General features: G+C 46.7%; 1 long non-coding RNA gene across 1 annotated transcript; it reads left to right on the forward strand.

Moving 5' to 3' along the window:
* The first annotated feature begins 21,338 nt into the window (after positions 1-21,338).
* Positions 21,339-56,137, forward strand: LOC138673992 (uncharacterized). The gene is made up of 3 exons (XR_011320413.1): positions 21,339-21,456; positions 21,713-21,877; positions 55,772-56,137. It is a non-coding gene; the product is annotated as an uncharacterized lncRNA (long non-coding RNA).
* Positions 56,138-124,646: the final 68,509 nt, after the last annotated feature.

Consider the following 124,646-nt stretch of genomic DNA (forward strand, 5'->3'; position numbering starts at 1 on the left):
ATTTATATTTTGGCACCTCATAGCTGTATACCAAACACACAATCTTGTACTTAATAACTACTGGACCTTTGATTTGGCAAAAAAATATAGAGGGCAGCGCAGTGTTTTATTAGGCGCACGGTGTGCGTTGCCAGCGGCGAAATACACAAATAAGCAAACATTATTGGGGGCAAAAAACATTATTATTTGTTTTTAAACCCCCCCAAAAATTAACTGCGCCTGCTTGGGGTAGAGTGACGGAACTGAGGGGTGTGTAGCTGTGAGGCCTGGCTAAGTGTGGATGATGCAGGGGTGACAGGAGAAGGGGCAATCAACGTAGTGGGATCTGGGAGTTCGGGGATGGGGCTTGACGCATGAGAGGGCTGAGACACACTGGAAGGGTGAGACAAACCTGACATTACAGACACATTGGGAGGTGAGGGGGGAGGAATAGTGATAGTCCGCTGCTTTTTTTTCCCTTTTTGGGATCTAAATAGTCTGGGGAGCCTTGGTGGGCTCATTTGTTCTGGCCTGGTCGTGGCGGGTGACCTGTCGGGGTCCGGCTGCTGCAGCTGCATTGTGCTCGTAGAGCGGACAGCCATGCCAGAGTCTTGCTGCATCGTGGTGGTGGTGGAGCGAAAGGCCATGCCAGGGTCCTGCTGCTGCATGGTGGAGCGGAAGGCCATGGCAGGGTCCTGCTGCATCATGGTGGTGGAGTGGAAGGCCATGCCATGGTACTGCTGTTGCATGGTGGTGGCAGTGGAGGAGGTCCAAGCAGGAGCAGCAGTCGTCATGGTGGTGGCGGTGGGCTGTCCAACAGCACTCGGCATGGTGGTGGTGCTGTAGTGGTGTCCGGCAGTGCTTGTAATGGAGGTGGCCATACAGTGGTATGCAGCAGAGCTCGGCATTGAGGTCAAGTGTGACAGTGTTGGCACAGGTGGATATGCCACCACTGTCTGCTGAAAATACTGACTCTGCTGCATAGCCTGCACATAAGCAGCATTGCAGGCCTGCATGACACTAAGCTGGAGATCAGGAGTAAGGTGTTCCGACATGCCCTGTTCAATTTGATTGAAAAAATGAAGTGCTGGCCTCTGGAGGTCGGCGTTCACTTGGTCAAGGCTTTTGGTGGCCTCCTGGATTCGTGTATTCATATTGTTTATGGCACTATCCAGTCAGTCACCCATCGCCTTGAGTCCATCATCCATCCTGCGAATGACGTTGCGGCTTCTGATTGGTCGCGTGCCGCTCATATGACCGCCACGCGACCAATCAGAAGCCGCGACGTCATTCGCAGGTCCTTAATTCCTAGAATTAGGAGTTTAGTGAATGAGAATGACGTCGCGGCTTCTGATTGGTCGCGTGGCGGTCACATGAGCGGCACGCGACCAATCAGAAGCCGCGACGTCATTCGCAGGTCCTAAAGGCGCTCATTTTAAACAAAGAAGCCTGCCGGTTACCAGCGTGATGTCCAGGGGCCGCCGGAGAGGTGAATATATCAATATTTTTATTTTAATTCTTTATTTTACACATCCCTATGGATCCGATACCGATACCACAAAAGTATTGGATCTCGGTATCGGAATTCCGATACTTGCGGTATCGGAATGCTCAACACTATTCAAGAATAGTAAAGTGAGGATACAATAAACAGTCAGCCACGTATACGTACATGCTGCCACCTTGCCACCCAACTGTGAACCCGCTGCTCCTGCTCAGCCTCTGCCGCAGTGGAAGAAGTGCTCAAAAAAAGGAAAAAAAAATTGTCATATGTGTAGATGTGACAATGAATACTTACCAATCTGAGGAGGTGAGTTCTCACTTCAGTGACATGTTCGGCTTGTGCAGGCCCAGGATGTTGCTCCTAATCCTCAGAAGATGACATTCTGATGCATGCAGAATGAAAAAAATGCCAGAAATTAGGACATATAGAGACAGAGAATGGAAAATAAAGACATTGGCTAGGATATACTCACATTGTTCAGTGTCTTGTTTGCTCCAAGGTTTTTGCCTGCGTCTGCTCTGCTTCTCTGTCTGCTGGGTAGTGATCTGCAAATACCCACTCCCTCCTTTTATCAGTTTGTATGTGGGGGTGGCTATTCAGTGTCTAGCCATGTTTTCCTGTGGTGCCTTGCATGCGTTCACAAATGCATGTGCTTGCGAACCCATGCGTTCACATAGACCGCATTCCTTCCGATAATATCCGCATACATTTCTAGGCGGCAAATTGACGCCTCTAAAATTACTACATGTAGCGTTTACCGTGCCAAACCGCAGACGACTAAATGACGCATGTGTCATCTAACGCGGCAAAACGCAACCGATCGCAGACACATGCGTCCCTAATGTTAATGATAGGAATACACGACACATGCGGATAATTGCGGCACAAACGCTGCTGACACAACCGCAAATGTGAACAGGAAATGTGCAGTTGATAACATTGATATTCTGGATCTGGACTTACACAGGGGCTCCTGGGCTGGGACTATAGAGTTGCTGCAGACAGATGGAGCAAGCTGACGGCAAAAGGGTCGCCACGCGGGGTCAATGCCAAGAGGTCACGTCAGGGACAAAATTGCAAAGCAAGAGGAAGGTCAAAATTCAAGCTGAGGTCAGAAAACAAGAGAAAATCAAGTAAGCAGAAATCATAGACTGGCAATGGAAAACAGAGGCTTACAAGTTCCAAAGAATGAAGAAAAGGGTACTCCAGCATAGAAAAATGTAAAACTTTGTCTTTAATGGAAAAAATTCATAAAAACAGGCACAATGCGGACAACATGTAGATCCCAGAGAGCTACCAACCAACGAGTTTCGACACTCTGGTCTTAATCATGGTTAAGGGGCTTAAATAGCAGGCAACTTTACCCAGGGCTCCCAGAAAAGAGTAATCAAAACCAAACAATTAACCCCTTAGCTCCCTGATCTAGCAAAACCAAATGTCCCAGGAATATAACAGTAATGATTTTGTTACGCTTATGAGGCAACAAAGATGCAGCATCAGCCAAAGAACAGACAAAGGGGACAAGAACTGACACAGATGTTACACTGTGTAAATACACCGTCCAAATGCAACTTAATCTATATGTAGGGAGAAGTGTTAGCTGACTTGACTTTTGGATCCATTTCTAGGGGATGCAAGGAGAAGAAAGTGTTGACATTTGCCTCATTTCAAAATAACCAAAATATCTTGTCCTGGCCCTGATAATACCATCTGTGCTGCTTGCTCAGGTCATTTTTTCGCATTAATTATTTTATTATTTCACCTATCTAAATTGCGGTAATGGTAACTGTCAATGATAGCAGCTTAGCTAGTGATCTTATATAGCGCTACACAAGTGACAGAACATAGCGGAAAACAAATAAAAGCATTATATTAATAGATTAAGAGTGACACCTTATGGCTGATAGGGGACGATTCATCTGACATATGCCTTCCACCTTACTCAATTAATAATTAAATGCATGGCTGCTCTCACAGAACCATACATTGCATAGATTATCATCATTACATTAACTTGCTATGCATATTAATGTAAGCAACATGTACAGACAGTTAATTAGACCACCAATGCTTGGTTGTACTAATTAAGGACAGACACAGTTCCTGCTCTCTCTGTCTCTAGATCTGTCACAGACACCAAGCTTTCATTTATTCCATGTGCCATCATTAATAATTTTGAGTACAATAGTTATAGACATTATTTCATGTGAAAAGAATATTCATTTTTTATTATTTTAAATAGGTTAAGCAAGGTGGTCCTCGCTGTCCAAAGAAAAAGATCAGGAAAGAGCAGCAGGAGATTAATGAGTTAAACATGTGGGTCACTTCAGTTAGAAAAAAGGATTTATTCCTGCCCAGGAGTATAACATGTTTTACTTACATTTGTGTTTAGAAAAATTCTGCACCATCTCATACTCATTCCTACATAAGTAATAAATAAAAACTGACCTCTCATAATGCTGCATTCATGTTCTGATAATGGTTCTGGTGCTGTATTTATGTTTGGATGATGGTTCTGGTGAAGTATTAATGCACTGATGATGGTTCTGGTGATTTGTTCAAGTACACTTGGTGGCTATTAGTTCATCATGTCTCCTAACCATTATACAGAAAAAAAAGTGGACTGCACTAGGATGACACCCAGAACTTTTCCGAGTGCCATTTGTTTTTTCCACTAACACATTCACTGGATTAGATGAAAAATTAACATGTGTAAAGTCCCATGGGCTTTAATGGTTTTGTGTCCTATCTGTCAAATGCACACGTAGAAAATGTACGTGAAAAATGGAAATGTGAATTGGTCATAAGAGAGGGGGTGTAGAATTTATTACATTTTACTGATCAATGCATGTTACACAGCAGAGAACAAATATAGGCTTTGAAGCATCAAACAATATCACACATGATATCACAGTGCCACACACAACATGAATGAATGTTCATGTTCCCTACAGGGACTAAAAATTAAGTGAAAACTGAAAAGAAGTGTTTTAAACTTGGAGAAAAAAAAAGCATACTGAAATAAGATTTGTGGCACTCGTCATGAATGTGAAGAGTGAGCATCACCACGAGTCGCACCCGTGTGCCACTCCAACTTTGTCTATGCTGGTGGAGAAGGGCATAACTGGCGTAAAAAAGCCAAAAGTTGCATAAATCAACTCCTTTAACATCTTTTTAATAGTGTTGAGCGATACCGTCCGATACTTGAAAGTATCGGTATCGGATAGTATCGGCCGATACCCGAAAAGTATCGGATATCGCCGATACCGATATCCGATACCAATACAAGTCAATGGGACACCAAGTATCGGAAGGTATTCTGATGGTTCCCAGGGTCTGAAGGAGAGGAAACTCTCCTTCAGGCCCTGGGATCCATATTAATGTGTAAAATAAAGAATTAAAATAAAAAATATTGATATATTCACCTCTCCGGCGGCCCCTGGACATCACGCGGCTAACCGGCAGGCTTCTTTGTTTAAAATGCGCGCGTTTAGGACCTGAGGAATGACGTCGCGGCTTCTGATTGGTCGCGTGCCGCCCATGTGACCGCGACGCGACCAATCAGAAGCCGCGACGTCATTCCTCAGGTCCTAAATTCCTAGAATGAGGAGTTTAGGACCTGAGGAATGACGTCGCGGCTTCTGATTGGTCGCATCGCGGTCACATGGGCGGCACGCGACCAATCAGAAGCCGCGACGTCATTCCTCAGGTCCTAAACGCGCTCATTCTAGGAATTTAGGGCCTGAGGAATGACGTCGTGGCTTCTGATTGGTTGCGTCGCGGTCACATGGGCGGCACGCGACCAATCAGAAGCCGGACGTCATTCCTCAGGTCCTAAACGCGCGCATTTTAAACAAAGAAGCCTGCCGGTTAGCCGCGTGATGTCCAGGGGCCGCCGGAGAGGTGAATATATCAATATTTTTTATTTTAATTCTTTATTTTACACCTCACTATGGATCCGATACCGATACCCGATACCACAAAAGTATCGGATCTCGGTATCGGAATTCCGATACCGCAAGTATCGGCCGATACCCGATACTTGCGGTATCGGAATGCTCAACACTACTTTTTAACTCATACCCTTTCATCCCTCTCAGTTCATTTTTTGGACCTTAACATCACATGCCAAGATGGCTCATTGTCTACCTGTCTATATCGGAAACCAACAGCCACCAACAATTTACTGGAATACCATAGCTTCCATCCACCTCACACTAAGAACAGGGTTCCTGTTGGGCAATTTCTGAGGACTAGGCGAAACTGTACAAAGGACACGGATTTCCGTAGAGAGGCTCGTGAGTGACCTTACAGAAAGATTCAAGAAAAGGAGTTATCCCAAAAAATGTATTTCTCATGCATACCAGAGGGCTAATCAGCAGTCACAAGTATCGTTATTGACCTCAACTAAGAAAGTGTCGGATAATCATATTCATTTTATCACCAACTTTAATACCCAGTGGCCGCAGGTAAGAAACATCCTACAAAAACATTGGATGATTTTAACTACCGATTTACAGACGTCCCAGATTGTCAGTGAATGTCCACTTGTTACCACCAGAAGAGCACCCAATTTACGGGACATCCTTACGAGAAGTCACTACACCAGGCCTACGTGTAAATTAAACCTGGGCATTATTCTGAGGGGTTCTTTCCCTTGTGGGGATTGCAATATTTGCCAACATATGCATCCCACACGGAATATGTTTTGCAATCCTACTGATCAGAAGCAACATCCACTGAAGTCCTACATTAATTGCAAAACAACTAATGTTATCTATGCAATTATTTGCCCATGCCCACAGGTTTACGTAGGCCAGACTTCGCAGGAACTACGCCGAAGAATACAAAGACATTTCTCCACGATTAATACAGCTGCTGTGGATGCCCGCAAAGGTAAGACACTTACCATGGTGGCATCCCATTATTTAACCCACCACGCTGGTAGATGCTCACGGTCGTGGGTTTGGAACATATAAGGGGATCGGGCAGACTACTACAGGCGGAAGCTCGGTGGATTTTTGTGCTTCATTCTACGGCACCTTCTGGAATTAATGAAGATCTTATATTCACAGGTTTTCTGGGATAAAACCCAGAAGGAGGATCCTCCTAGTCCAGGTCATCACGTGGCTTGAGTGATGATGACCCCTACAATATTTGTATTCCCGGATTTTCCCCTTTGGACTTTCCCCTTTGGATGCTCCCATGCTTTCATCTTCTACAGTGTGACAGGATGGACTATCCAGATGACTTGGATTGACTTTTATCCATCTAGATCTGGGTTACTCTTACTTTCGGTTCATACATGATAGGAAATTCAAGGATAATGTGGACGATGTATATTCATCTTGAATTATTATCTTTTACCTCAGTGACTTTTGTAATAAGGTCCGTGTATTCGCTGTCTAACAGTTTCTAGACACAAACACCTACATTGGGGATTATTATAGGATTTTCATCCTGCTTATGACCCCTTGGGACAACTCAGGTCAATGACACCATCCTGGCGTAGGGACATTGTAGTGAGTATCCTCAGGTGTCCTTATTGACCATAGATGGGCTACCCATTTTCACGGATTTTAGTAACTTTAGTGACATCCTATGCATGGGCAATATACTTTTTTTTCATCAATCTAATACTTTGATTCTATTTTGTATAATCTTCTATTTCCCCTGGAGACATTAAACAACCAACTTATAGTATTATTAATGTATGGCACAGACAACTTTTATATTTCATGCACGCTGGACAGAAGGATGATTATGCATTATAGTACCCCTATTATTATTTTTTACCCATGGGATACTATGGGTTTTCTATACTCAGCAATACATGCATCAATAAATCTTTAGTACATACTACACAAGTTGATAACATTATTCTTTGAATATATAAAAAAAAATCCCCAGTTATTATTCATCTTCCTTTTATCATTTCATTGTTCCTATACTCTGTTTAATTGTTTGTGTAGCCATATTTCTTTAGCTCTGGTTCCATCAGTCTACCTTGCTTTCTAATAGCTCTTTATTTAATTCATGTAATGCAAGTGTTTAGACATTTTTTCCTCCTTTTTTGTGTCGAAACGCCATTCTGGCATTCAAACTTCATAACAAGAACGATCTTTCAGTGTTCCACTAGTCTTTATTTGTTCCTTATGTCTCCATCTTTGCTCCCGGGAGCAGCGCATGCGCCATTCACTCTTTCTTCTTGTCAGATGCGTCACGCTGGTTTCATTTTCCAGCGCGTGTGCTTTTGACAGATAGGGCAGAGACGTCTGCCCGGCCTTTACGGCACTCCTCCTTTGCTTCCGCCTCCGACCCTGGACACACACACACGCGGGACTACTGATCACCTGTGATACAGGTATTTAAACGCTCAATTGACAGCCCAATGTACACTTCCCCTGACGACGCCGTCCATGTAACGGCGACACGCATTGGGTGTTTTTCCCACCTTGCCCTGCTTCCTCCCTCCTGGCCATCCAGCATGGATTTTCAATAGGTGACTTTCTGCTTCATGAGGATTTTTAATTTTTGTCAATTTAACACAGCAGTTTCCTACTCAGGCTATCTTGGCATATAGGACAGCAAACTTCTACCTTTAAAGGGAACCTGTCACCCCGTTTTTTGAGATTGAGCTATAAATACTGTTAAATAGGGCCTGCGCTGTGCGTTACTATAGTGTATGTAGTGTACCCTGATTCCCCATGTATGCTGAGAAATACATTACCAAAGTCGCCGTTTTCGCCTGTCAATCGAAGCCCCGTGCACCAGAGCACTCCATCTGCGCACGCGCGGCCCCAGGAAGATGGCCGCCCCCACCGATGCAAGGGATTACAGCGCAGATCGCGCGCTGTGTCTTCACGTGGGCGCAGGGAAGTCGGAACTCTGGACATGCGCACACCACTACGCCACCAACGGAAAGCTGGGGAAGAAAAGAGCGCTGTGAACACGCCCACCTGACCAGACCAGCCTGATTGACAGGCGAAAACGGCGACTTTGGTAATGTATTTCTCAGCATACATGGGGAATCAGGGTACACTACATACACTATAGTAACGCACAGCGCAGGCCCTATTTAACAGTATTTATAGCTCAATCTCAAAAAACGGGGTGACAGGTTCCCTTTAACTTACTGCACAAGCAGTTCAGTTTCACAAGGCAAACAAATATACCATGTAATTCCTGATAAAGCTCGCTGAGTTGCTTTATTTTGGTATATTACTGCATTTTTTGACATCTGAATAGTTTGTAAGGCCAGTCGTACATGTTTGTACCTAGGTGTTATCATATACTTGCACCATTATATGCTGGATTAGTGCCGTACACAATATCATATGTGAATGTTTTAAGCACTATCTTGCATTTATCATTTTAGTGCCTTGTGGTGGATTTACAGTGGGGCAAAAAAGTATTTAGTCAGTCAGCAATAGTGCAAGTTCCACCACTTAAAAAGATGAGAGGCGTCTGTAATTTACATCATAGGTAAACCTCAACTATGGGAGACAAACTGAGGAAAAAAAATCCAGAAAATCACATTGTCTGTTTTTTTAACAATTTTTTTGCATATTATGGTGGAAAATAAGTATTTGGTCAGAAACAAACAATCAAGATTTCTGGCTCTCACAGACCTGTAACTTTTTCTTTAAGAGTCTCCTCTTTCCTCCACTCATTACCTGTAGTAATGGCACCTGTTTAAACTTGTTATCAGTATAAAAAGACACCTGTGCACACCCTCAAACAGTCTGACTCCAAACTCCACTATGGTGAAGACCAAAGAGCTGTCAAAGGACACCAGAAACAAAATTGTAGCCCTGCACCAGGCTGGGAAGACTGAATCTGCAATAGCCAACCAGCTTAGAGTGAAGAAATCAACAGTGGGAGCAATAATTAGAAAATGGAAGACATACAAGACCACTGATAATCTCCCTCGATCTGGGGCTCCACGCAAAATCCCACCCCGTGGGGTCAGAATGATCGCAAGAACGGTAAGCAAAAATCCCAGAACCACGCGGGGGGACCTAGTGAATGAACTGCAGAGAGCTGGGACCAATGTAACAAGGCCTACCATAAGTAACACACTACTCCACCATGGACTCAGATCCTGCAGTGCCAGACGTGTCCCACTGCTTAAGCCAGTACATGTCCGGGCCCGTCTGAAGTTTGCTAGAGAGCATTTGGATGATCCAGAGGAGTTTTGGGAGAATGTCCTATAGTCTGATGAAACCAAACTGGAACTGTTTGGTAGAAACACAACTTGTCGTGTTCGGAGGAAAAAGAATACTGAGTTGCATCCATCAAACACCATACCTACTGTAAAGCATGGTGGTGGAAACATCATGCTTTGGGGCTGTTTCTCTGCAAAGGGGCCAGGACGACTGATCCGGGTACATGAAAGAATGAATGGGGCCATGTATCGTGAGATTTTGAGTGCAAACCTCCTTCCATCAGCAAGGGCATTGAAGATGAAACGTGGCTGGGTCTTTCAACATGACAATGATCCAAAGCACACCGCCAGGGCTACGAAGGAGTGGCTTCGTAAGAAGTATTTCAAGGTCCTGGAGTGGCCTAGCCAGTCTCCAGATCTCAACCCTATAGAAAACCTTTGGAGGGAGTTGAAAGTCCGTGTTGCCAAGCGAAAAGCCAAAAACATCACTGCTCTAGAGGAGATCTGCATGGATGAATGGGCCAACATACCAACAACAGTGTGTGGCAACCTTGTGAAGACTTACAGAAAACGTTTGACCTCTGTCATTGCCAACAAAGGATATATTACAAAGTATTGAGATGAAATTTTGTTTCTGACCAAATACTTATTTTCCACCATAATATGCAAATAAAATGTTAAAAAAAACACAATGTGATTTTCTGGATTTTTTTTTCTCAGTTTGTCTCCCATAGTTGAGGTCTACCTATGATGTAAATTACAGACGCCTCTCATCTTTTTAAGTGGTGGAACTTGCACTATTGCTGACTGACTAAATACTTTTTTGCCCCACTGTATATAACTGGTAATTATCTGGAGAGAAGCGGGGTGATGGTGGTTATTGGTATTCACTGATTTTAGGATGTTTTTAAAGAATTGTTTGCCAATAAAGTTGTTTTCTTTTCTATATCTATATTGGAGGTGTGCATTCATTATAAGTGGTTCTTTTCCTGCTTTGCCATGTTCATTACTAGTGTACCACTTGTCTGCACCCCCGCATTTTTTTCGCTGAAATATTTGTAGTGCGCCAGTAACTTATTACCTTGGCTCTGGGGGGGCAGAGGGTGCGGTCGCCCCGGGCCCGGAGCTCAGAGGGGGCCCACCTGGAGCTACGCTACCCTCAACTATACTAGCCTGCTGTGCACGCCAATATAGTTGAGCTCTGCGGTAGAGCAGGGACAGAATCTCCCTGCTCTGCTGCGGTCTGTTCTGTGGAGGAGCATGTGTCTGGGGGACGCTGGGTACCGGCACTGTACCTGCTGCCTCTAGCAGAGCAAACTGCAGACACGCACACATTGGCGGCTGTGTGGTGTCTGCTGAAGAGACTTCAGGACGCTGCTTCTTCCCCCTGCACACAGGAGCAGACGGACATGAGATAAGACGAGGTAGGAGCTCAGGCTGCAGGGGGCTGGAGGTGACTGCACTGTGCAGTGAGGAGGAGGCAGAACACTGTTCCCCTCCTGACAAGTCCCTGATGTTTCTTGCATCCGTTTTGCTCTCTCTCCCTGTCTCTCTGTCTGTCTCTCTCTGTCTGTCTCGCTCTCAGTCTGTCTCGCTCTCTCTCAGTCTGTCTCGCTCTCTCTCACTCTGTCTCGCTCTCTCTCTGTCTCGCGCTCTCTCTCTGTCTCGCGCTCTCTCTCTGTCTCGTGCTCTCTCTGTCTCGTGCTCTCTGTCTGTCTCGCTCTGTCTCTCTCTCTCTCTCTCTGTCTCGCTCTCTGTCTGTCTCGCTCTCTCTCTGTCTGTCTCGCTCTCTCTCTGTCTGTCTCATGCTCTCTCTGTCTTGCTCTCTGTCTGTCTCGCTCTCTGTCTCGCTGTCTGTCTGTCTCGCTCTCTGTCTGTCTGTCTCGCTCTCTCTGTCTGTCTCGCTCTCTCTCAGTCTGTCTCACGCTCTCTCTCTGTCTCGCGCTCTCTCTCTGTCTGTCTCGTGCTCTCTCTGTCTTGCTCTCTGTCTGTCTCGCTCTCTCTGTCTGTCTCGCTCATTCTGTATGTCTCGCTCTCTCTGTCTGTCTCGCTCTCTCTGTCTGTCTCGCTCTCTCTCTGTCTGTCTCGCTCTCTCTCTGTCTGTCTCGCTCTCTCTCTGTCTCGCTCTCTCTCTGTCTCGCGCTCTCTCTCTGTCTCGCGCTCTCTCTCTGCCTCGCGCTCTCTCTCTGTCTCGTGCTCTCTCTGTCTTGCTCTCTGTCTCGCTCTCTCTCTGTCTGTCTCGCTCTCTCTCTGTCTCGCGCTCTCTCTGTCTCGCGCTCTCTCTGTCTCGCGCGCTCTCTGTCTCGCGCGCTCTCTGTCTCGCGCGCTCTCTGTCTCGCGCTCTCTGTCTCGTGCTCTCTCTGTCTCGCTCTCTCTCTCAGTCTGTCTCGCTCTCTCTCAGTCTGTCTCGCTCTCTCTCAGTCTGTCTCGCTCTCTCTCTGTCTCGCGCTCTCTCTGTCTCGCGCGGCATCCCGCGGCCATTTTCCTGAAGCCCCGGGAAGCCGAGAAGAACCATCTGCGCACGCGTGGCCTCAGGAAGATGGCCGCGCCCACCGATAAACGGCTGAATAGCGCAGATCGCGCTCTTTTCCTTCAAGCTGCGCAGTGGATTCGCCGGTTGGACATGCACACACCACTATGCCACCAACGGAGATCTGGGGGAGAAACAGCGCTGTCACCACGCCCATCTGACCAGACCAGCGTGAGTGACAGCCCAAAACGGTGACTTTACAAAGGTATTTCGGCAGCATAGGTGGGGAATAAAGGCTCACAAAATACACTAATGTAAAGCACAGCTCTGCCCCTATTTAACTCTATTTTTAGCTCATCTTGAAAAAACGGGGTGACAGGTTCCCTTTAAAGTGTGCCACCATAGTTGTAATCAAGGTTTAGGGGCCCACTCAGATGGTTCGCCCCCCCTGAGCTGAACCCTTAGCTACGCCTCTGCCTTGGCTATACAAATACTGAATGTGACCCTTTACATATCCTACTGAAAATTAAAATATGTGATACCATAGATTAATTCACCAATTCATGTTGAGCCTGTGTAGGGGAATAAATGTAGAGAAATTGGAAATATGAAACCAAGTTTTACTATCCAAAGAAAATACATCAAAAGCTAAGATATACTCATCAGAAAAATTGTCAAATTGATGTACAATAACCACTTTCTCCACAATGTTAAAGATTATAAAAAATTCTCTACACATTTAAGTAGATTTGTTCCTCGTGGATTAAATAAAGCATAAGGTTGGTCAGTCTTGTCTCCAAAACTCTGGCTAGTGACTTAACATTATAGTTACTAGTAACCTAACACAATAGTGATTTTGGACGATCTGAGTCTACCAGTAGTTCATTTTCATTCCTTTTATATTAGCAAAGTTATCAACTATCTTGAACATAGAAATTCACACTTTCAAACTTTTCAAAGTTCTCTCCCGAGCCTAAACTTTAAGTAAACCTCCAACTGCACCCCACATCCAGAGATTTCCTCAAGGCCGAGTATTTCTCTGCAGATTCTAATTACTGAAGCATTACACTTTATATTTCCATGTTATTTTGAGTTGTCTTTTTCAGGGGGATTTTCAAGGACATTAATATTTATTACTTAGGGTACCGTCACACAGTGCCATTTTGATCGCTACATGTAGATGAAAAAACTCCGGCTCACTATGAAGTCCAAATGAGATTATGGTTTATTTTCCAGCCAGCAAAATATGCTATAACATAAGATTTCCAAAAAAAGGACGTTTTCTGTACACTTTAACGGACATACACTTTCTTTCTCAACGTTTCGGCTAAGGAAGCCTTTCTCAAGAGATTAAATGTCCTTCTGAAAAATACATAAGGATAACATAAGTCACTAATATCAAAATAAAGTAAAGGAAAGAGCTGGAGAACATTACATCATGTCTCCCCTGAATAGAGATTAAATGTCATAAGACCCAGAAAAAATTAAACCATAGAGGCTCCTCTAAATAGAGTGTAAAATAATCCATCTATGGAAAAAGACGGAATATTCAGGTAAGTCACCATATACATGAAAAATTGTATGCCATGATATATAATCAGATTGAGTACCCTATATAAGATAATTATTACAAACCGCCATATATGTTACACCAAAAAGTGCAACTAAATCAGCGCTAGAAATCTACCACCACCACGTGTATATATGTGAGAGGAAACATACTTGCGGGTACAGGGAGCCGGGCAAGGAAATCTACTACAAGGGAAAATAAAGCAGAATAAGACAAAAGGAGGGCATTGTCTAATATAAAGGCTGGAAGTGCATCTGTATAAATACCTTATTACACGTCACAGATGAGCGTCGCATAAAGTGCGGAGGGCCAGGGAGCTGTGACCGCCGTCCAGGAAGCATGTGTGCATATGAGCTGGCGTGCGGCCGGTATTTACCTTGTCCGGTGCGATCACTTCCGGGTTGGAGTGTGAGTGAGCCGAAAGAAACCGAAAGTGAAACGAGGTGAGCCGGAGAAAGCCGAAGAAGGTGCGCATGCGCAGTGTGATCCCAGCAGGAACATTATACGCCGCTCGGGTGCTGTAAAGAAAAAAGAAGAAATAATAAATACTGAATAAATAGGCGCTGAATTAGATCTGAATATAAGTAAGAAAAGATATTATGAGTTTGTATAATAATAAAGGTACTCATCTGGAACAAAATGTTGTATCTAGCATCGCATTATATATACACAACAGAGGATATGTTATCATATAGGAACGGAAACCAGATCAAAAGGTGAAACAACAGTTAAAGCACAAGAATAACACAATAAGAGACATGAGACACGAGACTTGACATAATTAATACGAAATTTCATATTCCCTGTTCAAACCAAATGGAAATAAAGTCTGTAGCGTGTAAATCCAGAAGGATTCACGCTCTTTTAGCTTTTTAATTCTGTCACCCCCCCTCCTAGCTACCGGTACATGATCAATTACTTGGTATCTTAATTGCGCTACAGTATGATTATGCTGCGCAAAATGGGCTGGAATAGGCAATAGGGTCCTCCCGCATCGGATGGTGGATTTGTGTTTTGAGATGCGGTCTCGGACATGCTGGGTAGTTTCCCCAACATATCCGAGACCGCAAGGACACTTGATTAAATACACCACAAATGATGAGTTACAAGTGAAATGTCCTCTGATGGGAAACCGTCTACCAGAGCGAGGATGTGAGAAGGAATCGCCCTTCGTTATGTTGGAGCATTGGTGGCACCCTAAACATGGAAAAGTGCCATTACGTGGTGAGGATATAACTCTCTGTATAGGTCCCTTAATACTGGGCCCCACATCCGCCCTGATAAGGTAATCTCTAATGTTAGAGCAACGTTTACTGCAAATAATGGGTTGTGTGTTAAATTCTTTCACCTGTGGATACGCATTTTTGAGGATGTCCCAATGTTGGAGAATGCACTTATTAATGAGAGCATTAAAGGGATGAAACGTACTAACAAATGATAATCTGGGTACTGGTAATGGCGAACCTGTTCTCAATGTGTCCTTTTTGGGGAAGAGAACATGATCGGGATAACCTCTACTTCGAAATTTAGCACTCATTTCTAAGTGTCTAAGGTGACAGGTTTCAGGATTAGACACAATCCTATCGACCCTATCATGTTGGGACTTAGGGAGGGCTCTTTTGATGTGACGAGGATGACAGCTATCATATTTTAAAAGACTATTTTTGTCAGTAGATTTTACAAATAAATCCGTCTCAATGTGTCTACTCATATTGATAGTGACTGTGGTATCCAAGAAATTCATGGTAGTAAAGTCGTATGCTAATGAAAAGGTTAAACCTGGTAAACTCGAATTGAGATCCGTGTGAAAATCCAAAAGTGTATCCACGTCACCGGTCCAAATCAAAAAAATATTGTCTATGTATCGACGCAAATAGGCCGCGTGGGACCTAAAATTGGAATGTGTATAGACAAAGGATGTCTCGAATTGATCCATGAAAATGTTGGCATAGGGGGGTGCCATGTTGGACCCCATGGCAGTCCCCCTCTTTTGAATAAAAAATCGGTCTTCAAAAATGAAGTAGTTACGGGTTAATACCATAGTCAGAGAATCTTTACAAAACTTCAACTGCTGTTCAGAAAAGTCAGTATGACAAGACAAAAAAGACATAAAGGACTCAATTCCGTCGGAATGGCGAATACTAGTGTATAGACTATTGACATCCATGGCAACTAAGAGACATTGGGGAGGCAATTTTTCTATATTTTTGAGGGATGCCAAAAAGTCTGTAGTGTCTCTAAGATAAGATTTGATTTTCGGTACTAGAGGTGATAGAATTTTGTCAAGTGTGATGGCTAGAAGGGATAATAGAGATTCAGTAGAGGCAACGATAGGACGTCCTGGGGGCTTGGATGGATGCTTATGAATTTTGGGGAGAGTGTAGAAAACCGGAGTGACCGGATGTTGTTTAATAAGAAACTCCCCCAATTTAGTATCAATAGTACCCATAGTGGTATAGTAAGTAACTAGGTCCTTAATCTCCTTACCTATTTCAAAAGTAGGATTATGACTTATGGGCTCGTATGTGTCCGAATCACTAAGTTGTGTCTTAATTTCATTCATGTAATAATCCCTAGCCAGTACCACTATTGAACCCCCCTTATCAGCCGGTTTTATTATAATGTGTTTATTTTCTTTAAGAGATGACAAGGCCTTAGTTTCTTCTATAGTGAGGTTGTGTTTAACATGATAATCACCCTTCTCAATGGATTCCAACACCTTCTTTACATCATTTTTAACAAAGTCTATATATGTTTCTACTGGATGGTAGATATGTGGAGGTTGAAATGAACTGCGTAACCGTAAATTTAGGGCGTGTAAAGTAAATTCCGAACTGTCATGATCAGATAAAGTAGAAGGAGCTGCCAAGATCTTAGAAAAATGGGCTTTAAGCCAGACATTTCTGAAGAAACGGTGTAATTCCTGATCTAATTGAAAAGAATTGAAACGAGGGACTGGACAAAAACTCAGTCCTTTCTGTAACACAGTCATTTCAGAGGGGGAAAGACACGTTGACGAGATGTTGTAGACAATATTGTCAATGATACCTGTGACCTGGTTGCCATTCGGCGTTGTTCTGGACCGTGTCCGTTGCCCCCTCCTCGTTTTCCTCTGTAAGTACGTCCTGGACGTTGCTCTGAAAAAGTTGAGCGTGAAGTGCCGAAATCGCTCTCCGAGCTGGTAGAGAGTGGGCTGTAGTCCCGTCTTGTTGGTCTCCGATATCTGGAATAGGTGGAAGATTGCCATTTATAAACTTGGTTACTCCTGTAATCTTCGGTGTCACGTAAGAATTTATTCCGTTTCCGAATTTGCAAATTTTCTCTTAAGTCAGCTACAGTCTTGTCCACTTTGTCTTTCAATGACTTGAAATCCTCCGGTGATGATGTACTCCTGAGTTGTTGCTCCGTCGACGTAATTTTTAAATTCAATTCTGTAATCTCTTTCTGTAAGAAATCAATAGTCAAGACTATTAAGTCCATGGAACACTTATTCAAAATCGCTTCAAATTTGCCACAATAATCAGAATTGTCCTGGAACAAGGTGGGTCTCAGAGGAACTCTGAGACCCCAGGGTATACGTTGGACCCGATGATATTCTGCCAAGGTGATACTGTGCAGATCTAAAGCTGTAAAGCGTTTTAAGTCCTTTTCAAAATCCCTGGTCCGTAACTCCTCCGAGAGAGTATGCAAGAAAGTCCCAGATGTGGTAATTTGAGAAACAATATTAGAAGCCTCCTCCTTTGATCGCTACGACGGTACGATTCGTGACGTTCCAGCGATATCTATACAATATCGCTGTGTCTGACACGCAGCAGCGATCAGGGATCCTGCTGAGAATCGTACGTCGTAGCAGATCGTTTGGAACATTCTTTCGTCGCTGGATCTCCCGCTGTCATCGCTGGATCGGTGTGTGTGACACCGATCTCGCTTGTCACCAGAGTAAACATCGGGTTACTAAGCGCAGGGACGCGCTTAGTAACCCGATGTTTACCCTGGTTACCAGCGTAAATGTAAAAAAAAAAACAGTACATACTTACATTCCGGTGTCCGTCAGGTCCCTTGCCGTCTGCTTCCTGCACTCACTGACGGCCGGCCGTAAAGTGAAAGCAGAGCACAGCGGTGACGTCACCGCTGTGCTGTGCTTTCACTTTACGGCCGGCAGTCAGTGAGTGCGGGAAGCAGACGGCAAGGGACAGACACCGGAATGTAAGTATGTACTGTTTTTTTTTTTTTACGCTGGTAACCAGGGTAAACATCGAGTTACTAAGCGCGGTTCTGCGCTTAGTAACCCGATGTTTACCCTGGTTAGCCGGGGACCTCGGCATCATTGGTCGCTGGAGAGCTGTCTGTGTGACAGCTCCCCAGCGACCACACTACGATTTACCAACGATCACGGCCAGGTCGTATCGCTGGTCGTGATCGTTGGTAAATCGTATAGTGTGACGGTACCCTTAGTCCACGTGCCTTCATTGTTTGCCTGGTACAGCTCTGTACATTCTGCAGTAGCTGTGAATTTCACTTGAATGGTGCTGAACTACAGAGATTTACTGTATGCCTTGCTTGTTACACAATTTTCTGCCCCCTTCAATCAACTGAAAATTACGGGTGCCAGCTTGTCTGATCAACATTAATAAGTCTGCAGTCACTCTGTGTAACTTCAAACTTATGAATCTGTAGGGAGATATACCGGGCTAGTCATATCTCTCTCGTGTCAGGGTCGGAACTGTCAGGGCTGCCACCATTGTTGCCGGGGGAAGCACTTTCTGAATGGAAGAGACCTTTGCACCTGACTGTAGGGGGCAGGTCTGAGATAAAAGGGAAGGGGCGGGCCAGGACAGGGTCTTTGGCGGGAAGACAGCTGAAGGTTGACTCCCTCTCTGCAGACCGACACCAACGAGCAGGACCACGTTGCACTCTCATCCCCCACGCATATAGGCTGTGTACCTCCAGAGACCATTACTCCTACTGTCTCCGACGTTACTAGTAAAAACAGGTCTATACCGCTGGCTGCTGCCGGCGTGCGACACAGTACCCTCCCGACGGTGCACCCTGAAGCAAGTACCACGGCCTCCGCTCCTGGATTTCGTTCACCAATCTCGGTGCCACATATAACCACTCAAGCAGTTCCTTGTTCCAGGGCCACAAAACTACATATGGAAAGGCCAGGATATGTCGCTGCCATTAAAAGACATTGCTTCACCTTTCTCTGGGATCAGTTCAGAGACTTCTCGCCTTCAACAACACCTAATGATATCCACCACATATGACCATGAAGAAAATAAACAACACACCAAAGAACTACCTTCACACAAGGTCAATAAAATATGATTAAACTTTATTATAAACAAAAAAGTAATGGATGCTAATGGGTACACACCTAAAACACAGGAATAAGGTGGGCAACCCAGGTCAGAGCTCCATAAATAGTAGAATCACAATATAACTTAAGGTATGACAATACATGTAACCCTTGTGCAAATGACCATGTGCAAACATGCAAGTAATAGAAAAATAGGTAAAGGTAATAACAGTGTAAACGTTCAGAACAATACAAATAATGATGGTATAGTTACCAAATGAAGCACTCCTGGGGGCCCACCACACCCGACGCGCGTTTCGCACCGAAATGCTTTGACCCCCAGTTATCAATATAGTATAATGCATCCCATACTCCCCCATATTGTATAAAGCACCCCAATAGTACTCAATATAGTAAAATACACTCCCCATAGTATAATGTACCCCATGGTATTTCGTATAGTATAATGCACTCCCTATAGTCCTCTATACAGTATAATGCACTCCTCATAGTCCACAATATAGTATAATGCACTCCCATTGTCATCCATACACTATAATGCAGTCCCCATATAGTACATATAGTATAATTCACTCCATAGTCCTTGATAGAGTATAATGCAGTCCTCATATTCAACATAAAGTGTAATGTACATCACATAGTCCTCGATAGAGTATAATGCAGCCCCACAGAGTATAATCCAGCCCCATCTAGCATAATGCAGCCCCATAGAGTACAAATAGTATAATGCAGCCCCACAGAGTATAATCCAGCCCCATATAGCATAATGCAGCCCCATAGAGTACAAATAGTATAATGCAGTCCCCATAGTCCTGCAGTATTATGGCCACTATGTACTCACTGATTTAAAAGAAAAATACAATACTCATCTCTACCCATTCTCCCAATGCTCCGATCTCTGCAGCACGTCTCCTCAGCAGCTCCACTGCCCAGCACAGTGTGGCGAGGGATGAAGTGATGTCATCGCTCCCGCTGCATCAGATGTAAATGGACTATGATGGTTGAGCCAGCATCACCTGATGCTCTCTCCTCCATCATTGCATTAAACTGTATTGGCATCTATGATGCCAATACAGTTGAATGCATGCTGTTGGGGTAGTGGGTGGCGCTGGTTCACGGGCCCTATAGCGACAGCGTGGTGTGCCCCTATTAAAGGCATGCCACTGGCTAGGGGCCCCTGCAGGAATAGGGGTCCTAGGCAAATGCCTAAAATGCCTGACCCTAATGCCAGCCCTGGGTGCATCAAAATAATATCATCAATGCAATAACTGGCACAGGCATGCGTTAACATGGGGACACTAGTTGGCCACTAAACTAATTCTGTAATCAGTCCACTGACCGGCCCCAGTAATTGTTCTGCCTGCAGGACCTTGATGTCCTTAACTTTACAGCAGTGGAGGCCGCCATAGGCATAGAATCATGCTGTATTATAATAATAATAATAATGTTGTACCCTTTGAAAACATTCCCTTTTTAGTCAGAGTACATATTCCCCTTTTCTGTTACAAAATATACCTCTAGTATGCATTTCCCTTAGTCTAGGGTCAGACGAAGATACAACCAAGAGAATTGGTCTGATTATGCAAATAACACTCAGATCAAACACTGATCAGAGATTGATCAGAATCTCATCATAGTGTGATCTCAGATGAGAGGACCGTAGCACGCTGTGAGTAGAAGATGGAGAAGAAAATGTCTCCCATCATTTCCATTCTGTCAGTCTGCGGAAATCGAACTGCACTCAGAAGTCATCCGAGAGCAGTCTGATGATTTCCACAGATTCATTGACTATCATGGCCGAGTGCATTCCGAATATGTTGGACATGCTGTGATTTGTTCCTCGGATCGACTTAGTCCAAGGAAAAAATCTGACATGTGCACGGCCCCATAGAATAACATTGTTCCGAGTGCGATCTGATGTTTTATCGGACAGATAGGAGTGTGAGTGAGCGCATATAGCAGCAGTAAATATTTCTCTTTTGTCAGAGCATTTGCCCCTAATATACATGTTTCTCTGTGTCAGAGCCTCATTACACAGAGAGTATACCCTAGTAGGCTTGATAAGGAGATAATAGATACTGGTATAAATGCCGTTCTTGTAATGTCTCCGTTTGTCCTAGCTCTCCACGCTGTGTATTGCAGGTAGTGGACTGGCATACATTATCTCGGCTCCGGCTGGGTTGATGTAAGGTCTGCCGCCTCACTAGGTCCATTCAGGTCATTCCGTTGTTCTGAGGTGACTGTTCCCTGCCTGTATTTCAGGTATGTCACTCACTACGTAAACATATACGGCAAACAGCGCTCGCTGAAAGTCGTCTTTCAGAATGTCATACGGATTGGGGCCAGCAGCTGTGGAAACAAATATCGGGAAGAAGCGCAGATCACTTAGGACACGGGTTACACCATGACACAAGCAGAAGACATACGAGGTCACAGAAATGCTGAGGTAATAGCATTTCCCCAGTCCACTCACTACGTGGTAAACGATCCCTCTAGTCTCTGCGCCAATGTAAATGTTCCATAGATTAGGCTTTTACATTTTTATGCTCCCCAGAGTTATCTTCAAATCTGCTGCTTTTATTACTAATTTCCATAGCATCTCGAAATTACAGAAACATATTTTTTCCTAAATTCAACTTTTTCCCTATTCTTCGTCCTAGGGCAATGAATGTTAATAAATAGTTTTTATTTCTTTTTATAAGGTCAAGGAACCTTGATTCTAACTGCTGGGATTTCTTACCAGGCTGTCTACCCTAGTTCTGAGTAAATGAAGCATCTTCCCGTATGTGCCTATGAAAAGCCACATTATGCTAGAATACTACAACTCCCATGCTGCTCTACGGTCCTTATAGGAACCTGTCAATAAGGTACAGTATGTGCCTGCAAATATAGGGTTAAGATAGATATCGTTAAAACCCTAATGCACGGCTAATGGGAGGAAATGCATTTATTCTTCCTGTAGTTACTTGCTGTCCGTCATAGGGGCATGTAAGAAGCAGTTACAATGGCCACAAAATCCCTGACACTTTGACAGCTTGTCCTGTAGCTTTTAGGTGCAGAGTAAGCTGTCAATCACCGTGCCAGTGAGAGATGACAGCCGCTACTCACAGTAAGAAGAGCCGTACTTATAACTATGCCCTCATGACTGAAAGTGAGCCATGCATTAAGGCGGCCAGGCAGCATTTTACCTGCAGATTAAACTCATTACTGCAGGTAAATCGTGTCACCCAACGTGACAGATCCCCTTTACAGTAAGTGTTATCCACGTCAGAGTTACTGCTCAACTTGCTGGTCCTCAAGGTCCAACATCTGGGAAGCAGTAGTATGCACCATCCATGAGCCTTCTGCTCAGCACATCATGGGTGAGGGTTCACATAATCAAAATTTGGTGTAGAGCAGTACAGTACATGTAGCGCAGGTAGAGAGCAGTACTGTATATGTAAAGGTGAGGAGCGCCACAGTACATGTAGTGCAGGTAGAGAGATGCACAATACATGTATTGCAGGTAAAGAGCAGTGCCGTACATGTAATGCAGGTGAAGAGCAGCATAGTACATATAGTACAGGTAGAGAGCAGTACTGTACATGTAATACAGGTGGAGAGCAGCATAGTACATATAGTACAGGTAGAGAGCAGTACTGTACATGTAATGCAGGTAAAGAGCAGTACCGTACATGTAATGCAGGTAAAGAGCAGTACCGTACATGTAATGCAGGTAAAGAGCAGTACCGTACATGTAATGCAGGTAAAGAGCAGTACCGTACATGTAATGCAGGTGAAGAGCAGCATAGTACATATAGTACAGGTAGAGAGCAGTACTGTACATGTAATACAGGTGGAGAGCAGCATAGTACATATAGTACAGGTAGAGAGCAGTACTGTACATGTAATGCAGGTAAAGAGCAGTACCGTACATGTAATGCAGGTAAAGAGCAGTACCGTACATGTAATGCAGGTAAAGAGCAGTACCGTACATGTAATGCAGGTAAAGAGCAGTACCGTACATGTAATGCAGGTAAAGAGCAGTACCGTACATGTAATGCAGGTGAAGAGCAGTGCCGTACATGTAATGCAGGTGAAGAGCAGCATAGTACATATAGTACAGGTAGAGAGCAGTACTGTACATGTAATACAGGTGGAGAGCAGTACAGTACATATAGTGCAGGTAGAGAGCAGTACTGCACATGTAATACAGGTGGGGAGTAGCACAGTACATGTAGTACAGGTAGATAGAAGCACAATACATGTATTGCAGGTTAAGAGCAGTACCGTACATGTAATACAGATGAAGAGCAGCATAGTACATATAGTACAGGTAGAGAGCAGTACTGTACATGTAATACAGGTGGGGAGTAGCACAGTACATGTAGTACAGGTAGAGAGCAGTACTGTACATGTAATACAGGTGGAGAGCAGCATAGTACATATAGTACAGGTAAAGAGCAGTACTGTACATGTAATACAGGTGGAGAGCAGCACAGTACAGGTAGAGAGCAGTACTGTACATGTAATATAGGTGGGGAGTAGCACAGTACATGTAGTACAGGTAGAGAGCAGTACTGTACATGTAATACAGGTGGGGAGTAGCACAGTGCATGTAGTACAGGTAGAGAGCAGTACTGTACATGTAATACAGGTGGGGAGTAGCACAGTACATGTAGTGCAGGTAGAGAGCAGTACTGTACATGTAATACAGGTGGGGAGCAGTACAGTACATATAGTACAGGTAGAGAGCAGTACTGCACATGTAATACAGGTGGGGAGTAGCACAGTACATGTAGTGCAGGTAGAGAGCAGTACTGTACATGTAATACAGGTGGGGAGCAGTACAGTACATATAGTACAGGTAGAGAGCAGTACTGTACATGTAATACAGGTGGGGAGTAGCACAGTACATATAGTACAGGTAGAGAGCAGTACTGTACATGTAATACAGGTGGGGAGTAGCACAGTACATGTAGTACAGGTAGGGAGCAGTACTGTACATGTAATACAGGTGGGGAGTAGCACAGTACATATAGTACAGGTAGAGAGCAGTACTGTACATGTAATACAGGTGAAGAGCAGCACAGTACATGTAGTGCAGGTAGAGAGCAGTACTGTACATGTAATACAGGTGGAGAGCAGTACAGTACATATAGTACAGGTAGAGAGCAGTACTGCACATGTAATACAGGTGGGGAGTAGCACAGTACATGTAGTACAGGTAGAGAGCAGTGCCGTACATGTAATGCAGGTGAAGAGCAGCATAGTACATATAGTACAGGTAGAGAGCAGTACTGTACATGTAATACAGGTGGAGAGCAGCATAGTACATATAGTACAGGTAGAGAGCAGTACTGTACATGTAATGCAGGTAAAGAGCAGTACCGTACATGTAATGCAGGTAAAGAGCAGTACCGTACATGTAATGCAGGTGAAGAGCAGTACCGTACATGTAATGCAGGTAAAGAGCAGTACCGTACATGAAATGCAGGTGAAGAGCAGTACAGTACATATAGTGCAGGTAGAGAGCAGTACTGCACATGTAATACAGGTGGGGAGTAGCACAGTACATGTAGTACAGGTAGATAGAAGCACAATACATGTATTGCAGGTAAAGAGCAGTACCGTACATGTAATACAGATGAAGAGCAGCATAGTACATATAGTACAGGTAGAGAGCAGTACTGTACATGTAATACAGGTGGGGAGTAGCACAGTACATGTAGTACAGGTAGAGAGCAGTACTGTACATGTAATACAGGTGGAGAGCAGTACAGTACATATAGTGCAGGTAGAGAGCAGTACTGCACATGTAATACAGGTGGGGAGTAGCACAGTACATGTAGTACAGGTAGATAGAAGCACAATACATGTATTGCAGGTAAAGAGCAGTACCGTACATGTAATACAGATGAAGAGCAGCATAGTACATATAGTACAGGTAGAGAGCAGTACTGTACATGTAATACAGGTGGGGAGTAGCACAGTACATGTAGTACAGGTAGAGAGCAGTACTGTACATGTAATACAGGTGGAGAGCAGTACAGTACATATAGTGCAGGTAGAGAGCAGTACTGCACATGTAATACAGGTGGGGAGTAGCACAGTACATATAGTACAGGTAGATAGAAGCACAATACATGTATTGCAGGTAAAGAGCAGTACCGTACATGTAATACAGATGAAGAGCAGCATAGTACATATAGTACAGGTAGAGAGCAGTACTGTACATGTAATACAGGTAAAGAGCAGTACCGTACATGTAATGCAGGTGAAGAGCAGTACCGTACATGTAATGCAGGTAAAGAGCAGTACCGTACATGTAATGCAGGTGAAGAGCAGCATAGTACATATAGTACAGGTAGAGAGCAGTACTGTACATGTAATACAGGTGGAGAGCAGCATAGTACATATAGTACAGGTAGAGAGCAGTACTGTACATGTAATGCAGGTAAAGAGCAGTACCGTACATGTAATGCAGGTAAAGAGCAGTACCGTACATGTAATGCAGGTAAAGAGCAGTACCGTACATGTAATGCAGGTAAAGAGCAGTACCGTACATGAAATGCAGGTGAAGAGCAGTACAGTACATATAGTGCAGGTAGAGAGCAGTACTGCACATGTAATACAGGTGGGGAGTAGCACAGTACATGTAGTACAGGTAGATAGAAGCACAATACATGTATTGCAGGTAAAGAGCAGTACCGTACATGTAATACAGATGAAGAGCAGCATAGTACATATAGTACAGGTAGAGAGCAGTACTGTACATGTAATACAGGTGGGGAGTAGCACAGTACATGTAGTACAGGTAGAGAGCAGTACTGTACATGTAATACAGGTGGAGAGCAGTACAGTACATATAGTGCAGGTAGAGAGCAGTACTGCACATGTAATACAGGTGGGGAGTAGCACAGTACATGTAGTACAGGTAGATAGAAGCACAATACATGTATTGCAGGTAAAGAGCAGTACCGTACATGTAATACAGATGAAGAGCAGCATAGTACATATAGTACAGGTAGAGAGCAGTACTGTACATGTAATACAGGTGGGGAGTAGCACAGTACATGCAGTACAGGTAGAGAGCAGTACTGTACATGTAATACAGGTGGAGAGCAGCATAGTACATATAGTACAGGTAAATTGCAGTACTGTACATGTAATACAGGTGGAGAGCAGCACAGTACAGGTAGAGAGCAGTACTGTACATGTAATATAGGTGGGGAGTAGCACAGTACATGTAGTACAGGTAGAGAGCAGTACTGTACATGTAATACAGGTGGAGAGCAGCACAGTACAGGTAGAGAGCAGTACTGTACATGTAATACAGGTGGGGAGCAGTACAGTACATATAGTACAGGTAGAGAGCAGTACTGTACATGTAATACAGGTGGGGAGTAGCACAGTACATGTAGTGCAGGTAGAGAGCAGTACTGTACATGTAATACAGGTGGGGAGTAGCACAGTACATGTAGTGCAGGTAGAGAGCAGTACTGTACATGTAATACAGGTGGAGAGCAGTACAGTACATATAGTACAGGTAGAGAGCAGTACTGCACATGTAATACAGGTGGGGAGTAGCACAGTACATGTAGTACAGGTAGAGAGCAGTGCCGTACATGTAATGCAGGTGAAGAGCAGCATAGTACATATAGTACAGGTAGAGAGCAGTACTGTACATGTAATACAGGTGGAGAGCAGCATAGTACATATAGTACAGGTAGAGAGCAGTACTGTACATGTAATGCAGGTAAAGAGCAGTACCGTACATGTAATGCAGGTAAAGAGCAGTACCGTACATGTAATGCAGGTAAAGAGCAGTACCGTACATGTAATGCAGGTAAAGAGCAGTACCGTACATGTAATGCAGGTAAAGAGCAGTACCGTACATGTAATGCAGGTGAAGAGCAGTGCCGTACATGTAATGCAGGTGAAGAGCAGCATAGTACATATAGTACAGGTAGAGAGCAGTACTGTACATGTAATACAGGTGGAGAGCAGTACAGTACATATAGTGCAGGTAGAGAGCAGTACTGTACATGTAATACAGGTGGAGAGCAGTACAGTACATATAGTACAGGTAGAGAGCAGTACTGCACATGTAATACAGGTGGGGAGTAGCACAGTACATGTAGTACAGGTAGATAGAAGCACAATACATGTATTGCAGGTAAAGAGCAGTACCGTACATGTAATACAGATGAAGAGCAGCATAGTACATATAGTACAGGTAGAGAGCAGTACTGTACATGTAATACAGGTGGGGAGTAGCACAGTACATGTAGTACAGGTAGAGAGCAGTACTGTACATGTAATACAGGTGGAGAGCAGCATAGTACATATAGTACAGGTAAATTGCAGTACTGTACATGTAATACAGGTGGAGAGCAGCACAGTACAGGTAGAGAGCAGTACTGTACATGTAATATAGGTGGGGAGTAGCACAGTACATGTAGTACAGGTAGAGAGCAGTACTGTACATGTAATACAGGTGGGGAGTAGCACAGTACATGTAGTGCAGGTAGAGAGCAGTACTGTACATGTAATACAGGTGGGGAGCAGTACAGTACATATAGTACAGGTAGAGAGCAGTACTGTACATGTAATACAGGTGGGGAGTAGCACAGTACATGTAGTGCAGGTAGAGAGCAGTACTGTACATGTAATACAGGTGGAGAGCAGTACAGTACATATAGTACAGGTAGAGAGCAGTACTGCACATGTAATACAGGTGGGGAGTAGCACAGTACATGTAGTACAGGTAGAGAGTAGCACAATACATGTATTGCAGGTAAAGAGCAGTACCGTACATGTAATACAGATGAAGAGCAGCATAGTACATATAGTACAGGTAGAGAGCAGTGCCGTACATGTAATACAGGTGAAGAGCAGCACAGTACATGTAGTACAGGTAGAGAGAAGTAACATAGTAACATAGTAACATAGTTAGTAAGGCCGAAAAAAGACATTTGTCCATCCAGTTCAGCCTATATTCCATCATAATAAATCCCCAGATCTACGTCCTTCTACAGAACCTAATAATTGTATGATACAATATTGTTCTGCTCCAGGAAGACATCCAGGCCTCTCTTGAACCCCTCGACTGAGTTCGCCATCACCACCTCCTCAGGCAAGCAATTCCAGATTCTCACTGCCCTAACAGTAAAGAATCCTCTTCTATGTTGGTGGAAAAACCTTCTCTCCTCCAGACGCAAAGAATGCCCCCTTGTGCCCGTCACCTTCCTTGGTATAAACAGATCCTCAGCGAGATATTTGTATTGTCCCCTTATATACTTATACATGGTTATTAGATCGCCCCTCAGTCGTCTTTTTTCTAGACTAAATAATCCTAATTTCGCTAATCTATCTGGGTATTGTAGTTCTCCCATCCCCTTTATTAGTTTTGTTGCCCTCCTTTGTACTCTCTCTAGTTCCATTATATCCTTCCTGAGCACCGGTGCCCAAAACTGGACACAGTACTCCATGTGCGGTCTAACTAGGGATTTGTACAGAGGCAGTATAATGCTCTCATCATGTGTATCCAGACCTCTTTTAATGCACCCCATGATCCTGTTTGCCTTGGCAGCTGCTGCCTGGCACTGGCTGCTCCAGGTAAGTTTATCATTAACTAGGATCCCCAAGTCCTTCTCCCTGTCAGATTTACCCAGTGGTTTCCCGTTCAGTGTGTAATGGTGATATTGATTCCCTCTTCCCATGTGTATAACCTTACATTTATCATTGTTAAACCTCATCTGCCACCTTTCAGCCCAAGTTTCCAACTTATCCAGATCCATCTGTAGCAGAATACTATCTTCTCTTGTATTAACTGCTTTACATAGTTTTGTATCATCTGCAAATATCGATATTTTACTGTGTAAACCTTCTACCAGATCATTAATGAATATGTTGAAGAGAACAGGTCCCAATACTGACCCCTGCGGTACCCCACTGGTCACAGCGACCCAGTTAGAGACTATACCATTTATAACCACCCTCTGCTTTCTATCACTAAGCCAGTTACTAACCCATTTACACACATTTTCCCCCAGACCAAGCATTCTCATTTTGTGTACCAACCTCTTGTGCGGCACGGTATCAAACGCTTTGGAAAAATCGAGATATACCACGTCCAATGACTCACCGTGGTCCAGCCTATAGCTTACCTCTTCATAAAAACTGATTAGATTGGTTTGACAGGAGCGATTTCTCATAAACCCATGCTGATATGGAGTTAAACAGTTATTCTCATTGAGATAATCCAGAATAACATCCCTCAGAAACCCTTCAAATATTTTACCAACAATAGAGGTTAGACTTACTGGCCTATAATTTCCAGGTTCACTTTTAGAGCCCTTTTTGAATATTGGCACCACATTTGCTATGCGCCAGTCCTGCGGAACAGACCCTGTCGCTATAGAGTCACTAAAAATAAGAAATAATGGTTTATCTATTACATTACTTAGTTCTCTTAGTACTCGTGGGTGTATGCCATCCGGACCCGGAGATTTATCTATTTTAATCTTATTTAGCCGGTTTCGCACCTCTTCTTGGGTTAGATTGGATACCCTTAATATAGGGTTTTCATTGTTTCTTGGGATTTCACCTAGCATTTCATTTTCCACCGTGAATACCGTGGAGAAGAAGGTGTTTAATATGTTAGCTTTTTCCTCGTCATCTACAACCATTCTTTCCTCACTATTTTTTAAGGGGCCTACATTTTCAGTTTTTATTCTTTTACTATTGATATAGTTGATGAACAGTTTGGGATTAGTTTTACTCTCCTTAGCAATGTGCTTCTCTGTTTCCTTTTTGGCAGCTTTAATTAGTTTTTTAGATAAAGTATTTTTCTCCCTATAGTTTTTTAGAGCTTCAATGGTGCCATCCTGCTTTAGTAGTGCAAATGCTTTCTTTTTACTGTTAATTGCCTGTCTTACTTCTTTGTTTAGCCACATTGGGTTTTTCCTATTTCTAGTCCTTTTATTCCCACAAGGTATAAACCGCTTACACTGCCTATTTAGGATGTTCTTAAACATTTCCCATTTATTATCTGTATTCTCATTTCTGAGGATATTGTCCCAGTCTACCAGATTAAGGGCATCTCTAAGCTGTTCAAACTTTGCCTTCCTAAAGTTCAATGTTTTTGTGACTCCCTGACAAGTCCCCCTAGTGAAAGACAGGTGAAACTGCACAATATTGTGGTCGCTATTTCCTAGATGCCCGACCACCTGCAGATTTGTTATTCTGTCAGGTCTATTAGATAGTATTAGGTCTAAAAGTGCTGCTCCTCTGGTTGGATTCTGCATCAATTGTGAAAGATAATTTTTCTTGGTTATTAGCAGAAACCTGTTGCCTTTATGGGTTTCACAGGTTTCTGTTTCCCAGTTAATATCTGGGTAGTTAAAGTCCCCCATAACCAGGACCTCATTATGGGTTGCAGCTTCATCTATCTGCTTTAGAAGTAGACTTTCCATGGTTTCTGTTATATTTGGGGGTTTGTAACAGACCCCAATGAGAATTTTGTTACCATTTTTCCCTCCATGAATTTCAACCCATATGGACTCGACATCCTCATTCCCTTCGCTAATATCCTCCCTTAAAGTGGACTTTAGACAAGACTTTACATAGAGACAAACCCCTCCTCCTCTCCGATTTTTACGATCCTTTCTAAACAGACTGTAACCCTGTAAGTTAACTGCCCAGTCATAGCTTTCATCTAACCATGTCTCGGTTATTCCCACTATGTCAAAGTTACCTGTAGATATTTCTGCTTCTAGTTCTTCCATCTTGTTTGTCAGGCTTCTGGCGTTTGCAAGCATGCAGTTTAGAGGATTTTGTTTTGTTCCAATCTCCTCACTGTGTATTGTTTTAGAAATGTTCTTACCTCCCTTCTGAGTATGTTTTCCTGGGTCGTCTTTGTTCGAGTCTAATGTTTTTCTTCCCGTCCCCTCTTCTTCTAGTTTAACGCCCTCCTGATGAGTGTAGCGAGTCTTCTGGCGAATGTGTATTTCCCAGGTTTGTTGAGGTGTAGTCCGTCTCTGGCGAGGAGTCCATCGTACAAGTAATTCACACCGTGGTCCAGGAATCCGAATCCTTGTTGTCTGCACCATCGTCTTAGCCAGTTGTTTGCATCAAGGATCCTGTTCCATCTCCTGGTGCCATGCCCATCTACTGGAAGGATAGAAGAAAAAACTACCTGTGCATCCAGTTCCTTTACTTTCTTCCCCAACTCTTCAAAGTCCTTGCAGATTGTCGGTAGGTCCTTCCTTGCCGTGTCATTGGTGCCAACATGTATCAGAAGAAATGGGTGGACGTCCTTGGAGCTGAAGAGCTTTGGTATCCTATCGGTCACATCCTTGATCATCGCACCTGGAAGGCAGCATACTTCTCTTGCAGTTATGTCCGGTCTGCAGATGGCTGCTTCTGTGCCTCTCAGTAGTGAGTCTCCCACCACCACCACTCTTCGTTGCTTCTTGGCTGTACTTTTTGCTGTCACTTGTTGCTGTGTGCCCTTTTCTTTTTTGCTTGCTGGTATTGCTTCATTCTTAGGTGTGCCATCTTCATCCTCTACAAAGATTTGATATCGGTTCTTCAGTTGTGTGGTTGGTGATTTCTCCATGGTCTTCTTGCTTCTTTTGGTCACATGCTTCCACTCATCTGCTTTTGGAGGTTCTCTGACACTTTTTGCACCTTCTGTGACCAGTAGAGATGCTTCTGTTCTGTCTAGAAAGTCTTCATTCTCTTTGATGAGTTTCAAAGTTGCTATTCTTTCTTCCAGACCCCGCACCTTTTCTTCTAAAAGGGCCACTAGTCTACACTTCTGACAGGTGAAATTGGATTCTTCTTCTGGTCGATCTGTGAACATGTAGCACATGCTGCAGCTCACCATGTAGGTTGTCACATCTGCCATGTTGCTCCTAGATCCTGCTGACTTGCTGTGTGTTTTCCTTCTTGTGTAATCTACTCAGCCAAGCTCTCTTGCAATAATGTCCTACAGGCAAAAATTCGGTTTGGTGATGCTTTCGAAGCAGCTGGTCCCGGCTGTACCCAACGATCTTCTAGCTTAGGGAGACTTCGCTTCTCCCAGAAGGCACCTGGAATATGCAAATTAGCCTCCTGAAGCTTGAATCCCTGGTTTGGTGATGCTTTCGAAGCAGCTGGTCCCGGCTGTACCCAACGATCTTCTAGCTTAGGGAGACTTCGCTTCTCCCAGAAGGCACCTGGAATATGCAAATTAGCCTCCTGAAGCTTGAATCCCTGGTTTGGTGATGCTTTCGAAGCAGCTGGTCCCGGCTGTACCCAACGATCTTCTAGCTTAGGGAGACTTCGCTTCTCCCAGAAGGCACCTGGAATATGCAAATTAGCCTCCTGAAGCTTGAATCCCTGGTTTGGTGATGCTTTCGAAGCAGCTGGTCCCGGCTGTACCCAACGATCTTCTAGCTTAGCGAGACTTCGCTTCTCCCAGAAGGCACCTGGAATATGCAAATTAGCCTCCTGAAGCTTGAATCCCTGGTTTGGTGATGCTTTCGAAGCAGCTGGTCCCGGCTGTACCCAACGATCTTCTAGCTTAGGGAGACTTCGCTTCTCCCAGAAGGCACCTGGAATATGCAAATTAGCCTCCTGAAGCTTGAATCCCTGGTTTGGTGATGCTTTCGAAGCAGCTGGTCCCGGCTGTACCCAACGATCTTCTAGCTTAGGGAGACTTCGCTTCTCCCAGAAGGCACCTGGAATATGCAAATTAGCCTCCTGAAGCTTGAATCCCTGGTTTGGTGATGCTTTCGAAGCAGCTGGTCCCGGCTGTACCCAACGATCTTCTAGCTTAGGGAGACTTCGCTTCTCCCAGAAGGCACCTGGAATATGCAAATTAGCCTCCTGAAGCTTGAATCCCTGGTTTGGTGATGCTTTCGAAGCAGCTGGTCCCGGCTGTACCCAACGATCTTCTAGCTTAGGGAGACTTCGCTTCTCCCAGAAGGCACCTGGAATATGCAAATTAGCCTCCTGAAGCTTGAATCCCTGGTTTGGTGATGCTTTCGAAGCAGCTGGTCCCGGCTGTACCCAACGATCTTCTAGCTTAGGGAGACTTCGCTTCTCCCAGAAGGCACCTGGAATATGCAAATTAGCCTCCTGAAGCTTGAATCCCTGGTTTGGTGATGCTTTCGAAGCAGCTGGTCCCGGCTGTACCCAACGATCTTCTAGCTTAGGGAGACTTCGCTTCTCCCAGAAGGCACCTGGAATATGCAAATTAGCCTCCTGAAGCTTGAATCCCTGGTTTGGTGATGCTTTCGAAGCAGCTGGTCCCGGCTGTACCCAACGATCTTCTAGCTTAGGGAGACTTCGCTTCTCCCAGAAGGCACCTGGAATATGCAAATTAGCCTCCTGAAGCTTGAATCCCTGGTTTGGTGATGCTTTCGAAGCAGCTGGTCCCGGCTGTACCCAACGATCTTCTAGCTTAGGGAGACTTCGCTTCTCCCAGAAGGCACCTGGAATATGCAAATTAGCCTCCTGAAGCTTGAATCCCTGGTTTGGTGATGCTTTCGAAGCAGCTGGTCCCGGCTGTACCCAACGATCTTCTAGCTTAGGGAGACTTCGCTTCTCCCAGAAGGCACCTGGAATATGCAAATTAGCCTCCTGAAGCTTGAATCCCTGGTTTGGTGATGCTTTCGAAGCAGCTGGTCCCGGCTGTACCCAACGATCTTCTAGCTTAGGGAGACTTCGCTTCTCCCAGAAGGCACCTGGAATATGCAAATTAGCCTCCTGAAGCTTGAATCCCTGGTTTGGTGATGCTTTCGAAGCAGCTGGTCCCGGCTGTACCCAACGATCTTCTAGCTTAGGGAGACTTCGCTTCTCCCAGAAGGCACCTGGAATATGCAAATTAGCCTCCTGAAGCTTGAATCCCTGGTTTGGTGATGCTTTCGAAGCAGCTGGTCCCGGCTGTACCCAACGATCTTCTAGCTTAGGGAGACTTCGCTTCTCCCAGAAGGCACCTGGAATATGCAAATTAGCCTCCTGAAGCTTGAATCCCTGGTTTGGTGATGCTTTCGAAGCAGCTGGTCCCGGCTGTACCCAACGATCTTCTAGCTTAGGGAGACTTCGCTTCTCCCAGAAGGCACCTGGAATATGCAAATTAGCCTCCTGAAGCTTGAATCCCTGGTTTGGTGATGCTTTCGAAGCAGCTGGTCCCGGCTGTACCCAACGATCTTCTAGCTTAGGGAGACTTCGCTTCTCCCAGAAGGCACCTGGAATATGCAAATTAGCCTCCTGAAGCTTGAATCCCTGGTTTGGTGATGCTTTCGAAGCAGCTGGTCCCGGCTGTACCCAACGATCTTCTAGCTTAGGGAGACTTCGCTTCTCCCAGAAGGCACCTGGAATATGCAAATTAGCCTCCTGAAGCTTGAATCCCTGGTTTGGTGATGCTTTCGAAGCAGCTGGTCCCGGCTGTACCCAACGATCTTCTAGCTTAGGGAGACTTCGCTTCTCCCAGAAGGCACCTGGAATATGCAAATTAGCCTCCTGAAGCTTGAATCCCTGGTTTGGTGATGCTTTCGAAGCAGCTGGTCCCGGCTGTACCCAACGATCTTCTAGCTTAGGGAGACTTCGCTTCTCCCAGAAGGCACCTGGAATATGCAAATTAGCCTCCTGAAGCTTGAATCCCTGGTTTGGTGATGCTTTCGAAGCAGCTGGTCCCGGCTGTACCCAACGATCTTCTAGCTTAGGGAGACTTCGCTTCTCCCAGAAGGCACCTGGAATATGCAAATTAGCCTCCTGAAGCTTGAATCCCTGGTTTGGTGATGCTTTCGAAGCAGCTGGTCCCGGCTGTACCCAACGATCTTCTAGCTTAGGGAGACTTCGCTTCTCCCAGAAGGCACCTGGAATATGCAAATTAGCCTCCTGAAGCTTGAATCCCTGGTTTGGTGATGCTTTCGAAGCAGCTGGTCCCGGCTGTACCCAACGATCTTCTAGCTTAGGGAGACTTCGCTTCTCCCAGAAGGCACCTGGAATATGCAAATTAGCCTCCTGAAGCTTGAATCCCTGGTTTGGTGATGCTTTCGAAGCAGCTGGTCCCGGCTGTACCCAACGATCTTCTAGCTTAGGGAGACTTCGCTTCTCCCAGAAGGCACCTGGAATATGCAAATTAGCCTCCTGAAGCTTGAATCCCTGGTTTGGTGATGCTTTCGAAGCAGCTGGTCCCGGCTGTACCCAACGATCTTCTAGCTTAGGGAGACTTCGCTTCTCCCAGAAGGCACCTGGAATATGCAAATTAGCCTCCTGAAGCTTGAATCCCTGGTTTGGTGATGCTTTCGAAGCAGCTGGTCCCGGCTGTACCCAACGATCTTCTAGCTTAGGGAGACTTCGCTTCTCCCAGAAGGCACCTGGAATATGCAAATTAGCCTCCTGAAGCTTGAATCCCTGGTTTGGTGATGCTTTCGAAGCAGCTGGTCCCGGCTGTACCCAACGATCTTCTAGCTTAGGGAGACTTCGCTTCTCCCAGAAGGCACCTGGAATATGCAAATTAGCCTCCTGAAGCTTGAATCCCTGGTTTGGTGATGCTTTCGAAGCAGCTGGTCCCGGCTGTACCCAACGATCTTCTAGCTTAGGGAGACTTCGCTTCTCCCAGAAGGCACCTGGAATATGCAAATTAGCCTCCTGAAGCTTGAATCCCTGGTTTGGTGATGCTTTCGAAGCAGCTGGTCCCGGCTGTACCCAACGATCTTCTAGCTTAGGGAGACTTCGCTTCTCCCAGAAGGCACCTGGAATATGCAAATTAGCCTCCTGAAGCTTGAATCCCTGGTTTGGTGATGCTTTCGAAGCAGCTGGTCCCGGCTGTACCCAACGATCTTCTAGCTTAGGGAGACTTCGCTTCTCCCAGAAGGCACCTGGAATATGCAAATTAGCCTCCTGAAGCTTGAATCCCTGGTTTGGTGATGCTTTCGAAGCAGCTGGTCCCGGCTGTACCCAACGATCTTCTAGCTTAGGGAGACTTCGCTTCTCCCAGAAGGCACCTGGAATATGCAAATTAGCCTCCTGAAGCTTGAATCCCTGGTTTGGTGATGCTTTCGAAGCAGCTGGTCCCGGCTGTACCCAACGATCTTCTAGCTTAGGGAGACTTCGCTTCTCCCAGAAGGCACCTGGAATATGCAAATTAGCCTCCTGAAGCTTGAATCCCTGGTTTGGTGATGCTTTCGAAGCAGCTGGTCCCGGCTGTACCCAACGATCTTCTAGCTTAGGGAGACTTCGCTTCTCCCAGAAGGCACCTGGAATATGCAAATTAGCCTCCTGAAGCTTGAATCCCTGGTTTGGTGATGCTTTCGAAGCAGCTGGTCCCGGCTGTACCCAACGATCTTCTAGCTTAGGGAGACTTCGCTTCTCCCAGAAGGCACCTGGAATATGCAAATTAGCCTCCTGAAGCTTGAATCCCTGGTTTGGTGATGCTTTCGAAGCAGCTGGTCCCGGCTGTACCCAACGATCTTCTAGCTTAGGGAGACTTCGCTTCTCCCAGAAGGCACCTGGAATATGCAAATTAGCCTCCTGAAGCTTGAATCCCTGGTTTGGTGATGCTTTCGAAGCAGCTGGTCCCGGCTGTACCCAACGATCTTCTAGCTTAGGGAGACTTCGCTTCTCCCAGAAGGCACCTGGAATATGCAAATTAGCCTCCTGAAGCTTGAATCCCTGGTTTGGTGATGCTTTCGAAGCAGCTGGTCCCGGCTGTACCCAACGATCTTCTAGCTTAGGGAGACTTCGCTTCTCCCAGAAGGCACCTGGAATATGCAAATTAGCCTCCTGAAGCTTGAATCCCTGGTTTGGTGATGCTTTCGAAGCAGCTGGTCCCGGCTGTACCCAACGATCTTCTAGCTTAGGGAGACTTCGCTTCTCCCAGAAGGCACCTGGAATATGCAAATTAGCCTCCTGAAGCTTGAATCCCTGGTTTGGTGATGCTTTCGAAGCAGCTGGTCCCGGCTGTACCCAACGATCTTCTAGCTTAGGGAGACTTCGCTTCTCCCAGAAGGCACCTGGAATATGCAAATTAGCCTCCTGAAGCTTGAATCCCTGGTTTGGTGATGCTTTCGAAGCAGCTGGTCCCGGCTGTACCCAACGATCTTCTAGCTTAGGGAGACTTCGCTTCTCCCAGAAGGCACCTGGAATATGCAAATTAGCCTCCTGAAGCTTGAATCCCTGGTTTGGTGATGCTTTCGAAGCAGCTGGTCCCGGCTGTACCCAACGATCTTCTAGCTTAGGGAGACTTCGCTTCTCCCAGAAGGCACCTGGAATATGCAAATTAGCCTCCTGAAGCTTGAATCCCTGGTTTGGTGATGCTTTCGAAGCAGCTGGTCCCGGCTGTACCCAACGATCTTCTAGCTTAGGGAGACTTCGCTTCTCCCAGAAGGCACCTGGAATATGCAAATTAGCCTCCTGAAGCTTGAATCCCTGGTTTGGTGATGCTTTCGAAGCAGCTGGTCCCGGCTGTACCCAACGATCTTCTAGCTTAGGGAGACTTCGCTTCTCCCAGAAGGCACCTGGAATATGCAAATTAGCCTCCTGAAGCTTGAATCCCTGGTTTGGTGATGCTTTCGAAGCAGCTGGTCCCGGCTGTACCCAACGATCTTCTAGCTTAGGGAGACTTCGCTTCTCCCAGAAGGCACCTGGAATATGCAAATTAGCCTCCTGAAGCTTGAATCCCTGGTTTGGTGATGCTTTCGAAGCAGCTGGTCCCGGCTGTACCCAACGATCTTCTAGCTTAGGGAGACTTCGCTTCTCCCAGAAGGCACCTGGAATATGCAAATTAGCCTCCTGAAGCTTGAATCCCTGGTTTGGTGATGCTTTCGAAGCAGCTGGTCCCGGCTGTACCCAACGATCTTCTAGCTTAGGGAGACTTCGCTTCTCCCAGAAGGCACCTGGAATATGCAAATTAGCCTCCTGAAGCTTGAATCCCTGGTTTGGTGATGCTTTCGAAGCAGCTGGTCCCGGCTGTACCCAACGATCTTCTAGCTTAGGGAGACTTCGCTTCTCCCAGAAGGCACCTGGAATATGCAAATTAGCCTCCTGAAGCTTGAATCCCTGGTTTGGTGATGCTTTCGAAGCAGCTGGTCCCGGCTGTACCCAACGATCTTCTAGCTTAGGGAGACTTCGCTTCTCCCAGAAGGCACCTGGAATATGCAAATTAGCCTCCTGAAGCTTGAATCCCTGGTTTGGTGATGCTTTCGAAGCAGCTGGTCCCGGCTGTACCCAACGATCTTCTAGCTTAGGGAGACTTCGCTTCTCCCAGAAGGCACCTGGAATATGCAAATTAGCCTCCTGAAGCTTGAATCCCTGGTTTGGTGATGCTTTCGAAGCAGCTGGTCCCGGCTGTACCCAACGATCTTCTAGCTTAGGGAGACTTCGCTTCTCCCAGAAGGCACCTGGAATATGCAAATTAGCCTCCTGAAGCTTGAATCCCTGGTTTGGTGATGCTTTCGAAGCAGCTGGTCCCGGCTGTACCCAACGATCTTCTAGCTTAGGGAGACTTCGCTTCTCCCAGAAGGCACCTGGAATATGCAAATTAGCCTCCTGAAGCTTGAATCCCTGGTTTGGTGATGCTTTCGAAGCAGCTGGTCCCGGCTGTACCCAACGATCTTCTAGCTTAGGGAGACTTCGCTTCTCCCAGAAGGCACCTGGAATATGCAAATTAGCCTCCTGAAGCTTGAATCCCTGGTTTGGTGATGCTTTCGAAGCAGCTGGTCCCGGCTGTACCCAACGATCTTCTAGCTTAGGGAGACTTCGTACCGTACATGTAATACAGGTGGGGAGTAGCACAGTACATGTAGTACAGGTAGAGAGCAGTACTGCACATGTAATACAGGTGGGGAGTAGCACAGTACATGTAGTACAGGTAGAGAGCAGTACTGTACATGTAATACAGGTGGGGAGTAGCACAGTACATGTAGTACAGGTAGAGAGAAGCACAATACATGTATTGCAGGTAAAGAGCAGTACCGTACATGTAATACAGATGAAGAGCAGCATAGTACATATAGTACAGGTAGAGAGCAGTACTGTACATGTAATACAGGTGGGGAGTAGCACAGTACATGTAGTGCAAGTAGAGAGCAGTACTGCACATGTAATACAGGTGGAGAGTAGCACAGTATATGTAGTGCAGGTAGAGAGAAGCACAATACATGTATTACAGGTAAAGAGCAGTGCCGTACATGTAATGCAGGTGAAGAGCAGCACAGTACATGTAGTACAGGTAGAGAGAAGTACCGTACATGTAATACAGGTGGAGAGCAGCATAGTACATATAGTACAGGTAAAGAGCAGTACTGTACATGTAATACAGGTGGAGAGCAGCACAGTACAGGTAGAGAGCAGTACTGTACATGTAATACAGGTGGGGAGTAGCACAGTACATGTAGTACAGGTAGAGAGAAGCACAATACATGTATTGCAGGTAAAGAGCAGTACCGTACATGTAATACAGATGAAGAGCAGCATAGTACATATAGTACAGGTAGAGAGCAGTACTGCACATGTAATACAGGTGGAGAGTAGCACAGTATATGTAGTGCAGGTAGAGAGAAGCACAATACATGTATTGCAGGTAAAGAGCAGTGCCGTACATGTAATGCAGGTGAAGAGCAGCACAGTACATGTAGTACAGGTAGAGAGAAGTACCGTACATGTAATACAGGTGGAGAGCAGCATAGTACATATAGTACAGGTAAAGAGCAGTACTGTACATGTAATACAGGTGGAGAGCAGCACAGTACAGGTAGAGAGCAGTACTGTACATGTAATACAGGTGGGGAGTAGCACAGTACATGTAGTACAGGTAGAGAGCAGTACAGTACATGTAATACAGGTGAAGAGCAGCACAGTACATATAGTACAGGTAGAGAGCAGTACTATACATGTAATACAGGTGAAGAGCAGCACAGTACATGTAGTACAGGTAGAGAGCAGTACTGTACATGTAATACAGGTGAAGAGCAGCACAGTACATATAGTACAGGTAGAGAGCAGTACTGTACATGTAATACAGGTGGGGAGTAGCACAGTACATGTAGTACAGGTAGAGAGCAGTACTGTACATGTAATACAGGTGAAGAGCAGCACAGTACATGTAGTACAGGTAGAGAGCAGTACTGTACATGTAATACAGGTGGGGAGTAGCACAGTCCATGTAGTACAGGTAGAGAGCAGTACTGTACATGTAATACAGGTGGGGAGTAGCACAGTACATGTAGTAAAGGTAGAGAGCAGTACTGTACATGTAATACAGGTGAAGAGCAGCACAGTACATGTAGTACAGGTAGAGAGCAGTACTGTACATGTAATACAGGTGGGGAGTAGCACAGTACATGTAGTACAGGTAGAGAGCAGTACTGTACATGTAATACAGGTGGGGAGTAGCACAGTACATGTAGTACAGGTAGAGAGCAGTACTGTACATGTAATACAGGTGAAGAGCAGCACAGTACATATAGTACAGGTAGAGAGCAGTACTGTACATGTAATGCAGGTGAAGAGCAGCACAGTACATGTAGTACAGGTAGAGAGCAGTATTGTACATGTAATACAGGTGAAGAGCAGCACAGTACATATAGTACAGGTAGAGAGCAGTACTGTACATGTAATACAGGTGGGGAGTAGCACAGTACATGTAGTACAGGTAGAGAGCAGTATTGTACATGTAATACAGGTGAAGAGCAGCACAGTACATGTAGTACAGGTAGAGAGCAGTACTGTACATGTAATACAGGTGGGGAGTAGCACAGTACATGTAGTACAGGTAGGGAGCAGTACTGTACATGTAATACAGGTGGGGAGTAGCACAGTACATGTAGTACAGGTAGAGAGCAGTACTGTACATTTAATACAGGTGAAGAGCAGCACAGTACATGTAGTACAGGTAGAGAGCAGTACTGTACATGTAATACAGGTGGGGAGTAGCACAGTACATGTAGTACAGGTAGAGAGCAGTACTGTACATGTAATACAGGTGGGGAGTAGCACAGTACATGTAGTACAGGTAGAGAGCAGTACTGTACATGTAATACAGGTGAAGAGCAGCACAGTACATGTAGTACAGGTAGAGAGCAGTACTGTACATGTAATACAGGTGGGGAGTAGCACAGTACATATAGTACAGGTAGAGAGCAGTACTGTACATGTAATACAGGTGGGGAGTAGCACAGTACATGTAGTACAGGTAGAGAGCAGTACTGTACATGTAATACAGGTGAAGAGCAGCACAGTACATGTAGTACAGGTAGAGAGCAGTACTGTACATGTAATACAGGTGAAGAGCAGCACAGTACATGTAGTACAGGTAGAGAGCAGTACCGTACATGTAATACAGGTGGGGAGTAGCACAGTACATGTAGTACAGGTAGAGAGCAGTACTGTACATGTAATAGAGGTGGGGAGTAGCACAGTACATGTAGTACAGGTAGAGAGCAGTACTGTACATGTAATACAGGTGAAGAGCAGCACAGTACATGTAGTACAGGTAGAGAGCAGTACTGTACATGTAATACAGGTGAAGAGCAGCACAGTACATATAGTACAGGTAGAGAGCAGTACTGTACATGTAATACAGGTGGGGAGTAGCACAGTACATGTAGTACAGGTAGGGAGCAGTACTGTACATGTAATGCAGGTGAAGAGCAGCACAGTACATGTAGTACAGGTAGAGAGCAGTATTGTACATGTAATACAGGTGAAGAGCAGCACAGTACATATAGTACAGGTAGAGAGCAGTACTGTACATGTAATACAGGTGGGGAGTAGCACAGTACATGTAGTACAGGTAGAGAGCAGTATTGTACATGTAATACAGGTGAAGAGCAGCACAGTACATATAGTACAGGTAGAGAGCAGTACTGTACATGTAATACAGGTGGAGAGCAGCCCAGTACATATAGTACAGGTAGAGAGCAGTACTGTACATGTAATACAGGTGGAGAGCAGCACAGTACATGTAGTGCAGGTAGAGAGCAGTACTGTACATGTAATACAGGTGGGGAGTAGCACAGCACATGTAGTACAGGTAGAGAGCAGTATTGTACATGTAATACAGGTGAAGAGCAGCACAGTACATGTAGTACAGGTAGAGAGCAGTACTGTACATGTAATACAGGTGGAGAGCAGCATAGTACATATAGTACAGGTAAAGAGCAGTACTGTACATGTAATACAGGTGGAGAGCAGCACAGTACAGGTAGAGAGCAGTACTGTACATGTAAGACAGATGGGGAGTAGCATAGTATATCCAGTACAGGTAGTAGTGATGAGCGAGTATACTCGTTGCTCGGGTTATCCTGAGCACGCTGCTAGACATGCTGAATACATGTGAGGATTCCCTAGCAACCTGGCAACCCCCACATGTGTTCAGCCTGTCCAGCAGCCGTAAATCATGGAGCTGAGGCGACGAAACGTAGTAGATAGCAGTACTGTACATATAGTAAAGGTGGAGAGCAGCACAGTACATGTAGTACAGGAAGAGAGCTATGCAGCACATGTAGTACAGGTAGATAGCAGCACAGTGCATGTAGTACCGGTGGAGAGCGGTGCTGTACATTTAACAGAGGTGAAGAGCAGCACAGTCATATAGTACAGGTAGAGAGCAGTACTCTACATATAAACACATGGGGAGTAGCACATGACATTAGGTATTCATGATGCCTGTGAGTTTCGCTTAAATTTACCAATAACCTTAGTCACTAGTATCTATCTGCTACCCACACTGTCGTGGCCCCTGCCCCAATAATTACACATAAAACATTTGTTTGGATAAATTTGGCCACAGCAGCCATCTTTTATTAACATTTAAACATAACAGTTTGTTAACATTGAAACCCCAGGGAAGGCGGTCCTCGAAGCCCCAAGAGCTAACCAACTCGTATCCAATCTCCCCAATTTGGCCTCCAGGTCGTGTCCCTGCCCCCAGCCGCTAGGCACCAGCTCAGAGATGCTTAAAGACTCGCCCGGCCAATATCCGCCAAATCCCACGTCCCCAGTCTTCTCGACTATATAACCACCAATTCTCTAAGCCACACCAGGGGGAGCCCAGGATCTCACACATCCCCCCCCCTCCAAGCCGCCATTTCTTAGCACCACCAACTTCGAGGACCTCTTTCCCCCCCGCCACCAACACCAATGTCCTGACACCTCAGACATTTGTGTCCCGCCACACCAGCAGCCCTTTTTCGATACCCTCCTGCACCGCAAGACACCATAGGTCTAAACCGATAGCATTCAAGTGCACTCCATCTTTTCTCCAATATTCGCCCGTTCCTGACTCCAGATCCAAATGGCGAATCACAAGAGCCCCATCCCGTACCATTAAACGTGAAATTGCCCTATTAACCTTTATTCTGGCCTTGTTAATACCCTGCACTGACCGTGCTCCGAACCAAACTTTCCTAGGAACAATATCCGACCAGATTATTAATAAATGCGGGAACATGGCCCACAACCTTAAAACATCAAATTTGATGTCGTTGATCAGTTCTCTACAAGGGCGTTTACCAAGATCGTTGCCCCCCAAATGAATCACCAATAAATCCGGCACCCGGTCCAAACGCCCAAACTTATGAAATTCCGGCAAGAGCTGCTTCCAGTACATTCCACGTTTTCCAATCCAACGTATGGTCGCTGATGACTTCTCCACACCGAGCTGTCTCCCTTGAGGGCGAACGTCTGCTCGCACTGCTGCCCAAAATACAAACGAGTGGCCCATAATCCATGCAAGTAAAGGCCTTTTTCCTGCAAAGAAAAAACAACAAACCAAAACATAGTAATCGTAAAGCACGACCCTATTAAATCCTCACCCAACTCAAAAAACACCCTTCAGACCAAGGATGGACGAATATAAGACCTGAACCTCACGGATTCCTAACGGCCGATCCTCCGCACCACGTCCTCTCCCAAACCTCTTCTTGCCGCCTCCGTAGCTGCCCCTATCCTAAATGAGTGACCAGAAAAATTCTCTGCTGAAATACCTCCTTGCGTCAAACAGCGCTTAAATATAGTGACAAACTGATACCGAGATAAAAACGATCCATCTTCGTGCAACAACAATGGCTCATCATCCCAAACCTTCCCCTCTGAAAATTCCCGAAAACATAATACCGGGCACAATGGGGAACCCGGTACTTCAAATAGCTCAATTTTACACCCTTTTCCAGCCAAATCAGTTTTTGATTGACGCAGCCAAATAACCAGCTTATCCCCGTGCAAAACTACATCCCGACCCCGCAGCTCCCCTTTTTTATTCTTAGCTGGGCTGACCAACTCACGCAAACGAAACGCCCCAAAGAATGCCAAAGCAAATGCCACCTTAAACAAAACCACCTCCGGCTGATTAGCGCATACCCTTGGTAATTGTTCGCCCAACTGCAATAAAATCTCGTAGGACACAGGGCGTCGACCATCTAAGGTTTTCCAACCCTTACGCCAACCCTTCATCACCTGGAGGACCATAATTGATTTAGTGACGTCATGTAGCCCCCTGAATCTAAAACCAAATGCTAAACCAGCCAAAAATTGATTAACTTTAGATACTGACCAACCGAAATCCCATTTTTGACCTAAAAGCAACAGCAATTTCTCGTCGTCATGCATATCCGATCCCAGCGACAAGCCCCAATCCACCCAAGTATCCCAAGCCTTAACATAGTGCGACCAAGTTCCTGGCGCCAACGACCTAGACAGTAACCCTCTTACTGTCCCAACGGAAGCTTCCATAGTTCCTCCGGGCAGAACACCCGCACAAGATCCACTTGAGACATGCCATCTGGAACCCGATCCCACTGTGAATAAAAAATAGTGTCACCAGTCAATGATTCATTAGACGACCGAAATTCCGCAGTGACCCATAAGTTAAACCGTAGGCCCAACCAAACCATATGCTGCAAAACTCTTAGCAACGCTGAATCTGTGGATGATAGTGAATTTAGCGCTCTCACAGCGCCTTCCGATTCACAACCGAAACAAATCTTCATGTTACAGACCTCTGATCCCCATAAGGATAAAGCAACAGCAATGGGAAAAACCGCACACAGCAATCGATTTGCAGATAAACCGTTGTCCACCCATGAAGGCGGCCACCGACACGCTAGCCAATTCTCTCGAAAGACCAAACAAAAACCTTGCTCGTCCACCGGGCCGATCGTAAAACCCAAATCTTCCGCAGGCACCACCGGTGCAATCCACAGTGACTTCCCGTTATACGAATCCAGGAAAAGCATCCATACTTTCAACTCATCCTTTAAGGCCTTTCGAAGCCTGATAAAATGAGACGGGGACCGAACTCCTACAGTAGCCAAAGACAACCTGCGACAAAACGCCCTACCCATTGGCATGATACGGCATGCAAAATTCAACTTCCCCAACAATGATTGCACCACATGCAACGTCACCTTTTTTGACTCATACACTCTCCTCACGTCCAATCTCATGCTCACGAGTTTATCCATAGGTAAGCGGCATTCCATTGCCACCGTATCTATCTCGATGCCTAAAAAACTCAAATATGTTACCGGACCTACCGTCTTGTCAGCGGCTAACGGAACGCCGAACCTGCTTGACACACTCTCCATAGAGTGAAGCAAAATTGAACAGTCAGCGGAATGCGCTGGACCCACAAACAGAAAATCATCCAGATAATGGATGCAAGATCGGAGCCCGGATACATCTTTTACTGTCCACTCCAAGAACGTACTGAACAGTTCAAAATATGCACATGACAGGGAACAACCCATCGGCAAACAACGATCCACGTAAAAACCACCATTCCAAAAACACCCCAACAAATGTAAACTATCCGGATTGACAGGAAGCAAACGAAACGCGGCCTCAATATCGGTTTTTGCCAACAAAGCCCCCTGTCCACTACGTCTAACCCACTCCATAGCTGTGTCAAACGACGTATAAAGAACCGAGCACAACTGTGGATCAATGCCGTCGTTCACTGACAAACCTTTTGGGAACGAAAGATGATGGATTAACCTAAATTTGTTAGCCTCCTTTTTGGGTACCACCCCCAAAGGAGAAACTCTCAATCCCTCCTGTTATGAAAGGTAATTCAGTACCACAATGGACATAGAGGTCAGCGCACATACAGTGACCTAGCAATAACCCAAAAAACAAGAACGAGCTCTGAGACGTGGGAACTCTGTTGACCGCAATCCCTAATCCTCTCCAACACACTAAAGGCAGCCGTGGATTGCGCCTAACGCTCCCTATGCAACTCGGCACGGCCTGAGAAACTAGCTAGCCTGAAGATAGAAAATAAGCCTACCTTGCCTCAGAGAAATACCCCAAAGGAAAAGGCAGCCCCCACATATAATGACTGTGAATTAAGATGAAAAGACAAACGTAGAGATGAAATAGATTTAGCAGAGTGAGGCCCAACTTTCTGAACAGAGCGAGGATAGGAAAGGTAACTTTGCGGTCAACACAAAATCCTACAAAAACCACGCAAAGGGGGCAAAAATACCCTCCGTACCGAACTAACGGCACGGAGGTACACCCTCTGCGTCCCAGAGCTTTCAGCAAGCAGTAAAAAACAAATTGACAAGCTGGACAGAAAAAAACAGCAAACAAATAGCAAAGAGGAACTTAGCTATGCAGAGCAGCAGGCCACAGGAACGATCCAGGAGGAAACAGGTCCAATACTAGAACATTGACTGGAAGCCAGGATCAAAGCACTAGGTGGAGTTAAATAGAGCAGCACCTAACGACTTCACCACATCACCTGAGGAAGGAAACTCAGAAGCCGCAGTACCACTTTCCTCCACCAACGGAAGCTCACAGAGAGAACCAGCCGAAGTACCACTTGTGACCACAGGAGGGAGCTCTGCCACAGAATTCACAACAGTACCCCCCCCTTGAGGAGGGATCACCGAACCCTCACCAGAGCTCCCAGGACGACCAGGATGAGCCATATGAAAGGCACAAACAAGATTGGGAGCATGGACATCAGAGGCAAAGACCCAGGAATTATCTTCCTGAGCATAACCCTTCCACTTAACCAGATACTGGAGTTTCCGCGTTGAAACATGAGAATCCAAAATCTTCTCCACAATATACTCCAACTCCCCCTCCACCAAAACCGGGGCAGGAGGATTAACAGATGGAACCATAGGTGCCACATATCTCCGCAACAATGACCTATGGAATACGTTATGTATGGAAAAAGAATCTGGAAGGGTCAGACGAAAAGACACAGGATTAAGAACCTCAGAAATCCTATACGGACCAATAAATCGAGGTTTAAAATTAGGAGAGGAAACCTTCATAGGAATATGACGAGAAGATAACCAAACCAAGTCCCCAACCCGAAGTCGGGGACCCACACAGCGTCTGCGATTAGCGAAACGTTGAGCCTTCTCCTGGGACAAAGTCAAATTGTCCACCACATGAGTCCAAATCTGCTGCAACCTGTCCACCACAGTATCCACACCAGGACAGTCCGAAGACTCAACCTGTCCTGAAGAGAAACGAGGATGGAACCCAGAGTTGCAGAAAAACGGTGAAACCAAGGTAGCCGAGCTGGCCCGATTATTAAGGGCGAACTCAGCCAAAGGCAAAAAGGACACCCAGTCATCCTGATCGGCAGAAACAAAGCATCTCAGATATGTTTCCAAGGTCTGATTGGTTCGTTCGGTCTGGCCATTAGTCTGAGGATGGAAAGCCGAGGAAAAAGACAAGTCAATGCCCATCCTACCACAAAAGGCTCGCCAAAACCTCGAAACAAACTGGGAACCTCTGTCAGAAACGATATTCTCTGGAATGCCATGTAAACGAACCACATGCTGGAAAAACAATGGCACCAAATCAGAGGAGGAAGGCAATTTAGACAAGGGTACCAAATGGACCATCTTAGAGAAGCGATCACAGACCACCCAAATGACTGACATCTTTTGAGAGACGGGAAGATCTGAAATAAAATCCATAGAGATATGTGTCCAAGGCCTCTTCGGGACCGGCAAGGGCAAAAGCAACCCACTGGCACGAGAACAGCAGGGCTTAGCCCGAGCACAAATCCCACAGGACTGCACAAAAGTACGCACATCCCGCGACAGAGATGGCCACCAAAAGGATCTAGCCACTAACTCTCTGGTACCAAAGATTCCAGGATGACCAGCCAACACCGAACAATGAACCTCAGAGATAACTTTATTCGTCCACCTATCAGGGACAAACAGTTTCTCCGCTGGGCAACGATTAGGTTTATTAGCCTGAAATTTTTTCAGCACCCGCCGCAAATCAGGGAAGATGGCAGACACAATTACTCCCTCTTTGAGGATACCCGCCGGCTCAGATACACCCGGAGAGTCGGGCACAAAACTCCTAGACAGAGCATCCGCCTTCACATTTTTAGAGCCCGGAAGGTATGAAATTACAAAGTCAAAACGGGCAAAAAACAACGACCAACGAGCTTGTCTAGGATTCAACCGCTTGGCGGACTCGAGATAAGTCAAGTTCTTACGATCAGTCAAGACCACCACGCGATGCTTAGCTCCTTCAAGCCAATGACGCCACTCCTCGAATGCCCACTTCATGGCCAGCAACTCTCGATTGCCCACATCATAATTTCGCTCAGCAGGCGAAAACTTCCTGGAAAAGAAGGCGCATGGTTTCATCACCGAGCAATCAAAACTTCTCTGCAACAAAACAGCCCCTGCTCCAATCTCAGAAGCATCAACCTCGACCTGGAACGGAAGCGAAACATCTGGTTGACACAACACAGGGGCAGAAGAAAAACGATGCTTCAACTCTTGAAAAGCTTCCACCGCAGCAGAAGACCAATTGACCAAATCAGCACCTTTCTTGGTCAAATCGGTCAATGGTTTAGCAATACTTGAAAAATTGCAGATGAAGCGACGATAAAAATTAGCAAAGCCCAGGAACTTTTGCAGACTTTTCAGAGATGTCGGCTGAGTCCAATTATGGATGGCTTGGACCTTAACAGGGTCCATCTCGATAGTAGAAGGGGAAAAGATGAACCCCAAAAATGAAACCTTCTGAACACCAAAGAGACACTTTGATCCCTTCACAAACAAAGAATTAGCACGCAGGACCTGAAACACCGTTCTGACCTGCTTCACATGAGACTCCCAATCATCCGAGAAGATCAAAATGTCATCTAAGTACACAATCAGGAATTTATCCAGGTACTCTCGGAAGATGTCATGCATAAAGGACTGAAACACTGATGGAGCATTGGCAAGTCTGAATGGCATTACTAGATACCCAAAATGGCCCTCGGCCGTATTAAATGCAGTTTTCCCACTCATCGCCTCGCTTAATACGCACAAGATTATACGCACCACGAAGATCTATCTTGGTGAACCAACTAGCCCCCTTAATCCGAGCAAACAAATCAGATAACAATGGCAAGGGGTACTGAAATGTAACCGTGATCTTATTTAGAAGGCGGTAATCTATACAAGGTCTCAGTGAACCATCCTTCTTGGCTACAAAAAATAACCCTGCTCCTAATGGCGACGATGACGGGCGAATATGCCCCTTCTCCAAAGACTCCTTCACATAACTCCGCATAGCGGCTTGCTCAGGCACAGATAAATTAAACAGTCCACCTTTTGGGAATTTACTACCAGGAATCAAATCGATAGCACAATCACAATCCCTATGCGGAGGTAGGGTATCGGACTTGGGCTCATCAAATAAATCCCGGTAATCAGACAAGAACTCAGGAACCTCAGAAGGGGTGGATGACGAAATAGTCAGAAATGGGACATCACCATGTACCCCCTGACAACCCCAGCTGGACACAGACATGGATTTCCAATCTAATACTGGATTATGGACTTGTAGCCATGGCAACCCCAACACGACCACATCATGCAGATTATGCAACACCAGAAAGCGAATAACCTCCTGATGTGCAGGAGCCATGCACATGGTCAGCTGGGTCCAGTACTGAGGCTTATTCTTGGCCAAAGGCGTAGCATCAATTCCTCTCAATGGAATAGGACACTGCAAGGGCTCCAAGAAAAACCCACAACGCCTAGCATACTCCAAGTCCATCAAATTCAGAGCAGCGCCTGAGTCCACAAATGCCATGACAGAATACGATGACAAAGAGCAGATCAAGGTAACAGACAGAAGAAATTTTGACTGTACCGTACCAATGGTGGCAGACCTAGCGAACCGCTTAGTGCGCTTAGGACAATCAGAGATAGCATGAGTGGAATCACCACAGTAGAAACACAGCCCATTCAGACGTCTGTGTTCTTGCCGTTCAACTCTGGTCAAAGTCCTATCGCACTGCATAGGCTCAGGTTTAAGCTCAGGTAATACCGCCAAATGGTGCACAGATATACGCTCGCGCAAGCGTCGACCGGTCTGAATGGCCAAAGACATAGACTCATTCAGACCAGCAGGCATAGGAAATCCCACCATGACATCCTTAAGGGCTTCAGAGAGACCTTTTCTGAAAATAGCTGCGAGCGCACCTTCATTCCACTGAGTGAGTACGGACCACTTTCTAAATTTCTGACAATATACCTCTATTTCATCCTGACCCTGACACAGAGCCAGCAAATTCCTCTCTGCCTGATCCACAGAACTAGGCTCATCGTACAGTAATCCGAGCGCCAGGAAAAATGCATCGATATTACTTAATGCAGGATCTCCTGACGCAAGAGAAAATGCCCAGTCCTGAGGGTCGCCACGCAAAAAAGAAATAACGATCCTAACTTGTTGAACTGGGTCACCAGAGGAGCGAGGTTTCAAAGCCAGAAATAGTTTACAATTATTTTTGAAACTCAGAAATTTAGTTCTATCTCAAAAAACCAAATCAGGAATAGGAATTCTCGGTTCTAACATAGAATTCTGAACCACAAAGTCTTGAATACTTTGTACTCTTGCCGTGAGCTGATCCACACATGAAGACAGACCTTTAATGTCCATTGCTACACCTGTGTCCTGAACCACCCAAATGTCTAGGGGAAAAAAAAGGCAAAACACAGTGCAAAGAAAAAAAAATGGTCTCAGAACTTCTTTTTTCCCTCTATTGGGAATCATTAGTACTTTTGGCTTCCATTACTGTTATGAAAGGTAATTCAGTACCACAATGTACATAGAGGTCAGCGCACATACAGTGACCTGGCAATAACCCAAAAAACAAGAACGAGCTCTGAGACGTGGGAACTCTGTTGACCGCAATCCCTAATCCTCTCCAACACACTAAAGGCAGCCGTGGATTGCGCCTAACGCTCCCTATGCAACTCGGCACGGCCTGAGAAACTAGCTAGCCTGAAGATAGAAAATAAGCCTACCTTGCCTCAGAGAAATACCCCAAAGGAAAAGGCAGCCCCCACATATAATGACTGTGAGTTAAGATGAAAAGACAAACGTAGAGATGAAATAGATTTAGCAAAGTGAGGCCCAACTTTCTGAACAGAGCGAGGATAGGATAGGTAACTTTGCGGTCAACACAAAAAACCTACAAAAACCACGCAAAGGGGGCAAAAAGACCCTCCGTAAAGAACTAACGGCACGGAGGTACACCCTCTGCGTCCCAGAGCTTCCAGCAAGCAGTAAAAAACAAATTGACAAGCTGGACAGAAAAAAACAGCAAACAAATAGCAAAGAGGAACTTAGCTATGCAGAGCAGCAGGCCACAGGAATGATCCAGGAGGAAACAGGTCCAATACTAGAACATTGACTAGAAGCCAGGATCAAAGCACTAGGTGGAGTTAAATAGAGCAGCACCTAACGACTTCACCACATCACCTGAGGAAGGAAATTCAGAAGCCGCAGTACCACTTTCCTCCACCAACGGAAGCTCACAGAGAGAACCAGCCGAAGTACCACTTGTGACCACAGGAGGGAGCTCTGCCACAGAATTAACAACACCCTCCATAGGGAGAGACTGAAAAGGGCCAGCCATTCTACCAAGTGACACCTCCTTATTCAATTTCTCCGTGACCACTTCAGGAAAATCATAGGCCGACTTCAAATTCTTTTTGGACCACTGCACCTTAACGTCCACAAAAGGTATTGAAAAACCATTCCTAAAACCATTTCTCAAAGTGGACGCTGCCTTTTCATCAGGCTATCTACTTAGGAACCGCTCCATCTCTGCCAGCCGCACTGGAGTCACCCCTTTTGTCAAATCCATCTGACCCTTTTTGCTTCCCTCCCCTAAAACATCTTGCTGCCCCATGGGTTCCTCCGCATGATGAACATTCGTGCTTAAACTTACACTTTGCCCCAAACCTGCATGTCCCCTCGTTGAAGGCAAAACACAGTCCCTTTTGCATGACCACCGAGTGCCCTGACTGTCCTGAACCCCCGGTGCCCCCGAGAAATGACTGAGAACCCTGATTCGGCCTGACCGGTGCTGTCACTCTCATCCACAAGGAAATATCCTTGTGATCCCACCTAATATTTTGACGCACCACTTTACGTTGACGGAACTGTTCATCGTATCTAATCCACCCTTGACCCCCATAGACCCTGTACGCCTCCCCAATGATATCTAAATAGCAAAACAAGGGGGCACAAGTTTCTGGCGATTTCTCCCCTATGACACTAGCAAAAATCGCAAAAGCCTGTAACCAGTTAGAAAAGGTACGAGGGATTAATCTAAACCTTCTCCTCTCCTCGTCCTCTTTTTTGGAATCATCCCTACGGGCTTTATCTAAATTGAAGCGCTCTAAAGGGAGCAGTGAAAATATTTCAACATACTCCCCTTTCCAAATTCTCTATTTCACCTCAGGTTTCAAATGCGCACCCAAAGGCCCCTCAAAACACACGTACACTTCCCCCCTAGCCGAATCATCAACCCGGACCGATTCATCCTTTTCTTTAGTCCCACTTTCCGCTGTCGTCGAGCCTCCCTGCTGAACTACCTCGCAACTACCAACTGATGTCAACCCAGGTGCCAATGGAGCCCCTTGCGAAATACTGGATCCTGGCCCGCCAGAGTCGCCAACTCCTTCCGCCCCCAGGACCCCCCTCTCCCGAACATTCCCCAACCATGCTGATAACGGCGATGGTTCCATCTGCCTACCCCTTGTCTCCCACATTTGGAACAAATCTTTTAACCCTTGCATTAAAATACCCGCGCCAACACTAACCCCCCCTACAGAAACCTCCCCTCTACATAAATCAACACTAGGAGCTAGTGATGGCAATAAAGAAGATAAAACGGCACTCTCACCTGGCTGACTAGGCGCTGTGATCCCAGCAGCCGCTGATCCCGGGTCCAGATGTGCTCCTACAGTCCGCGCCCCTCCATGTCCGTGCGGGCTTGATGATCCACGAACTTCCATAGGCCAGTCCTGAGATGTCGCTGCGGTGATAGGACCCACAGGGTGGTCTCGATCCACGGATGCTGCCCGCGATGATTCAAGGCGCGCAGCGGGAGGCTCCGCCAACCTGCCCCCGCTAGCTGCCACAGCCCCCCCATATACTAATGCCCCCGGCCCCTCCGTAGCTCCTGTCTGAACCCCCCTCTGGTTATAATCCCATGCATTTACATTATCTGCAGTGCCTCCAGCACTGAAACAGTTACTAGCAGCAGCAGTCAGCGAGTGGGCGGGGCTAAACCGGCGCCCATCACTGACTGCTCTGCGCTCAGGGGCCTGTGCTGCTGCCGCCTGAGAGTCCCTCATATCGCGCTGAGCGGCGGCCCAGATGGATGGGCTCGCCGCCGCTCCTGCGCCTGGCTCCTGCCCACCGGCCGTTACCGGTGAGTATGCTGACCTCCCGCGCCGCGCCGCCGTTTGAGGCGCCCGCCGTACAGGCCCCCGCCCGCTCCTCTGCGTTACTTGCCGCCGCTGAGCCGGGCCCGTTCCAGGCTGGGCACCGGCTGCTCCTCTCCCTGGCTCCGGCAGCGCTGACGATCTGTCTGGTGAAGGGGAGGCCGACACCTCCCCCCGCTGCAGGCCCCGCCGACTGGTGGGATTCCTCCCGGCTCCCTGGCAGCGCCCGCCAGAGCCGCGGTCTGCTGCTGGAATCGGAGGGTCCCCTGAGGGGCTCCTCATACGGCGTCGGGCCCTGGGGGTGACCTCGGGGCTCAGGCGCTCCGGAGGCCGAGACCTCCGAGGCCGGCGGCCCTCAGTCAGTAAATTAGCTGACCCGGATCCCCCTTCAGGAAGCAGGCCCTGCAGTGACGCCTGCAGCCAGCCTGCGCCCCTGGTTCTAGCTGTATCACGGAGATGCTGAAGAATTGCCTCAACCTCCATTATCTCTCTCCCACAGAGCTTGCTATCTAATCAGAGGGGCACCAAAATGGTTGCTCCTCTAAGATGGGTGCCCCCTTTTATAGTCAATTCCCCCTTATCGCCCCCACCTTCTTGCCTACCTTGCCCTCAGCCAATCCGTAATCCCCAATTCAAATATTCCCCTCACCTCACTCCATATTATCGCCCCCACCTTTCCGCTCACCCCCTATAGGCCCATTCAACTCTGTCATGTCGTCCTCCCTCAAAGGCCTGCGGCCTAGTCCGTCCTCACTGTACATGTAGTACAGGTAGAGAGGAGAGCAGCACAGTACATGTGATACAGGTGGGGAGTAGTACAGTACATGTGATGCAGGTGGGGAGTAGCATGGTACATGTAGTACAGGTAGAAAGCAGTACTGTACATGTATCAGAAGTGGAGAGCAGCACAGTACATGTAGTACAGGTAGAGATAAGTACTGTACATACAATCATTTGGAGAGCAGCACAGTACATGTAGTACAGGTAGTGAGTAATACTGTACATGTAGTACAGGTAAAGAGCAGTAATGTACATGTAGTACAGTTGAAAAGCAGCACAATACATGCATACATTTCAGAAAAATATTCTTTTATTAATTAAATACATCTACAGTAAGCTGCACACACACTGTACTAATTGTATTTCTATGCGTATGTAAGCACTGAACGCATACCGTGATCTCCGATGGAGAAGCAAGGATGTGCCAGGAGGGTGAGTATGCTATATTCACCTGTCCCCGTTCCACCGCTGTGCGCCGCTCTGTCTTCCGCGTCCTCTGCCTGTGACGTTAAGGTCAGAGGGCGCGATGACATGGTTAGTGCACGCCCTCTGACTGAACAGTCACAGCCAGAGGACCTGGAAGATAGAGCGGCGCGCAGAGGTGGAACGGGGACAGGTGAACATAGCAAGTGCTGGGACCTGAGCCAGCAGCGACTCCGGCACCTGACCCCATAGCGCGCAGGTGTCCCCGCTTGCTCAGGCAACCGGCACTCGGCACCCAGCAACAATAGGTGAGTATGTCTTTTTTTTTTCAATCGCAGCATCATATGGGGCATATTATGCTATGGAGCATCTTATGGGGCCATCAACCTTTATGGAGCAGCATACGGGGCATATGGATAGGAGCAGCACATGACAGGATGGGGACACAGGATGGGAGCATCACATGACAGAATGGAGGCGCAGGATGGGAGCACCACATGACAGGATTGGGGTGCAGGATGGGAGCACCTGGAAGGATGAGGGCTTGGGAAGAGAGTAGCACATGAGAAGATGGAGGCACACAAAACAGGATGAGGGCACAGGATGGGAGCTGCACATGACAGGATGGGGGCGCAGGGTGGAAGCAGCACATACCAGGATGGAGACCATATACCAATATAAATGCTCGCCACCCGGGCGTAGAACGGGTTCAATAGCTAGTATATATATACCTCTTGAAGATCATCAAGAGAATGCCAAGAGTGTGCAAAGCAGTCATCAAAGCAAAAGGTGGCTACTTTGAAGAACCTAGAATATAAGACATAATTTCAGTTGTTTCACAATTTCACACAGGACAATGACCCCAAACATATCTCCAGGCTGTGTAAGGGCTATTTTACCAAGAAGGAAAGAAGGAGAGTGATGGATTGCTACGCCAGATGACCTGGCCTCCACAGTCACCAGACCTGAACCCAATCGAGATGGTTTGGGGTGAGCTGGACGGCAGAGTGAAGGCAAAAGGGCCAACAAGTGCTAAGCATCTCTGGGAACTCCTTCAAGATTGTTGGAAGACCATTTCCGGTGACTACCTCTTGAAGCTCATCAAGAGAATGCCAAGAGTGTGCAAAGCAGTCATCAAAGCAAAAGATGGCTACTTTGAAGAACCTAGAATATAAGACATCATTTCAGTTGTTTCACACTTTTTTGTTAAGTATATAATTCCACATGTGTTAATTCATAGTTTTGATGCCTTCAGTGTGAATGTACAATTTTCATAGTCATGAAAATACATAAAAATCTTTAAATGAGTAGGTGTCCAAACTTTTGGTCTGTACTGTGTGTATATATATATATATATATTTTTTTTATTTTTTTTTTTCTATATGTAATCACTATGTAATCGATCTCTTCTATCCTGTTGGCTCCTGCTGTGATTTTACTGTACATGGCAGATGAATTGCCGGCTTTTTAAAGGACATCGGTGTGTAAAAATTGGACAGCACGCGTATGGTCTGAGTGCAGTGGGATTTTTTTCATTCATCTGATCGTGATCTACAGGTATGGTTCTACAGGAAGTAGTTTTTTTTTTCTCTGGGGGCACTAAACTTTTTTAGTATGCACAAAGAGACACAAGTTAGCCCAAATAACACATGAAATAAACCACAACAAAAACGCACCAAAACATGAATTTTGCCGCAACTTTTTCCTGCCAAGAAATCAGGTTTTGCTGCAGAAAAAAAACGCTGCAAAAATGCCCAGTGTGTACGTAGCCTAAAAAGTACAATGATGAACAACCAAAAGGCACTTGCTGGCCTCATAGACATCAACAATGTTTGATAAAAAAATCAATATTAAGACTGTAGGTAAATTGAAGATGTCCCCAGGACTGTATTTATGAACAATGCCCTTACTTGACTGTTATCAAAATCTTGAAGTTCACATTCTTCCATAGTCAACTTAATGGCTTCAATATTAGTGCAACAGTACCCTCTAGAGGCCATCTGGAGTAACTGCAATACTGTGAATTCTAAGAGGAAAATATATATAAGAAATTAAATCGAACACTGAAGATAAAAACGTGGCTTTATTCCATTGATACCAAAATCAGAATTGCTCCTGTGCGTCATAGTTTACTGCTTGAAGTGGTTCCAAGCATCTAATCCACATGTCCTAACCTCTTTCCTAATCTGCTGCAGGTCTGATACTTCAAACGTTTAATGTATTGTTTTTAACATATGCATATGTTCTTGCAGTTGCTACATTTCTCAAATTTCACAATATTTAAAGGGAATATGTAATCAAAAAGTGTTTTTCAATTCTTGAAAAAATGTAAAATATTATTATTTTTTCTATTGGAGTAAATTATGAAAAATAATAAAAAAAAAGTTTTGGTATTTTACATTTTTAAACACCAGGGGGAGCAGCTGCTGAGGTTTGCCATGTAGTGCTAACTCGCATTACGACTGCTGTAAATGTGGGCGGGATCTGCTCTCGGGTGTCACTCCTCCCCTTCTGGGCATTTGCAAAAGGACAAGTATGACGTGTAGGATCACAGTGCGGTGATACCGAGATGTGGACTGTCACCTAGTACCGCTGGTAGCACAGTGCAGATGTTAGTTGGCACTGTGCTGTGCGCTGTATGACACATGATAGGATTAGATACAAATATTGTATCATGGACGATAGGGTTAGATACACGGCTCTGCAGATTATCACATATAACAGGATTAGGTATAAATATTGTATCATGGATGATAGGATTAGATACAAAGCTTTGCAGACTGTATCAGACATAGTAGGATTAGATACACAGCTCTACAGAGTATCATACGTGACAGAATTAGATACATGGCTCAGTGGACTGTTGTTGTGAATTCTGTGGCAGAGCTCCCTCCTGTGGTCACAAGTGGTACTTCGGCTGATTCTCTCTGTGAGCTTCTGTTGGTGGAGGGAAGTGGTACTGCGGCATCTGAGTTTCCTCCCTCAGGTGATCTGGTGAGGTCGTTAGGTGCTTCTCTACTTAACTCCACCTAATGCTTTGCTCCTGGCTTCCTGTCAATGTTCCAGTGTTGGACTTGCTTTTCCCTGGATCATTCCTGTGGCCTGCTGCTCTGCATAGCTAAGTTCTTCTTTGCTATTTGTTTGCTATTTTTTCTGTCCAGCTTGTCTAATTTGTTGCTGGAAGCTCTGGGACGCAAAGGGTGTACCTCCGTGCCGTTAGTTCGGTACGGAGGGTCTTTTTGCCCCCTTTGCGTGGTTTTCTTTAGGGTTTTGTGTAGACCGCAAAGTTATCTTTCCTATCCTCGCTCTATTAAGAAAGTCGAGCCTCACTTTGCTGAATCTATTTCATCTCTACGTTTGTCTTTTCATCTTAACTCACAGTCATTATATGTGGGGGGCTGCCTTTTCCTTTGGGGTATTTCTCTGAGGCAAGGTAGGCTTATTTTCTTTCTTCAGGCTAGTTAGTTTCTCAGGCTGTGCCGAGTTGCATAGGCAGAGTTAGGCGCAATCCACGGCTGCCTCTAGTGTTGTTTGGAGAGGATTAGGGATTGCGGTCTGCAGAGTTCCCACGTCTCAGAGCTCGTTCTATGATTTTGAGTTATTGTCAGATCACTGTATGTGCTCTGACCGCTATGTCCATTGTGGTACTGAATTGCCTTTCATAACAGTACAGGAAGCCAAAAGTACTAATGATTCTCAATAGAGGGAAAAAAGAAGTTCTGAGACCATTTTTTTTTCTTTGCACTGTGTTTTGCCTTTTTTTTCCCCTAGACATTTGGGTGGTTCAGTACACAGGTGTAGCGATGGACATTAGAAGTCTGTCTTCATTTGTGGATCAGCTCTCGGCAAGAGTACAAAAGATTCAAGACACTATTGATCAGAAATCTATGTTAGAACCAAGAATTCCTATTCCTGATTTGTTTTTTGGAGATAGAACTAAGTTTCTGAGTTTCAAAAATAATTGTAAATTATTTCTGGCCTTGAAACCTCGCTCCTCTGGTGACCCAGTTCAACAGGTTTTGATTATTATTTCTTTTTTGCGCGGCGACCCTCAGGACTGGGCATTTTCTCTTGCGCCAGGAGATCCTGCATTAAGTAATATCGATGCGTTTTTCCTGGCGCTCGGATTGCTGTACGATGAACCTAATTCAGTGGATCAGGCAGAGAAAAATTTGCTGGCTCTTTGTCAGGGTCAGGATGAGATAGAGGTATATTGTCAGAAATTTAGAAAGTGGTCCGTGCTCACTCAATGGAATGAATCTGCGCTGGCAGCTATGTTCAGAAAGGGTCTCTCTGAAGCCCTTAAGGATGTCATGGTGGGATTTCCTATGCCTGCTGGTTTGAATGAGTCTATGTCTTTGGCCATTCAGATCGGTTGACGCTTGCGTGAGCGTAAATCTGTGCACCATTTGGCGGTATTACCTGAGCTTAAACCTGAGCCTATGCAGTGCGATAGGACTTTGACCAGAGTTGAACGGCAAGAACACAGACGTCTGAATGGGCTGTGTTTCTACTGTGGTGATTCCACTCATGCTATCTCTGATTGTCCTAGGCGCACTGGGCGGTTCGCTAGGTCTGCCACCATTGGTACGGTACAGTCAAAATTTCTTCTGTCCGTTACCTTGATCTGTTCTTTGTCATCGTATTCTGTCATGGCATTTGTGGATTCCGGCGCTGCCCTGAATTTGATGGACTTGGAGTATGCTAAGCGTTGCGGGTTTCTCTTAGAGCCCTTGCAGTGTCCTATTCCATTGAGAGGAATTGATGCCACGCCTTTGGCCAAGAATAAGCCTCAATACTGGACCCAGCTGACCATGTGCATGGCTCCTGCACATCAGGAGGTTATTCGCTTTCTGGTGTTGCATAATCTGCATGATGTGGTCGTGTTGGGGTTGCCATGGCTACAAGCCCATAATCCAGTATTAGATTGGAAATCCATGTCAGTGTCCAGCTGGGGTTGTCAGGGGGTACATGGTGATGTTCCATTTCTGTCAATTTCGTCATCCACCCCTTCTGAGGTTCCAGAGTTCTTGTCTGATTACCGGGATGTATTTGATGAGCCCAAGTCCGATGCCCTACCTCCGCATAGGTATTGTGATTGTGCTATCAATTTGATTCCTGGTAGTAAATTCCCAAAAGGTCGACTGTTTAATTTATCCGTGCCTGAGCATGCCGCTATGCGCAGTTATGTGAAGGAATCCCTGGAGAAGGGGCATATTCGCACGTCATCGTCACCATTAGGAGCAGGGTTCTTTTTTGTAGCCAAGAAGGATGGTTCGCTGAGACCTTGTATAGATTACCGCCTTCTAAATAAGATCACAGTTAAATTTCAGTACCCCTTGCCATTGTTATCTGATTTGTTTGCTCGGATTAAGGGGGCTAGTTGGTTCACCAAGATAGATCTTCGTAGTGCGTATAATCTGGTGCGAATCAGGCGAGGAGATGAATGGAAAACTGCATTTAATACGCCCGAGGGTCATTTTGAGTATCTAGTGATGCCATTCGGACTTGCCAATGCTCCGTCAGTGTTTCAGTCCTTTATGCATGACATCTTCCGAGAGTACCTGGATAAATTCCTGATTATGTACTTGGATGACATTTTGATCTTCTCGGATGATTGGGAGTCTCATGTGAAGCAGGTCAGAACGGTTTTTCAGGTCCTGCGTGTTAATTCTTTGTTTGTGAAGGGATCAAAGTGTCTCTTTGGTGTGCAGAAGGTTTCATTTTTGGGGTTCATCTTTTCCCCTTCTACTATCGAGATGTATCCTGTTAAGGTCCAAGCCATCCATGATTGGACTCAGCCGACATCTCTGAAAAGTCTGCAAAAGTTCCTGGGCTTTGCTAATTTTTATCGTCGCTTCATCTGCAATTTTTCTAGTATTGCCAAACCATTGACCGATTTGACCAAGAAGGGTGCTGATTTGGTCAATTGGTCTTCTGCTGCTGTGGAAGCTTTTCAAGAGTTGAAGCGTCGTTTTTCTTCTGCCCCTGTGTTGTGTCAACCAGATGTTTCTCTTCCGTTCCAGGTCGAGGTTGATGCTTCTGAGATTGGAGCAGGGGCTGTTTTGTCGCAGAGAGGTTCTGATTGCTCAGTGATGAAACCATGCGCTTTTTTTTTTTCCAGGAAGTTTTCGCCTGCTGAGCGAAATTATGATGTGGGCAACCGAGAGTTGCTGGCCATGAAGTGGGCATTCGAGGAGTGGCGTCATTGGCTTGAAGGAGCTAAGCATCGCATGGTGGTATTGACTGATCATAAGAACTTGACTTATCTTGAGTCTGCTAAGCGGTTGAATCCTAGACAGGCTCGTTGGTCGCTGTTTTTTGCCCGTTTTGACTTTGTGATTTCGTACCTTCCGGGCTCTAAAAATGTGAAGGCGGATGCTCTGTCTAGGAGTTTTGTGCCCGACTCTCCGGGTTTGTCTGAGCCGGCGGGTATCCTCAAGGAAGGAGTAATTGTGTCTGCCATCTCCCCTGATTTGCGGCGAGTGCTGCAAAAATTTCAGGCTAATAAACCTGATCGTTGTCCAGCGGAGAGACTGTTTGTCCCTGATAGGTGGACCAATAAAGTTATCTCTGAGGTTCATTGTTCGGTGTTGGCTGGTCATCCTGGAATCTTTGGTACCAGAGAGTTAGTGGCTAGATCCTTTTGGTGGCCGTCTCTGTCGCGGGATGTGCGTGCTTTTGTGCAGTCCTGTGGGATTTGTGCTCGGGCTAAGCCCTGCTGTTCTCGTGCCAGTGGGTTGCTTTTGCCCTTGCCGGTCCCGAAGAGGCCTTGGACACATATCTCTATGGATTTTATTTCAGATCTTCCCGTTTCTCAAAAGATGTCAGTCATTTGGGTGGTCTGTGATCGCTTTTCTAAGATGGTCCATCTGGTACCCTTGTCTAAATTGCCTTCCTCCTCTGATTTGGTGCCATTGTTCTTCCAGCATGTGGTTCATTTACATGGCATTCCAGAGAACATCGTTTCTGACAGAGGTTCCCAGTTTGTTTCGAGGTTTTGGCGAGCCTTTTGTGCTTTCCATCCTCAGACTAATGGCCAGACCGAACGAACCAATCAGACCTTGGAAACATATCTGAGATGCTTTGTTTCTGCCGATCAGGATGACTGGGTGTCCTTTTTGCCTTTGGCTGAGTTCGCCCTTAATAATTGGGCCAGCTCGGCTACCTTGGTTTCGCCATTTTTCTGCAATTCTGGGTTCCATCCTCGTTTCTCTTCAGGACAGGTTGAGTCTTCGGACTGTCCTGGTGTGGATACTGTGGTGGACAGGTTGCAGCAGATTTGGACTCATGTAGTGGACAATTTGACCTTGTCCCAGGAGAAGGCTCAACGTTTCGCTAATCGCAGACGTCGTGTGGGTCTCCGACTTCGTGTTGGGGATCTGGTTTGGTTATCTTCTCGTCATATTCCTATGAAGGTTTCCTCTCCTAAGTTTAAACCTCGTTTCATTGGTCCGTATAGGATTTCTGAGGTTCTTAATCCTGTGTCTTTTCGTCTGACCCTTCCTGATTCTTTTTCCATACATAACGTATTCCATAGGTCATTGTTGCGGAGATACGTGGCACCTATGGTTCCATCTGTTGACCCTCCTGCCCCGGTTTTGGTGGAGGGGGAATTGGAGTATATTGTGGAGAAGATTTTGGATTCTCGTGTTTCTAGACGGAAACTCCAGTATCTGGTTAAATGGAAGGGTTATGCTCAGGAAGATAATTCCTGGGTTTTTGCCTCTGATGTCCATGCTCCCGATCTTGTTCGTGCCTTTCATGTGGCTCATCCTGGTCGGCCTGGGGGCTCTGGTGAGGGTTCGGTGACCCCTCCTCAAGGGGGGGTACTGTTGTGAATTCTGTGGCAGAGCTCCCTCCTGTGGTCACAAGTGGTACTTCGGCTGATTCTCTCTGTGAGCTTCTGTTGGTGGAGGGAAGTGGTACTGCGGCTTCTGAGTTTCCTCCCTCAGGTGATCTGGTGAGGTCGTTAGGTGCTTCTCTACTTAACTCCACCTAATGCTTTGCTCCTGGCTTCCTGTCAATGTTCCAGTGTTGGACTTGCTTTTCCCTGGATCATTCCTGTGGCCTGCTGCTCTGCATAGCTAAGTTCTTCTTTGCTATTTGTTTGCTATTTTTTCTGTCCAGCTTGTCTAATTTGTTGCTGGAAGCTCTGGGACGCAAAGGGTGTACCTCCGTGCCGTTAGTTCGGTACGGAGGGTCTTTTTGCCCCCTTTGCGTGGTTTTCTTTAGGGTTTTGTGTAGACCGCAAAGTTATCTTTCCTATCCTCGCTCTGTTAAGAAAGTCGGGCCTCACTTTGCTGAATCTATTTCATCTCTACGTTTGTCTTTTCATCTTAACTCACAGTCATTATATGTGGGGGGCTGCCTTTTCCTTTGGGGTATTTCTCTGAGGCAAGGTAGGCTTATTTTCTTTCTTCAGGCTAGTTAGTTTCTCAGGCTGTGCCGAGTTGCATAGGCAGAGTTAGGCGCAATCCACGGCTGCCTCTAGTGTTGTTTGGAGAGGATTAGGGATTGCGGTCTGCAGAGTTCCCACGTCTCAGAGCTCGTTCTATGATTTTGAGTTATTGTCAGATCACTGTATGTGCTCTGACCGCTATGTCCATTGTGGTACTGAATTGCCTTTCATAACAGACTGTATCACATGAAAGGATTAGATACATGAACTGTATTACATATGATAGGATTAGACACACAGGTTGTGCCATACATGATAGGATTAGATACACGGCTCAGCAGACTATATCACACTTGATAGATTAGATATACGGCTCAGCATACTGTATCACAGATGATAGGATTAGAAACACATATTGTGTGACAAATGACCGGTGTTATTATTATAGTATTTTGACCATATCATCATTTTTATGCAGATTTTCCAACTCCAAGCTGTGTAAACTTGAAAGCTTATTGGACGAAGCAGATCGGGTGATGTGTATTTGTGTAATGATGGAAGGTGCTGACTCCCTTTATCAAGTTTTGCAGAATTATTAGGAAGTTTGTTTACCTCAGGCAAAATGGTCCAAAAAGACATTTAAAGGGGTATTCCCATCTCTAAGATAAACGATCTGTTGTGCATAAAGCATTTATATGGGTATGGTTTCATAAGGAAACTGCAGTACCCGAGTTTTCCCACAAGATGGGATACATTATAGTTTTGGATATAGCATTGTGAATAGTTAACTGTGGGAGGGGTCAATGTAGTAAGAGGAAGGGAGCTTGCTGGTTAGTGTGGGAAGAGCCTGGGCGCCCATAGAGCTCGGGTAGGCTATTAGCCTAAGCAGCTTAGATACCCCTGTTTAAGAGAGAACCCCAGCCATCCAGGACCAGGGGATTATTATAGTCCCAGCAACACTAGCGTCAGCAGCTACAGGAGCTAAAGGCAAAGTAACATGGCAGGAAAGACGGACGGGTCGCTCGCCATGTGGCAGATGATAGCATGGGCTGATGCCCTCCGAACCGGTGTGAAACTGCTGAGGGAATTCCTGAATGCGGAGAATCTGGACAGGGAGGATGCTGAGATACCGTGTGATACGGTAGGACCCAGTATCGAGCCGTGTGGCAAGGAGAGGAGTGAAGGGAAAGCTGAAGTGAAGTATAATGTGAAATCTGATGTTAACGCTGTAACGGATCTGGATGCTCTGCGAAGAAGTGAGAGTAAAGTTTTGCATTTAGAGTTGTACCTGGAGACCCTATGGAACAGAGGAGAGGCCCTGTCGGCGCAGAAAATGGAGAAGCAAGAAAGTTGCCAGGTTGATGTGATTTTTATGTAAAGGGAAGCCAGGGCACGCAAAGAGCAATAAGCTCAGCCACGACTATGGCCCTGGCTGACCTTTATACCATCACCATTGAACAAGACTGATAAACACCTGTCCCAGGTATCCCGGGCTCCATTTCCTTCCCCTGGATCCATTGCCCTTTGCTGTTATCCAAGTCAGGTTTTGTAGGTTGCCCACAGTGGATCAATCACATGATCTCCATAGACCTTTTTAAGGCCCATTTAGACACACACAACTGTGGCCTACATTTTTCTTTCCTGTCTGGGGACACTTTGGTGTGGACTGTGCTATTGTGTGAGAGGGATGATCCTATGATGCATTCCCTACCATCTTTTCTGTCTGTTTTAAACAGGGTCCTGTCCAATCTACCGGTGATTCCATATCTTGGCTTGGACAAGGAAATAGCTCTTCAGGACATTATACCATCCAGCTCTGCACGCTATCTACTGATCTGACCTAGAACAATGATGCTCTTCTGGCTGTCTTATCAAGAAGGATCAAAGATGAAATAACTAGTAGAAATTTGCTGTCTTCACTTAATGATTTGATTTCCCTTGTCACCCCAGTAGTCTTGTGTTTTAAAGAATAGTGTAAGGAAAATACGCTTTATTCCCATGTCTTATATTCCACTACTTTTTCAAAATCTCCTCCCAGAATGACTGGACTGAAACCCATGGAGTTCTGCCAGATCAGTTTATCTCCAGCTGAAAGATCCCATCACCTTAATGGTGGACTCCACCATTTGTATTGTGGTGAACAAGATCATTATTGCACAAATTGTTCAACACTGAAGGCCAAATATGAAGAAAATCAGTTCTTATGCAAGGAGGGAGGTGTCATCCTAAGATTAACTCTTTCATCTACTAGTGGTAAATTACTCGTGCCTATATCCATTTCTTACAGCTCCCAGTACAAGTACTTATTGAGTGAGAAGCAGCAGATTATTTTATAGACTATTCTCTATCTAAAAGGCTGAAGATTCCTTTAGTGTCTTTGCAGGTGCCCCTGAAGTTAACCTCCGTGAATGGCTGCACAATTCCAGGTGGTCGTATCCAACTACAGACAGTGAAGGTGGCTTTTTATATTGGTGCACTCAACGTTAATGCTGTAATTTTGCCACTTTGTGATGCTCTTTTGCTTTTAGGACTTCCTTGGCTACAGCTACATGCTCAAGTCATTGATTGCTCGTCCAACCAGATTGCCCAGTGGTGATTTTCTTGCTTTGCAAACTGCTTTCCAGCTCAACCACCTCAGAAACTGCTCTACGTCTGCTGCCTCTGATTTTTGTGATTTTTGTGCCTTCTCAGAACTTTGCAGATATGTTCTCCAGGCATGGGGCCAAAAGAACCGCAGAGAAGACCTGAAGCCCTGAGTATATCCTTGCCTCTGTAAGGGTGTGTTGGGGTCAATTCATCACCTGCATCCATTCCTAGTACGTTTTAAGTGTAACATGGTTTATTATGTGATGACATATGTGTAATGTACAGTTGTGTATTTTTAAAAGTCTAGGAACAGAGATAGGAAACTAAAGCACAAGTGTAGGTTTTAGTTAAGAGTAGTAAGAGCGGTTAGAATTAGGTTTAGTACAGAGTACAGTGGAGGGCACTGTAGTTTAGGAAGCTAGGTAAATTCAGTAGAGAAATAGTTAAGGCTATAGGGAATTTCCTAGTTGGGGGGCTTAGGAATAGGTATAGTTGGGACAACTCCTAGTTTAGTGCACATAGTGGGTTGGATGGAGATCAGGGAGGTTGATCTAGAAACGAGTTCAAAGAGGGACCAACAGTTCAGGGCCATAGGGCTGAAAGTCACACATATACGAGGAAATGGGAGCAGCAAGAAAACGACAGCAACTAGGTTCAGTGGGTTATCCCGGAACATCCAACAACTACAGTCTGGAAAAGGTATGTAAAAGCCATCCTTTATTTTGCCCTCGGAGGGGAAAATGGGTGGGGAACCTCAAGCAACAACTAGCTTGGGAAGTCGGGAAGCTGCAGTACCAGATGGCATGTCTCAAGGGCAAGGATTGCCTGAAGAGCAAGAGAAAGCACAGTTAGAAGGAACAGTGACCAGTGAAAATTACTGTGCAGTATCTGTGACGGAACTGAACTTGTTGAGTAAAGTTGATATGTTAAAAATAGACTCGGAGTCTGTCAGTCAATGTGTGGTGACATCTGGAACAGGACCGTGCAACCTGAGGAGATCTTCAATCCTAAAGTGAGTGAAATGCACTTTACACAAACCACACAACATACAGGACATTATATTTTCTTTGTGAGGTGCCAGAGTGTGCCTGGACAAAAGCCCCTCTCCATGACTACCACCCTGGCCACCTCACACTTCTGCCTCTTAGTTTTTCAGCTCTCCATCTGCAGGTCGCCTCTGGCCATCAACAGGTCCACTTCTGCAGTCAAAACAGTTCTTACTTCTGCTTCTGATCCATTAACAGAGCATGGAATCAACCAAGATTTTGACTGTGAAATGGCTTGTGGTCCTGAGGAGAGATGGGTTGCAAATATGCACATAGATGCTCCAATCCTGCTCAAAAGATTTCATGCAAAGCATCCTTGTCCTGCTGCCACTGGCTCATCTGAAAAGGCCCATAAGAGGGACGATACTGTTACACACCTCTTTGATTATCTAGATCTGTGGTGACCACCTTGAACCCTCAGGTGCTTTACAGAAGTTTATAGCATTGAACTGTGAAAATAAAAAAAATAACATTTTCCAAACAAAAATGTTATTTTAGCCCCAAATTTTGCATTTTCATAAGGGTAACAGGAGAAATTGCACCATACAATTGTTGTGAAATGTCTCCTGTGTATGCTGATACCTCATATGTAGGAGAAAACTACTCTTTGGGCGCATGGCAGGACTGAGAAGGGAAAGAGCGTCATTTGACTTTTTGAACGTACAGTTTGCTGGAATCATTAGCAGATGCCATGTCCCGTTTGGAGAACCCCTGGTGTTTCTAAACAATGGAAACCCGCCACAATTGACCCCATTTTGGTAACTAGATCCATCAAGGAGCGTATTTAGATGTGTGATGAGCACCTTGAACCCCCAGGTGTTTCACAGAAGTTTATAACATTGAGCTGGAAAAAAATTATAATAATAATTTTCCCCACAAAAATGTTATTTTAGCCCCACATTTTGCATTTTCACAACGGTAACAGGAGAAATTGCACCATACAATTTGTTGTGCAATTTCTCCTGTGCATGCTGAAACCTCATATGTGGGTGAATACTACTTTTGAGGCACAATGCAAAGCTCAGAAGGAAAGGGGTACCATATTGGAGTTCAGATTTTATTGTAATGGTTTGAGGGTGCCATGTCACATTGGCAGAGCCCCTGAGGTGCCAAAACAACAGAAAACCCCCATATGGGAACTTATTATATAAACTACGCTCCCCCACAGAATTTTATATGATTTAGATGTGAAGAAAAAATAAATTACAATTTTACCACTAAAATGTTGTTTTGGCCTCAAGTTTTTAATATTTCTAAGGGCTAATAGGATTTTTTCTTTACAACAAACTGAGTTCCATTTTTCCTGAGTGCGTCAATTCCCTACATGTATTTGTAAAATATTTTTCAGGCACAACACAAAGCTGAGAAGGGAAGGAGCGCCATACTATAGTGCAGATTTTACTGTTATGGTTTGCAGGTGCCATGACCTACTGGGAGAGCCACTGAATTGCCAGAACAGCAGAAACCCCTATAAGTGACCCCATTTTGCTATCTACACATCTCAACTAATTCATTTACGGGTGCAGTGATCATATTGACACCACGGATGAAAAATAACTACATTTTTGCCAAAATTTAGTTTTAGCCCCAGATTTTACATTTCCAGACAAGAAGTGGGTGAAAATGGCACCATAATTTGTCCCACAATTTCTACTGAGCATTGCAATACCTCATATGTGGCTGTACAGTACCGATTAGCCACATGGAGAGACTAGGGAAGGAGGGAATGCTATTTGCTTCCTGGAGTCCAGATTTTCAAACAATAGCTTGTGGACTCCATATACAGAGCTCCTAATTGCTAGAAGAGCAGAATCCCCCTCAACTGACCTCATTTGGGGAATTTATTTACAGGTGTAGTGATGATTTTGACTCCATGGGCGTTTCCCAGAAGCAAGCAGCAATGAATGTTGCCGAGTGAAAAGGGCCCCCGGAAGAAGCGAACAGTGAAAAGGCACCCATCGGGTGTGAGGGAAACACAGGCAACAGCACTTGTCTCCAAGACCAATCCTGGATTATACATTCTAACATTGCTTTGGCTATTGATCTGGTGGTTAAAGTTATATGTTCCACATGGAACTTCCCCTGGTGACCTTTCCCCCTGATATACTAGGCAGAAACTGCCATGGGACACGCATAAACATGATATAATTGAGATTGTTTCACAGGGAGCACTATTAGCAGTACCCACATCTAGATTAGTTAGCCTCTAGTATCAAACCAGTAGCTGGTGAACATTGGTATCTTACCACCATCTTTTTGACATATCCTTTTACCTTTCCATTTTTAACTTTAACATCACCTTTTTGGCTGCGCACGTTGAGTATTTGCTTGCAGAAATTTCTGCAAGGTTTCTACATCTCTAGGCAGGAAAAATGCTGTTGAAAAAAACGCGTGTTTTTGAAGCGTTTTTGACGCGTTTTTGTATGTGTTTTTTGCATGCGTTTTTGTACAGCAAAGAATGCTTTTTTGAGTTAAATAAAGATATTTTAAAAAAAGTTTTGCAATGTAATTTCTTGGTTCACCACCACCTTTTTCATGCTGATGCAATGTGACATCAGGGTTATGGGATTAGGGCTTGGTGTCAGCAGCTATCATTGACACCTAGCTCTAGGCTTAGTAATGAAGAGGTGTCAGCCCGACAACTTCATCACTAAGTTGATAGGTAAACACAAACATAAAGAAACACACACATTGTCACCAGCCTATATAGGAGCGCTAACATAATGAACATACATAGGCTGTAACCAGACAGCAACTGTTAATTTTAAAGAAAGAAAATGAAAAAAAAAATTGTGTGGGCCCCCTCATAATTTTAATAACCAGCAGAAGGAAAGCCGACGGCTGAGGGCTGATGTTAATATTCTGGGAAGGAGCCATAAAGGTGTCCATGCTATTACTATCAGCTCACAGCTGTTTGCTTAGCCTTTACTGGCTAGTTTACAGGGGGACCCCAGAAAAAATTTTTGACATTGGGTTCCCCTATAAAATCTAACCAGCAAAGGCTAGGCAGACAACTGTGGGCTGATATTAATAGCCTAGGAAGGGACCATGGATATTGGCCCCTCCCACACTAAATTCATCAGCTCTCAGCTGCCCCAGAAAAGGCGCATCTATAAGATGCTCCAAATCTGGCACTTAGTCTTGCTCTTCCCACTTGCCCTGTATCGGTGGCAAGTGGGGTTCAAATTGAAGTCACTTTTGTATTGTCAGGTGACATCAAGCCCACAGGTTAGTAATGGAGAGGCGTCTATAAGACACCTATCCATTAGTAACCCCATAGTGATATTGTATAAAAACACAGACATCCAGAATAAAGTCCTTTATTTGAAATAATGACTCCTGTCAAAAATGTTTTTTTTTAGTCTTATATTTCACAAAAATGTACCCCAGGGCACAAAATAGTGTATGGGTAAGAAATGTGAAGATAAAAGCTACATTTTCAAAAGCTTTTTTCTACTGCTATATGTGACAACAATTTGACATCAAGTGCATAATATTGTATGGATGAGTAATCTAATCCTGAACAATATTTCTATGCTTTTTGTATGCTTTGCATACCACCGTAATGCAATAATAACCGTGTTAAACTGTATGAATGAGTCATAGAATCCATAACAACATTTTGAAAATATTTTGAAGGTGTAGTTGGTGTACTTATACAGTCATAAAGTCTTTGCAGAAAGTGCAAAGCCATGCAGAAAATATGATTAGAGTCATGCATAGACTCCTGGAAGGCAAAAACTTGTGGGCATAATTAAAATATTGAATACTACAAACAGTTTATGTTTTGATGTCATTTGGTGGTATGGAAAGTGTGGGCTAATCCAGACTTTGTTCATATTTTATGAGAGTGAGCCTGTCTGCATTCTCTATTTACAAAAAAAGCGCCTGTCTGTTATGACCCACCCAGCGGCACTAAAAGCCTGCTCAGACAAGACTCTAGCGGCATGGCAGAACAACACCTCCAAGGCATAGAGGGACAGCTCAAGCCAGGTGCCCAGCTTTGACACCCAATAGTTGAAAGTCACAGAAGAATTATGAAGTATGCTGGCTTGGTCAGCCAGGTATTTATTGACCATCTTGAAAAACTTTTCCCTCCTTGCCAAAAATGCCCAGTCATCAGGCCATGGGCGCTGGGCTGGTGTCAAGAAATTGGACCATGCCGTCGACACTGTACCCCTGCCTGTGTGGTGTGTCTCCCTGGCTTCTCCTCTTTGGTTGGGCAAAGAAGCTTGCCCCCTGCCGCTGGCATTGTCTGATGGAATATTTTCAACATATTTGCCACAATGGCCTTCTGGTTTAGCACCATTTTAAGAGACCTCTCCAACTAACGAAGAAGAGATGCAAAATTTTCCTTATAGTGTGAGTCTAGCAGGGTGAACAACCAGTGCTCTTTTTTGGTCAAGATGAATCACGGGAAAGGCAGCAGTATACAATGTCAGCCATATGCGCCAAGCTTCATACAGCCAAAAATTCCCTGTCTCAGCCATGATGACAACACTCCATCTCCTCCTCCTACTCTTCTCTGTCTTCCTCCTCATTCCCATCCTCAGCCCATCAATGTAGGAAAGACGGGACAAAGGCTGTGTTGCTACCAGCCTGTTCTTCCTTTTCCTTCTCCTCAGTGTCTACCTTATCATTGTTGCCCAATCCGTACTGAGCAGATGAAATGAGGCTAGGCTGGCTACAATCTCTCTGTGTTATGTCTTCCTCCATTCCCACCTGGTCCGCATGCAAAGATTTGTTTAATTGTGAGCAGCAACTGTTTAACCCCTTAAGCCCCGAGGGTGATTTGCACGTTAATGACCGGGCCAATTTTTACAATTCTGACCACTGTTCCTTTATGAGGTTATAACTCTGGAACGCTGCAACGGATCTTGGCGATTCTGACATTGTTTTCTCGTGACATATTGTACTTCATTTTAGTGGTAACACTTATTCGATATAACTTGCGTTTATTTGTGAAAAAAACTGAAATTTGGCGAAAATTTAGAAAATTTCGCAATTTTCCAACTTTAAATTTTTATGCCCTTAAATCACAGAGATATGTCACGCAAAATACTTAATAAGTAACATTTCCCACATGTCTACTTTATATCAGCACAATTTTGGAACCAAAATTTTTTTTTGTTAGGGAGTTATAAGGGTTAAAAGTTGACCAGCAATTTCTCATTTTTACAACACCATTTTTTTTTAGGGACCACATCTTAGTTGAAGTCATTTTGAGGGGTCTATATGATAGAAAATACCCAAGTGTGACACCATTCTAAAAACTGCACCCCTCAAGGTGCTGAAAACCACATTCAAGAAGTTTATTAACCCTTCAGGGGTTTCACAGGAATTTTTGGAATGTTTAAATAAAAATGAATATTTAACTTTTTTTCACACAAAATTTATTTCAGCTCCAATTTGTTTTATTTTACCAAGGGTAACAGGATAAAATGCATGCCAAACGTTGTTGTACAATCTGTACTGAGTACGCTGATACCCCATATGTGGGGGTAAACCACTGTTTGGGCGCATGGCAGAGCTCGGAAGGAAAGGAGCGCCATTTGACTTTTCAATGCAAAATTGACAGGAATTGAGATGGGACGCCATGTTGCGTTTGGAGAGCCCCTCATGTGCCTAAACATTGAAACCCCCCACAAGTGACACAATTTTGGAAAGTAGACACCCTAAGGAACTTATCTAGATGTGTGGTGACCACTTTGACCCACCAATTGCTTCACAGAAGTTTATAATGCAGAGCCGTAAAAATAAAAAATCATATTTTTTCACAAAAATGATCTTTTCGCCCCCAATTTTTTATTTTCCCAAGAGTAAGAGAAGAAATTGGACCTCAAAAATTGTTGTCCAATTTGTCCTGAGTACGCTGATACCCCATATATGGGTGTAAACCATTGTTTGGGCGTATGGCAGAGCTCGGAAGGGAAGGAGCGCCATTTGACTTTTCAATGCAAAATTGACTGGAATTGAGATGGGATGCCATGTTGCGTTTGGAGAGCCCCTGATGTGCCTAAACATTGAAATCCCCACAAGTGACACCATTTTGGAAAGTAGACCCCTTAAGGAACTTATCTAGAGGTGTGGTGAGCACTTTGACCCAACAAGTGCTTCACAGAAGTTTATAATGCAGAGCCGTAAAAATAAAAAATCATATTTTTTCACAAAAATGATCTTTTCGCCATCAATTTTTTATTTTTCAAAGGGTAAGAGAAGAAATTAGACCACAAGAGTTGTTGTGCAATTTGTCCTGAGTGCGACGTTATCCCATATGTGGGGGTAAACCACTGTTTGGGCGCATGGCAGAGCTCGGAAGGAAAGGAGCGCCATTTGACTTTTCAATGCAAAATTGACTGGAATTGAGATGGGACGCCATGTTGCGTTTGGAGAGCCCCTGATGTGCCTAAACATTGGAACCCCTCACAAGTGACACCATTTTGAAAAGTAGACCCCTTAAGGAACTTATCTAGATGTGTGGTGAGCACTTTGACCCAACAAGTGCTTCACAGAAGTTTATAATGCAGAGCCGTAAAAATAAAAAATCTTATTTTTTCACAAAAATGATTTTTCGCCCCCAATTTTTTATTTTCTCAAGGGTAAGAGAAGAAATTAGACCACAAAAGTTGTTGTGCAATTTGTCCTGAGTGCGACGATACCCCATATGTGGGAGTAAACCACTTTTTGGGCGCATAGCAGAGCTCGGAAGGGAAGGAGCGCCATTTGACTTTTAAATGCAAAATTGACTGGAATTAAGATGGGACGCCATGTTGGTTTGGAGAGCCCCTGATGTGCCTAAACATTAAAACCCCCCACAAGTGACACCATTTTGGAAACTAGACCCCCTAAGCAACTTATCTAGATGTGTTTTGAGAGCTTTGAACCCCCAAGTGTTTCACTGCAGTTTATAACGCAGAGCCGTTAAAATAATTTTTTTTTTTTCGCAAAAATTATTTTTTAGCCCCCAGTTTTGTATTTTCACAAGGGTAACAGAATAAATTGGACCCCAAAAGTTGTTGTCCAATTTGTCCTGAGTACGCTGATACCCAATATGTGGGGGGGGAACCACTGTTTTGGGCGCATGGCAGAGCTCGGAAGGGAAGGAGCGCCATTTGGAATGCAGACTTAGATGGATTGGTCTGCAGGAGTCACGTTGCATTTGCAGAGCCCCTGATGTACCCAAACAGTACAAACCCCCCACAAGTGACCCCATATTAGAAACTAGACCTGCCAAGGAACTTATCTAGATGTGTTGTGAGAACTTTGAACCCCCAAGTGTTTCACTACAGTTTATAATGCAGAGCCGTGAAAATAAAAATTCTTTATTTTTTTCACAAAAATGATATTTTAGCCCCCAGCTTTGTATTTTTCCAAGGGTAACAGAATAAATTGGACCCCCAAAGTTGTTGTCCAATTTGTCCTGAGTACGCTGATACCCCATATGTGGGGGGGAACCACTGTTTGGACGCATGGCAGAGCTTGGAAGGGAAGGAGCGCCATTTGGAATGCAGACTTAGATGGATTGGTCTGCAGGCGTCACGTTGCATTTGCAGATCCCCTGATGTACCCAAACAGTACAAACCCCCCACAAGTGACCTCATATTGGAAACTAGACCTCCCACGGAACTTATCTAGATGTGTTGTGAAAACTTTGAACCCCCAAGTGTTTCACTACAGTTGACAACGCAGAGCCGTGAAAATAAAAAATCCTTTTTTTTCCCACAAAAATGATTTTTAGCCCCCCAAATTTTTATTTTCCCAAGGATAACAAGAGAACTTGGACCCAAAAAGTTGTTGTCCAATTTGTCTCGAGTACGATGATACCCCATATGTTGGGGTAAACCCCTGTTTGGGCGCACGGGAGAGCTCGGAAGTGAAGGAGCACTGTTTTACTTTTTCAATGCAGAATTGGCTGGAATTGAGATCAGACGCCATGTCGCGTTTGGAGAGCCCCTGATGTGCCTAAACAGTGGAAACCCCCCAATTATAAATGAAACCCTAATCTAAACGCACCACTAACCCTAATCCCAACTGTAACCCTAACCACACACCTAACCCTGACACACCCCTAATTCTAATCCCAACCCTAATCCTAACCGTAAATGTAATCCAAACCCTAACCCTAGCCCTAACCCTAGCCCTAACCCTAATGGGAAAATGGAATACATTTTTTTTAATTTTATTATTTTTCCTTAAGGCTAGGTTCACATTACGTTAGGGAAATCCGTTTAGCGCTAGCGGATTGCGCTAACGCAATGTCTTTTTAGGTGTCGTGTTTAGTGGTCGCGTTAACGTCCCCGCTCTGGAAGATCGGGGATCGGACCTCGGGCGCGCCGCGGACGCTGCAAGCAGCGTCCGAGGCGCGCCACAAAAGAACGGCACCTTGCTAGCGCGAGCCGAAAATGGCACGCTCTAGCGATGCGCTACACCCGAAAATCACATTGCTGTCAATGGGTGTGCTAACGGACCCGTTGCACGGCGTTAATTGTGACATTTTCGCCGTGCAATGCTGTCCGTTAGCGTTAACCCATTAACGCAATGTGAACCTAGCCTAACTAAGGGGGTGATGAAGGGGGGTTTGATTTACTTTTATAGCGTTTTTTATATCGGATTTTTATGATTGGCAGCCGTCACACACTAAAAGACGCTTTTTATAGCAAAAAAGTTTTTGCGTCTCCACATTTTGAGAGCTATAATTTTTCCATATTTTGGTCCACAGAGTCATGTGAGGTCTTGTTTTTTGCGGGACGAGTTGACGTTTTTATCGGTAACATTTTCGGACACGTTACAGTTTTTGATCTCTTTTTATTCCGATTTTTTGTGAGGCAGAATGACCAAAAACTAGCTATTCATGAATTTCTTTTGGGGGAGGCGTTTATACCGTTCCGCGTTTGGTAAAATTGATGAAGCAGTTTTATTCTTCAGGTCAGTACGATTACAGCGATACCTCATTTATATCATTTTTTTTATGTTTTGGAGCTTTTATACGATAAAAGCTATTTTATAGAAAAAATAATTATTTTGCCATCGCTTTATTCTGAGGACTATAACTTTTTTATTTTTTTGGTTATGATGCTATGTGGCGGCTCGTTTTTTGCGGGACAAGATGATGTTTTCAGAGGTATCATGGTTATTTATATCCGTCTTTTTGATCGCGTGTTATTCTACTTTTTGTTCAGCGTTATGATAATAAAGCGTTGTTTTTTGGCTCGTTTTTTTTTTTTTTTTCTTACGGTGTTCACTGAAGGGGTTAACTAGTGGGCCAGTTTTATAGGTCGGGTCGTTACGGATGCGGCGATACTAAATATGGGTACTTTTATTGTTTTTTTTTTTTTTTTAGATAAAGAAATGTATTTATGGGAATAATATTTTTTTTTTCTTCTTCTTTATTTAGGAATTTTTTTTTTTTTTTTTTTTACACGTGTGGAAATTTTTTTTTTTTTACTTTTTCACTTTGTCCCAGGGGGGGACATCACAGATCGCCGATCTTACAGTTTGCACAGCACTCTGTAAGATCGGCGATCTCATTCATCGCTGCAGCGTTACCAAGTGCCTGCAGGCGACCCGGAAGTGCTCCCTGCAGGACCCGGATGCAGCCCCGCGGCCATTTTGGATCCGGGGACTGCAGGGAGAAGACGCTCGGTACACGGTGAGTACATCACTGTGTACCGATCGTCTCAGGGAAGCCCGCAGGGAGCCCCCTCCCTGCTCGATGCTTCCCTGTACCGCCGGCACATCGCGATCATGTTTGATCGCGGTGTGCCGGGGGTTAATGTGTCGGGAGCGGTCCGTGACCGCTCCTGGCACATAGTGCCAGATGTCAGCTGCGATAGGCAACTGACACCCGGCCGCGATCGGCCCCCCGTGAGCGCGGCCGATCGCATATGGCGTACTATCCCGTCACTGGGAATTAAGTCCCAGGTCACCTGGACGGGATAGTACGTCATATGGGATTAAGGGGTTAAGAAGGCACAGAAGCACGATAGTTGCACTGACTAAGGTGTCATCGACGCTCACCATCTTTTTGGATTCCTTCATGTCTTGGAGAACCAAGCAAATGTCAGACATTCATGCCCACTTTTAGTGACCAGAATACCGATGGGCGTGTTGGAGCTGGTACTCAAACACTGTCCTCTTCAGCTCACAAAGTCTTGCCAGCATGTGGAGTGAGGAGTTCCAGCACATGTTGATGTCACACACGAGTTGGTGAGCTGGCACTTGCATGAGAAGCTGCAGCACTGCCAGAGCATCAGCAGCTGTAGCCGACTTGCAGAAATGCGTGCTGACGTGATGTACTTTGCCAAGAGGCTCTGGAAAATCAAGGTATATTTTCAGAGACCAATGAACTGCCAAGTTGAGCACATGTGCCAAGCATGGTACGTGTGTGAGCTTACCAAGTTTCACAACTGCCACCAGGTTACGCTCATTATCTTACTCCTTTAAGTAATTCTGCCACAGTGTGCGATTTGAATACTAGACAAATTAGCTTCCGCAGAGTCTGTTGCCGCTTCACTGAGGCAGTGCTGCAGAGCTTCCAGCTTCCATCTGATGTGGATGATGTGCTCTGACATTGAGGAAGAGGAGGAGCAGGAGGGGGTGCAGGGAATGCTTTAGATGGTGGAGGAAACCCAGATCAAAGTAGGGCCAACAATCCTCGACATCGGGAGCACATGCGCCATGCTAGGGTGTGAATCAGCCATAGCCTCTTCAATGTTCATTCAATGTGCCATCAGGGAAATGTAGTGTCTCTGGCCACAAGTGCTTGTCCACATGTCAGATGTTAAGTGCACAATGCTAGTAAGTAGTGATGAGCGAATATACTCGTTACTCGAGAATTCTCGAGCATGCTCGGCGGTCCTCCGAGTATTTTTTAGTGCTCGGAGATTTAGTTTTTCTTGCCGCAGCTGAATGATTTACATCTGTTAGCCAGCATAAGTACATGTTGGGATTCCCTAGCAACCAGGCAACCCCCACATGTACTTTTCCTGGTTAACAGATGTAAATCTTACAGCTGCGGCAAGAAAAACTAAATCTCTGAGCACTAAAAAATACTTGGTGGACCCCCGAGCATGCTCGAGAAATCTCGAGTAACGAGTATATTCGCTCATCGCTACTAGTAAGTGAGTTGGTAAGGGCACGGGTGATGTTCCTGAACATGTGCTAGTACAAGGTGGGGATGCCACATCAGGAGAAAAAGTGGTGGCTGAGGACTGAGTACCAAGGAATGTTTGCTGCCATGAGACGGTGGAAATCCTCAATATCTACCAGCTTAAATGGCAACATTTTCATGGCAAGCAGCCTGAAAATCTGCCCGTATAGCATTTGGGCCATTGGGTGGGTGGCTGGGAACTTTATTTTTCATTCCAAAGCCTGGGGTAGGGACAGATGAACTCTGGTCTTGGACAAGGATTTGGAGTCCCTGATAATGGTAAGTCAGAATGTGTAAGGATAGATGCAGGGCAGGAGGCATCTGTGCCAGTGTTTTGGACAGGGGAATGGGAAGCACCTAGCACAGGGGAAGAGGCAGTGGTGTCACCTTATGACACCAATCATGTACCCAGACATTCTGCCCACCGAGTCGGGTGCTTAAATGACATGTGCCTAATCATGCTGGCGGTGGTTAGGTTCTTAATGGTCAGGCCCCTGCTGCTCTTTGCATGGTCCAGGTTGAAAATTGCCATTTTGTTTGTCTTATAACTCTCCTTAAAAAGTCCCAGACTGGGGAACACCTAACTCTTTGCCAGGAGTGTCCATGTTCTATGGAACAGTTGCCCTCCTTCTCCCTCAGGTCACCCCACTGTTTCGGTGCTGCCAATCTCTCCCCCTCAGCACTGATGGCCTGACTCTGCATGCCAGCTTTCCAGGTTGAGTCGGTGCCTGCATCATCCACCACCTCGTCTTCTACCACTGCACTCTGGTCCTCCTGAGTTCGTGACTTAACAATGAGACATAGCAGCAACTGTGACTCTTCATCATCTTCCTCCTTACCCCATATTTGCTGTTCCTCACCATCATGTTCTTGTGGCAGTAGCTGTTCTAAGTTTTGTGCATCACTGAACAGTATGTCGTCCTGTCCCTTTTGGAGCATGCAGGTTGAGAGGCCACAGTCAAGAAATGTTGTGGTAAACAGCTCCTCGGAGTGTCCTAGTGTTGGATCACTAGTCTTCTGTGATCAGGGTGTGGATTTAGTGATCCAGACTTTAGTCTGGTCAGACTGGACCATGTGGATGTACCATGCCTCCTTGCAAAGTGGGACAGGAACCTATGTTTCGTGGATAGGTAAGTTTCTTGCGTTCCAGCAACAGGCATAGTCGCACCTGCACCACGTCCTCGGCATCTGCGTGCACCATCATCAGCACTTCCACTTTTCCATCCCTTAATGAACACCTTACGCGTTTTGTAATTGCTAGGCCTCTTGAAACCAAGATTATTGCCTCTGCTTGCACTATCAATAGTACTTCCACTTCCCCGTCCCTTAATGCTCGCCTTACACATTTTCTAATTGCTAGCTCTCTTGAAACCAAGTTTAATTTTAATAAAAGAAAAAAAATAGGTCACCCGCAGCAGTCAAAGTGTTTTTTGTGAGTTTATTCCACTGTAATATAACAGAAACAATGGAAAAGTGTATGGATGACAAATTCAATCCAGAAAAATATTTCAATTCTTTTTCTCAGTTTTTGAGATCACAGAAATGTTCACAGACCACATAACACTGTATGTCTGAGAAATGGAGGCCTCCAAAATTTTTAAAAGCTTTTTAATTATTAAGATTTGAGAGTCCTCAGTGTTTGATACCTTTTAATGGCTAAACTGAAAAGATGGTAACAAATTTGTAATATTTGGTAATCTTTTCAGTTAGCCATTAAAATAGATAAACCAAATCTTAATATTTTTCTATCTTCTGGCTAACATGGTACAAAGATTTATTTATTTCCCGTATTAAAAGCTTTTCCGCTGTTTTACAGATCACAGAAATGTTCACAGGTCATGTAACACTGTATGTCTGAGAAATAGAAGCCTGCACAATTTTTAAAAGGTTTTATTCACTTTTAGAGATTACATAAATATTCACAGACCAAGTAAAACCTCATTCACTCGTCAGTATTTTTTGATCAGTATTTGAATGCCAAAACCAGGAGTGGAACTTACAGAGAAAAACTATAAGTGAAGGATTGACACTTATCCTGTGTTTTAGAGACACTCCTGGCTTTGGAATACAAATACTGATCACAAAATACTGAAAAAAAAGACTATGTCTGAAAAATGAAGGCATACAAATTTTTTAAAAGCTTTTTAGCAGTTTTACAGATCACAGAAATGTTCACAGACCACGTAATACTGCATGTCTGAGAAATGGAAGCCTACAAAATTTTATAAGTTCTTTTAAAATTTAAGATTTTGAAAGCCCTCAGTGGTTGATGCCTTTTAATGGCTAACTGAAAAGATGGCAAGGAGAAGATCCTAGCACCGTGATACTCAAGTGATAACTGAGTATCACCGAGCACGTTCGCTCATCCCTATTTATAGGCTCTGAATTAGTATTCTGGAAGATATTGTTCTGTGAATCTCTTGAGAATGTCAGTACTTGGCAAAACGTGTGGAAGGAGGGTGGGTGAGTATTGTGCAGTGTTTTAATGTTGAGGGGCTTCGACTAATGTGTGGTAGCTCTATTAACTGCATTGACGGCAAACAGTCAAATATGAACTTTTGCAACTAATCTCAACCATTGAACAGTGTATTCGTTAAAGGGTTGGTCCGCTCCCTAAAATGTCCATTATAAATAACTATTGTTAAACCCTAATCACTTTTGTAATTTGCTTTATTATAAAATACCCTACACTTGTCCCTATCCGGAGAATCTCTAGATATTTTTTGTTACATCATTTAGTGTGAAGTTTTGCTTTTGAGCAGTCTCAAATGACATGCATGCAAAATACAAAGGAAATGTGTCATCTATAACTTTAAGCCTTTTGTCTTTCGCAGGAGAATGTGGTTCTACGGCAACCCTGTGTTTTTGTATTATATGTTGCATGGTATAATTATTATTATTATTTACTTGTATAGCACCATTGATTCCATGGTGCTGTACACGAGAAGGGGTTACATACAAATTACAGAAATCACTTACAGTAAACGAAAAAATGATCACAGACTGATACAGAGGGGAGAGGACCCTGCCCTTGTGGGCTTACATTCTACAGGACTATGGGGAAGGAGACTGTAGGTTGAGGGTTGCAGGAGCTCCGGTGTTGGTGAGGCTGTAGCTTCAGTAGTGGTGAGGAGGCAGCGGGGTCATTACAGGCTGTAAGCTTTCCTGAAGAGGTGGGTTTTCAGGTTCCCTCTGAAGGATCTAAATGTGGTTGATAGTCGGACATTTTGGGACAAAAAATTCTAGAGGATGGGGGATATTCGGGAGAAGTCTTGGAGGTGGTTGGGTGAGGAGCGAATAAGTGTAGAGGAGAGGAGGTCTTGGGGGGACCAGAGATTATGTGAGGGAAGATATTAGGAGATTAGTTCAGGGATATATGGAGGAGACAGGTTATAGATGGCCTTGCAGGTCAGTAGTAGCAATTTGAACTGGATATGCTGAGGGAATGGGAGCCAGAGAAGAAATTTGCAGATGGGAGAAGTGGAGGAGTAGCGAGGAGAGAGATGAATTAGTCGGGCGGCAGAGTTAAGGCTGGACTGGAGAGATGCGAGGGCGTTAGCATGGAGGCCACAGAAAAGGATGTTGCAGTAGTCGAGGCGGGAGATGATGAGGGCATGCACAAGCATTTTAGTAAATTGAGGGTTGAGGAAAGGACGGATTCTGGAAATACTTTTTTTGCAGGCGACAGGAGGTGGAAAGAGCTTAGATGTGCGGATTGAAGGACAGGGCAGAGTCAAGAGTTACTCTGAGCAGCGGAATTCCGGTTACAGGGGGAAAGCGTGATATCATTAATTCTGATAGATAGGTCAGGTAGAGAAGATCTGTGAGATGGAGGAAAGATGACGAATTCAGATTTGTTCAAACTGAGTTTGAGGAAGCGAGAGGAGAAGAAGGAGGATATGGCTGATAGACGCTCTGGGATTCTGGACAGCAGACAGGTGACGTCTGGGCCAGAGAGGTAGATCTGAGTGTGATCAGCATAAAGGTGGTACTGGTATATATGGCAAGTTTTAATTAGGTCATGTTCACATGTCCCATGTACATGAATTGTGCTCGGACTGCACAAATCGGCCAGATCACTGGGTCTCCCAATCTAGGCAGACTAATTCATATATATCTATGAAGAAATTAGCTCAAGTTGGAGACAGGCATCAGGTCAGGTCTTTTGATGTGAGAATGGACCATGTTTCAAAGATATGTGAATTCGGCCTAAAACAGAACCCAACTAAGTCTTTCAATGATGTACACTTACACTTACAAACATTTCATAAGTTTTTACACTTTTATTGACAAATTATATTATTGACTTGTACAATTCGCCCTATCATGCTAGATATCAGATTCTGGACCAAATCATGAATGATGTCAATCAATTCTTGACTAATCCGTGATTGGAGTTTATCAACATTTCTGCTTTGGTTTTCCACCTTTTTTGGGGAAATACCACCAATTAAATCAATGTGAATGAGATCTGGGAAGTTTCCTGGCCATGGACTAAAAATGTCAATGTTTTGCTTACCAAGTCACTTAGATATCACTTTTGCCTTGTGAAAACTGTGCTCCATCATGCTGAAACAACCATTGTCCATCACCAAATTGCTCCTAGATACTGTACTTAAAAGAAATTATTCTTGGAGGATGTTTAAACATCATTCTTTATTCATGGTATGGTTCTTACTCACATTTTTGAGTGCACTCACTCCACTGCAGGAAGAGCAACCCCACATATTTTTCCAGATGTCCCAGTCTAAACGGTGCTTCATCAGAGAAAATAATTGTACCCCAATCGTCTGCAGTCTATTCCTTGTACTTCCTGTCAGTTATTTTCTCTATTTCCCCGCCCTGCACCAGTCTCTTTAGTATGATTGCTATCGCACTGTCTGATTTCTTTGCCTGTTTCTACTATACTTTTCCTCTGATTGTTCCTCACCTAGTTTTGGCTTACAAATACTGATGTAAAATACTGACCAAATACTAATAGTGTGACTGCAGCCTTAGGGTACCGTCACACAGTGCCATTTCGATCACTACGACGGTACGATTCATGACGTTCCAGCGATATCGTTACGATATCGCTGTGTCTGACACGCAGCAGCGATCAGGGATCCTGCTGAGAATCGTACGTCGTAGCAGATCGTTTGGAACTTTGTTTCGTCGCTGGATCTCCCGCTGTCATCGCTAGATCGGTGTGTGTGACACCGATCTAGTGATGCGTTCGCTTGTAACCAGGGTAAACATCGGGTTACTAAGCGCAGGGCCGCGCTTAGTAACCCGATGTTTACCCTGGTTACCAGCGTAAATGTAAAAAAAACAAACAGCACATACTTACATTCCGGTGTCCGTCAGGTCCCTAGCCGTCTGCTTCCCGCACTCACTGACTGCCGGCCGTAAAGTGAAAGCAGAGCACAGCGGTGACGTCACCGCTGTGCTGTGCTTTCACTTTACGGCCGGCAGTCAGTGAGTGCGGGAAGCAGACGGCAAGGGACAGACACCGGAATGTAAGTATGTGCTGTTTGGTTTTTTTTACGCTGGTAACCAGGGTAAACATCGGGTTACTAAGCGCGGTCCTGCGCTTAGTAACCCGATGTTTACCCTGGTTACCCGGGGACCTCGGCATCGTTGGTCGCTGGAGAGCTGTCTGTGTGACAGCTCCCCAGCGACCACACTACGATTTACCTACGATCACGGCCAGGTCGTATCGCTGGTCGTGATCGTAGGTAAATCGTATAGTGTAACGGTACCCTTAATGTCTCATTTGCAGATGAATGAAACCGTTAATTTCCCTAGAGCACAGCAACAAGTTGAAAAGCAAATCAATGGCACTTTTATATCTTCTAAGACCTGCATACTCATATATGCAATTTTGGGGGTGGGGGAATGGATCTTACTGACAGATTTTTTTTAAAGCAAAATGAATCTCAAAATGTATATTGGTAAAAGGAACAAAAACAATCACACATGACATGTCCTGTGGAGCCTCTCAATCTGAGCAAAATGATTCTGAAATTAAGAAAAGTAATAGTTAAAATCTTGTATCTTTGATCAGAAAAACAATTTTAATATGTAATAATCACTCTTCAAATGTGTTTGTTCACCAAAAGGAATAATCTAAATTTGTATGTTCAAGATATACGGTATTTAATTATTCCAGTTCTGAAGAAAAACAAATATTTCATTTTTTGGAAACAAATGTCCAAAGGAACCAATCTCAGCGTTCACATATATTAGGGGAACAATTCTGTATTTAATTAGTTCTCATCTGAGCAGGTAATCATTTTCATTTACTCGCATAAACACAGGACATTGTGAGCCATTAGCAGTTAATGTTCCTCATTAAATTGTGGAAGAACTTAGTGCTCTGGGGCAGATGGACATTTTTACATTTACAAAACTTAGACTAAGCATTCTGTTCAACATGCCAGCTGATAAAAGCAAATACTGAATGTTGCATTATAGTGAAAAGGGCTATGTAAGGCTACTTTCACACTAGCGTCGGTACGGGGCCATCGCCATGCCCGATGCAATCTGCTAACAAAAAGAAAAACGGGGCAGTGGATGCAGTTTTACAACGCATCCGCTGCCCCATTGTAAGGTCCGGGGAAGAGGGTGCGGAGTTCCGGCCGCGCATGCGCGGTTGGAAATGGCGGACTTGACGCACAAAAAAAACGTTACATGGAACGTTTTTTGTGCGTCGCGGCCGCCAAAAACACGACGCATCCATCGCACGACGGATGCGACGTGTGGCAATACGTCGCAATGCATCGCTAATGCAAGTCAATGGAGAAAAAACGCATCCTGCGGGCACATTTGCAAGATGCGTTTTTTCTCCAAAACGACGCATTGTGACGTACAGCAAACAACGCTAGTGTGAAAGTAGCCTTAGGGTTCAGTCGAAAACCACAAACTAGAAGGGTTAAACATTAGCCTACAGTACAGACAAAAAGTTTGGACACACCTTCTCATTTCAAGATTTTTCGGTATTTTCATGACTATGAAAATTGTAACTTCACACTGAAGGCATCAAAACTATGAATTAACACATGTGGAATTATATACTTAACAAAAAAGTGTGAAACAACTGAAATTATGTCTTATATTCTAGGTTCTTCAATGTAGCCACCTTTTACTTTGATGACTGCTTTGCACACTCTTGGCATTCTCTTGATGAGCTTCAAGAGGTAGTCACCGGGAATGGTTTTCACTTCACAAGTGTGCCCTGTCAGGATAAATGAGTGGGATTTCTTGCCTTATAAATGGGGTTGGGATCATCAGTTGTGTTGTGCAGAAGTCTGGTGGATACACAGCTGATAGTCCTATGGAATAGACTGTTAGGCTATGTGCACACGTTGCGGATTCCATTGCGGAATTTTCCGCAGCGGATTTGCAAAATCCGCAGTGAAAAACCGCTGCGGTTTTTACTGCGGATTTACCACGGTTTTTAATGCGGATTCTGCTGCGGTTTTCAATCTGCAGTTTTCTATTGGGGCAGATGGAAAACTGCTGCGGATTCCGCACAAAGAATTGACATGCTGCGGAAAATAAACCGCTGCGTTTCCGCGCGTTTTTTTCCGCAGCATGTGCACAGCGGTTTTTGTTTTCCATAGGTTAACATGGTACTGTACACCAAATGGAAAACTGCTGCGGATATGCAGCGTCAAAAACGCTGCGGATCTGCAGTAAAAGCCGCAACGTGTGCACATAGCCTTAGAATTTATATTATGGCAAGAAAAAAGCAGCTAAGTAAAGAAAAACGAGTGGCCATCATTACTTTAAGAAATGAAGGTTTTTAGATTCAAAATGTCAAACGACGCTTCTTCCCTTCCAAGCTCTGCCATGCACCTAAACAGTGTTTTTCCCCATATATGGGGTATCAGCATGTTTAGGAGATATTGCATTACAAATTTTGGGGTTAATTTTTCCTATTACCCTTGTGAAAATAAAACAAATGTATTCTAAGATAAATTTTAGTGGAAAAAATTTAAATGTTCATTTTTTCCTTTCACATTCCATTAATTCCTGTAAAACACCTGAAGGTTAATAAACTTCTTGAATGTGGTTTTGAGCACCTTGAGGGTTTAGAATGGTGTCACTTTGGGTATTTTCTATCATATAGACCCTTAAAAGTGACTTCAAATGTAAGGTGATCTCTAAAAAAATGGTTTTGTAAATGTTGTTGTAAAAATGAGAAATCGCTGGTCAACTTTTAACCCTTATAACTTCCAAACAAAAAAAAAAAATGTGTTAAAAAAATTGTGTTGATGTAGACATGTGGGGAATTTTATTTATTAACTATTTAGTGTGACATATCTCTCTGATTTAAGGGCATAAAAATTGAAAGTTTGAAAATTGCTTAATTTTTCAAATTTTTGCCAAATTTCAGTTTTTTTTACACAAATAAAAGCAAGTTATATCAAATAAATTTTACCAGTTTCTTAAAGTACAACATGTCACAAAAAACAGTCTCGTAATCAGCAGAATCCGTTAAAAGCGTTCCAGAGTCTTTACCTCATAAAGTGCCAGTGGTCAGAATTGTAAAAATTGTCCTGGTCATTTAATGTGCAAACCACCCTGTGGGGTAAAGACAACCTGCCCATATGAAAGTGCAATCCAATTAACATGCACCAGGTTATAGAGCAGGAAGAACCGAGCAGATATATAATATAAAAAAAAATTCAAATATATGTAAATAATTTGTGCTTTAACCCCTTAATCCCATATGACGTACTATCCCGTCCAGGTGACCTGGGACTTAATTCCCAGTGACGGGATAGTACGTCATATGCGATCGGCCGCGCTCACGGGGGGAGCGCGGCCGATCGCGGCCGGGTGTCAGCTGCCTATCGCAGCTGACATCCGGCACTATGTGCCAGGAGCAGTCACGGACCGCTCCCGGCACATTAACCCCCGGCACACCGCGATCAAAGATGTTCGCGATGTGCCGGCGGTGCAGGGAAGCATCGCGCAGGGAGGGGGCTCCCTGCGGGCTTCCCTGAGACGATCAGTACACGGTGATGTACTCACCGTGTACCAAGCGTCTTCTCCCTGCAGGCCCCGGATCCAAAATGGCCGCGGGGCTGCATCCGGGTCCTGCAGGGAGCACTTCCGGGTCAGGATCAGGCTGCAGCTGCAGCTCTAATCCTGCCCGGCTGTATGTCAGATCACCGATCTGACAGAGTGCTGTGCACACTGTCAGATCGGTGATCTGTGATGTCAACCCCTGGGACAAAGTGAAAAAGTAAAAAAAAAAATTTCCACACGTGTAAAAAAAAAAAAAAAAAAATCCCTAAATAAAGAAGAAAAAAAAAATATTATTCCCATAAATACATTTCTTTATCTAAAAAAAAACAAAAAAAACAATAAAAGTACACATATTTAGTATCGCCACGTCCGTAAGGACCCAACTTATAAAACTGGCCCAATAGTTAACCCCTTCAGTGAACACCGTAAGAAAAAAAAAAAAAAAACGAGCCAAAAAACAACGCTTTATTATCATAACGCTGAACAAAAAGTGGAATAACACACGATTAAAAAGACGGATATAAATATCCATGGTACCTCTAAAAACGACATCTTGTCCCGCAAAAAACGAGCTGCCATATAGCATCATAACCAAAAAAATAAAAAAGTTATAGTCCTCAGAGTAAAGCGATGCCAAAATAATTATTTTTTCTATAAAATAGCTTTTATCATATAAAAGCGCCAAAACATAAAGAAAATGATATAAATGAGGTATCACTGTAATCGTACTGACCCGAAGAATAAAACTGCTTTATCAATTTTACCAAACGCGGAACGGTATAAACACCTCCCACAAAAGAAATTCATGAATAGCTGGTTTTTGGTCATTCTGCCTCAAAAAAATCGGAATAAAAAGCGATCAAAAACTGTCACGTGTCCAAAAATTTTACCAATAAAAACGTCAACTCGTCCCGCAAAAAACAAGACCTCACACGACTCTGTGGACCAAAATATGGAAAAATTATAGGTCTCAAAATATGGAGACGCAAAAACTTTTTTGCTATAAAAAGCGTCTTTTAGTGTGTGACGGCTGCCAATCATAAAAATCCGATATAAAAAACGCTATAAAAGTAAATCAAACCCCCCTTCATCACCCCCTTAGTTAGGCTAGGTTTACATTGCGTTAATGGGTTAACGCTAACGGACAGCGTTGCACGGCGAAAATGTCACAATTAACGCCGTGATTTTTGGGTGTAGCGCATCGCTAGAGCGTGCCATTTTCAGCTCGCGCTAGCAAGGTGCCGTTCTTTTGTGGCGCGCCTCGGACGCTGCTTGCAGCGTTCGCGGCGCGCCCGAGGTCCGATCCCCGATCTTCCAGAGCGGGGACGTTAACGCGACCACTAAACGAGACACCTAAAAAGACATTGCGTTAGCGCAATCCGCTAGCGCTAAACAGATTTCCCTAACGCAATGTGAACCTAGCCTTAGGGAAAAATAATAAAATTAAAAAAAAATGTATTTATTTCCATTTTCCCATTAGGGTTAGGGCTAGGGTTAGGGCTAGGGTTAGGGCTAGGGTTAGGGTTAGGGTTAGGGCTAGGTTTAGGGTTTGGATTACATTTATGGTTGGGATTAGGGTTGGGATTAGAATTAGGGGTGTGTCAGGGTTAAGGTACCTTCACACTAAACGATATCGCTAGCGATCCGTGACGTTGCAGCGTTCTCGCTAGCGATATCGTTCAGTTTGACACGCAGCAGCGATCAGAATCCTGCTGTGATGTCGTTGGTCGGGGCTAGAGGGCCAGCACTTTCTTTGGTCGCTGGCTCTCCCGCTGACATCGCTGAATCGGCGTGTGTGACACCGATTCAGCGATGTCTTCGCTGGTAACCAGGGTAAACATCGGGTTACTAAGCGCAGGGTCGCGCTTAGTAACCCGATGTTTACCCTGGATACCGTCCTAAAAGTAAAAAAAACAAAAGCTTCATACTTACCTTCGGCTGTCTGTCCCTCGGCTCTGTGCTTTCCTGCACTCACTGTGAGCACAGCGGCCGGAAAGCAGAGCGGTGACGTCACCGCTCTGCTTTCCGGCCGCTGTGCTCACAGCCAGTACAAAGAAGCAGAGCGCCGGGGACAGACAGCTGAAGGTAAGTATGAAGAGTTTGTTTTTTTTACTTTTAGGATGGTATCCAGAGTAAACATCGGGTTACTAAGCGCGGCCCTGCGCTTAGTAACCCGATGTTTACCCTGGTTACCGGCATCGTTGGTCGCTGGAGAGCGGTCTGTGTGATAGCTCTCCAGCGACCAAACAGCGACGCTGCAGCGATCCGGATCGTTGTCTGGATCGCTGCAGTGTCGTATAGTGTGAAGGTACCTTTAGGTGTGTGGTTAGGGTTACAGTTGGGATTAGGGTTAGGGGTGTGTTTGGATTAGGGTTTCAGTAATAATTGGGGGGTTTCCACTGTTTAGGCACATCAGGGGCTCTCCAAACGCGACATGGCATCCGATCTCAATTCCAGCCAATTCTGCATTGAAAAAGTAAAACAGTGCTCCTTCACTTCCGAGCTCTCCCGTGCGCCCAAACAGGGGTTTACCCCAACATATTGGGTATCAGCGTACTCGAGACAAATTGGACAACTTTTTGGGTCCAAGTTCTCTTGTTATCCTTGGGAAAATAAAAATTTGGGGGGCTAAAAATCATTTTTGTGGGAAAAAAAAAAGGATTTTTTATTTTTTTATTTTCACGGCTCTGCGTTGTAAACTGTAGTGAAACACTTGGGGGTTCAAAGTTTTCACAACACATCTAGATAAGTTCCTTGGGGGGGTCTAGTTTCCAATATGAGGTCACTTGTGGGGGGTTTGTACTGTTTGGGTACATCAGGGGCTCTGCAAATGCAACGTGACGCCTGCAGACCAATCCATCTAAGTCTGCATTCCAAATGGCGCTCCTTCCCTTCCGAGCTCTGCCATGCGCCCAAACAGTGGTTCCCCTCCCACATATGGGGTATCAGCGTACTCAGGACAAATTGGACAACAACTTTTGGGGTCCAATTTATTCTGTTACCCTTGTAAAAATACAAAGATGGGGGCTAAAAAATTATTTTTGTGAAAAAAGAAAGAATTTTTCTTTTCACGGCTCTGCGTTATAAACTGTAGTGAAACACTTAGGGGTTCAAAGTTCTCACAACACATCTATATAAGTTCCTTGGGAGGTCTAGTTTCTAATATGGGGTCACTTGTGGGGGGTTTGTACTGTTTGGGTACATCAGGGGCTCTGCAAATGCAACGTGACTCCTGCAGACCAATCCATCTAAGTCTGCATTCCAAATGGCGCTCCTTCCCTTCTGAGCTCTGCCATGCGCCCAAACAGTGGTTCCCCCCCACATATGGGGTATCAGCGTACTCAGGACAAATTGGACAACAACTTTTGGGGTCCAATTTATTCTGTTACCTTTGTGAAAATACAAAACTGGGGGCTAAAAAATAATTTTTGCGAAAAAAAAAAAATTATTTTCACGGCTCTGCATTATAAACTGTAGTGAAACAATTGGGGGTTCAAAGCTCTCAAAACACATCTAGATAAGTTCCTTGTGGTTTACCCCCACATATGGGGTATCGTCGCACTCAGGACAAATTGCACAACAACTTTTGTGGTCTAATTTCTTCTCTTACCCTTGGGAAAATAAAAAATTGGGGGTGAAAAGATCATTTTTGTGAAAAAATATGATTTTTTATTTTTACGGCTCTGCATTATAAACTTCTGTGAAGCACTTGTTGGGTCAAAGTGCTCGCGACACATCTAGATAAGTTCCTTAAGGGGTCTACTTTCCAAAATGGTGTCACTTGTGAGGGGTTCCAATGTTTAGGCACATCAGGGGCTCTCCAAACGCAACATGGCGTCCCATCTCAATTCCAGTCAATTTTGCATTGAAAAGTCAAATGGCGCTCCTTTTCTTCTGAGGTCTGCCATGCGCCCAAACAGTGGTTTACCCCCACATATGGGGTATCGTCGCACTCAGGACAAATTGCACAACAAATTGTGTGGTCTAATTTCTTCTCTTTCCCTTGGGAAAATAAAAAATTGGGGGCGAAAAGATCATTTTTGTGAAAAAATATGATTTTTTATTTTTACAGCTCTGCATTATAAACTTCTGTGAAGCACTTGTTGGGTCAAAGTGCTCACCACACATCTAGATAAGTTCCTTAAGGGGTCTACTTTCCAAAATGGTGTCACTTGTGGGGATTTCAATGTTTAGGCACATCAGGGGCTCTCCAAACGCAACATGGCATCCCATCTCAATTCCAGTCAATTTTGCATTGAAAAGTAAAATGGCGCTCCTTCCCTTCCGAGCTCTGCCATACGCCCAAACAATGGTTTACACCCATATATGGGGTATCAGCGTACTCAGGACAAATTGGACAACAATTTTTGCGGTCCAATTTCTTCTCTTACTCTTGGGAAAATAAAAAATTGGGGGCGAAAAGATCATTTTTGTGAAAAAATATGATTTTTTATTTTTACGGCTCTGCATTATAAACTTCTGTGAAGCAATTGGTGGGTCAAAGTGGTCACCACACATCTAGATAAGTTCCTTAGGGTGTCTACTTTCCAAAATGGTGTCACTTGTGGGGGGTTTCAATGTTTAGGCACATGAGGGGCTCTCCAAACGCAACATGGCGTCCCATCTCAATTCCTGTCAATTTTGCATTGAAAAGTCAAATGGCGCTCCTTTCCTTCCGAGCTCTGCCATGCGCCCAAACAGTGGTTTACCCCCACATAAGGGGTATCAGCATACTCAGGACAGATTGTACAATAACGTTTGGCATCCATTTTATCCTGTTACCCTTGGTAAAATAAAACAAATTGGAGCTGAAATAAATTTTGTGTGAAAAAAAGTTAAATATTCATTTTTATTTAAACATTCCAAAAATTCCTGTGAAACCCCTGAAGGGTTAATAAACTTCTTGAATATAGTTTTGAGCACCATGAGGGGTGCAGTTTTTAGAATGGTGTCACACTTGGGTATTTTCTATCATATAGACCCCTCAAAATGACTTCAAATGAGATGTGGTCCCTAAAAAAAAATGGTCTTGTAAAAATGAGAAATTGCTGGTCAACTTTTAACCCTTATAACTCCCTAACAAAAAAAAATTTTGGTTCCAAAATTGTGCTGATGTAAAGTAGACATGTGGGAAATGTTACTTATTAAGTATTTTGCGTGACATATCTCTGTGATTTAAGGGCATAAAAATTTAAAGTTGGAAAATTGCGAAATTTTCTAAATTTTCGCCAAATTTCCATTTTTTTCACAAATAAACGCAAGTTATATCGAATAAAATTTACCACTACCATGAAGTACAATAAGTCACGAGAAAACAGTGTCAGAATCACCGGGATCCGTTACAGCGTTCCAGAGTTATAACCTCATAAAGGGACAGTGGTCAGAATTGTAAAAATTGGCCCGGTCATTAACGTGCAAACCACCCTCGGGGCTTAAGGGGTTAACCTCTGCTGTTTCTGGGATTTTCGGGCCAGTGGGTGGTCCTGTCAGTGCTTGACTGCTATCTCTGTACATATAATTATGCAATCAGTGATAGGGCCACCCACTGGAACAGAGATCTCATAAAAAGCAGAGGTTGTAACATGCAGCCTGCAGATCGGACTGCATTTTCATTTTTTCCTTTAAGAGGAGGTCTGCTGAATGTGATTTTTTTTTTTATTATAGAATATGTAGTATGTAAAATAGGGGGCAGGTCACTGAGGGATCAGTGACCTGTAATAAGCCATCAGTATGAATACCTAAGCAGAACACCACATGTGAAGACCCCCCATAGGCCGCCCCGAAGCACGAGCATATCATTAACTAAAAACTGAAAATAAAGATTAAACAACTACAAGACAAAATTCATCAACCAAAGTATCATTTTAATCAGTATAACGGGCCAACCTGACACTGTGTGTAGGTTACTCAGGACAATCCTGCTGACAGGTTCCCTTTAACATCTTCAGCTTTACAAAGGTATAGCTGTGCTTTGCTATAGGAGAATCAACCCTCCTAAGCCAATGGTACATTGATATCTGTGCTCCAATGTCTTATTCCAGAGGTATCTACAAGTGCTTCTCACAAAATTAGAATATCATCAAAAAGTTAATTTGTTTCAGTTCTTCAATACAAAAAGTGAATTTCATATATTATATAGTCATTATAAACAGAGTGATCTATTTCAAGTGTTTATTTCTGTTAATGTTGACGATTATGTCTTACAGCCAATGAAAACCCAAAAGTCATTATCTCAGTAAATTAGAATACTTTAATATAATAATAATAATAATAATAATAATAATAATAATAATAATAATATGATAAAAATACCAGCTTGAAAAATGATTTTAAAATCCTAAATGTTGGCCTACTAAAATGTATGTTCGGTAAATGCACTCAATACTTGGTCGGGGCTCATTTTACATCAACTACTGGATCAATGCGGCGTGGCATGGAGGCGATCAGCCTGTGTCACTGCTGAGGAGCTATGGAAGCCCAGGTTGCTTTGATAGCAGCCTTCAGCTTGTCTGCTGTGTTGGGTCTGGTGTCTCTCATCTTTCTCTTGACAATACCCCTTAGATCTCTACGGGCAGGGCCGTAGTTAGAGCTTCTGCTGCCCTAGGCACTTTTAGTGCTGCCTCCCCCTTTGGTGAGTATGGCACTATCGGCAGTGACTTTGGCAAAAATCGCTGATGTGAAACTAGCCTTTTGCAGCAGATCCGGCAGTTTTTCTGCATCTGCCGCGTAACGGATCACTTACGGCAACACCTGCCGCCCCAGGCACCTGTCCTCAAGTGCCTAGTGACAAATATGGCCCTGTCTACGGGGTTAAGGTCTGGCGAGTTTGCTGGCCAATCAAGCACAGTGATAAATAATAAATTAACTTTTGATGATATTCTAATTTTGTGAGAAGCACTTATATGTTCTCCTTGTATATACATGAGCTGTTAAGATCTATGGGTCGGAACCTGATCTGCATGAGAATCTGACTTCAGAGATTACTTTAAATCAGGGGTGGGGAACCTTTTTTACTCCAATGGCCATTTTGATATCTAGAACATCATTCACGGCCATATAAAATTATCAACTTAAAAATGATCCTGCTAAATTTGGTCAAACATTTCATTAACTCATTCCCTATGTGACAGCTGGAAGTGCTTCTCTATGGTGCAGCTGTGATATTAGATGGAATTGATGATGGGCCTCACACCTGTCTTTCCTGGTTTGCATCGGTTTGGAGAGCAGGGAACTTTTTGTGATAAGTTTGTTTGGTAAAGAACTCACAGTAGTAAGTTGTACTAAAAACAGATTACACTGCAGGTCTCTTCAAGATAAGAAATTAATCACTGCTCATGTATCCTAGAAATCAAGCAGTCAGAGGTCTGCACCATACATTACATAGGAGACTCCGAGACTCAGCTGTATATAGTAGTGTGAAAAAGTGTTTGAAGTTTTTTATTATTAAGGGAAAAAAATCGAAACCTACAGGGTCCGGTGTGAAAAAGTGATTGCCAGTTATCCCTTTTCCCAACTTAGACTTATCCATACGTCCAGGTTGCCTGGTACTTACTGATCTGGGATGTATGGATACGTCAAGGTGATTTTGCATGCACAGACGCTGTGCGCATGTGATCGTCGCCGGTGTCAGCTGATTCTGACAGCTGACACCCGGCACTCAGTGCCAGGACCACACTGCTCCCGACAATATAACCCCCCAAGTTTGGTCACAGTATTCGGGAACAGGCAGAGGGAAGAAAGCCTCTCTGCCCCTGAATCGCAGACCCCACAAAGTCATCGTTGGGTCCCGATCATTGCAATAGTTGTCATGACGACATCTGGGTCACCAAAGCAAGCAAGAAGGGATACTCCTGCATCTCTATGCTATGCAAGCAATCAGCCTGAAAAAGGTAAAAAAAAGTCCCATAGTGGGACAAAGTATAAAAGTTAAAATAAGTTAAAAAATTGAAAAAAAGTAAAAATATAAATATAAATTATATATATATTGTACCTATAAATATTTATATGAAAAAAAATATAAACAATAAAAGTAAACATAATTGGTATCACCGCGTTCAAAACGACCAGACAAATAAAACTGTCCCACTACTTAACCCCTTTAGTGAACGCTGTAAAAAAATAGAAAAATAAGCCAAAAAACAATGCTTTATCATCATACCGCCAAACAAAAAGAGAAATAAAACGCAATAAAAAAGACAAATATAAATAAACATGGCACTGGTGAAATCGTCATTTTGTCCAGCAAAAAACAAGCCATCCAACAGCTCCATCTGCGGAAAAATTAAAAAAAAAGTTACTGTATATCTCTCAAAATAAAGTGATGCAAAAACAATAATTTTTTCTATAAAAGGTTTTATTGTGTAAAAGCACCATAACATAAACAACTATATAAATGTGGAATCACTGTAATTGTACTGACCGGAAGAATAAAGCTGCCTTATCAATAGTGTTGAGCGATACCTTCTGATATTCGGAAATATCAGTATCGGATTGGATCGGCCGATATCCAAAAAATATCAGATATCGCCGATACCGATACCAATGCAAGTCAATGGGAAACAAATATCGGAATTAAAATAAGCCCTTTCTGTCCTTGTACATCCTGTTCCGGAGGGGGGAAGAGTGTGGGCGGAGACTGCGTGACTGTGTGGAACCATGGGGGGGTCTGTGCGGGCTGCCGGGGATCTGTGCAGGCCTGCTGGGGGTCTGTACGGGCCTCTTGGGGGTCTGTGCAGCCAGCTGGGGGTCTGTGCAGCCTGCCGGGGGTATGTGCGGCCTGTTGGGGGTCTGTACAGGCCTCTCGGGGGGTCTGTGTGGTTGGCCGGGGGTCTGTATGGGCCTCTCGGGGGTCTGTGCGACCTGACGGGGGTCTGTGCGGCCTGTCGGGGGTCTATATGGGCCTCTCTGGGGTCTGTGCGGCCTGCCGGGGGTCTGTATGTGCCTATCTGGGGTCTGTGCGGCCTGACGGGGGTGCTGAAGTATGGTTAAATGAAGAATATTAAAATACTTTTTTCCTAATTTGTATGTTTTATTAACCCTTTACTAGTATTGGATTAATAATGGATAGGCGTATTATTGACGCCTCTCCGTTATTAACCTGGCTTAATGTCACCTTACAATAGCAAGGTGACATTAACCCCTTATTACACCATATCCCACTGCTACACGGGAGTGGGAAGAGAGGGGCTAAGTGCCGGAATTGGCGCATCTTACAGATGCACCATTTCTGGGGCGGCTGCGGACTGGTATTTGTAGCTGGGGGGGCCAATATCCATGGCTTCTCTCTAGGCTATGAATAAATGTGCTCGCAGGATGCGTTTTTTACCCATAGACTTGTATTAGCGACGGATCGCGACGGATGGCCACACGTCGCGTTCGTCGTGCAACGGATCCGTCGTGTTTTGGCAGACCGTTGTTACGAAAAATGTTCAAGAGAATGTTTTTTTTTGTCCATCGTGTCCGCCATAAACTACCGCAGCCGAAACTCCGCCCCCTCCTCACCGGACTTCAGAATGGGCAGCAGATGCGTTGAAAAACTACATCCGCTGCCCACGTCGAGCACAAATTTCACAACGTGCGTCGGTACGTCGGCCCGACGTATAGCGGCAGACCCGTACCGATGCAAGTGTGTAAGTAGCCTTAATGAGCGTTTAATTAACCCCTTCATGACCTTGGGATTTTTCATTTTTCCGTGTTCGTTTTTCACTCCCCTCATTCCCAGAGCCATAACTTTTTTATTTTTCCGTGAATTTGGCCATGTGAGGGCTTATTTTTTGCGGGACGAGTTGTACTTTTGAACGACATCATTGGTTTTAGCATGTCGTGTACTAGAAAACAGGAAAAAAATTCCAAGTGCGGTGAAATTGCAAAAAAAGTGCAATCCCACACTTGTTTTTTGTTTAGCTTTTTTGCTAGGTTCATTAAATGCTAAAACTGACTTGACATTATGATTCTCCAGGCCAGTACGAGTTCATAGACACCTAACATGACTAGGTTATTTTTTATCTAAGTGGTGAAAAAAAATTCCAAACTTTGCTAAAAAAAAAAAAAATTGCGCCATTTTCCGATACTCGTAGCGTCTCCATTTTTCGCGATCTGGGGTCGGTTGAGGGCTTATTTTTTGCGTGCCGAGATGACGTTTTTAATGATAGCATTTTGGTGCAGATACGTTCTTTTGATCGCCCGTTATTGCATTTTAATGCAATGTCGCGGCGACCTAAAAAATGTAATTCTGGCGTTTCGAATTTTTTTCTCGCTACGCCGTTTAGCGATCAGGTTAATGCTTTTTTTTAATTGATCGGGCGATTCTGAGCGCGGCGATACCAAATATGTGTAGATTTGATTTTTTTTTTATTGATTTATTTTGACTGGGGCGAAAGGGGGGTGATTTAAACTTTTATATTTTTTTTATTTTTTTCACATTTTTTTTAACTTTTTTTTTTTTACTTTTGCCATGCTTCAATAGCCTCCATGGGAGGCTAGAAGCAGGCACAACGCGATCGGCTCTGCTACATAGCAGCGATATGCTGATCGCTGCTATGTAGCAGAAATGGAGGTGTGCTGTGAGCGCCGACCACAGGGTGGCGCTCACAGCCACCGGTCATCAGTAACCATAGAGGTCTCAAGGACCTCTATGGTTACAATGGAGACGCATCGCCGACCCCCGATCATGTGACGGGGGTCGGCGATGACGTCATTTCCGGCCGCCCGGCCGGATGCGGTAGTTAAATGCCGCTGTCTGCGATTGACAGCAGCATTTAACTAGTTAATAGGTGCGGGCAGATCGCGATTCTGCCCGCGCCTATTACGGGAACATGTCAGTTGTTCAAAACAGCTGACATGTCCCGGCTTTGATGCGGGCTCGCCGCGGAGCCCTGCATCAAAGCAGGGGATCTGACCTCGGACGTACTATCCCGTCCGAGGTCAGATAGGGGTTAAAAAAAAAACGACAAAAAAACAGCATGGGCTCCCGCGCCAGAGGGGGAAAGCCGACGGCCGGGGGCCAATATTTGTAGACTGCTATGAATATCAGCCCGCAGCTGTCTGCGTAGCCTTTACTGGCTATTAAAATGACGTGGTGTCCCCTTATATTTTATAGCCAGAAAGGCTACACAGACAGCTGCAGGTTGATATTCATAACCTAGAGAGGGGCCATAGACATTGCCCCCCCCCAGCTACAAATACCAGTCCGCAGCTGCCCCAGAAATGGCGCATCTGTAAGATGCGCCAATTCTGGCACTTAGCCCCTCTTTTCCCACTCCCGTGTAGCGGTAGGATATGGGGTAATAAGGGGTTAATGTCACCTTGCTTTGTAAGGTGACATTAAGCCGGGTTAATAACGGAGAGGCGTCAATAAGACACCTATCCATTATTAATCCAATAGTAATAAAGGGTTAATAAAACACACATTAGGAAAAAAGTATTTTAATATTCTTCATTTAACCATACTTACCATACTTCAGCACCTGCAAAAAAACGTAAAATAATAAACCATATACTACTTGTCCGCCGTAGTCCAATTAATAGCGAGTGTCCCACGACGATCTCCCCTATAGAACAGTGACATCGGGTGATGTCACTGCTCTCTAGGACCTTCAGTGACACACTGACAGGAGACAATGGCTCCTGCAGTGCATCACTGAACTATAGTAACCTCTCAGAGTTTCACTTTACGGTAATTGCTGCGTTGGAAAATTTCTCACACAGCAATGCCAAAAGTGAGACTAGGGACTATTTTTTTTACAGTGGCGGAGGAATACAGTGCGGAAGGATACATTCCTCCCGTCATTGTGTTCCTGGAGCCCCTAGAGAGCGGCTGCATCAGCTGATGCTGCCGTTCTCCACGGGAGATTGTCATGGTACACTCGTGGATATCTGCGGATCAGGGAGTATATTGGTTGTTTGTTATTTTAATCTTTTTTACAGATGACACTGGCCTCGGGGATCAAAATGACAAGTGATGGTGAGTATGTACTATGTACTGTATGTCTGTATGTATGTATTGTATGTAATGTATTGTATGTAGTATGAATGTAGTAGGTATGTAGTATGTTGTATGTATGTAGTATGTATGTTGTATGTATGTAGTATGTATGTATGTATGCAGTATGTATGTTGTATGTAGTATATTGTATGTATGTTGTATGTTTGTAGTATGTATGTAGTATTTTTTTTTATATATTCAACACATTAGCCGGATGATGGGACTACTACTGTCCCATCATTGGCTAATGTGACAATCACTGCCATTGTAGCAGGCATAGCCCGATGGGACTTGAAGTCCCATCGGACGATGCCTGCACACCCGCACACACCCCAGCAGGCCACACAGACCCCCGAGAGGCCGCACAGACCCCCGAGAGGCCCGTACAGACCCCAGGCAGCCCACACAGACCCCCATGAGGCCCGTACAGACCCCTTTCAGGCCCGCACAGACCCCCCCAGTCACACAAGACCCCGACCACACACAGACACAGTCTCCACCCACACTTCATTATAGTGCATCATTGCACTATAGGAACCTTCGATTCCAGTATCCGATATGTTTAAAGTATCAGAACTCAGTATAGGAAATCTAATACAGCGAATATCGGCCGATACCTGATATTTGCAGTATCGGAATGCTCAACACTACTTATCAATTTTACCACAAACTGAATGACATAAAAAGTAAAAAAAAAAGGCTTAATTTCTGTTTTTTTGTTCATTCTACCTCCCAAAAATCGGAATAGAAAGCAATTAAAAAATGTCATGTGTCCAAAAATGGTAGCAATAAAATGTCAACTCGTCCCGCAAAAAAGAAGCTGTCAAATGACTATGTGGACCGAAATATGGAAAAAGTATAGCTGTCTAAATATGGGAATGCAAAAGTTAGTTTTTGCAATAAAAAACGTTTTTTAGTGTGTGACAGAGGCCAAACATAAAAAAAAACTGTATAAATCTGGTATCACTGTAATGGCACCGACCCAAAGAATAAAGTCATCTAATCACTTATACCACATGAGGAATGGCGTAAAAAATAAATAAAACCAATTATTCACATGCTGTTGATTTGTTAATTCTGCCTCCTAAAGATCCCAGTGAGGCTCAGCGCACATTAATCCTGCGCTCTGCACCGAATGCTTACCCCAGGGTTTCCATGTAAATCTCTGAAATATGTGATTCAGATGGATCCCCAGGCATCTATAATATAACACTGGGAGCGTCACTCTGTCCGAAGCCTTTATAGACTGCGCCGGCGCTTGCGCCGGCACAGTCTGGCCCCCACAGAGTGACGCTCCCAGGAGATCGCGGTATGCGTAAACACTGAACGCATACCGCGATCTCCACCGGAGAGTCAGGGACCGCCAGGAGGGTAAGTATATTCACCTTTCCCCGTTCCAGCGCTGCGTGCGGCTCCGTCTCCCTGCTCCTCTGCTGTGACAGTTCAGAGGGCGCGATGACGCGCTTAATGCGTGCCGGCGCCGCCCTCTGACTTATCAGTCACAGGCAGAGGAGCCGGAGTGTCTTCAAGAAAATGGCGCCGGAAAGCGCGGACTGCGCAGGCGCCGATTCCTGCTCCCGGAATCGGCGCCTGCGCAGTCTGCGCTTTCCGGCGCCATTTTCTTGAAGACACACCTGCAGTGGAGCCGGACGATAGGTGAGTATGGTATTTTTTTTTTTTTATATGGCAGCAGCATACGGGGGCATACACACTGGAGCGTCTTATGGGGGGCATATCATACAATGGTGGCGCAGGATGGGAGCAGCACATGACAGAACGGGGGCAAGATGGCAGCAGCACATGACAGAACGGGCGCAGGATGGCAGCAGCACATGACAGAACGGGCGCAGGATGGCAGCAGCACATGACAGAACGGGCGCAGGATGGCAGCAGCACATGACAGAACGGGCGCAGGATGGCAGCAGCACATGACAGAACGGGCGCTGGATGAAAGCAGCACATGACAGAACGGGGGCGCAGGATGGGAGCAGCACATGACAGAACGGGGGCGCAGGATGGGAGCAGCACATGACAGAACGGGGGCACAGGATGGGAGCAGCACATGACAGGATGGGGGAGCAGGATGGGAGCAGCACATGACAGAACGGGGGCGCAGGATGGGAGCAGCACATGACAGGATGGGAGCAGCAAATGACAGAATGGAGGCGCAGGATTGCAGCAGCACATGACAGAACGGGCGCAGGATGGCAGCAGCACATGACAGAACGGAGGCGCAGGATGGGAGCATCACATGACAGAACGGGCGCAGGACGGGAACAGCACATGACAGAACGGGCGCAGGATGGGAGCAGCACATGACAGAACGGGCGCAGGATGGCAGCAGCACATGACAGTACGGGCGCAGGATGGCAGCAGCACATGACAGAACAGGCGCAGGATGGCAGCAGCACATGACAGAACGGGCGCAGGATGGCAGCAGCACATGACAGAACGGGCCCAGGATGGCAGCAGCACATGACAGAACGGGCGCAGGATGGCAGCAGCACATGACAGAACGGGCGCAGGATGGCAGCAGCACATGACAGAACGGGTGCAGGATGGCAGCAGCACATGACAGAACGGGCGCATGATGGCAGCAGCACATGACAGAACGGGCGCAGGATGGCAGCAGCACATGACAGAACGGGCGCAGGATGGCAGCAGCACATGACAGAACGGGCACAGGATGGGAGCAGCACATGACAGAACGGGCGCAGGATGGGAGCAGCACATGACAGAACGGGCGCAGGATGGCAGCAGCACATGACAGAACGGGCGCAGGATGGGAGCAGCACATGACAGAACGGGTGCAGGATGGCAGCAGCACATGACAGAACGGGCGCAGGATGGGAGCAGCACATGACAGAACGGGCGCAGGATGGCAGCAGCACATGACAGAACGGGCGCAGGATGGGAGCAGCACATGACAGAACGGGGCGCAGGATGGGAGCAGCAAATGACAGAACAGGGGCGCAGGATGGGAGCAGCACAACAGAACGGGGGCACAGGATGGGAGCAGCACATGACAGGATGGGGGAGCAGGATGGGAGCAGCACATGACAGAACGGGGGCGCAGGATGGGAGCAGCACATGACAGGATGGAGGCGCAGGATGGGAGCATCACATGACAGAACGGGCGCAGGACGGGAACAGCACATGACAGAACGGGCGCAGGATGGGAGCATCACATGACAGAACGGGCGCAGGACGGGAACAGCACATGACAGAACGGGCGCAGGATGGGAGCAGCACATGACAGAACGGGCGCAGGATGGCAGCAGCACATGACAGTACGGGCGCAGGATGGCAGCAGCACATGACAGAACGGGCGCAGGATGGCAGCAGCACATGACAGAACGGGCGCAGGATGGCAGCAGCACATGACAGAACGGGCCCAGGATGGCAGCAGCACATGACAGAACGGGCGCAGGATGGCAGCAGCACATGACAGAACGGGCGCAGGATGGCAGCAGCACATGACAGAACGGGTGCAGGATGGCAGCAGCACATGACAGAACGGGCGCATGATGGCAGCAGCACATGACAGAACGGGCGCAGGATGGCAGCAGCACATGACAGAACGGGCGCAGGATGGCAGTAGCACATGACAGAACGGGCACAGTATGGGAGCAGCACATGACAGAACGGGCGCAGGATGGGAGCAGCACATGACAGAACGGGCGCAGGATGGCAGCAGCACATGACAGAACGGGCGCAGGATGGGAGCAGCACATGACAGAACGGGCGCAGGATGGCAGCAGCACATGACAGAACGGGCGCAGGATGGGAGCAGCACATGACAGAACGGGCGCAGGATGGCAGCAGCACATGACAGAACGGGCGCAGGATGGGAGCAGCACATGACAGAACGGGGCGCAGGATGGGAGCAGCACATGACAGAACAGGGGCGCAGGATGGGAGCAGCACAACAGAACGGGGGCACAGGATGGGAGCAGCACATGACAGGATGGGGGAGCAGGATGGGAGCAGCACATGACAGAACGGGGGCGCAGGATGGGAGCAGCACATGACAGGATGGGAGCAGCAAATGACAGAATGGAGGCGCAGGATGGGAGCATCACATGACAGAACGGGCGCAGGATGGGAGCAGCACATGACAGAACGGGCGCAGGATGGGAGCAGCACATGACAGAACGGGCGCAGGATGGAAGCAGCACATGACAGAACGGGGGTGCAGGATGGGAGCAGCACATGACAGGATGGGGGCGCAGGATAGGAGCAGCACATGACAGAATGGGGGCGCAGGATGGGAGCAGCACATGACAGGATGGGAGCAGCAAATGACAGAATGGTGGCGCAGGATTGCAGCAGCACATGACAGAACGGGCGCAGGATGGCAGCAGCACATGACAGAACGGGCGAAGGATGGCAGCAGCACATGACAGAACGGGCGCAGGATGGCAGCAGCACATGACAGAACGGGCGCAGGATGGCAGCAGCACATGACAGAACGGGCGCAGGATGGGAGCAGCACATGACAGAACAGGCGCAGGATGGCAGCAGCACATGACAGAACGGGCGCAGGATGGAAGCAGCACATGACAGAACGGGTGCAGGATGGCAGCAGCACATGACAGAACGGGCGCAGGATGGGAGCAGCACATGACAGAACGGGCGCAGGATGGCAGCAGCACATGACAGTACGGGCGCAGGATGGCAGCAGCACATGACAGAACAGGCGCAGGATGGCAGCAGCACATGACAGAACGGGCGCAGGATGGCAGCAGCACATGACAGAACGGGCCCAGGATGGCAGCAGCACATGACAGAACGGGCGCAGGATGGCAGCAGCACATGACAGAACGGGCGCAGGATGGCAGCAGCACATGACAGAACGGGTGCAGGATGGCAGCAGCACATGACAGAACGGGTGCAGGATGGCAGCAGCACATGACAGAACGGGCGCAGGATGGCAGCAGCACATGACAGAACGGGCGCAGGATGGCAGCAGCACATGACAGAACGGGCGCAGGATGGCAGCAGCACATGACAGAACGGGCACAGGATGGGAGCAGCACATGACAGAACGGGCGCAGGATGGGAGCAGCACATGACAGAACGGGCGCAGGATGGCAGCAGCACATGACAGAACGGGCGCAGGATGGGAGCAGCACATGACAGAACGGGCGCAGGATGGCAGCAGCACATGACAGAACGGGCGCAGGATGGGAGCAGCACATGACAGAACGGGCGCAGGATGGCAGCAGCACATGACAGAACGGGCGCAGGATGGGAGCAGCACATGACAGAACGGGGCGCAGGATGGGAGCAGCACATGACAGAACAGGGGCGCAGGATGGGAGCAGCACAACAGAACGGGGGCACAGGATGGGAGCAGCACATGACAGGATGGGGGAGCAGGATGGGAGCAGCACATGACAGAACGGGGGCGCAGGATGGGAGCAGCACATGACAGGATGGGAGCAGCAAATGACAGAATGGAGGCGCAGGATGGGAGCATCACATGACAGAACGGGCGCAGGATGGGAGCAGCACATGACAGAACGGGCGCAGGATGGGAGCAGCACATGACAGAACGGGCGCAGGATGGCAGCAGCACATGACAGAACGGGGGTGCAGGATGGGAGCAGCACATGACAGGATGGGGGCGCAGGATAGGAGCAGCACATGACAGAACGGGGGCGCAGGATGGGAGCAGCACATGACAGGATGGGAGCAGCAAATGACAGAATGGTGGTGCAGGATTGCAGCAGCACATGACAGAACGGGCGCAGGATGGCAGCAGCACATGACAGAACGGGCGAAGGATGGCAGCAGCACATGACAGAACGGGCGCAGGATGGCAGCAGCACATGACAGAACGGGCGCAGGATGGCAGCAGCACATGACAGAACGGGCGCAGGATGGGAGCAGCACATGACAGAACAGGCGCAGGAAGGCAGCAGCACATGACAGAACGGGCGCAGGATGGGAGCAGCACATGACAGAACGGGTGCAGGATGGCAGCAGCACATGACAGAACGGGCGCAGGATGGGAGCAGCACATGACAGAACGGGCGCAGGATGGCAGCAGCACATGACAGAACGGGCACAGGATGGGAGCAGCACATGACAGAACGGGGGCGCAGGATGGGAGCAGCACATGACAGAACGGGGGCGCAGGATGGGAGCAGCACATGACAGAACGGGGGCACAGGATGGGAGCAGCACATGACAGGATGGGGGAGCAGGATGGTAGCAGCACATGACAGAACAGGGGGCGCAGGATGGGAGCAGCACATGACAGGATGGGAGCAGCAAATGACAGAACGGAGGCGCAGGATGGGAGCAGCACATGACAGAACGGGCGCAGGATGGGAGCAGCACATGACAGAACGGGCGCAGGATGGGAGCAGCACATGACAGAACGGGCGCAGGATGGCAGCAGCACATGACAGAACGGGCGCAGGATGGCAGCAGCACATGACAGAACGGGCGTAGGATGGCAGCAGCACATGACAGAACGGGCGCAGGATGGCAGCAGCACATGACAGAACGGGCGCAGGATGGCAGCAGCACATGACAGAACGGGCGCAGGATGGCAGCAGCACATGACAGAACAGAGTCGCAGGATGGGAGCATCACATGACAGAACGGGCGCAGGACGGGAACAGCACATGACAGAACGGGCGCAGGATGGGAGCAGCACATGACAGAACGGGCGCAGGATGGCAGCAGCACATGACAGTACGGGCGCAGGATGGCAGCAGCACATGACAGAACGGGCGCAGGATGGCAGCAGCACATGACAGAACGGGCGCAGGATGGCAGCAGCACATGACAGAACGGGCCCAGGATGGCAGCAGCACATGACAGAACGGGCGCAGGATGGCAGCAGCACATGACAGAACGGGCGCAGGATGGCAGCAGCACATGACAGAACGGGTGCAGGATGGCAGCAGCACATGACAGAACGGGCGCATGATGGCAGCAGCACATGACAGAACGGGCGCAGGATGGCAGCAGCACATGACAGAACGGGCGCAGGATGGCAGCAGCACATGACAGAACGGGCACAGGATGGGAGCAGCACATGACAGAACGGGCGCAGGATGGGAGCAGCACATGACAGAACGGGCGCAGGATGGCAGCAGCACATGACAGAACGGGCGCAGGATGGGAGCAGCACATGACAGAACGGGTGCAGGATGGCAGCAGCACATGACAGAACGGGCGCAGGATGGGAGCAGCACATGACAGAACGGGCGCAGGATGGCAGCAGCACATGACAGAACGGGCGCAGGATGGGAGCAGCACATGACAGAACGGGGGCGCAGGATGGGAGCAGCACATGACAGAACGGGGGCGCAGGATGGGAGCAGCACGACAGAACGGGGGCACAGGATGGGAGCAGCACATGACAGGATGGGGGAGCAGGATGGGAGCAGCACATGACAGAACGGGGGCGCAGGATGGGAGCAGCACATGACAGGATGGGAGCAGCAAATGACAGAATGGAGGCGCAGGATGGGAGCATCACATGACAGAACGGGCGCAGGATGGGAGCAGCACATGACAGAACGGGCGCAGGATGGAAGCAGCACATGACAGAACGGGCGCAGGATGGCAGCAGCACATGACAGAACGGGGGTGCAGGATGGAAGCAGCACATGACAGGATGGGGGCGCAGGATAGGAGCAGCACATGACAGAACGGGGGCGCAGGATGGGAGCAGCACATGACAGGATGGGAGCAGCAAATGACAGAATGGAGGTGCAGGATTGCAGCAGCACATGACAGAACGGGCGCAGGATGGCAGAAGCACATGACAGAACGGGCGAAGGATGGCAGCAGCACATGACAGAACGGGCGCAGGATGGCAGCAGCACATGACAGAACGGGCACCGGATGGCAGCAGCACATGACAGAACGGGCGCAGGATGGCAGCAGCACATGACAGAACGGGCGCAGGATGGCAGCAGCACATGACAGAACGGGCCCAGGATGGCAGCAGCACATGACAGAACGGGCCCAAGATGGTAGCAGCACATGACAGAACGGGCGCAGGATGGCAGCAGCACATGACAGAACGGGCCCAGGATGGCAGCAGCACATGACAGAACGGGCACCGGATGGCAGCAGCACATGACAGAACGGGCGCAGGATGGCAGCAGCACATGACAGAACGGGCGCAGGATGGCAGCAGCACATGACAGAACGGGCCCAGGATGGCAGAAGCACATGACAGAACGGGCGAAGGATGGCAGCAGCACATGACAGAACGGGCGCAGGATGGCAGCAGCACATGACAGAACGGGCACCGGATGGCAGCAGCACATGACAGAACGGGCGCAGGATGGCAGCAGCACATGACAGAACCGGCGCAGGATGGCAGCAGCACATGACAGAACGGGCCCAGGATGGCAGAAGCACATGACAGAACGGGCGCAGGATGGCAGCAGCACATGACAGAACGGGCCCAGGATGGCAGCAGCACATGACAGAACGGGCGCAGGATGGCAGCAGCACATGACAGAACGGGCGCAGGATGGCAGCAGCACATGACAGAACGGGTGCAGGATGGCAGCAGCACATGACAGAACGGGCGCATGATGGCAGCAGCACATGACAGAACGGGCGCAGGATGGCAGCAGCACATGACAGAACGGGCGCAGGATGGCAGCAGCACATGACAGAACGGGCACAGGATGGGAGCAGCACATGACAGAACGGGCGCAGGATGGGAGCAGCACATGACAGAACGGGCGCAGGATGGCAGCAGCACATGACAGAACGGGCGCAGGATGGGAGCAGCACATGACAGAACGGGCGCAGGATGGCAGCAGCACATGACAGAACGGGCGCAGGATGGGAGCAGCACATGACAGAACGGGCGCAGGATGGCAGCAGCACATGACAGAACGGGCGCAGGATGGGAGCAGCACATGACAGAACGGGGCGCAGGATGGGAGCAGCAAATGACAGAACAGGGGCGCAGGATGGGAGCAGCACAACAGAACGGGGGCACAGGATGGGAGCAGCACATGACAGGATGGGGGAGCAGGATGGGAGCAGCACATGACAGAACGGGGGCGCAGGATGGGAGCAGCACATGACAGGATGGAGGCGCAGGATGGGAGCATCACATGACAGAACGGGCGCAGGACGGGAACAGCACATGACAGAACGGGCGCAGGATGGGAGCATCACATGACAGAACGGGCGCAGGACGGGAACAGCACATGACAGAACGGGCGCAGGATGGGAGCAGCACATGACAGAACGGGCGCAGGATGGCAGCAGCACATGACAGTACGGGCGCAGGATGGCAGCAGCACATGACAGAACGGGCGCAGGATGGCAGCAGCACATGACAGAACGGGCGCAGGATGGCAGCAGCACATGACAGAACGGGCCCAGGATGGCAGCAGCACATGACAGAACGGGCGCAGGATGGCAGCAGCACATGACAGAACGGGCGCAGGATGGCAGCAGCACATGACAGAACGGGTGCAGGATGGCAGCAGCACATGACAGAACGGGCGCATGATGGCAGCAGCACATGACAGAACGGGCGCAGGATGGCAGCAGCACATGACAGAACGGGCGCAGGATGGCAGTAGCACATGACAGAACGGGCACAGTATGGGAGCAGCACATGACAGAACGGGCGCAGGATGGGAGCAGCACATGACAGAACGGGCGCAGGATGGCAGCAGCACATGACAGAACGGGCGCAGGATGGGAGCAGCACATGACAGAACGGGCGCAGGATGGCAGCAGCACATGACAGAACGGGCGCAGGATGGGAGCAGCACATGACAGAACGGGCGCAGGATGGCAGCAGCACATGACAGAACGGGCGCAGGATGGGAGCAGCACATGACAGAACGGGGCGCAGGATGGGAGCAGCACATGACAGAACAGGGGCGCAGGATGGGAGCAGCACAACAGAACGGGGGCACAGGATGGGAGCAGCACATGACAGGATGGGGGAGCAGGATGGGAGCAGCACATGACAGAACGGGGGCGCAGGATGGGAGCAGCACATGACAGGATGGGAGCAGCAAATGACAGAATGGAGGCGCAGGATGGGAGCATCACATGACAGAACGGGCGCAGGATGGGAGCAGCACATGACAGAACGGGCGCAGGATGGGAGCAGCACATGACAGAACGGGCGCAGGATGGAAGCAGCACATGACAGAATGGGGGTGCAGGATGGGAGCAGCACATGACAGGATGGGGGCGCAGGATAGGAGCAGCACATGACAGAACGGGGGCGCAGGATGGGAGCAGCACATGACAGGATGGGAGCAGCAAATGACAGAATGGTGGTGCAGGATTGCAGCAGCACATGACAGAACGGGCGCAGGATGGCAGCAGCACATGACAGAACGGGCGAAGGATGGCAGCAGCACATGACAGAACGGGCGCAGGATGGCAGCAGCACATGACAGAACGGGCGCAGGATGGCAGCAGCACATGACAGAACGGGCGCAGGATGGGAGCAGCACATGACAGAACAGGCGCAGGATGGCAGCAGCACATGACAGAACGGGCGCAGGATGGAAGCAGCACATGACAGAACGGGGGCAGGATGGCAGCAGCACATGACAGAACGGGCGCAGGATGGGAGCAGCACATGACAGAACGGGCGCAGGATGGCAGCAGCACATGACAGTACGGGCGCAGGATGGCAGCAGCACATGACAGAACGGGCGCAGGATGGCAGCAGCACATGACAGAACGGGCGCAGGATGGCAGCAGCACATGACAGAACGGGCCCAGGATGGCAGCAGCACATGACAGAACGGGCGCAGGATGGCAGCAGCACATGACAGAACGGGCGCAGGATGGCAGCAGCACATGACAGAACGGGTGCAGGATGGCAGCAGCACATGACAGAACGGGTGCAGGATGGCAGCAGCACATGACAGAACGGGCGCAGGATGGCAGCAGCACATGACAGAACGGGCGCAGGATGGCAGCAGCACATGACAGAACGGGCGCAGGATGGCAGCAGCACATGACAGAACGGGCACAGGATGGGAGCAGCACATGACAGAACGGGCGCAGGATGGGAGCAGCACATGACAGAACGGGCGCAGGATGGCAGCAGCACATGACAGAACGGGCGCAGGATGGGAGCAGCACATGACAGAACGGGCGCAGGATGGCAGCAGCACATGACAGAACGGGCGCAGGATGGGAGCAGCACATGACAGAACGGGCGCAGGATGGCAGCAGCACATGACAGAACGGGCGCAGGATGGGAGCAGCACATGACAGAACGGGGCGCAGGATGGGAGCAGCACATGACAGAACAGGGGCGCAGGATGGGAGCAGCACAACAGAACGGGGGCACAGGATGGGAGCAGCACATGACAGGATGGGGGAGCAGGATGGGAGCAGCACATGACAGAACGGGGGCGCAGGATGGGAGCAGCACATGACAGGATGGGAGCAGCAAATGACAGAATGGAGGCGCAGGATGGGAGCATCACATGACAGAACGGGCGCAGGATGGGAGCAGCACATGACAGAACGGGCGCAGGATGGGAGCAGCACATGACAGAACGGGCGCAGGATGGCAGCAGCACATGACAGAACGGGGGTGCAGGATGGGAGCAGCACATGACAGGATGGGGGCGCAGGATAGGAGCAGCACATGACAGAACGGGGGCGCAGGATGGGAGCAGCACATGACAGGATGGGAGCAGCAAATGACAGAATGGTGGTGCAGGATTGCAGCAGCACATGACAGAACGGGCGCAGGATGGCAGCAGCACATGACAGAACGGGCGAAGGATGGCAGCAGCACATGACAGAACGGGCGCAGGATGGCAGCAGCACATGACAGAACGGGCGCAGGATGGCAGCAGCACATGACAGAACGGGCGCAGGATGGGAGCAGCACATGACAGAACAGGCGCAGGATGGCAGCAGCACATGGCAGAACGGGCGCAGGATGGGAGCAGCACATGACAGAACGGGTGCAGGATGGCAGCAGCACATGACAGAACGGGCGCAGGATGGGAGCAGCACATGACAGAACGGGCGCAGGATGGCAGCAGCACATGACAGAACGGGCACAGGATGGGAGCAGCACATGACAGAACGGGGGCGCAGGATGGGAGCAGCACATGACAGAACGGGGGCGCAGGATGGGAGCAGCACATGACAGAACGGGGGCACAGGATGGGAGCAGCACATGACAGGATGGGGGAGCAGGATGGTAGCAGCACATGACAGAACAGGGGGCGCAGGATGGGAGCAGCACATGACAGGATGGGAGCAGCAAATGACAGAACGGAGGCGCAGGATGGGAGCAGCACATGACAGAACGGGCGCAGGATGGGAGCAGCACATGACAGAACGGGCGCAGGATGGGAGCAGCACATGACAGAACGGGCGCAGGATGGCAGCAGCACATGACAGAACGGGCGCAGGATGGCAGCAGCACATGACAGAACGGGCGTAGGATGGCAGCAGCACATGACAGAACGGGCGCAGGATGGCAGCAGCACATGACAGAACGGGCGCAGGATGGCAGCAGCACATGACAGAACGGGCGCAGGATGGCAGCAGCACATGACAGAACGGAGGCGCAGGATGGGAGCATCACATGACAGAACGGGCGCAGGACGGGAACAGCACATGACAGAACGGGCGCAGGATGGGAGCAGCACATGACAGAACGGGCGCAGGATGGCAGCAGCACATGACAGTACGGGCGCAGGATGGCAGCAGCACATGACAGAACGGGCGCAGGATGGCAGCAGCACATGACAGAACGGGCGCAGGATGGCAGCAGCACATGACAGAACGGGCCCAGGATGGCAGCAGCACATGACAGAACGGGCGCAGGATGGCAGCAGCACATGACAGAACGGGCGCAGGATGGCAGCAGCTCATGACAGAACGGGTGCAGGATGGCAGCAGCACATGACAGAACGGGCGCATGATGGCAGCAGCACATGACAGAACGGGCGCAGGATGGCAGCAGCACATGACAGAACGGGCGCAGGATGGCAGCAGCACATGACAGAACGGGCACAGGATGGGAGCAGCACATGACAGAACGGGCGCAGGATGGGAGCAGCACATGACAGAACGGGCGCAGGATGGCAGCAGCACATGACAGAACGGGCGCAGGATGGGAGCAGCACATGACAGAACGGGTGCAGGATGGCAGCAGCACATGACAGAACGGGCGCAGGATGGGAGCAGCACATGACAGAACGGGCGCAGGATGGCAGCAGCACATGACAGAACGGGCGCAGGATGGGAGCAGCACATGACAGAACGGGGGCGCAGGATGGGAGCAGCACATGACAGAACGGGGGCGCAGGATGGGAGCAGCACGACAGAACGGGGGCACAGGATGGGAGCAGCACATGACAGGATGGGGGAGCAGGATGGGAGCAGCACATGACAGAACGGGGGCGCAGGATGGGAGCAGCACATGACAGGATGGGAGCAGCAAATGACAGAATGGAGGCGCAGGATGGGAGCATCACATGACAGAACGGGCGCAGGATGGGAGCAGCACATGACAGAACGGGCGCAGGATGGAAGCAGCACATGACAGAACGGGCGCAGGATGGCAGCAGCACATGACAGAACGGGGGTGCAGGATGGAAGCAGCACATGACAGGATGGGGGCGCAGGATAGGAGCAGCACATGACAGAACGGGGGCGCAGGATGGGAGCAGCACATGACAGGATGGGAGCAGCAAATGACAGAATGGAGGTGCAGGATTGCAGCAGCACATGACAGAACGGGCGCAGGATGGCAGAAGCACATGACAGAACGGGCGAAGGATGGCAGCAGCACATGACAGAACGGGCGCAGGATGGCAGCAGCACATGACAGAACGGGCACCGGATGGCAGCAGCACATGACAGAACGGGCGCAGGATGGCAGCAGCACATGACAGAACGGGCGCAGGATGGCAGCAGCACATGACAGAACGGGTGCAGGATGGCAGCAGCACATGACAGAACGGGCGCATGATGGCAGCAGCACATGACAGAACGGGCGCAGGATGGCAGCAGCACATGACAGAACGGGCGCAGGATGGCAGCAGCACATGACAGAACGGGCACAGGATGGTAGCAGCACATGACAGAACGGGCGCAGGATGGCAGCAGCACATGACAGAACGGGCCCAGGATGGCAGCAGCACATGACAGAACGGGCACCGGATGGCAGCAGCACATGACAGAACGGGCGCAGGATGGCAGCAGCACATGACAGAACGGGCGCAGGATGGCAGCAGCACATGACAGAACGGGCCCAGGATGGCAGAAGCACATGACAGAACGGGCGAAGGATGGCAGCAGCACATGACAGAACGGGCGCAGGATGGCAGCAGCACATGACAGAACGGGCACCGGATGGCAGCAGCACATGACAGAACGGGCGCAGGATGGCAGCAGCACATGACAGAACGGGCGCAGGATGGCAGCAGCACATGACAGAACGGGCCCAGGATGGCAGAAGCACATGACAGAACGGGAGCAGGATGGCAGCAGCACATGACAGAACGGGCGCAGGATGGGAGCAGCACATGACAGAACGGGCGCAGTATGGCAGCAGCACATGACAGAACGGGCGCAGGATGGGAGCAGCACATGACAGAACGGGGGCGCAGGATGGGAGCAGCACATGACAGAACGGGGGCGCAGGATGGGAGCAGCACGACAGAACGGGGGCACAGGATGGGAGCAGCACATGACAGGATGGGGGAGCAGGATGGGAGCAGCACATGACAGAACGGGGGCGCAGGATGGGAGCAGCACATGACAGGATGGGAGCAGCAAATGACAGAATGGAGGCGCAGGATGGGAGCATCACATGACAGAACGGGCGCAGGATGGGAGCAGCACATGACAGAACGGGCGCAGGATGGGAGCAGCACATGACAGAACGGGCGCAGGATGGCAGCAGCACATGACAGAACGGGGGTGCAGGATGGAAGCAGCACATGACAGGATGGGGGCGCAGGATAGGAGCAGCACATGACAGAACGGGGGCGCAGGATGGGAGCAGCACATGACAGGATGGGAGCAGCAAATGACAGAATGGAGGTGCAGGATTGCAGCAGCACATGACAGAACGGGCGCAGGATGGCAGAAGCACATGACAGAACGGGCGAAGGATGGCAGCAGCACATGACAGAACGGGCGCAGGATGGCAGCAGCACATGACAGAACGGGCACCGGATGGCAGCAGCACATGACAGAACGGGCGCAGGATGGCAGCAGCACATGACAGAACGGGCGCAGGATGGCAGCAGCACATGACAGAACGGGCCCAGGATGGCAGCAGCACATGACAGAACGGGCCCAAGATGGTAGCAGCACATGACAGAACGGGCGCAGGATGGCAGCAGCACATGACAGAACGGGCCCAGGATGGCAGCAGCACATGACAGAACGGGCACCGGATGGCAGCAGCACATGACAGAACGGGCGCAGGATGGCAGCAGCACATGACAGAACGGGCGCAGGATGGCAGCAGCACATGACAGAACGGGCCCAGGATGGCAGAAGCACATGACAGAACGGGCGAAGGATGGCAGCAGCACATGACAGAACGGGCGCAGGATGGCAGCAGCACATGACAGAACGGGCACCGGATGGCAGCAGCACATGACAGAACGGGCGCAGGATGGCAGCAGCACATGACAGAACGGGCGCAGGATGGCAGCAGCACATGACAGAACGGGCCCAGGATGGCAGAAGCACATGACAGAACGGGCGAAGGATGGCAGCAGCACATGACAGAACGGGCGCAGGATGGCAGCAGCACATGACAGAACGGGCACCGGATGGCAGCAGCACATGACAGAACGGGCGCAGGATGGCAGCAGCACATGACAGAACGGGCGCAGGATGGCAGCAGCACATGACAGAACGGGCCCAGGATGGCAGCAGCACATGACAGAACGGGCCCAAGATGGTAGCAGCACATGACAGAACGGGCGCAGGATGGCAGCAGCACATGACAGAACGGGCCCAGGATGGCAGCAGCACATGACAGAACGGGCGCAGGATGGCAGCAGCACATGACAGAACGGGCGCAGGATGGGAGCAGCACATGACAGAACGGGCGCAGGATGGCAGCAGCACATGACAGAACGGGCGCAGGATGGGAGCAGCACATGACAGAACGGGTGCAGGATGGCAGCAGCACATGACAGAACGGGCGCAGGATGGGAGCAGCACATGACAGAACGGGCGCAGGATGGCAGCAGCACATGACAGAACAGGCACAGGATGGGAGCAGCACATGACAGAACGGGGGCGCAGGATGGGAGCAGCACATGACAGAACGGGGGCGCAGGATGGGAGCAGCACATGACAGAACGGGGGCACAGGATGGGAGCAGCACATGACAGGATGGGGGAGCAGGATGGTAGCAGCACATGACAGAACAGGGGGCGCAGGATGGGAGCAGCACATGACAGGATGGGAGCAGCAAATGACAGAACGGAGGCGCAGGATGGGTGCATCACATGACAGAACGGGCGCAGGATGGGAGCAGCACATGACAGAACGGGCGCAGGATGGGAGCAGCACATGACAGAACGGGCGCAGGATGGCAGCAGCACATGACAGAACTCGCGCAGGATGGCAGCAGCACATGACAGAACGGGCGTAGGATGGCAGCAGCACATGACAGAACGGGCGCAGGATGGCAGCAGCACATGACAGAACGGGCGCAGGATGGCAGCAGCACATGACAGAACGGGCGCAGGATGGCAGAAGCACATGACAGAACGGGCGCAGGATGGCAGCAGCACATGACAGAACGGGCGCAGGATGGCAGCAGCACATGACAGAATGGGCGCAGGATGGGAGCAGCACATGACAGAATGGGCGCAGGATGGCAGCAGCACATGACAGAACGGGCACAGGATGGGAGCAGCACATGACAGAACGGGAGCAGGATGGCAGCAGCACATGACAGAACGGGGGCACAGGATGGGAGCAGCACATGACAGGATGGGGGTGCAGGATGGGAGCAGCACATGACAGAACGGGGGCGCAGGATGGGAGCAGCACATGACAGGATGGGAGCAGCAAAATGACAGAATGGAGGCGCAGGATGGGAGCAGCACATGACAGAATGGGCGCAGGATGGGAGCAGCACATGACAGAACGGGCGCAGGATGGCAGCAGCACATGACAGAACGGGCGCAGGATGGGAGCAGCACATGACAGAACGGGGGCGCAGAATGGGAGCAGCACATGACAGAACGGGGGCGCAGGATGGGAGCGGCACATGACAGAACGGGGGCGCAGGATGGGAGCAGCACATGACAGAACGGGGGCGCAGGATGGGAGCAGCACATGACAGGATGGGAGCAGCAAATGACAGAATGGAGGCGCAGGATGGGAGCAGCACATGACAGAACGAGGGCGCAGGATGGGAGCAGCACATGACAGAACGGGGGCACAGGATGGGAGCAGCACATGACAGGATGGGGATGCAAGATGGAGCAGCACATGACAGAATGGGGGCGCAGGATGGAGCAGCACATGACAGAATGGGGGCGCAGGATGGAGCAGCACATGACAGAACGGGGGCACAGGATGGGAGCAGCACATGACAGAACGGGGGCGCAGGATGGGAGTAGCACATGACAGGATGGGGATGCAGGATGGAGCAGCACATGACAGAATGGGGGCGCAGGATGGAGCAGTACATGACAGGATGGGGACGCAGGATGGAGCAGCACATGTCAGGATGGGGATGCAGGATGGAGCAGCACATGACAGGATGGGGGTGCAGGATGGGAGCAGCACATGACAGGATGGGGATGCAGGATGGAGCAGCACATACCAGGATGGAGACCATATACCAATATAAATGCTCACCACCCGGGCGTAGAATGGGTTCAATAGCTAGTTTCCTATAACAAGGCAGAACAAGGCACTGTGGATAGTGTGTGGCATATGATCTGGCCGTGTCCGTCTTTTTAGGATTGCATAAAAGTGCAGTCAGCCGCAGTTTTTTGCACTTATGAAAAGGAGGACAACTTTGACCAGAGGACAGACAAGTCAAGAGTAACTCTGCTGCCTCATTATAGTGAATGGATCCCTCGGGGTTTTCATCCGAATCACATCACTCAGGAATTTAGATGGAAACCCCAATGTAAGTGCTCAGTGCAGAGTGCAGGATAAATGTGATCCCAAACATTATATAAAATGTTCCTAATAAAAGCTTCAACTTAATCCACAAAAAAAGCAAAACCCCACTCAGGTCCATCATCTGTTAACGAAAATATAGGGGACTTCCACATAGCTGGTAGTACAAAGGCTCTGGAAAAGCATAGTGTCTCCTCACTTTCTAAAGAAAATTCAGCAAATTCTACACTCCCAAATCCAAATGCCCCCTCCCTTCTGAGCTCCAGTGTGCCTTGAGCCTGTCCGACACGTCCAGATAATTCCGGTACCGGAAAAATTGGTACCGGAGTTATCTGTGCCCGTGTGCTCACGTGGCACATCAGTGTGGCACACGTGCGGCAGCCGTGTGCCATCCGTGAGCCGACTGGGCACCACATGCACCGTGCAGGAGACAGCGCTAGAGTTAAGCGCTGTCCCCTGCTTTGGGTGCTGAATCCAGAATTCATTCCTTCTTCCCAGCAGCGTTCGCTGGAGAGAAGGAATGAAAAATCATTTTAAAAAAAAAATTTTTGTTGTTAAAATAAAGTTCCCGGTAATCTCCCCCCCACCACCTGTGCGCCTGCCCGCTGGCATTAAAATACTTACCCAGCTCCCTCGGCGCTTCCATCCTCTCAGCGTCGCAGCTCTTCCTGTATGAGCGGTCACGTGGTGCCGCTAATTACAGTGATGAATATGCGGCTCCACCCCTATGCGCGGCCAATTGACGCCGGATGTCAGCTGATCATTACAGCTGACATCCGGCACTATGTGCCAGGAGCGGTCCTGGCACATTAACCCCCGTAACACTGCGATCAAACAGCATTCCAGCGGCATAGGGAAGCTTCCCGGAGACCCTCGGAACGTGATGTGATCGCGTTGTTCAGAGGATCTTCTACATCCTTCTCCCTGTAGGCTCAAGATCCAAAATGGCCACGGGGCTCCTTCCGGGTCCCGCAGGGAGGAGGCTTGCAAGCGCCTGCTCAGAGCAGGCGCTGGAAAGCCTGGAGCACTGCCTGTCAGATTGGTGATCTGACACAGTGCATTGCAAAGTGTCAGATCAGCGATCTAACACTATACTGTGATGTCTTCCCCCAGAGCATTGTTATAAAGTTAAAAAAAAAAATATTTACATGTGTAAATAAAAAAAAAAGTTCCGCAACAGTTTCCCATGAGTTTACAGTACAATGTAAACCTATGGAAAACAGAAAACGCTGTGCCCATTGCTGTGGAAAAAAACGCGCGTAAACGCAGCGGTTTACATTCCGCAGCATGTCAATTCTCTGTGCGGATTCCGCAGCGGTTTACACCTGCTCCACAATAGGAATCCGCACAAAATCTGCATAAAAACCACGGTAAATCTATTTCGATTTCTAAAATCCACTGCCGAAAAATACACAGAGGTCCATTCAAGGTGTGCACATAGCCTCTTGAAGTGCAATATGTCACAAAAATAAAATTTCAGAATCTGTGGGATACGTTGAAGCATTCCAGAGTTACAGGTCCTTCTAAAAAAATTAGCATATAGTGTTAAATTTCATTATTTACCATAATGTAATGATTACAATTAAACTTTCATATATTATAGATTCATTATCCACCAACTGAAATTTGTCAGGTCTTTTATTGTTTTAATACTGATGATTTTGGCATACAACTCCTGATAACCCAAAAAACCTGTCTCAATAAATTAGCATATTTCACCCATCCAATCAAATAAAAGTGTTTTTTAATAACAAACAAAAAAACCATCAAATAATAATGTTCAGTTATGCACTCAATACTTGGTCGGGAATCCTTTGGCAGAAATGACTGCTTCAATGCGGCGTGGCATGGAGGCAATCAGCCTGTGACACTGCTGAGATGTTATGGAGGCCCAGGATGCTTCAATAGCGGCCTTAAGCTCATCCAGAGTGTTGGGTCTTGCGTCTCTCAACTTTCTCTTCACAATATCCCACAGATTCTCTATGGGGTTCAGGTCAGGAGAGTTGGCAGGCCAATTGAGCACAGTAATACCATGGTCAGTAAACCATTTACCAGTGGTTTTGGCACTGTGAGCAGGTGCCAGGTCGTGCTGAAAAATGAAATCTTCATCTCCATAAAGCATTTCAGCCGATGGAAGCATGAAGTGCTCCAAAATCTCCTGATAGCTAGCTGCATTGACCCTGCCCTTGATGAAACACAGTGGACCAACACCAGCAGCTGACATGGCACCCCACACCATCACTGACTGTGGGTACTTGACACTGGACTTCAGGCATTTTGGCATTGCCTTCTCCCCAGTCTTCCTCCAGACTCTGGCACCTTGATTTCCGAATGACATGCAAAATTTGCTTTCATCAGAAAAAAGTACTTGGGACCACTTAGCAACAGTCCAGTGCTGGTTCTCTGTAGCCCAGGTCAGGCGCCTCTGCCGCTGTTTATGGTTCAAAAGTGGCTTTACCTGGGGAATGCGGCACCTGTAGCCCATTTCCTGCACACGCCTGTGCACGGTGGCTCTGGATGTTTCCACACCAGACTCAGTCCACTGCTTCCTCAGGTTCCCCAAGGTCTGGAATCGGTCCTTCTCCACAATCTTCCTCAGGGTCCGGTCTCCTCTTCTCGTTGTACAGCGTTTTCTGCCACATTGTTTCCTTCCAACAGACTTACCATTGAGGTGCCTTGATACAGCACTCTGGGAACAGCCTATTTGTTGAGAAATTTCTTTCTGGGTCTTAGGCCGGCGTCACACATGCGAGTTTTACGGACGTAAGAGCGCAGAATCTACGTCCGTAAAACTCGCAAAAAATACGGCACAATTATTCTCTATGCCCCTGCTCCTATTTGCCGTATTTTACTGATCAGTATTATACGGCTTTCTACGGCCGTACAAAATCGCAGCATGCTGCGTTTGTCACCGTACTGCGCAAGAAATACGCCAATGAAAGTCTATGGAAGCGTGAAAAATACGGATTACACACGGACAAGCAGTGTGACTTGCGAGAAATACGCAGCGCTGTTAGAGAGAAAAGCCGGTAATTCAGTGCGGGGTACAGTAAAATCACACTGACAGCTTACAGTAGAATAGGTAGAATAAATGTGTACACATAGAATAGGTATATATATATATATATATGTCAGTGAGACACATATATGTATATATATTAATATTTATTCCAGCGCTAGACAGCTTGAAAGCCGGTAATTCAATTACCGGCTTTTTCCTTCTCCTTCCTAAAACCCGACATGATTTGAGACATGGTTTACATACAGTAAACCATGTCTTCTCTCCATTTTTTTGCAGATTCCACACTACTAATGTCAGTAGTGTGTATCTGCAAAATTTGGCCGTTCTAGCTCTTAAAATAAAGGGTTAAATGGCGGAAAAAATTGGCATGGGCTCCCGCGCAATTTTCTCCGCCAGAGTAGTAAAGCCAGTGACTGAGGGCAGATATTAATAGCCTGGAGAGGGTCCACGGTTATTGGCCCCCCCCTGGCTAAAAATATCTGCCCCCAGCCACCCCAGAAAAGGCACATCTGGAAGATGCGCCTATTCTGGCACTTGGCCACTCTCTTCCCATTCCCGTGTAGCGGTGGGATATGGGGTAATGAAGGGTTAATGCCACCTTGCTATTGTAAGGGGACATTAAGCCTAATTAATAATGGAGAGGCGTCAATTATGACACCTATCCATTATTAATCCAATTGTAGTGAAGGGTTAAATAAAACACAAACACATTATTTAAAATTATTTTAATGAAATAAAAACAATGGGTGTTGCAGTATTTTATTCAACGCCCAATCCAGTCACTGAAGACCCTCGTTCTGTGAGTAAAAAAACATAATAAACCAACAATATACTTACCCTCCGCAGATCTGTAACGTCCAACGATGTAAATCCTTCTGAAGGGGTTAAAACATTTTGCAGCAAGGAGCTGTGCTAATGCAGGCTGCTCCTCGCTGCAAAACCCCAGGGAATGAGGCTAAAAATAGATCAATGATCTATATTTAGCTTTATTTGCGGTGAGGCGCCCTCTGCTGGCTGTTCATAGATCGTGGGAAATTACCTAGAAAGCTCCCTGGCTTTCTAGGTAATTTCCCACGATCTATGAACAGCCAGCAGAGGGCGCCTCACCGCAAATAAAGCTAAATATAGATCATTGATCTATTTTTAGCCTCATTCCCTGGGGTTTTGCAGCGAGGAGCAGCCTGCATTAGCACAGCTCCTTGCTGCAAAATGTTTTAACCCCTTCAGAAGGATTTACATCGTTGGACGTTACAGATCTGCGGAGGGTAAGTATATTGTTGGTTTATTATGTTTTTTTACTCACAGAACGAGGGTCTTCAGTGACTGGATTGGGCGTTGAATAAAATACTGCAACACCCATTGTTTTTATTTCATTAAAATAATTTTAAATAATGTGTTTGTGTTTTATTTAACCCTTCACTACAATTGGATTAATAATGGATAGGTGTCATAATTGACGCCTCTCCATTATTAATTAGGCTTAATGTCCCCTTACAATAGCAAGGTGGCATTAACCCTTCATTACCCCATATCCCACCGCTACACGGGAATGGGAAGAGAGTGGCCAAGTGCCAGAATAGGCGCATCTTCCAGATGTGCCTTTTCTGGGGTGGCTGGGGGCAGATATTTTTAGCCAGGGGGGGGCCAATAACCGTGGACCCTCTCCAGGCTATTAATATCTGCCCTCAGTCACTGGCTTTACTACTCTGGCGGAGAAAATTGCGCGGGAGCCCACGCCAATTTTTTCCGCCATTTAACCCTTTATTTTAAGAGCTAGAACGGCCAAATTTTGCAGATACACACTACTGACATTAGTAGTGTGGAATCTGCAAAAAAAATGGAGAGAAGACATGGTTTACTGTATGTAAACCATGTCTCAAATCATGTCGGGTTTTAGGAAGGAGAAGGAAAAAGCCGGTAATTGAATTACCGGCTTTCAAGCTGTCTAGCGCTGGAATAAATATTAATATATATACATATATGTGTCTCACTGACATATATATATATATACCTATTCTATGTGTACACATTTATTCTACCTATTCTACTGTAAGCTGTCAGTGTGATTTTACTGTACACCGCACTGAATTACCGGCTTTTCTCTCTAATATATGTGTCTACTGACATATATATATAGACAGTATATATATATTTTCTTTTCTTTTTGGGACACATGGATCACTTCTATAGCGGTATGTTGGTTTTGCTAGCCTGCGAGAAAACCACGCAGTACGGATGCCATACGGATTACATACGGAGGATGCCATGCGCAAAAAACGCTGACACACCCTGCCTACGGAGGAGCTACGGACCACTTTTTTCGGGACTTTTCAGTGTATTACGGCCGTAATATACGGACCGTATTGTTTTACGCTGTGTGTGACGCTGGCCTTACCCTCTTGCTTGAGGGTGTCAATGATGGCCTTCTTGACATCTGTCAGGTCGCTAGTCTTACCCATGATGGGGGTTTTGAGTAATGAACCAGGCAGGGAGTTTATAAAAGCCTCAGGTATCTTTTGCATGTGTTTAGAGTTAATTAGTTGATTCAGAAGATTAGGGTAATAGGTCGTTTAGAGAACCTTTTCTTGATATGCTAATTTATTGAGACAGGTTTTTTGGGTTATCAGGAGTTGTATGCCAAAATCATCAGTATTAAAACAATAAAAGACCTGACAAATTTCAGTTGGTGGATAATGAATCTATAATATATGAAAGTTTAATTGTAATCATTACATTATGGTAAATAATGAAATTTAACACTATATGCTAATTTTTTGAGAAGGACCTGTATTACCTAAGGCCTCTTTTCCACTTGCGAGAAAAAAAACGGTCCGATTTACGGACCGAAAAAACGGATGTAACGTATGCGATTGTCTTGTGTCATGCGAGTGTCATGCGATTTTTTTTCATCACAACATCCGTATGACATCCGTATTGCTGTCCGATTTTAACGCACCGGTGTCCTTTTAAAAGCCAGTAATTCAGCGCAGTGTACAGTAAAATCACACTGACAGGTTAGATTAGAGTAGATATATACACATAGAATAGGTATATATACATATATATGTCAGGGAGATTATATATATATATATATATATATATATATATATATATTTAATGCAGCGCTAAATAGCTTAAAAGCCGGTAATTCAATTGCGGGCTTTTGCTATCTCCTTCACAAACCCGACATGATATGAGACATGGTTTACATACAGTAAACCATCTCATATCCCCTTGTTTTTTGCATATTCCACACTACTGTTAGTAGTGTGTATGTGCAAAATTTGGGCGCTTTATTAAATTTAAGGGTTAAATTGCAGAAAAAATTGGCGTGGGCTCTTTACAGAATAATTTCCCAGGCTCGAATTCATATGAGGACATCCAGCAGAGAGCGCATCACCGCGACTGAAGGTAACTACAGGTCATTGACCTACATTCCAAGGGGTTTTGCAGGCAGGAGCACAGCTGCATTAGCAGGCTTCTGCTTGTAAAATTAGATAACCCCTTCAGATGGATTTACAGCGTGGGACGAGGCTGATCATCGGAAGGTATGGGATATTTTTGTTTTTTTATTTTACCTTTTTTACACAACGAGGGTCTTCAGGTGGATTACCAGGATAATAAAATATTACAACAACCTGTGTATTTATTTAATTAAAATACTTTGTAATAATGTGTGTTTTTTAACCATCTCATACAATTGGATTAATAATGGATAGGTGCCATAATTGACGCCTCTCCATTATTAACCTGGCTTAATGTCACCTTACAATAGCAAGGTGACATTAACCCTTCATTACCCCATATCCCACCGCTGCAAGGGAATGGGAAGAGATTGGCCAAGTTTTAAGCCGGGGGGGGGGGGGGGGGATATGAGATGGTTTACTGTATGTAAACCATGTCTCATATCATGCCGGGTTTGTGAAGGAGATAGCAAAAGCCGGCAATTGAATTACCGGCTTTTAAGCTATTTAGCGCTGCATTAAATATATATATATATAATCTCCCTGACATATTAAGCTATCTAGCGCTGCAATAATGTATATATATCTCCCTGGCATATATACGTATATATATATATATACCTATTCTATGTGTATATATCTACTCTAATCTAACCTATCAGTGTGATTTTACTGTACACTGCGCTGAATTGCCAGCTTTTCAAAGGACACCGGTGCGTAAAAATCGGACAGCACTCGCATGGTGCGAGTGCTGTGCGTTTTTTTTCTCGCACCTATTGACTTGTATTGGCGAGTCTCGTCCGAGAATCGCAGCAATACGCAGCATACTGCGATTTTTTTCTCAGTCTGATTTCAGCTGAGGAAAAAAAAAAAAAAAAAAATCGCAAATGGAATGTCACCTATTGAATAACATTGGTCCGAGTGCAATCCGATTT

The sequence above is a fragment of the Ranitomeya imitator genome, chromosome 4, assembly GCF_032444005.1.
Source record: "Ranitomeya imitator isolate aRanImi1 chromosome 4, aRanImi1.pri, whole genome shotgun sequence".
Taxonomy (NCBI): Eukaryota; Metazoa; Chordata; class Amphibia; order Anura; family Dendrobatidae; genus Ranitomeya; species Ranitomeya imitator.